At 40.2% G+C, this 144,179-nt stretch overlaps 5 protein-coding genes across 7 annotated transcripts; all 5 read left to right on the forward strand.

Moving 5' to 3' along the window:
* Window positions 1-719: 719 nt before the first annotated feature.
* On the forward strand, window positions 720-81,643 carry LOC147302527 (uncharacterized). The gene is made up of 40 exons (XM_086283584.1): window positions 720-890; window positions 7,333-7,617; window positions 7,860-7,936; window positions 8,714-8,888; window positions 9,251-9,538; window positions 9,781-9,857; window positions 15,950-16,124; window positions 16,486-16,773; window positions 17,012-17,088; window positions 20,239-20,413; window positions 20,775-21,062; window positions 21,305-21,381; window positions 27,455-27,629; window positions 27,991-28,278; window positions 28,521-28,597; window positions 34,671-34,845; window positions 35,207-35,494; window positions 35,733-35,809; window positions 38,960-39,134; window positions 39,496-39,783; window positions 40,026-40,102; window positions 46,176-46,350; window positions 46,712-46,999; window positions 47,242-47,318; window positions 51,571-51,745; window positions 52,107-52,394; window positions 52,637-52,713; window positions 53,491-53,665; window positions 54,027-54,314; window positions 54,557-54,633; window positions 59,241-59,415; window positions 59,777-60,064; window positions 60,307-60,383; window positions 62,342-62,516; window positions 75,804-76,091; window positions 76,303-76,382; window positions 76,839-77,004; window positions 79,154-79,207; window positions 79,299-79,367; window positions 81,186-81,643. The coding sequence occupies exons 1-40, from the start codon at window positions 809-811 to the stop codon at window positions 81,299-81,301; spliced, it is 6,792 nt and encodes a 2,263-aa protein (XP_086139710.1). The 5' UTR covers window positions 720-808; the 3' UTR covers window positions 81,302-81,643.
* Window positions 81,644-90,683: 9,040 nt separating this feature from the next.
* Window positions 90,684-95,169, forward strand: LOC147302528 (T-cell surface antigen CD2-like). Its single transcript, XM_086282182.1, has 6 exons — window positions 90,684-90,744; window positions 91,456-91,746; window positions 92,267-92,346; window positions 92,902-93,076; window positions 94,508-94,813; window positions 95,123-95,169. Exons 1-5 carry the CDS (start codon window positions 90,684-90,686, stop codon window positions 94,642-94,644), a joined length of 744 nt encoding a protein of 247 aa, XP_086138308.1. The 3' UTR covers window positions 94,645-94,813; window positions 95,123-95,169.
* Window positions 95,170-100,420: 5,251 nt separating this feature from the next.
* On the forward strand, window positions 100,421-111,309 carry LOC147302529 (T-lymphocyte surface antigen Ly-9-like). The gene is made up of 8 exons (XM_086282181.1): window positions 100,421-100,452; window positions 101,155-101,322; window positions 106,938-107,237; window positions 107,336-107,415; window positions 107,931-108,108; window positions 108,235-108,291; window positions 108,421-108,504; window positions 110,507-111,309. The coding sequence occupies exons 2-8, from the start codon at window positions 101,208-101,210 to the stop codon at window positions 110,581-110,583; spliced, it is 891 nt and encodes a 296-aa protein (XP_086138307.1). The 5' UTR covers window positions 100,421-100,452; window positions 101,155-101,207; the 3' UTR covers window positions 110,584-111,309.
* A 529-nt stretch (window positions 111,310-111,838) lies between these two features.
* On the forward strand, window positions 111,839-122,456 carry LOC147302530 (T-cell surface antigen CD2-like). Of its 2 annotated transcripts, XM_086282176.1 has the most exons (10): window positions 111,839-111,918; window positions 115,053-115,170; window positions 115,664-115,954; window positions 116,140-116,219; window positions 116,590-116,755; window positions 117,710-117,780; window positions 119,075-119,249; window positions 119,358-119,414; window positions 119,543-119,619; window positions 121,354-122,456. In XM_086282176.1, exons 2-9 carry the CDS (start codon window positions 115,101-115,103, stop codon window positions 119,611-119,613), a joined length of 981 nt encoding a protein of 326 aa, XP_086138302.1. In that variant the 5' UTR covers window positions 111,839-111,918; window positions 115,053-115,100; the 3' UTR covers window positions 119,614-119,619; window positions 121,354-122,456. The 2 variants fall into 2 exon arrangements, with proteins under 2 accessions (XP_086138302.1, XP_086138303.1); XM_086282177.1 differs by lacking the exon at window positions 111,839-111,918 and having other exon boundaries at window positions 115,029-115,170; window positions 121,322-122,456.
* A 7,738-nt stretch (window positions 122,457-130,194) lies between these two features.
* Window positions 130,195-139,720, forward strand: LOC147302531 (uncharacterized). Of its 2 annotated transcripts, none has more exons than XM_086282174.1 (8): window positions 130,195-130,314; window positions 133,446-133,730; window positions 133,960-134,039; window positions 134,352-134,526; window positions 134,655-134,717; window positions 134,844-134,921; window positions 137,405-137,661; window positions 137,822-139,720. In XM_086282174.1, the coding sequence occupies exons 1-8, from the start codon at window positions 130,236-130,238 to the stop codon at window positions 137,909-137,911; spliced, it is 1,107 nt and encodes a 368-aa protein (XP_086138300.1). In that variant the 5' UTR covers window positions 130,195-130,235; the 3' UTR covers window positions 137,912-139,720. The 2 variants fall into 2 exon arrangements, with proteins under 2 accessions (XP_086138300.1, XP_086138301.1); XM_086282175.1 differs by having other exon boundaries at window positions 134,661-134,717.
* Window positions 139,721-144,179: the final 4,459 nt, after the last annotated feature.

The following is a 144,179-nucleotide window of genomic DNA, read 5'->3' on the forward strand; positions in this document are numbered from 1 at the left end:
TTCCCAGGATCACACCGCCTCCTCCCTGATTCAGAAGACACCATCTGATTGGTATGTAGATTCACGTTTATCATCATCATCTTTTTACTTTATGATTCTTTTATGGATCACATGGACTTTATTAATCATCATCTGCTGTCTGATAGCCTCACTGCAACTTAAGCCTCGTCCACATCCACACTGCTTTGAGTGGGTCTAAACTTTGTGATCACAGAATCATTGTTTTTAATACGCGCGTGTAAGAAATCGATGCAAATCTATCAACGTTATGTGTGCTGTGAACCCCGAAGACGAACGCGGTCAGTATCCATGATTGCTGTGATAGAGGAGCTGAAGAGAGAGTGGGTGAGCTGGGCTGACTTATAACAGCGGAAAGAGAGAGAGAGCGAGAGATTCCTCTACTTTAAATAACAAATAAATAATATTAAATACAAGAGACATTTTCAGCTCTAACCACAGTCTGGTCTATTGTTCTTTGTTTTTTTACTTTCACTTTCTGTTTGCTGTGTTCGGTGACGTCATCCTCACTCTGCATAGCCAGAAATTGAAGCAATATTCCTGTTGGAATATATTTTATTGATAACCAAAAGGGAAACTTAAGAATATGCGAGACAGTCTGGATTGCATCAGGTGGCTGGACATTTGCCAGCTTTCTGCTTTGTTTGCAGCTGTTTTTGTTTCTGTTTCATGTTTTTTGTTCATTTTTTTGTTCTGTTGTATTTTTTCACGTCATTAGAAGGCCTATTATGTGGGATGGATATTCATGTATCCCTGATTTGGACTGAGTAACTGTTTGGACCTGAATGTGATGAGAAGAGTGAAGAAGATGCCTTCTTCTTCCATTATCACCGCTGTGTTTCTGCTCTGCTGCTTAGCCAACGGCTCCACAGGTACAAATACAATTTAATGAATCTCATTATTAATTCCTCAGGCTTTATTAAAGAAAAAGTTCATTTTAACTTTTCAAATCGTTCTTTAAGATGCCACTTGTGATTGGCCAGATGTTCTATGTGATTTAGTGATCGTGCAGTTTTATTTCTATATTTCTTTTTTTCTTTTTGAGGCTCTCGGTGGACATGCATTTTACCATCAGAAAAACCTAGAATTTAGCAATAATTACTGAACTAAAACATCCAAAAAGTTTTTACTGGTCCTTTACTGGGGGTAAAACTCCACGAAAATGTTGTATTTTACAGTCAATTTAAAGGCTGATTTTGATATTTTTTGGTAGTGGCGCTGAAATGGGAGCGGCAAATGAACTCAAGGAGTTGGAATGATACATGAAAATGAAGATTTCCTTATTCTCCATGAAAATATTAACATTGTGCCTCATAACAAGGTGACAGATGTATCTGCTAATGTCCTTTGATTTCCTTCACAGAAAATGAAATTGTTAAAGTTGTTCAGCAACTGAAAAATTCCAAAAGGTTGATTCTGTTCATCTGGACGTAGCGTTTTCAGTGGGAGAAACGTTTCATCACTCATCCAAGTTAGTTCTTCAGTCTCAGATTTGTTACAACCGAGAGGACCAGGCTGTGTGTGTGGACTCAAGTGCAGACACAAAGGAAGGCAAACTGATGTGAATACAGTGCTTTATTTACAGTGACTACTTTAATTACAATGCAGGGAAAATATGTAGGCTATGAACTGTGAACTAAGAAACCTATGAACTGTTAACTGTGAAGTCTAAGACTATGAAACATTAAACTCCAGCTGTGTGCTATGACTAGATACAAGAGTCCATGAACAGATCCTGGGAAGGGGGGGGGAAGGAGCAGTAGGTGCACAGAGTCACTATAATTCAATTCAATTTCTTTATTGTCCCACAAGCAGGATAAAAATAAACAGAACAATAATATAAAATAATAATGGCAATAATAGTGATAGAAAGTCCAAGGACAGTTATTTGCCATTGAGGAGACAAGACGCAGTAGGGATAAAAGAGACCTGGAGTCTTTTAGTCTTCCTCACAGGTACTTTAAAACGGCGGCCGGAAGGCAACAACTCAAACTCACTGTGAAGTGGATGGTTCACACAATTAATAATAGAATGAGCCTTTCTAAGCACATTTCTATTGTAAATGGCCAAAAGTCCATCTTGCCAGCGCCCTGAAATTTTGCTAGCAGTTTTTACCAGAAGTCCGAACCGATTCTTATTCTTCACCGTCAGGTTACCAAACCAGGCAGCGATACAAAATGACATCACAGATTTGATAAAACTTCTATAAAACAAAGACAACATCTGAGATGAGACATTAAAAGATCTCATTTTCCTTAAAAAGAACAGTCTTTGTTGAACTTTTTTAGTAGTGGCATCAGCATGAGATTCAAAACACAGTTTATGGTCAAGTACCACACCTAGATATTTATAACTCTCAACGATCCCAATATCGGCAGTTTTAATGATAGTGGGTGATGAGCTATAAGAGGACTTCCTAAAATCAATAATCATGTCTTTAGTTTTTGACGCATTAAGTGAAAGGAAGGACTCATCACACCAATTCGCAAAATCATCTACAACCTGTCCATGGCCTGACTCGTCCCCACAAGAAGACTGACGATCACTGTGTCGTCACCAAACTTCAGGATGTGTCTGTTTGTGAAATTGCTGCGACACTCATTTGTGTACAGAATGAACAGAAGGGGAGAGAGGCAGCAACCCTGGGGTGATCCAGTAGAGGAGGAGAGCACATCAGAAAACACATGATTCACCCTCACGCATTGTGACCTATTAGTCAGAAAGTCTGTCACCCAGCCGACCAGACTAGTGTCAAGCTTGAAATGATTGTAAAGCCTGTCAGCAAGTAAGAAGGGTTGAATTGTATTAAATGCAGATGAAAAGTCAGCAAATAATAATCTTGCATGGGTGTGAGGGGCCTCAAGATGCTCATACAAGAGAAGCAGGAGTGTGACAGCAGCATCCTCCACACCTCTCCCTGAACTGGAAGGGGTCAAGATGGTGTTCAACATGCATTAAAATCTCCTTCTTAATTATCTTCTCAAATGTCTTCATCACTAAAGAAGTCAGAGCCACGGGCCTAAAATCATTCAGTGCCTTAGGAGAACTGCCCTTAGCAACAGGAACAATGACAGCATGTTTCCAAATCTTAGGTACTGTCTGTAGCTCTAAAGAAAGTGAGAAGGTATAGTGAAAAATCCCACTCAGCTGATCAGCACAAGTTCTCAGTACCTGTCCACAGATGTTGTCAGGTCCAGGACTCTTGCTTTTAGTGTGTCTAAAGAGATTAGCCCCCTCTCATCAATACAAATTGATGGGGGAGTGATGGTCTTTTCCCTCAGTGTGCTGGTCTGTCTAGAACAGTCAAAGTTCTCAGAACGAAGGTAAAAACTGTTAAGACTGTCTGCCAGATGTTTGTCAGAGGTAAACCCCTCTAAGGTAATATTACTTTTACCTTTCGTCTGTAGCCCTGCCATTGTTTTCATACCAAGCCAAGCTCTTTGGAGGTTGTTACTGCTGAGTTCTGCCTCAGTCTTATTTCTATACCTCATCTTGGCGATCTTTATTACAGCCCTCACGTCCTTCCTCAATATTCTCATAGTGGGAACGTCTCCCTCGTTAAAAGCAATTTTCCTTTTAAGAATCAGATCCTTAATATCTTTAGAGAGCCACGGTTTGTTATTAGGGAAAGTCTTAAATTCTCTGACTGGAACCACAGAGTCTTTGCAAAAAGAGATGTAGCTACACACCACATCGGTGAGTGCATCCAAATCAGAAGTGCTCTCTTGAAACACGGACCAGTCAGTGCAATCAAAACACCCCTGAAGGGCAACACAACGGTCTTCTGTCCAGACATTAGTCCGCTTCACACAGGCCTTCTCCCTCCTAATCACAGATCTGTAAGCAGGGAGGAGGTGAATAACATTGTGATCCGAAGAACCTAGCGCAGGTCCGGCCACAGACTTATATGCCCCCTTAATTGGTCCATAATACAAATCCAGCGTTTTGTTATTCCTTGTAGGACAAGTGACATATTGAAAGAAATTGTTCAGTGATTTCTTAAGATTACAATTGTTAAAATCACCGAGAATAAAATTAGGAGCATCCGGTGAGAGAGTCTGCAGATTGTGTACCACTTTAAAAATGGCGTCGGCAGCAACTTTAACATCAGCTTTAGGATGAATGTAAACAACAGTGACAAAAATTTGAGGGAACTCCCTCGGTAAGTAAAAAGGCCTGACAGATACTGAAAGGAGCTCGATGTCAGGAAGACACAACCGCTCCCGCACAGTAAAGTTATTACACCAGCCCTGGTTGATATACAAACAAACCCCTCCTCCGTGAGATTTGAGTGTTACTCCACAGTTCCGATCCAATCTGACAGGGGTCCCAAAGCTCTGATTCGCAGTGAAGTGTCACTGTCCATATCGGTCAGCCACGTCTCGGTAAGCGCCATCAGACAAGCCTCCCTGTATTCCCGTAGATGAAGCACATTTCCTTGTAATTCATCCGTTTTGTTCCTAGGAGATTGGACATTGGCCAGAATCATAGAAGGCAGAGGAACACGATTCTTCCTCCAAGTTTTCTTACACGGTGACGCACGCCGCCTTTCTTTCCGCGTTTTCTCAAGCAGCGGGGCTTTCCAAAATTAGTCTTTGACTGGGCAAATAAATCCTCACCAAGAATCACATCTGTCCGAGCATTAGAAGAGTCGTACATAGACAAACAGGACCACTGTAATCCAAGTAGTTCCTCGCGTGTATAAGTGATTGTCAGTGAGAGCGAATGACTCCAGGTGAATATCGCCAACAACAATAAAACTAAGGTGTAGAAGATCTCCATCTCGGCAAAAAAAACTTCATAAAAAGTTAAAACCACGGTTAAGAACAGAGTTAAAACAAAGTTAAAAAGAAAAAGAAAACGCCAGTAAACACCTGCTGCAGGTCGCCACAAGAGCAGCGCCCCCTCACCACAGTGAGTCCTCTCCAGAGTGTGAGGCGTGTGAGGCTGAACCCTCTGCCACTTCTGATGGTGTGAACGTGGAAATAGAAGAGATAGACAGTCAGTGGAATTCCAGTGAATCACGGCTGGTTGATTAAACTATCATTGTAATGGCTTACGCGTTGCAGGCTAAGGGGGACTAGGGAGGAGAGTGTCCAAAGGGTCCGGGTGAGTAGTGGTCCAGAGAGAGTCCAACAGTCCTGGCAGGCAAGAGAGGTGCCACGATGAAGGGAGTGAAACTAGATAGCTGAAAACCTGCATCCAGGCAGAGATGCGTATTGTTCCAACTTGTGAAGCCAGATGACCAGGCGGATAACTATGACAGAAAGAAAAGACTGTGAGTAGAAATAAAAAAGTTACGGTATCTCACAAGAGCTTGTGGCCTAGCACTAACGCGAGTTAGCTGAAGGTCTGGCAGAGGTCTGTTGGGAGTGCTGGTTTTAAATGCCGGTGACTTGATTGCAGTCAGGTGTGAAGGCTGATTGGAGTTTCCGCCTGAAGGCGGAGCCCAGCAGAGTGGAAAAACTCCGCACTTACCCGGACCATGACATGGTTACTGCAGGTTTCACCAACCTTATAAGCAGTAAAGTTGCACAATAACTGAAACTAGCACCACTGAATGAACAATGGGCTGTGAGGTCAGTTCCTTGATCATTAATCAAAGTCAAAGTCAAGTCAAAGTCAGCTTTACTGTCAAAGACCATATATTTACAGTCATATTTTGAAATGACTGTAAATATATGCCCCCATGGCCCTCAGTGTACACTAAAACATATTTTATACACCACAATTCAAAACTACACAATTATATAAACAGCGGTGTCCAACACAATCCTAGTGATTGTGGGCAAGTTCATGTGCAAGTGGGGGTGGGGCAGTCAGGGAACAGGTGATGGGGGAGGTTCAGAGTTTTGTATGTCTGGGGAATGGGGGGGTTCAGAGGGGAGAGGTGAATGCAGGTCTGGAGTTCATGTGTGTGAGAGCAGGGAGATAATTCAGCATCCTGACAGCCTGACAGGCGAAGCTCTCTCTCTCAGTCTGCTCGTTCTAGCCTGGAGGCTCTTCAGTCTCTTTCCTGATGGCAGAAAACTGAAGAAGCTGTTGGACGGTTGAGTGGAGTCACCTGTAATGCAGAGGGCTTTCCGGATGAGGCAGGTGCAGTAGATGTTCTGGAGGGAGGGAAGAGAAGAGAAGTACCAATGATCCTCTCCGCTTGCTTCGGCAAGAGCCATACCACACAGTGATGCAGCTGGTGACGATACTCTCAACTGTGCCTCTGTAGAAGGTGCTCATAATGGGGGTTGAGGCTCTTGCTCTCCTCAGTTTGCAGAGGAAGTAGACTCGCTGTTGGGCTTTGCTGACCTGTGACGCAGTGTTTTTTGACCAGGAGAGATCTTCTGAGATGTGCACACCCAGGAACTTGGTGCTGCTTACACTCTCCACAGCAGCACCATTGATGGTTAGTGGGGTGTGCAGGGAGTGAGTTCTCCTGAAGTCTATGATGATCTCCTTAGTCTTCTCCACATTCAAGGAGAGGTTGTTGTTGCTGCACCACTTGGCCAGATGGATAACTTCACTCCTGTAGTAGGTGTCATCACTGTTGCTGATGTGACCTGCCACAGTTGTGTCATCTGCAAACTTGATGAAAAGTATATGAAACGTACCTACTCCAGATGCCTCCACGCTTACCTCTCTTCTGTTTCCTCTCGAACCGCCTGAGACTTTTCCACTATGGGCGAGATCTAGTAGCAGGGGTTGCTGATGGTAGATGCCTCTGAAGCAGTCTGCAGTTCCTCAGTGTAATTCGTAGCTCTTCCATGATTGAAAAGTTCGTGGATTTGCTTTTCTTGATTATGAAAAAAAAGCATGCAACTGTATGAACATTGTGTAAAACAAGAAAAAGAGCAAAAAAAACACGGGGATACTGTTTTGTCAGGAGAGAGAGCAGTCGCAGTGTGCGTCCACGCTGCCATCTTGATACGAATTAATATGCAAATTCTCATGACCACTGGTCAACAACCACTGATCAATGGCCATGAGTACCATTCACAGAGAGTTGGGAATGAAATACATTTCAACTCCTGTTGTTTTATTCTGAAGCTGATCCAAGTGGCGTCTGGATTCCTGTGGTGGTGTGTATACCACCGCAGCATTGCCTGTGGGCCGTAGTTCAGCAACTGAAAAATGTTTTTTGCATATTTGTCTTGTCTTGACACCAGGTTTTCATTCACCTTTTTAAAGATAAAACATGTAATAATTAAAAATAATAATTTCCTTCAGATTTGATGAACTGACACGTGGCTGTTGAGAGCTTTTCTAGCATGACTGTTCTTAATTTGTCATGAAATTCCTCTTTATTTCTTTGTCTTTCAGGCTCTCAGGATGATTGTGTGTACGCTGCAACAGGATCAAGCTTAACTGTGCCACTTAGATATGAGTTGAAGGAATCAGATAACCTGAAATGGTTCAAGGACACAAGTGTAATTTTTTATCGCAGATGGAAACAGGTGATCATGGGGAAAAATGATGTTGTTGATTCAAATGGATCACTAAAGCTGACACAACTCACCAAAGACAAGTCAGGACGATACAGACCAGAGGTTTACACAGAGGGAATAAATGTGGGAGATTTACAGAGTGTGCGTTTGTGTGTATTAGGTAAGTAACAACATATTATACATACATTTTTCTGGTTATGTAAATATGCAAATATATTTCATAACAAGTGTGTTGATGGATCAGAAGCTGTTTAATTTTTACATTTTTGTCAACAGAAAATGTTTGATATTAATATAAAGTCACTGTTCAGTTTTGCTTTGCAAGTTTTATTTATTTATTTTTATTAATACATCATTAGCAGAAGTTCATATAATGTTATTTATTACATTTTATTACCTCAGACCGTGTGCAGAAGCCCAGCGTGACGATGACGTGTACAGACTCTGACTCAGTCAGCTTTACTTGCAATGCTGGTCAGGTGAGGACAACTATGAGTCTGTTTCATTTACATTTCAGGTTTCAGGTCAGAATATTTTTCAAAGAGTTGAACCAATAATTGTGAGTTTGGAGACAAAGTCTCCGTTATTTCAGCCTCGCTGAGCTGCTGTGAGCAGCTGTTCTGTTTTATATGAGGAGGTTATAAAATAGTCCAAGTTTAGACATCTTGATCCTCCAGAAGATTCAACTCCACTTACTGATAAAGACACTGAAATGTGCTTAAAATGTCTATGAAACCACTAGCTCTATCGTCAGCAATACTTTTACTCATGATTCTTTATTTTTTGTTGTATTTTCTGAGTTCAGACACACAGAGTCAGTATCTAAATCATCAGATCCTAAGAACATTCACACAGAAACTGCTGAATCCACAAGGTTTGGATTGGCGTTTCTTCATACTACACATATGTTACTTAAACCTGATCTCTGTTTAATGTTTTAGCTGAGTTTGTGCTTCTGAGAGGAACCACTCTCTTTTACTCGCCTTGATAATTGGAGCATTTGAAATGGACTCAAAGTCCTCTAAACATCTGTTTATAGAGACTTCCTTATCCTGGTAGAGATTTAACTCTGGTGCTGATGAAAGCACTTAGATGTGGTTATGAATTTTGGTTGTCAAACTGCATTTCTTTCTTTTTGTAATGAGGGGAAGAAGTGACAATATTTACACAGATTATAAAAAGCATGAAAAAGAAAGGAAAAGCAGAGTGTGAGGGAAAGAGATGGAAAAGACTGTTGTCCATATTTTCTTCCACAGAAAGACAACACTGTGAGATTTGAATGGACTAGTGCGGAGACACAGCTGGAGGAAACAGGGGAGATCCTAATAAAAAGAGCTGTAGATGTGGTAAACACCCCTGTGGTTTGCCGTGTTTCTAACCCCATCAGCTTTGCCATCAGTGACCCTGTTATACAAAACTGCTTCACGCCCAGTAAGTATCATGTGCTATCACCTGTCCATTTTTTATTTCACTCATCTCCAAATGAAATACATTTCAACTCCTGTTGTTTTATTCTGAAGCTGATCCAAGTGGCGTCTGGATTCCTGTGGTGGTGTGTATACCACCGCAGCATTGCCTGTGGGCCGTAGTTCAGCAACTGAAAAATGTTTTTTGCATATTTGTCTTGTCTTGACACCAGGTTTTCATTCACTGTTTTAAAGATAAAACATGTAATAATTAAAAATAATAATTTCCTTCAGATTTGATGAACTGACACGTGGCTGTTGAGAGCTTTTCTAGCATGACTGTTCTTAATTTGTCATGAAATTCCTCTTTATTTCTTTGTCTTTCAGGCTCTCAGGATGATTGTGTGTACGCTGCAACAGGATCAAGCTTAACTGTGCCACTTAGATATGAGTTGAAGGAATCAGATAACCTGAAATGGTTCAAGGACACAAGTGTAATCTTTTATCGCAGACAGAAACTGGTGATCACAGGGAAAAATGATGCTGTTGATTCAACTGGATCACTAAAGCTGACACAACTCACCAAAGACAAGTCAGGACGATACAGACCAGTGGTTACCAGTGAAGATGGAATAAATGTGGGAGCTTTACCAAGTGTGCGTTTGTGTGTATTAGGTAAGTAACAACATATTATACATACATTTTTCTGGTTATGTAAATATGCAAATATATTTCATAACAAGTGTGTTGATGGATCAGAAGCTGTTTAATTTTTACATTTTTCTCAACAGAAAATGTTTGATATTAATATAAAGTCACTGTTCAGTTTGGTTTTGCAAGTTTTATGTATTTATTTTTATTAATACATCATTAGCAGAAGTTCATATAATGTTATTTATTACATTTTATTACCTCAGACCGTGTGCAGAAGCCCAGCGTGACGATGACGTGTACAGACTCTGACTCAGTCAGCTTTACTTGCAATGCTGGTCAGGTGAGGACAATATTTAATATTTTATTGATATCTCATGTTCCTCAAATAGCTACTTATAATTAAGCTGTTGAAGAATCTGTAGACAAAGGCCTCATTTCTCCTCTGCTGAAACCTGCTGAACAAGGGTGGATCTAGAGAAATTTTCTTAAGGTGGCATGGAAATCAAATGGGATGGCAAAATCAAAGTATTAAAAAACAAAACAAACAAAAAAAACGTGTTTGCAGGTGTTACATGTGGTTAAAATGATTCAAATGCAGTAAGTATACACATCTCGTATAAATATAGTCTATAACAGGGGTTCTTAACCTTTTTTACCTCGGCGCCCAACTTTTCCACTACAAAGTGGCCCGAGGCCCATTCAGATAATAACACTGTATTGAAAACAATTGATGTTGCTTTTAGTTTGATTTATATGTAATAACTAAATCAAATCAACTTCATTTTAACAGTTAAAATCTTGTCAAATAAACATGATGATGACATGATGCAATGTAATAATCACAAAGACATTCATTCATTATGTGTATGCGAACCTGCAATAAAAACAAAATGCCAAACAGGTTAACGATTCATGCACCAAATCAAACTGCAAATAGAAATTGAAAGGCTCAAGTCAGGGTTAATAACACACAAACATAATAATTAATAATTGAGTTTTACTACAGCTAAAGAGATAAGAAAAGAGGGGGAAATAGAAATTGGATAAATAACGTAGTGATAAAATAAATACATTCAAAATAATTTTCTAATGAAATAAATAAATAAACCGTTATAAAATTTAAGTAAAGTGCAAATGAAAATATAGTCTCGTGTACTGAGAGACTGTGCAGTGGAACTCACTGATGTCTTCACAGACATCTTCAACATATCACTCATCCAGGCTGTCGTCCCCACATGTTTTAAAGCCACCACAATCATTCCGGTTCCAAAAAAGTCATCTCCCTCCTGCTTTAATGACTATCGTCATGTTGCACTTACTCCCATCCTGATGAAGTGCTTCGAACGACTAGTCATGCAACATATCAAGTCTGTCCTGCCCCCCTCCCTGGATCCCTTCCAGTTTGCGTATCGGCCCAACCGCTCAACCGATGATGCCATCTCCACTCCACTCCACTCAGCACTCACACACCTGGACAAAAAAGACTCATATGTTCGAATGCTGTTCATAGATTTCAGTTCAGCATTCAACACTATAATCCCCCAACAGCTCATTCAAAAACTGGTCCAGCTGGGGCTCAACACCTCACTGTGCAACTGGCTGTTGGATTTCCTCACCGGAAGACCTCAAGCAGTACGGGTCGGCAGTAATACATCCAGCACCATCATTTTAAACACGGGGGCCCCGCAGGGATGTGTGCTGAGCCCCCTCCTCTTCACTCTGCTGACCCATGACTGCACTCCATCATATAGCTCCAACCTCTTCATCAAGTTTGCGGACAACACAACGGTGGTGGGTCTCATTAGCAACAGGGATGAGACCGGCTACAGAAGTGAGGTGAGACGCCTGACCACGTGGTGTGCTGACAACAATCTCTCTCTGAATGTGGAGAAGACAAAGGAGATTGTTGTGGACTTCAGGAGAATGCACACCCAACATGCTCCTCTGACCATTGACGGGAGCGTCTGTGGAGAGAGTGAGCAGCACCAAGTTCTTGGGTGTGCACATCACACAGGATCTCTCCTGGACGTACAACACCACAGCACTGGCCAAGAAATCACAGCAGCGTCTCTTCTTTCTCCGCAAACTAAGAAGAGCAGGAGCACCAGCCCCCATCATGTACACTTTCTACAGAGGCACCATCGAGAGCATCCTGTCGAGCTGCATCACTGTGTGGTTTGGAGCCTGCAATGCATCCTGTCATAGAACCCTCCAACGCATAGTGAGGGCTGCAGAGAGGATCATTGGTGTCTCTCTCCCCTCCCTCCAGGACATTTATAGCACCCGTCTCACTAAAAAAGCCCTTTGCATAGCGGCTGATCCCACGCACCCAATGCAAAGCTTCTTCAAGCTGCTGCCGTCAGGGAGGAGACTGCGGAGTCTCCAGGCCAGGACCAGCAGACTGAAGGACAGCTTCATCCATCAGGCTGTCAGGAAGCTAAACTCCCTCCCGATTCTGCCCCCTCTCCTCTCTTCTCCTCCATGGTCTCACTGAACTCTGTCACACACACACACACACACACACACACACACACACACACACACACACACACACACACACACACACACACACTCTCTCTGACTCACTCACTGGCCTGCACCAGTTACCAGTCACTTTGTGGAGCATTGGACTGCCATTACCTCATAAGACTTTGTTGTTACACTATCTCTTACCGTATATTACTAAATCTCCATTTGCACTATTTGCTTATTTGCACTACTCTGCCTGGTTTACACTCAATGTCATTTACCCTTACTTGAATATTGTATATTGTATATTGCATAGCTTTCTTGTTATACGTAAAATTGTATTGTATTTATTTAAATTTTTACTTTTTAATTATTTTATTTGCATTTTTTAATCACTCTCTTATATTTAAATGTTCATTTGCTATTTCATCTAGGGTTTGAGAGTAACGAAATTTCTATTCTCTGTATGTCCTGTACATGTGGCAGAATTGACAAATAAAGTTGACTTGACTTGACTTGATAATCTGTGAGTGAATTTGAAAGTTGCTTCAGCAGTAAACCTTTTTTCATTGGCAGAACCAGAAGTTACTCTTTATATTTGAGACAAATGAGCAACAACAAACAAGCTGCAACTCCCCTTTTATGCTCACCTCTTAATGAGACACTTGAGCCTGCCTCTGAGACACGGTCAGATGCAGTCTGGGTGGAATAGGGGAAAGGCTCCCTCTCAGAGTAGCTTCCAGTGTTGCTCTGAGTCTGTTTCAGGCTTTGGTCTTGGTTGTGGCCACAATAGAAAATCCCGATTCACACAGATATGTAGTTGTGAATGGGAGAAGGAGTTTCACAGCTCTCAGTGCCAGACACAGGTACTCCTTTGAGACAGCAATCCAGAAGGAGCCCCGGCCCAGTTTGCCCCACTGCAACTTTAAAGTGCTGTCGGTGGAAAGTTCCCGAATCTGGGATTCCAGATGTGAGGGCAAAGCAACATCATTTTAAATGGGATCCACTGGAAATGGGTCCAAAATCCACATGTCCTTCTCTGGGATCCTCAGGGAAACATTCATCAAATTTCTCTGTCAGTGGTGAAAGGTGCTGACAGACAGAGTCACTAATCTTCACCTGAGGGGATTTTTCCAAGATGTGAGACAAAAGTGGAAACATGTCCATTAGGGCTGAACGATTATGGAAAATAATCTAATTGCGATTTTTTTGCCCCAATATTGCGATTGCGATGCGATATGCGATTATTTTTTAAGGTCTTTGTCTTCTGTATTATTAAACAAAGACAAGCAATACATCATATAGTATGGCCAATACTATATTACATTAATTTTAAACTGTTCTTTCCTGGAAGACAGACCTCTGTTATGATGACATGAGGTGATGCATGAATTGATGACTGACATTTTTATTTAACTTCTTCAATCACAACAGTATATTTGAACATACACAATAGTTTATTTTTAGCTTACAAACATCTGAGCATAAAGTGCTGAGAAGGAACCCTGGTGTAAACATTAAAATGAAAGTCAGTACAATGTGCAGATTGCAGAAATATACATAAAAAAAATCAGTGGCTTTACCACACTCAGTTTTTCGACATCTGTGAACTACTAGACAGTCATTCAATTAAAAGATAATATTAAATAAATAAAACTAATAAATAAAAAATACACACATCTTACTGATCTCTGCAGTCAGTAACATTACACATAAAGTGCAAACATAATAGCAATTGTATAAACACACACACAAACACGCCTTTAAAATTTAAAGGCATGAAATTGGACGGTCTAGCCTTCTGAATCAGAAGGCTAGTTCTGATTAGCGTCACCGCTGTCTCGGTGGAGTTTAATAAACTCGGCCGTCTGCTTCTTGCTATCTAAAATATAACCAGACACTGGCGTAAATTCTCGACCGTCTCATACTTCTGTTTAATAAGTTTTCTGTTTGACGTTTAGTCAGCTGTGTGAAAACCAAGGAGGAACCCACCCGGGGGATTAATAAAGTTTTATTTTATCTAATCTAATAACTTTAATCTCAGCCAAACCGATTTACTCACGAACAAACAAAACACTGAAAAAAGCCCAACAATAACATTTTTAGGTTGTCTAAGTGACTTATATATTACGTTTAACCCGAGCAGCGAAACTCCGCGGTGATCTGAAAATGATGTGCCGGGAGTTGTGCCGTTCTCGGCCGCATCAGTAACCCTCGAGCTCCCGGCTAGCTGTCGAGCTGGTGGGTAGCAGACGCCTCTGAAAACGTCGAAGCACTTTTGCAAATATGGGATATCTTGATAAACCGAGCAGATATTTGATGTTTACACAACTACTTTCTCGCCTGAAAATATGTTAAAAGTTTATTTTGTGACCCAGAAAGATTAGTATGAGTAATTTTAAAACTTAGTAGCGGCCGCCATTGCTGGAAACTGGAGTTTGGCTGGGCCGCGCTATGAATTCTGGGATATGGTAGTAATTTGGACAGCCTTCGGCGCGTCGCTGTGACGTAATCGGTCTACAAATGCGGCCTCAGGAGGATGCAGCCCATGAATTGTATAATATAATCGCAGTATAATCGCAGCCTTTGCGGTTAGAAAATTGCACTTGATCATGTCGCGATATTATCGCAAATGCGATATATCGTTCAGCCCTAATGTCCATCCTCTTTTCCTGGGCCCTCTTAGTCCACAAAGCAAGTTTACTCTTGAAAGCTTCAACTTTGTCTGTAACAAACGACATGCTGCTGTTTCTCCCTTGAAGTGAGATGTTCAGCTGGTTCAGCAGTGAAAAAATGTCACAGAGGTAGGAAAGCTTTGAATTGGCATAATAATGTGCAAGAGGAGATTTTCTCTGCGTAGGAAAAGACCTCATTCCTTAGTTCAAACAAATGCTTGAGGACCAGTCCTCTTGAAAGCCATCTCACCTCACTGCGGTAGAGCAGCTGGACATGATCTGCTTCCATGTCCTCACAAAGCTTGGCAAAACATCTGGAGTTCACAGCATTATTTTTAGTGAAATTGAGAGTTTTCACACTTACATCCATCACCTCGTGGAACTCTGGTGACATCTCTGTTGCTGCTGCTGCAGGGCTTTCACAGTGGAGAAAACAGTGGGTCCGTTTAGCTTCTGGTGCACGGTCAAGAATCTGCCTAATGAAGCTGTGGTGCCTGCAAGTCCTTGAAGCTGCACCATTACTGTACACCCCAACACAGTTCTGCCAGTCCAGGTCGTTCTCAGTGAAACATTCCTGAGCCGTGGCTCGAGTTGGTAGCAACATGCAAACTGCTGTCCCAGTGATAACAAACACCAGCAGCAATGCACCATTCGTGACATCAGCGGGCTCCTCTAGTTGCAAAGAGAAAAATGGACTACTTTTTATTCTTTCCAGAAGCTGATGCTGTATGTCTAAGGCCATGTCCGCTAAATGGTGGCTCACATTGTTGTTTGAGTGGGATGGTCAGTAGCTTCTTTGCAGCAGCCTCTCCGATCATCTCATGGCACATATGTACAGCGGCAGGCAAAATCAACTCCTCCGCTTTAGTGAAAGACTTTTTACTCTGTGCCACAAGTCTGGACACGAGGTAGCTAGCTTTTAAAGCACATTTAGATTCACCAGTCAGTGACTGATCTCTGTTTAATGTTTTAGCTGAGTTTGTGCTTCTGAGAGGAACCACTCTCTTTTACTCGCCTTGATAATTGGAGCATTTGAAATGGACTCAAAGTCCTCTAAACATCTGTTTATAGAGACTTCCTTATCCTGGTAGAGATTTAACTCTGGTGCTGATGAAAGCACTTAGATGTGGTTATGAATTTTGGTTGTCAAACTGCATTTCTTTCTTTTTGTAATGAGGGGAAGAAGTGACAATATTTACACAGATTATAAAAAGCATGAAAAAGAAAGGAAAAGCAGAGTGTGAGGGAAAGAGATGGAAAAGACTGTTGTCCATATTTTCTTCCACAGAAAGACAACACTGTGAGATTTGAATGGACTAGTGCGGAGACACAGCTGGAGGAAACAGGGGAGATCCTAATAAAAAGAGCTGTAGATGTGGTAAACACCCCTGTGGTTTGCCGTGTTTCTAACCCCATCAGCTTTGCCATCAGTGACCCTGTTATACAAAACTGCTTCACGCCCAGTAAGTATCATGTGCTATCACCTGTCCATTTTTATTTCACTCATCTCCAAATGAAATACATTTCAACTCCTGTTGTTTTATTCTGAAGCTGATCCAAGTGGCGTCTGGATTCCTGTGGTGGTGTGTATACCACCGCAGCATTGCCTGTGGGCCGTAGTTCAGCAACTGAAAAATGTTTTTTGCATATTTGTCTTGTCTTGACACCAGGTTTTCATTCACTGTTTTAAAGATAAAACATGTAATAATTAAAAATAATAATTTCCTTCAGATTTGATGAACTGACACGTGGCTGTTGAGAGCTTTTCTAGCATGACTGTTCTTAATTTGTCATGAAATTCCTCTTTATTTCTTTGTCTTTCAGGCTCTCAGGATGATTGTGTGTACGCTGCAACAGGATCAAGCTTAACTGTGCCACTTAGATATGAGTTGAAGGAATCAGATAACCTGAAATGGCTCAAGGACACAAGTGTAATCTTTTATCGCAGACAGAAACTGGTGATCACAGGGAAAAATGATGCTGTTGATTCAACTGGATCACTAAAGCTGACACAACTCACCAAAGACAAGTCAGGACGATACAGACCAGTGGTTACCAGTGAAGATGGAATAAATGTGGGAGCTTTACCAAGTGTGCGTTTGTGTGTATTAGGTAAGTAACAACATATTATACATACATTTTTCTGGTTATGTAAATATGCAAATATATTTCATAACAAGTGTGTTGATGGATCAGAAGCTGTTTAATTTTTACATTTTTGTCAACAGAAAATGTTTGATATTAATATAAAGTCACTGTTCAGTTTGGTTTTGCAAGTTTTATTTATTTTTATTAATACATCATTAGCAGAAGTTCATATAATGTTATTTATTACATTTTATTACCTCAGACCGTGTGCAGAAGCCCAGCGTGACGATGACGTGTACAGACTCTGACTCAGTCAGCTTTACTTGCAATGCTGGTCAGGTGAGGACAACTATGAGTCTGTTTCATTTACATTTCAGGTTTCAGGTCAGAATATTTTTCAAAGAGTTGAACCAATAATTGTGAGTTTGGAGACAAAGTTTTCGTTATTTCAGCCTCGCTGAGCTGCTGTGAGCAGCTGTTCTGGTCTCCCACCAGGGGAGAGAAAACTTTAGACTTACTGTATGCTAACGTCAAGGATGCATACAGCTCCTCCTCCCTCCCCCCACTTGGTAGGTCAGATCATAACCTGATTCACCTCACCCCCCGCTATGTGCCAATTGTGAGGAGGGAACCTGTGACCACCAGGACTGTTAGGAGGTGGTCAGAGGAGGCAATAGCGGAACTACAGGGCTGTTTCGAGGTGACCGACTGGGAAACACTCTGTGAGCCTCACGCCGAGGACATCAATGGGCTTACTGAGTGTATCACAGACTACATAACTTTCTGCACCGACTCCATTGTTCCAGCTCAGACTGTTCATTGTTACCCAAATAACAAGCCGTGGGTGACTAAGGACATCAAAGCCCTCCTCAACAACAAGAAGAGGGCTTTCAGAGGGGGCAACAAAGAGGAGGTGAGGAAGGTCCAGGTGTTACTAAAGGACAAGATCAGAGAGGCTAAGGACAATTACAGGAGGAAGCTGGAGTGGAAACTCCAGCAGAACAGCATGAGAGAGGTGTGGAGGGGCATGAAGACCATCACTGGATTCAGGCCAACCAACAGCAGGGGAGCTGAGGGAGGTGAGAATAGAGCCGACGAGTTGAATCTGTTTTTCAATAGATTCGACACCACAGTGTCTGCTCCCACCCCCACAACCTCACCTGCAGTCAGCCTGGAATCCAGAGCCACACCACTGTGCCAGCCTCTCTCTTCACATGTTGCCTCCTGTGAGATTCCTGACACCCCTCCCCCACCCATCACCTTCACTCAATACCAGGTTGAGATGCAAATGAGGAGACTTCACTCAGGCAAGTCTGCTGGACCAGACGGAGTGAGTCCCCTTGTCCTCAAGGCCTGTGCCCCCCAGCTGTGTGGAGTCTTTCATAAACTGTTTATGCTGAGTCTGAGTCTGCAGAGGGTCCCGGTGATGTGGAAGACATCATGCCTCGTCCCTGTACCAAAGACACCTCGTCCCAGTGGCCCCCAGGATTACAGGCCCGTGGCACTGACCTCCCACATCATGAAGACCCTGGAAAGGCTCATCCTGGACCAGCTGCGACCCATAGTAAGACCACATCTGGATCCCCTTCAGTTCGCTTATCAGCCTCGTCTCGGAACAGAGGACGCCATCATCTACCTGCTCAATCGTGTCTACACCCATCTGGACCAGCCGGCGAGCACTGTGAGGGTCATGTTTTTTGACTTTTCCAGTGCTTTCAACACCATCAGGCCGACCCTCCTGGGTGATAAGTTAGCAGCGATGCAGGTGGATGCTTCTCTGGTGTCCTGGATTGTTGATTACCTGACAGGAAGACCACAATATGTACGTCTCCCACAGTGTGTGTCTGACAAGGTGATTAGCAACACAGGGGCACCACAGGGGACTGTCCTCTCCCCCTTCCTCTTCACCCTCTACACCACAGACTTCAGCCACTGCACAGAGACCTGCCATCTTCAGAAGTTTTCTGATGACTCTGCGGTGGTTGGATGCATCAGCAGGGATGATGAGACAGAGTACCGGGCTGTGGTCGACTCCTTTGTCACGTGGTGTGAGCAGAATCATCTGCAGCTCAACGTGGCAAAGACCAAGGAACTGATCGTGGACTTCAGGAAGACCAGGAAACACTTGACCCCTGTTTCAATCCAGGGGGTCAGTGTTGACATTGTGGAGGACTATAAATACCTTGGAGTACACATTGACAATAAACTGGACTGGGCTAAAAACACCACAGCACTTTACAGGAAGGGCCAGAGTCGTCTCTATTTTTTGAGGCGACTGAGGTCCTTCAACATCTGCCAGAAAATGCTCAGGATTTTCTATGAGTCTGTGGTGGCCAGTGCGATCCTCTATGCTGTTGCATGCTGGGGGAGCAGGCTGAGGGTCGCAGATGCCAACAGACTTAATAAACTGATCCGTAAGGCCAGCAATGTTGTGGGGATGGAGCTGGACTCCCTCAAGGTGGTGTCGGAGAGGCGGATGCTGTCCAAGATAAAGACAATGTTGGATAACACCTCCCACCCACTCCATGACATGTTGGTCAGCCACAGGAGCTCGTTCAGTGAGAGACTGAGATTACCGAAAAGCACCACTGAACGACACAGGAAATCATTCCTGCCTGTGGCCATCTCCCTGTACAACGCATCCACTTAACACACTGTTTGCTGCTACAGCTACACATGTTTCTTTTCCAAATATTTATTTATAAGTGACTTATGTATATATGTATATATATGTATATATTGTACTATTCTTAGTTAGCGTATTGTCTGTCTTGTCTTAATGTTGGTTTAAAATGGAGCACTGTAACAAAAAATAATTTCCCCCAGGGATCAATAAAGTATTCTGATTCTGATTCTGATTCTGATTATATGAGGAGGTTATAAAATTGTTTAGACATCTTGATCCTCCAGAAGATTCAACTCCACTTACTGATAAAGACACTGAAATGTGCTTAAAATGTCTATGAAACCACTAGCTCTATCGTCAGCAATACTTTTACTCATGTTTCTTTATTTTTTGTTGTATTTTCTGAGTTCAGACACACAGAGTCAGTATGTAAATCATCAGATCCTAAGAACATTCACACAGAAACTGCTGAATCCACAAGGTTTGGATTGGCGTTTCTTCATACTACACATATGTTACTTAAACCTGATCTCTGTTTAATGTTTTAGCTGAGTTTGTGCTTCTGAGAGGAACCACTCTCTTTTACTCGCCTTGATAATTGGAGCATTTGAAATGGACTCAAAGTCCTCTAAACATCTGTTTATAGAGACTTCCTTATCCTGGTAGAGATTTAACTCTGGTGCTGATGAAAGCACTTAGATGTGGTTATGAATTTTGGTTGTCAAACTGCATTTCTTTCTTTTTGTAATGAGGGGAAGAAGTGACAATATTTACACAGATTATAAAAAGCATGAAAAAGAAAGGAAAAGCAGAGTGTGAGGGAAAGAGATGGAAAAGACTGTTGTCCATATTTTCTTCCACAGAAAGACAACACTGTGAGATTTGAATGGACTAGTGCGGAGACACAGCTGGAGGAAACAGGGGAGATCCTAATAAAAAGAGCTGTAGATGTGGTAAACACCCCTGTGGTTTGCCGTGTTTCTAACCCCATCAGCTTTGCCATCAGTGACCCTGTTATACAAAACTGCTTCACGCCCAGTAAGTATCATGTGCTATCACCTGTCCATTTTTATTTCACTCATCTCCAAATGAAATACATTTCAACTCCTGTTGTTTTATTCTGAAGCTGATCCAAGTGGCGTCTGGATTCCTGTGGTGGTGTGTATACCACCGCAGCATTGCCTGTGGGCCGTAGTTCAGCAACTGAAAAATGTTTTTTGCATATTTGTCTTGTCTTGACACCAGGTTTTCATTCACTGTTTTAAAGATAAAACATGTAATAATTAAAAATAATAATTTCCTTCAGATTTGATGAACTGACACGTGGCTGTTGAGAGCTTTTCTAGCATGACTGTTCTTAATTTGTCATGAAATTCCTCTTTATTTCTTTGTCTTTCAGGCTCTCAGGATGATTGTGTGTACGCTGCAACAGGATCAAGCTTAACTGTGCCACTTAGATATGAGTTGAAGGAATCAGATAACCTGAAATGGCTCAAGGACACAAGTGTAATCTTTTATCGCAGACAGAAACTGGTGATCACAGGGAAAAATGATGCTGTTGATTCAACTGGATCACTAAAGCTGACACAACTCACCAAAGACAAGTCAGGACGATACAGACCAGTGGTTACCAGTGAAGATGGAATAAATGTGGGAGATTTACAGAGTGTGCGTTTGTGTGTATTAGGTAAGTAACAACATATTATACATACATTTTTCTGGTTATGTAAATATGCAAATATATTTCATAACAAGTGTGTTGATGGATCAGAAGCTGTTTAATTTTTACATTTTTCTCAACAGAAAATGTTTGATATTAATATAAAGTCACTGTTCAGTTTGGTTTTGCAAGTTTTATGTATTTATTTGTATTAATACATCATTAGCAGAAGTTCATATAATGTTATTTATTACATTTTATTACCTCAGACCGTGTGCAGAAGCCCAGCGTGACGATGACGTGTACAGACTCTGACTCAGTCAGCTTTACTTGCAATGCTGGTCAGGTGAGGACAATATTTAATATTTTATTGATATCTCATGTTCCTCAAATAGCTACTTATAATTAAGCTGTTGAAGAATCTGTAGACAAAGGCCTCATTTCTCCTCTGCTGAAACCTGCTGAACAAGGGTGGATCTAGAGAAATTTTCTTAAGGTGGCATGGAAATCAAATGGGATGGCAAAATCAAAGTATTAAAAAACAAAACAAACAAAAAAAACGTGTTTGCAGGTGTTACATGTGGTTAAAATGATTCAAATGCAGTAAGTATACACATCTCGTATAAATATAGTCTATAACAGGGGTTCTTAACCTTTTTTACCTCGGCGCCCAACTTTTCCACTACAAAGTGGCCCGAGGCCCATTCAGATAATAACACTGTATTGAAAACAATTGATGTTGCTTTTAGTTTGATTTATATGTAATAACTAAATCAAATCAACTTCATTTTAACAGTTAAAATCTTGTCAAATAAACATGATGATGACATGATGCAATGTAATAATCACAAAGACATTCATTCATTATGTGTATGCGAACCTGCAATAAAAACAAAATGCCAAACAGGTTAACGATTCATGCACCAAATCAAACTGCAAATAGAAATTGAAAGGCTCAAGTCAGGGTTAATAACACACAAACATAATAATTAATAATTGAGTTTTACTACAGCTAAAGAGATAAGAAAAGAGGGGGAAATAGAAATTGGATAAATAACGTAGTGATAAAATAAATACATTCAAAATAATTTTCTAATGAAATAAATAAATAAACCGTTATAAAATTTAAGTAAAGTGCAAATGAAAATATAGTCTCGTGTACTGAGAGACTGTGCAGTGGAACTCACTGATGTCTTCACAGACATCTTCAACATATCACTCATCCAGGCTGTCGTCCCCACATGTTTTAAAGCCACCACAATCATTCCGGTTCCAAAAAAGTCATCTCCCTCCTGCTTTAATGACTATCGTCATGTTGCACTTACTCCCATCCTGATGAAGTGCTTCGAACGACTAGTCATGCAACATATCAAGTCTGTCCTGCCCCCCTCCCTGGATCCCTTCCAGTTTGCGTATCGGCCCAACCGCTCAACCGATGATGCCATCTCCACTCCACTCCACTCAGCACTCACACACCTGGACAAAAAAGACTCATATGTTCGAATGCTGTTCATAGATTTCAGTTCAGCATTCAACACTATAATCCCCCAACAGCTCACTCAAAAACTGGTCCAGCTGGGGCTCAACACCTCACTGTGCAACTGGCTGTTGGATTTCCTCACCGGAAGACCTCAAGCAGTACGGGTCGGCAGTAATACATCCAGCACCATCATTTTAAACACGGGGGCCCCGCAGGGATGTGTGCTGAGCCCCCTCCTCTTCACTCTGCTGACCCATGACTGCACTCCATCATATAGCTCCAACCTCTTCATCAAGTTTGCGGACAACACAACGGTGGTGGGTCTCATTAGCAACAGGGATGAGACCGGCTACAGAAGTGAGGTGAGACGCCTGACCACGTGGTGTGCTGACAACAATCTCTCTCTGAATGTGGAGAAGACAAAGGAGATTGTTGTGGACTTCAGGAGAATGCACACCCAACATGCTCCTCTGACCATTGACGGGAGCGTCTGTGGAGAGAGTGAGCAGCACCAAGTTCTTGGGTGTGCACATCACACAGGATCTCTCCTGGACGTACAACACCACAGCACTGGCCAAGAAATCACAGCAGCGTCTCTTCTTTCTCCGCAAACTAAGAAGAGCAGGAGCACCAGCCCCCATCATGTACACTTTCTACAGAGGCACCATCGAGAGCATCCTGTCGAGCTGCATCACTGTGTGGTTTGGAGCCTGCAATGCATCCTGTCATAGAACCCTCCAACGCATAGTGAGGGCTGCAGAGAGGATCATTGGTGTCTCTCTCCCCTCCCTCCAGGACATTTATAGCACCCGTCTCACTAAAAAAGCCCTTTGCATAGCGGCTGATCCCACGCACCCAATGCAAAGCTTCTTCAAGCTGCTGCCGTCAGGGAGGAGACTGCGGAGTCTCCAGGCCAGGACCAGCAGACTGAAGGACAGCTTCATCCATCAGGCTGTCAGGAAGCTAAACTCCCTCCCGATTCTGCCCCCTCTCCTCTCTTCTCCTCCATGGTCTCACTGAACTCTGTCACACACACACACACACACACACACACACACACACACACACACACACACACTCTCTCTGACTCACTCACTGGCCTGCACCAGTTACCAGTCACTTTGTGGAGCATTGGACTGCCATTACCTCATAAGACTTTGTTGTTACACTATCTCTTACCGTATATTACTAAATCTCCATTTGCACTATTTGCTTATTTGCACTACTCTGCCTGGTTTACACTCAATGTCATTTACCCTTACTTGAATATTGTATATTGTATATTGCATAGCTTTCTTGTTATACGTAAAATTGTATTGTATTTATTTAAATTTTTACTTTTTAATTATTTTATTTGCATTTTTTAATCACTCTCTTATATTTAAATGTTCATTTGCTATTTCATCTAGGGTTTGAGAGTAACGAAATTTCTATTCTCTGTATGTCCTGTACATGTGGCAGAATTGACAAATAAAGTTGACTTGACTTGACTTGATAATCTGTGAGTGAATTTGAAAGTTGCTTCAGCAGTAAACCTTTTTTCATTGGCAGAACCAGAAGTTACTCTTTATATTTGAGACAAATGAGCAACAACAAACAAGCTGCAACTCCCCTTTTATGCTCACCTCTTAATGAGACACTTGAGCCTGCCTCTGAGACACGGTCAGATGCAGTCTGGGTGGAATAGGGGAAAGGCTCCCTCTCAGAGTAGCTTCCAGTGTTGCTCTGAGTCTGTTTCAGGCTTTGGTCTTGGTTGTGGCCACAATAGAAAATCCCGATTCACACAGATATGTAGTTGTGAATGGGAGAAGGAGTTTCACAGCTCTCAGTGCCAGACACAGGTACTCCTTTGAGACAGCAATCCAGAAGGAGCCCAGACCCAGTTTGCCCCACTGCAACTTTAAAGTGCTGTCGGTGGAAAGTTCCCGAATCTGGGATTCCAGATGTGAGGGCAAAGCAACATCATTTTAAATGGGATCCACTGGAAATGGGTCCAAAATCCACATGTCCTTCTCTGGGATCCTCAGGGAAACATTCATCAAATTTCTCTGTCAGTGGTGAAAGGTGCTGACAGACAGAGTCACTAATCTTCACCTGAGGGGATTTTTCCAAGATGTGAGACAAAAGTGGAAACATGTCCATTAGGGCTGAACGATTATGGAAAATAATCTAATTGCGATTTTTTTGCCCCAATATTGCGATTGCGATGCGATATGCGATTATTTTTTAAGGTCTTTGTCTTCTGTATTATTAAACAAAGACAAGCAATACATCATATAGTATGGCCAATACTATATTACATTAATTTTAAACTGTTCTTTCCTGGAAGACAGACCTCTGTTATGATGACATGAGGTGATGCATGAATTGATGACTGACATTTTTATTTAACTTCTTCAATCACAACAGTATATTTGAACATACACAATAGTTTATTTTTAGCTTACAAACATCTGAGCATAAAGTGCTGACAAGGAACCCTGGTGTAAACATTAAAATGAAAGTCAGTACAATGTGCAGATTGCAGAAATATACATAAAAAAAATCAGTGGCTTTACCACACTCAGTTTTTCGACATCTGTGAACTACTAGACAGTCATTCAATTAAAAGATAATATTAAATAAATAAAACTAATAAATAAAAAATACACACATCTTACTGATCTCTGCAGTCAGTAACATTACACATAAAGTGCAAACATAATAGCAATTGTATAAACACACACACAAACACGCCTTTAAAATTTAAAGGCATGAAATTGGACGGTCTAGCCTTCTGAATCAGAAGGCTAGTTCTGATTAGCGTCACCGCTGTCTCGGTGGAGTTTAATAAACTCGGCCGTCTGCTTCTTGCTATCTAAAATATAACCAGACACTGGCGTAAATTCTCGACCGTCTCATACTTCTGTTTAATAAGTTTTCTGTTTGACGTTTAGTCAGCTGTGTGAAAACCAAGGAGGAACCCACCCGGGGGATTAATAAAGTTTTATTTTATCTAATCTAATAACTTTAATCTCAGCCAAACCGATTTACTCACGAACAAACAAAACACTGAAAAAAGCCCAACAATAACATTTTTAGGTTGTCTAAGTGACTTATATATTACGTTTAACCCGAGCAGCGAAACTCCGCGGTGATCTGAAAATGATGTGCCGGGAGTTGTGCCGTTCTCGGCCGCATCAGTAACCCTCGAGCTCCCGGCTAGCTGTCGAGCTGGTGGGTAGCAGACGCCTCTGAAAACGTCGAAGCACTTTTGCAAATATGGGATATCTTGATAAACCGAGCAGATATTTGATGTTTACACAACTACTTTCTCGCCTGAAAATATGTTAAAAGTTTATTTTGTGACCCAGAAAGATTAGTATGAGTAATTTTAAAACTTAGTAGCGGCTGCCATTGCTGGAAACTGGAGTTTGGCTGGGCCGCGCTATGAATTCTGGGATATGGTAGTAATTTGGACAGCCTTCGGCGCGTCGCTGTGACGTAATCGGTCTACAAATGCGGCCTCAGGAGGATGCAGCCCATGAATTGTATAATATAATCGCAGTATAATCGCAGCCTTTGCGGTTAGAAAATTGCACTTGATCATGTCGCGATATTATCGCAAATGCGATATATCGTTCAGCCCTAATGTCCATCCTCTTTTCCTGGGCCCTCTTAGTCCACAAAGCAAGTTTACTCTTGAAAGCTTCAACTTTGTCTGTAACAAACGACATGCTGCTGTTTCTCCCTTGAAGTGAGATGTTCAGCTGGTTCAGCAGTGAAAAAATGTCACAGAGGTAGGAAAGCTTTGAATTGGCATAATAATGTGCAAGAGGAGATTTTCTCTGCGTAGGAAAAGACCTCATTCCTTAGTTCAAACAAATGCTTGAGGACCAGTCCTCTTGAAAGCCATCTCACCTCACTGCGGTAGAGCAGCTGGACATGATCTGCTTCCATGTCCTCACAAAGCTTGGCAAAACATCTGGAGTTCACAGCATTATTTTTAGTGAAATTGAGAGTTTTCACACTTACATCCATCACCTCGTGGAACTCTGGTGACATCTCTGTTGCTGCTGCTGCAGGGCTTTCACAGTGGAGAAAACAGTGGGTCCGTTTAGCTTCTGGTGCACGGTCAAGAATCTGCCTAATGAAGCTGTGGTGCCTGCAAGTCCTTGAAGCTGCACCATTACTGTACACCCCAACACAGTTCTGCCAGTCCAGGTCGTTCTCAGTGAAACATTCCTGAGCCGTGGCTCGAGTTGGTAGCAACATGCAAACTGCTGTCCCAGTGATAACAAACACCAGCAGCAATGCACCATTCGTGACATCAGCGGGCTCCTCTAGTTGCAAAGAGAAAAATGGACTACTTTTTATTCTTTCCAGAAGCTGATGCTGTATGTCTAAGGCCATGTCCGCTAAATGGTGGCTCACATTGTTGTTTGAGTGGGATGGTCAGTAGCTTCTTTGCAGCAGCCTCTCCGATCATCTCATGGCACATATGTACAGCGGCAGGCAAAATCAACTCCTCCGCTTTAGTGAAAGACTTTTTACTCTGTGCCACAAGTCTGGACACGAGGTAGCTAGCTTTTAAAGCACATTTAGATTCACCAGTCAGTGACTGATCTCTGTTTAATGTTTTAGCTGAGTTTGTGCTTCTGAGAGGAACCACTCTCTTTTACTCGCCTTGATAATTGGAGCATTTGAAATGGACTCAAAGTCCTCTAAACATCTGTTTATAGAGACTTCCTTATCCTGGTAGAGATTTAACTCTGGTGCTGATGAAAGCACTTAGATGTGGTTATGAATTTTGGTTGTCAAACTGCCATTTCTTTCTTTTTGTAATGAGGGGAAGAAGTGACAATATTTACACAGATTATAAAAAGCATGAAAAAGAAAGGAAAAGCAGAGTGTGAGGGAAAGAGATGGAAAAGACTGTTGTCCATATTTTCTTCCACAGAAAGACAACACTGTGAGATTTGAATGGACTAGTGCGGAGACACAGCTGGAGGAAACAGGGGAGATCCTAATAAAAAGAGCTGTAGATGTGGTAAACACCCCTGTGGTTTGCCGTGTTTCTAACCCCATCAGCTTTGCCATCAGTGACCCTGTTATACAAAACTGCTTCACGCCCAGTAAGTATCATGTGCTATCACCTGTCCATTTTTATTTCACTCATCTCCAAATGAAATACATTTCAACTCCTGTTGTTTTATTCTGAAGCTGATCCAAGTGGCGTCTGGATTCCTGTGGTGGTGTGTATACCACCGCAGCATTGCCTGTGGGCCGTAGTTCAGCAACTGAAAAATGTTTTTTGCATATTTGTCTTGTCTTGACACCAGGTTTTCATTCACTGTTTTAAAGATAAAACATGTAATAATTAAAAATAATAATTTCCTTCAGATTTGATGAACTGACACGTGGCTGTTGAGAGCTTTTCTAGCATGACTGTTCTTAATTTGTCATGAAATTCCTCTTTATTTCTTTGTCTTTCAGGCTCTCAGGATGATTGTGTGTACGCTGCAACAGGATCAAGCTTAACTGTGCCACTTAGATATGAGTTGAAGGAATCAGATAACCTGAAATGGCTCAAGGACACAAGTGTAATCTTTTATCGCAGACAGAAACTGGTGATCACAGGGAAAAATGATGCTGTTGATTCAACTGGATCACTAAAGCTGACACAACTCACCAAAGACAAGTCAGGACGATACAGACCAGTGGTTACCAGTGAAGATGGAATAAATGTGGGAGATTTACAGAGTGTGCGTTTGTGTGTATTAGGTAAGTAACAACATATTATACATACATTTTTCTGGTTATGTAAATATGCAAATATATTTCATAACAAGTGTGTTGATGGATCAGAAGCTGTTTAATTTTTACATTTTTCTCAACAGAAAATGTTTGATATTAATATAAAGTCACTGTTCAGTTTGGTTTTGCAAGTTTTATGTATTTATTTGTATTAATACATCATTAGCAGAAGTTCATATAATGTTATTTATTACATTTTATTACCTCAGACCGTGTGCAGAAGCCCAGCGTGACGATGACGTGTACAGACTCTGACTCAGTCAGCTTTACTTGCAATGCTGGTCAGGTGAGGACAATATTTAATATTTTATTGATATCTCATGTTCCTCAAATAGCTACTTATAATTAAGCTGTTGAAGAATCTGTAGACAAAGGCCTCATTTCTCCTCTGCTGAAACCTGCTGAACAAGGGTGGATCTAGAGAAATTTTCTTAAGGTGGCATGGAAATCAAATGGGATGGCAAAATCAAAGTATTAAAAAACAAAACAAACAAAAAAAACGTGTTTGCAGGTGTTACATGTGGTTAAAATGATTCAAATGCAGTAAGTATACACATCTCGTATAAATATAGTCTATAACAGGGGTTCTTAACCTTTTTTACCTCGGCGCCCAACTTTTCCACTACAAAGTGGCCCGAGGCCCATTCAGATAATAACACTGTATTGAAAACAATTGATGTTGCTTTTAGTTTGATTTATATGTAATAACTAAATCAAATCAACTTCATTTTAACAGTTAAAATCTTGTCAAATAAACATGATGATGACATGATGCAATGTAATAATCACAAAGACATTCATTCATTATGTGTATGCGAACCTGCAATAAAAACAAAATGCCAAACAGGTTAACGATTCATGCACCAAATCAAACTGCAAATAGAAATTGAAAGGCTCAAGTCAGGGTTAATAACACACAAACATAATAATTAATAATTGAGTTTTACTACAGCTAAAGAGATAAGAAAAGAGGGGGAAATAGAAATTGGATAAATAACGTAGTGATAAAATAAATACATTCAAAATAATTTTCTAATGAAATAAATAAATAAACCGTTATAAAATTTAAGTAAAGTGCAAATGAAAATATAGTCTCGTGTACTGAGAGACTGTGCAGTGGAACTCACTGATGTCTTCACAGACATCTTCAACATATCACTCATCCAGGCTGTCGTCCCCACATGTTTTAAAGCCACCACAATCATTCCGGTTCCAAAAAAGTCATCTCCCTCCTGCTTTAATGACTATCGTCATGTTGCACTTACTCCCATCCTGATGAAGTGCTTCGAACGACTAGTCATGCAACATATCAAGTCTGTCCTGCCCCCCTCCCTGGATCCCTTCCAGTTTGCGTATCGGCCCAACCGCTCAACCGATGATGCCATCTCCACTCCACTCCACTCAGCACTCACACACCTGGACAAAAAAGACTCATATGTTCGAATGCTGTTCATAGATTTCAGTTCAGCATTCAACACTATAATCCCCCAACAGCTCACTCAAAAACTGGTCCAGCTGGGGCTCAACACCTCACTGTGCAACTGGCTGTTGGATTTCCTCACCGGAAGACCTCAAGCAGTACGGGTCGGCAGTAATACATCCAGCACCATCATTTTAAACACGGGGGCCCCGCAGGGATGTGTGCTGAGCCCCCTCCTCTTCACTCTGCTGACCCATGACTGCACTCCATCATATAGCTCCAACCTCTTCATCAAGTTTGCGGACAACACAACGGTGGTGGGTCTCATTAGCAACAGGGATGAGACCGGCTACAGAAGTGAGGTGAGACGCCTGACCACGTGGTGTGCTGACAACAATCTCTCTCTGAATGTGGAGAAGACAAAGGAGATTGTTGTGGACTTCAGGAGAATGCACACCCAACATGCTCCTCTGACCATTGACGGGAGCGTCTGTGGAGAGAGTGAGCAGCACCAAGTTCTTGGGTGTGCACATCACACAGGATCTCTCCTGGACGTACAACACCACAGCACTGGCCAAGAAATCACAGCAGCGTCTCTTCTTTCTCCGCAAACTAAGAAGAGCAGGAGCACCAGCCCCCATCATGTACACTTTCTACAGAGGCACCATCGAGAGCATCCTGTCGAGCTGCATCACTGTGTGGTTTGGAGCCTGCAATGCATCCTGTCATAGAACCCTCCAACGCATAGTGAGGGCTGCAGAGAGGATCATTGGTGTCTCTCTCCCCTCCCTCCAGGACATTTATAGCACCCGTCTCACTAAAAAAGCCCTTTGCATAGCGGCTGATCCCACGCACCCAATGCAAAGCTTCTTCAAGCTGCTGCCGTCAGGGAGGAGACTGCGGAGTCTCCAGGCCAGGACCAGCAGACTGAAGGACAGCTTCATCCATCAGGCTGTCAGGAAGCTAAACTCCCTCCCGATTCTGCCCCCTCTCCTCTCTTCTCCTCCATGGTCTCACTGAACTCTGTCACACACACACACACACACACACACACACACACACACACACACACACACACTCTCTCTGACTCACTCACTGGCCTGCACCAGTTACCAGTCACTTTGTGGAGCATTGGACTGCCATTACCTCATAAGACTTTGTTGTTACACTATCTCTTACCGTATATTACTAAATCTCCATTTGCACTATTTGCTTATTTGCACTACTCTGCCTGGTTTACACTCAATGTCATTTACCCTTACTTGAATATTGTATATTGTATATTGCATAGCTTTCTTGTTATACGTAAAATTGTATTGTATTTATTTAAATTTTTACTTTTTAATTATTTTATTTGCATTTTTTAATCACTCTCTTATATTTAAATGTTCATTTGCTATTTCATCTAGGGTTTGAGAGTAACGAAATTTCTATTCTCTGTATGTCCTGTACATGTGGCAGAATTGACAAATAAAGTTGACTTGACTTGACTTGATAATCTGTGAGTGAATTTGAAAGTTGCTTCAGCAGTAAACCTTTTTTCATTGGCAGAACCAGAAGTTACTCTTTATATTTGAGACAAATGAGCAACAACAAACAAGCTGCAACTCCCCTTTTATGCTCACCTCTTAATGAGACACTTGAGCCTGCCTCTGAGACACGGTCAGATGCAGTCTGGGTGGAATAGGGGAAAGGCTCCCTCTCAGAGTAGCTTCCAGTGTTGCTCTGAGTCTGTTTCAGGCTTTGGTCTTGGTTGTGGCCACAATAGAAAATCCCGATTCACACAGATATGTAGTTGTGAATGGGAGAAGGAGTTTCACAGCTCTCAGTGCCAGACACAGGTACTCCTTTGAGACAGCAATCCAGAAGGAGCCCAGACCCAGTTTGCCCCACTGCAACTTTAAAGTGCTGTCGGTGGAAAGTTCCCGAATCTGGGATTCCAGATGTGAGGGCAAAGCAACATCATTTTAAATGGGATCCACTGGAAATGGGTCCAAAATCCACATGTCCTTCTCTGGGATCCTCAGGGAAACATTCATCAAATTTCTCTGTCAGTGGTGAAAGGTGCTGACAGACAGAGTCACTAATCTTCACCTGAGGGGATTTTTCCAAGATGTGAGACAAAAGTGGAAACATGTCCATTAGGGCTGAACGATTATGGAAAATAATCTAATTGCGATTTTTTTGCCCCAATATTGCGATTGCGATGCGATATGCGATTATTTTTTAAGGTCTTTGTCTTCTGTATTATTAAACAAAGACAAGCAATACATCATATAGTATGGCCAATACTATATTACATTAATTTTAAACTGTTCTTTCCTGGAAGACAGACCTCTGTTATGATGACATGAGGTGATGCATGAATTGATGACTGACATTTTTATTTAACTTCTTCAATCACAACAGTATATTTGAACATACACAATAGTTTATTTTTAGCTTACAAACATCTGAGCATAAAGTGCTGACAAGGAACCCTGGTGTAAACATTAAAATGAAAGTCAGTACAATGTGCAGATTGCAGAAATATACATAAAAAAAATCAGTGGCTTTACCACACTCAGTTTTTCGACATCTGTGAACTACTAGACAGTCATTCAATTAAAAGATAATATTAAATAAATAAAACTAATAAATAAAAAATACACACATCTTACTGATCTCTGCAGTCAGTAACATTACACATAAAGTGCAAACATAATAGCAATTGTATAAACACACACACAAACACGCCTTTAAAATTTAAAGGCATGAAATTGGACGGTCTAGCCTTCTGAATCAGAAGGCTAGTTCTGATTAGCGTCACCGCTGTCTCGGTGGAGTTTAATAAACTCGGCCGTCTGCTTCTTGCTATCTAAAATATAACCAGACACTGGCGTAAATTCTCGACCGTCTCATACTTCTGTTTAATAAGTTTTCTGTTTGACGTTTAGTCAGCTGTGTGAAAACCAAGGAGGAACCCACCCGGGGGATTAATAAAGTTTTATTTTATCTAATCTAATAACTTTAATCTCAGCCAAACCGATTTACTCACGAACAAACAAAACACTGAAAAAAGCCCAACAATAACATTTTTAGGTTGTCTAAGTGACTTATATATTACGTTTAACCCGAGCAGCGAAACTCCGCGGTGATCTGAAAATGATGTGCCGGGAGTTGTGCCGTTCTCGGCCGCATCAGTAACCCTCGAGCTCCCGGCTAGCTGTCGAGCTGGTGGGTAGCAGACGCCTCTGAAAACGTCGAAGCACTTTTGCAAATATGGGATATCTTGATAAACCGAGCAGATATTTGATGTTTACACAACTACTTTCTCGCCTGAAAATATGTTAAAAGTTTATTTTGTGACCCAGAAAGATTAGTATGAGTAATTTTAAAACTTAGTAGCGGCTGCCATTGCTGGAAACTGGAGTTTGGCTGGGCCGCGCTATGAATTCTGGGATATGGTAGTAATTTGGACAGCCTTCGGCGCGTCGCTGTGACGTAATCGGTCTACAAATGCGGCCTCAGGAGGATGCAGCCCATGAATTGTATAATATAATCGCAGTATAATCGCAGCCTTTGCGGTTAGAAAATTGCACTTGATCATGTCGCGATATTATCGCAAATGCGATATATCGTTCAGCCCTAATGTCCATCCTCTTTTCCTGGGCCCTCTTAGTCCACAAAGCAAGTTTACTCTTGAAAGCTTCAACTTTGTCTGTAACAAACGACATGCTGCTGTTTCTCCCTTGAAGTGAGATGTTCAGCTGGTTCAGCAGTGAAAAAATGTCACAGAGGTAGGAAAGCTTTGAATTGGCATAATAATGTGCAAGAGGAGATTTTCTCTGCGTAGGAAAAGACCTCATTCCTTAGTTCAAACAAATGCTTGAGGACCAGTCCTCTTGAAAGCCATCTCACCTCACTGCGGTAGAGCAGCTGGACATGATCTGCTTCCATGTCCTCACAAAGCTTGGCAAAACATCTGGAGTTCACAGCATTATTTTTAGTGAAATTGAGAGTTTTCACACTTACATCCATCACCTCGTGGAACTCTGGTGACATCTCTGTTGCTGCTGCTGCAGGGCTTTCACAGTGGAGAAAACAGTGGGTCCGTTTAGCTTCTGGTGCACGGTCAAGAATCTGCCTAATGAAGCTGTGGTGCCTGCAAGTCCTTGAAGCTGCACCATTACTGTACACCCCAACACAGTTCTGCCAGTCCAGGTCGTTCTCAGTGAAACATTCCTGAGCCGTGGCTCGAGTTGGTAGCAACATGCAAACTGCTGTCCCAGTGATAACAAACACCAGCAGCAATGCACCATTCGTGACATCAGCGGGCTCCTCTAGTTGCAAAGAGAAAAATGGACTACTTTTTATTCTTTCCAGAAGCTGATGCTGTATGTCTAAGGCCATGTCCGCTAAATGGTGGCTCACATTGTTGTTTGAGTGGGATGGTCAGTAGCTTCTTTGCAGCAGCCTCTCCGATCATCTCATGGCACATATGTACAGCGGCAGGCAAAATCAACTCCTCCGCTTTAGTGAAAGACTTTTTACTCTGTGCCACAAGTCTGGACACGAGGTAGCTAGCTTTTAAAGCACATTTAGATTCACCAGTCAGTGACTGATCTCTGTTTAATGTTTTAGCTGAGTTTGTGCTTCTGAGAGGAACCACTCTCTTTTACTCGCCTTGATAATTGGAGCATTTGAAATGGACTCAAAGTCCTCTAAACATCTGTTTATAGAGACTTCCTTATCCTGGTAGAGATTTAACTCTGGTGCTGATGAAAGCACTTAGATGTGGTTATGAATTTTGGTTGTCAAACTGCCATTTCTTTCTTTTTGTAATGAGGGGAAGAAGTGACAATATTTACACAGATTATAAAAAGCATGAAAAAGAAAGGAAAAGCAGAGTGTGAGGGAAAGAGATGGAAAAGACTGTTGTCCATATTTTCTTCCACAGAAAGACAACACTGTGAGATTTGAATGGACTAGTGCGGAGACACAGCTGGAGGAAACAGGGGAGATCCTAATAAAAAGAGCTGTAGATGTGGTAAACACCCCTGTGGTTTGCCGTGTTTCTAACCCCATCAGCTTTGCCATCAGTGACCCTGTTATACAAAACTGCTTCACGCCCAGTAAGTATCATGTGCTATCACCTGTCCATTTTTATTTCACTCATCTCCAAATGAAATACATTTCAACTCCTGTTGTTTTATTCTGAAGCTGATCCAAGTGGCGTCTGGATTCCTGTGGTGGTGTGTATACCACCGCAGCATTGCCTGTGGGCCGTAGTTCAGCAACTGAAAAATGTTTTTTGCATATTTGTCTTGTCTTGACACCAGGTTTTCATTCACTGTTTTAAAGATAAAACATGTAATAATTAAAAATAATAATTTCCTTCAGATTTGATGAACTGACACGTGGCTGTTGAGAGCTTTTCTAGCATGACTGTTCTTAATTTGTCATGAAATTCCTCTTTATTTCTTTGTCTTTCAGGCTCTCAGGATGATTGTGTGTACGCTGCAACAGGATCAAGCTTAACTGTGCCACTTAGATATGAGTTGAAGGAATCAGATAACCTGAAATGGCTCAAGGACACAAGTGTAATCTTTTATCGCAGACAGAAACTGGTGATCACAGGGAAAAATGATGCTGTTGATTCAACTGGATCACTAAAGCTGACACAACTCACCAAAGACAAGTCAGGACGATACAGACCAGTGGTTACCAGTGAAGATGGAATAAATGTGGGAGCTTTACCAAGTGTGCGTTTGTGTGTATTAGGTAAGTAACAACATATTATACATACATTTTTCTGGTTATGTAAATATGCAAATATATTTCATAACAAGTGTGTTGATGGATCAGAAGCTGTTTAATTTTTACATTTTTGTCAACAGAAAATGTTTGATATTAATATAAAGTCACTGTTCAGTTTGGTTTTGCAAGTTTTATTTATTTTTATTAATACATCATTAGCAGAAGTTCATATAATGTTATTTATTACATTTTATTACCTCAGACCGTGTGCAGAAGCCCAGCGTGACGATGACGTGTACAGACTCTGACTCAGTCAGCTTTACTTGCAATGCTGGTCAGGTGAGGACAACTATGAGTCTGTTTCATTTACATTTCAGGTTTCAGGTCAGAATATTTTTCAAAGAGTTGAACCAATAATTGTGAGTTTGGAGACAAAGTTTTCGTTATTTCAGCCTCGCTGAGCTGCTGTGAGCAGCTGTTCTGGTCTCCCACCAGGGGAGAGAAAACTTTAGACTTACTGTATGCTAACGTCAAGGATGCATACAGCTCCTCCTCCCTCCCCCCACTTGGTAGGTCAGATCATAACCTGATTCACCTCACCCCCCGCTATGTGCCAATTGTGAGGAGGGAACCTGTGACCACCAGGACTGTTAGGAGGTGGTCAGAGGAGGCAATAGCGGAACTACAGGGCTGTTTCGAGGTGACCGACTGGGAAACACTCTGTGAGCCTCACGCCGAGGACATCAATGGGCTTACTGAGTGTATCACAGACTACATAACTTTCTGCACCGACTCCATTGTTCCAGCTCAGACTGTTCATTGTTACCCAAATAACAAGCCGTGGGTGACTAAGGACATCAAAGCCCTCCTCAACAACAAGAAGAGGGCTTTCAGAGGGGGCAACAAAGAGGAGGTGAGGAAGGTCCAGGTGTTACTAAAGGACAAGATCAGAGAGGCTAAGGACAATTACAGGAGGAAGCTGGAGTGGAAACTCCAGCAGAACAGCATGAGAGAGGTGTGGAGGGGCATGAAGACCATCACTGGATTCAGGCCAACCAACAGCAGGGGAGCTGAGGGAGGTGAGAATAGAGCCGACGAGTTGAATCTGTTTTTCAATAGATTCGACACCACAGTGTCTGCTCCCACCCCCACAACCTCACCTGCAGTCAGCCTGGAATCCAGAGCCACACCACTGTGCCAGCCTCTCTCTTCACATGTTGCCTCCTGTGAGATTCCTGACACCCCTCCCCCACCCATCACCTTCACTCAATACCAGGTTGAGATGCAAATGAGGAGACTTCACTCAGGCAAGTCTGCTGGACCAGACGGAGTGAGTCCCCTTGTCCTCAAGGCCTGTGCCCCCCAGCTGTGTGGAGTCTTTCATAAACTGTTTATGCTGAGTCTGAGTCTGCAGAGGGTCCCGGTGATGTGGAAGACATCATGCCTCGTCCCTGTACCAAAGACACCTCGTCCCAGTGGCCCCCAGGATTACAGGCCCGTGGCACTGACCTCCCACATCATGAAGACCCTGGAAAGGCTCATCCTGGACCAGCTGCGACCCATAGTAAGACCACATCTGGATCCCCTTCAGTTCGCTTATCAGCCTCGTCTCGGAACAGAGGACGCCATCATCTACCTGCTCAATCGTGTCTACACCCATCTGGACCAGCCGGCGAGCACTGTGAGGGTCATGTTTTTTGACTTTTCCAGTGCTTTCAACACCATCAGGCCGACCCTCCTGGGTGATAAGTTAGCAGCGATGCAGGTGGATGCTTCTCTGGTGTCCTGGATTGTTGATTACCTGACAGGAAGACCACAATATGTACGTCTCCCACAGTGTGTGTCTGACAAGGTGATTAGCAACACAGGGGCACCACAGGGGACTGTCCTCTCCCCCTTCCTCTTCACCCTCTACACCACAGACTTCAGCCACTGCACAGAGACCTGCCATCTTCAGAAGTTTTCTGATGACTCTGCGGTGGTTGGATGCATCAGCAGGGATGATGAGACAGAGTACCGGGCTGTGGTCGACTCCTTTGTCACGTGGTGTGAGCAGAATCATCTGCAGCTCAACGTGGCAAAGACCAAGGAACTGATCGTGGACTTCAGGAAGACCAGGAAACACTTGACCCCTGTTTCAATCCAGGGGGTCAGTGTTGACATTGTGGAGGACTATAAATACCTTGGAGTACACATTGACAATAAACTGGACTGGGCTAAAAACACCACAGCACTTTACAGGAAGGGCCAGAGTCGTCTCTATTTTTTGAGGCGACTGAGGTCCTTCAACATCTGCCAGAAAATGCTCAGGATTTTCTATGAGTCTGTGGTGGCCAGTGCGATCCTCTATGCTGTTGCATGCTGGGGGAGCAGGCTGAGGGTCGCAGATGCCAACAGACTTAATAAACTGATCCGTAAGGCCAGCAATGTTGTGGGGATGGAGCTGGACTCCCTCAAGGTGGTGTCGGAGAGGCGGATGCTGTCCAAGATAAAGACAATGTTGGATAACACCTCCCACCCACTCCATGACATGTTGGTCAGCCACAGGAGCTCGTTCAGTGAGAGACTGAGATTACCGAAAAGCACCACTGAACGACACAGGAAATCATTCCTGCCTGTGGCCATCTCCCTGTACAACGCATCCACTTAACACACTGTTTGCTGCTACAGCTACACATGTTTCTTTTCCAAATATTTATTTATAAGTGACTTATGTATATATGTATATATATGTATATATTGTACTATTCTTAGTTAGCGTATTGTCTGTCTTGTCTTAATGTTGGTTTAAAATGGAGCACTGTAACAAAAAATAATTTCCCCCAGGGATCAATAAAGTATTCTGATTCTGATTCTGATTCTGATTATATGAGGAGGTTATAAAATTGTTTAGACATCTTGATCCTCCAGAAGATTCAACTCCACTTACTGATAAAGACACTGAAATGTGCTTAAAATGTCTATGAAACCACTAGCTCTATCGTCAGCAATACTTTTACTCATGTTTCTTTATTTTTTGTTGTATTTTCTGAGTTCAGACACACAGAGTCAGTATGTAAATCATCAGATCCTAAGAACATTCACACAGAAACTGCTGAATCCACAAGGTTTGGATTGGCGTTTCTTCATACTACACATATGTTACTTAAACCTGATCTCTGTTTAATGTTTTAGCTGAGTTTGTGCTTCTGTGAGGAACCACTCTCTTTTACTCGCCTTGATAATTGGAGCATTTGAAATGGACTCAAAGTCCTCTAAACATCTGTTTATAGAGACTTCCTTATCCTGGTAGAGATTTAACTCTGGTGCTGATGAAAGCACTTAGATGTGGTTATGAATTTTGGTTGTCAAACTGCATTTCTTTCTTTTTGTAATGAGGGGAAGAAGTGACAATATTTACACAGATTATAAAAAGCATGAAAAAGAAAGGAAAAGCAGAGTGTGAGGGAAAGAGATGGAAAAGACTGTTGTCCATATTTTCTTCCACAGAAAGACAACACTGTGAGATTTGAATGGACTAGTGCGGAGACACAGCTGGAGGAAACAGGGGAGATCCTAATAAAAAGAGCTGTAGATGTGGTAAACACCCCTGTGGTTTGCCGTGTTTCTAACCCCATCAGCTTTGCCATCAGTGACCCTGTTATACAAAACTGCTTCACGCCCAGTAAGTATCATGTGCTATCACCTGTCCATTTTTATTTCACTCATCTCCAAATGAAATACATTTCAACTCCTGTTGTTTTATTCTGAAGCTGATCCAAGTGGCGTCTGGATTCCTGTGGTGGTGTGTATACCACCGCAGCATTGCCTGTGGGCCGTAGTTCAGCAACTGAAAAATGTTTTTTGCATATTTGTCTTGTCTTGACACCAGGTTTTCATTCACTGTTTTAAAGATAAAACATGTAATAATTAAAAATAATAATTTCCTTCAGATTTGATGAACTGACACGTGGCTGTTGAGAGCTTTTCTAGCATGACTGTTCTTAATTTGTCATGAAATTCCTCTTTATTTCTTTGTCTTTCAGGCTCTCAGGATGATTGTGTGTACGCTGCAACAGGATCAAGCTTAACTGTGCCACTTAGATATGAGTTGAAGGAATCAGATAACCTGAAATGGCTCAAGGACACAAGTGTAATCTTTTATCGCAGACAGAAACTGGTGATCACAGGGAAAAATGATGCTGTTGATTCAACTGGATCACTAAAGCTGACACAACTCACCAAAGACAAGTCAGGACGATACAGACCAGTGGTTACCAGTGAAGATGGAATAAATGTGGGAGATTTACAGAGTGTGCGTTTGTGTGTATTAGGTAAGTAACAACATATTATACATACATTTTTCTGGTTATGTAAATATGCAAATATATTTCATAACAAGTGTGTTGATGGATCAGAAGCTGTTTAATTTTTACATTTTTCTCAACAGAAAATGTTTGATATTAATATAAAGTCACTGTTCAGTTTGGTTTTGCAAGTTTTATGTATTTATTTGTATTAATACATCATTAGCAGAAGTTCATATAATGTTATTTATTACATTTTATTACCTCAGACCGTGTGCAGAAGCCCAGCGTGACGATGACGTGTACAGACTCTGACTCAGTCAGCTTTACTTGCAATGCTGGTCAGGTGAGGACAATATTTAATATTTTATTGATATCTCATGTTCCTCAAATAGCTACTTATAATTAAGCTGTTGAAGAATCTGTAGACAAAGGCCTCATTTCTCCTCTGCTGAAACCTGCTGAACAAGGGTGGATCTAGAGAAATTTTCTTAAGGTGGCATGGAAATCAAATGGGATGGCAAAATCAAAGTATTAAAAAACAAAACAAACAAAAAAAACGTGTTTGCAGGTGTTACATGTGGTTAAAATGATTCAAATGCAGTAAGTATACACATCTCGTATAAATATAGTCTATAACAGGGGTTCTTAACCTTTTTTACCTCGGCGCCCAACTTTTCCACTACAAAGTGGCCCGAGGCCCATTCAGATAATAACACTGTATTGAAAACAATTGATGTTGCTTTTAGTTTGATTTATATGTAATAACTAAATCAAATCAACTTCATTTTAACAGTTAAAATCTTGTCAAATAAACATGATGATGACATGATGCAATGTAATAATCACAAAGACATTCATTCATTATGTGTATGCGAACCTGCAATAAAAACAAAATGCCAAACAGGTTAACGATTCATGCACCAAATCAAACTGCAAATAGAAATTGAAAGGCTCAAGTCAGGGTTAATAACACACAAACATAATAATTAATAATTGAGTTTTACTACAGCTAAAGAGATAAGAAAAGAGGGGGAAATAGAAATTGGATAAATAACGTAGTGATAAAATAAATACATTCAAAATAATTTTCTAATGAAATAAATAAATAAACCGTTATAAAATTTAAGTAAAGTGCAAATGAAAATATAGTCTCGTGTACTGAGAGACTGTGCAGTGGAACTCACTGATGTCTTCACAGACATCTTCAACATATCACTCATCCAGGCTGTCGTCCCCACATGTTTTAAAGCCACCACAATCATTCCGGTTCCAAAAAAGTCATCTCCCTCCTGCTTTAATGACTATCGTCATGTTGCACTTACTCCCATCCTGATGAAGTGCTTCGAACGACTAGTCATGCAACATATCAAGTCTGTCCTGCCCCCCTCCCTGGATCCCTTCCAGTTTGCGTATCGGCCCAACCGCTCAACCGATGATGCCATCTCCACTCCACTCCACTCAGCACTCACACACCTGGACAAAAAAGACTCATATGTTCGAATGCTGTTCATAGATTTCAGTTCAGCATTCAACACTATAATCCCCCAACAGCTCACTCAAAAACTGGTCCAGCTGGGGCTCAACACCTCACTGTGCAACTGGCTGTTGGATTTCCTCACCGGAAGACCTCAAGCAGTACGGGTCGGCAGTAATACATCCAGCACCATCATTTTAAACACGGGGGCCCCGCAGGGATGTGTGCTGAGCCCCCTCCTCTTCACTCTGCTGACCCATGACTGCACTCCATCATATAGCTCCAACCTCTTCATCAAGTTTGCGGACAACACAACGGTGGTGGGTCTCATTAGCAACAGGGATGAGACCGGCTACAGAAGTGAGGTGAGACGCCTGACCACGTGGTGTGCTGACAACAATCTCTCTCTGAATGTGGAGAAGACAAAGGAGATTGTTGTGGACTTCAGGAGAATGCACACCCAACATGCTCCTCTGACCATTGACGGGAGCGTCTGTGGAGAGAGTGAGCAGCACCAAGTTCTTGGGTGTGCACATCACACAGGATCTCTCCTGGACGTACAACACCACAGCACTGGCCAAGAAATCACAGCAGCGTCTCTTCTTTCTCCGCAAACTAAGAAGAGCAGGAGCACCAGCCCCCATCATGTACACTTTCTACAGAGGCACCATCGAGAGCATCCTGTCGAGCTGCATCACTGTGTGGTTTGGAGCCTGCAATGCATCCTGTCATAGAACCCTCCAACGCATAGTGAGGGCTGCAGAGAGGATCATTGGTGTCTCTCTCCCCTCCCTCCAGGACATTTATAGCACCCGTCTCACTAAAAAAGCCCTTTGCATAGCGGCTGATCCCACGCACCCAATGCAAAGCTTCTTCAAGCTGCTGCCGTCAGGGAGGAGACTGCGGAGTCTCCAGGCCAGGACCAGCAGACTGAAGGACAGCTTCATCCATCAGGCTGTCAGGAAGCTAAACTCCCTCCCGATTCTGCCCCCTCTCCTCTCTTCTCCTCCATGGTCTCACTGAACTCTGTCACACACACACACACACACACACACACACACACACACACACACACACACACTCTCTCTGACTCACTCACTGGCCTGCACCAGTTACCAGTCACTTTGTGGAGCATTGGACTGCCATTACCTCATAAGACTTTGTTGTTACACTATCTCTTACCGTATATTACTAAATCTCCATTTGCACTATTTGCTTATTTGCACTACTCTGCCTGGTTTACACTCAATGTCATTTACCCTTACTTGAATATTGTATATTGTATATTGCATAGCTTTCTTGTTATACGTAAAATTGTATTGTATTTATTTAAATTTTTACTTTTTAATTATTTTATTTGCATTTTTTAATCACTCTCTTATATTTAAATGTTCATTTGCTATTTCATCTAGGGTTTGAGAGTAACGAAATTTCTATTCTCTGTATGTCCTGTACATGTGGCAGAATTGACAAATAAAGTTGACTTGACTTGACTTGATAATCTGTGAGTGAATTTGAAAGTTGCTTCAGCAGTAAACCTTTTTTCATTGGCAGAACCAGAAGTTACTCTTTATATTTGAGACAAATGAGCAACAACAAACAAGCTGCAACTCCCCTTTTATGCTCACCTCTTAATGAGACACTTGAGCCTGCCTCTGAGACACGGTCAGATGCAGTCTGGGTGGAATAGGGGAAAGGCTCCCTCTCAGAGTAGCTTCCAGTGTTGCTCTGAGTCTGTTTCAGGCTTTGGTCTTGGTTGTGGCCACAATAGAAAATCCCGATTCACACAGATATGTAGTTGTGAATGGGAGAAGGAGTTTCACAGCTCTCAGTGCCAGACACAGGTACTCCTTTGAGACAGCAATCCAGAAGGAGCCCAGACCCAGTTTGCCCCACTGCAACTTTAAAGTGCTGTCGGTGGAAAGTTCCCGAATCTGGGATTCCAGATGTGAGGGCAAAGCAACATCATTTTAAATGGGATCCACTGGAAATGGGTCCAAAATCCACATGTCCTTCTCTGGGATCCTCAGGGAAACATTCATCAAATTTCTCTGTCAGTGGTGAAAGGTGCTGACAGACAGAGTCACTAATCTTCACCTGAGGGGATTTTTCCAAGATGTGAGACAAAAGTGGAAACATGTCCATTAGGGCTGAACGATTATGGAAAATAATCTAATTGCGATTTTTTTGCCCCAATATTGCGATTGCGATGCGATATGCGATTATTTTTTAAGGTCTTTGTCTTCTGTATTATTAAACAAAGACAAGCAATACATCATATAGTATGGCCAATACTATATTACATTAATTTTAAACTGTTCTTTCCTGGAAGACAGACCTCTGTTATGATGACATGAGGTGATGCATGAATTGATGACTGACATTTTTATTTAACTTCTTCAATCACAACAGTATATTTGAACATACACAATAGTTTATTTTTAGCTTACAAACATCTGAGCATAAAGTGCTGACAAGGAACCCTGGTGTAAACATTAAAATGAAAGTCAGTACAATGTGCAGATTGCAGAAATATACATAAAAAAAATCAGTGGCTTTACCACACTCAGTTTTTCGACATCTGTGAACTACTAGACAGTCATTCAATTAAAAGATAATATTAAATAAATAAAACTAATAAATAAAAAATACACACATCTTACTGATCTCTGCAGTCAGTAACATTACACATAAAGTGCAAACATAATAGCAATTGTATAAACACACACACAAACACGCCTTTAAAATTTAAAGGCATGAAATTGGACGGTCTAGCCTTCTGAATCAGAAGGCTAGTTCTGATTAGCGTCACCGCTGTCTCGGTGGAGTTTAATAAACTCGGCCGTCTGCTTCTTGCTATCTAAAATATAACCAGACACTGGCGTAAATTCTCGACCGTCTCATACTTCTGTTTAATAAGTTTTCTGTTTGACGTTTAGTCAGCTGTGTGAAAACCAAGGAGGAACCCACCCGGGGGATTAATAAAGTTTTATTTTATCTAATCTAATAACTTTAATCTCAGCCAAACCGATTTACTCACGAACAAACAAAACACTGAAAAAAGCCCAACAATAACATTTTTAGGTTGTCTAAGTGACTTATATATTACGTTTAACCCGAGCAGCGAAACTCCGCGGTGATCTGAAAATGATGTGCCGGGAGTTGTGCCGTTCTCGGCCGCATCAGTAACCCTCGAGCTCCCGGCTAGCTGTCGAGCTGGTGGGTAGCAGACGCCTCTGAAAACGTCGAAGCACTTTTGCAAATATGGGATATCTTGATAAACCGAGCAGATATTTGATGTTTACACAACTACTTTCTCGCCTGAAAATATGTTAAAAGTTTATTTTGTGACCCAGAAAGATTAGTATGAGTAATTTTAAAACTTAGTAGCGGCCGCCATTGCTGGAAACTGGAGTTTGGCTGGGCCGCGCTATGAATTCTGGGATATGGTAGTAATTTGGACAGCCTTCGGCGCGTCGCTGTGACGTAATCGGTCTACAAATGCGGCCTCAGGAGGATGCAGCCCATGAATTGTATAATATAATCGCAGTATAATCGCAGCCTTTGCGGTTAGAAAATTGCACTTGATCATGTCGCGATATTATCGCAAATGCGATATATCGTTCAGCCCTAATGTCCATCCTCTTTTCCTGGGCCCTCTTAGTCCACAAAGCAAGTTTACTCTTGAAAGCTTCAACTTTGTCTGTAACAAACGACATGCTGCTGTTTCTCCCTTGAAGTGAGATGTTCAGCTGGTTCAGCAGTGAAAAAATGTCACAGAGGTAGGAAAGCTTTGAATTGGCATAATAATGTGCAAGAGGAGATTTTCTCTGCGTAGGAAAAGACCTCATTCCTTAGTTCAAACAAATGCTTGAGGACCAGTCCTCTTGAAAGCCATCTCACCTCACTGCGGTAGAGCAGCTGGACATGATCTGCTTCCATGTCCTCACAAAGCTTGGCAAAACATCTGGAGTTCACAGCATTATTTTTAGTGAAATTGAGAGTTTTCACACTTACATCCATCACCTCGTGGAACTCTGGTGACATCTCTGTTGCTGCTGCTGCAGGGCTTTCACAGTGGAGAAAACAGTGGGTCCGTTTAGCTTCTGGTGCACGGTCAAGAATCTGCCTAATGAAGCTGTGGTGCCTGCAAGTCCTTGAAGCTGCACCATTACTGTACACCCCAACACAGTTCTGCCAGTCCAGGTCGTTCTCAGTGAAACATTCCTGAGCCGTGGCTCGAGTTGGTAGCAACATGCAAACTGCTGTCCCAGTGATAACAAACACCAGCAGCAATGCACCATTCGTGACATCAGCGGGCTCCTCTAGTTGCAAAGAGAAAAATGGACTACTTTTTATTCTTTCCAGAAGCTGATGCTGTATGTCTAAGGCCATGTCCGCTAAATGGTGGCTCACATTGTTGTTTGAGTGGGATGGTCAGTAGCTTCTTTGCAGCAGCCTCTCCGATCATCTCATGGCACATATGTACAGCGGCAGGCAAAATCAACTCCTCCGCTTTAGTGAAAGACTTTTTACTCTGTGCCACAAGTCTGGACACGAGGTAGCTAGCTTTTAAAGCACATTTAGATTCACCAGTCAGTGACTGATCTCTGTTTAATGTTTTAGCTGAGTTTGTGCTTCTGAGAGGAACCACTCTCTTTTACTCGCCTTGATAATTGGAGCATTTGAAATGGACTCAAAGTCCTCTAAACATCTGTTTATAGAGACTTCCTTATCCTGGTAGAGATTTAACTCTGGTGCTGATGAAAGCACTTAGATGTGGTTATGAATTTTGGTTGTCAAACTGCCATTTCTTTCTTTTTGTAATGAGGGGAAGAAGTGACAATATTTACACAGATTATAAAAAGCATGAAAAAGAAAGGAAAAGCAGAGTGTGAGGGAAAGAGATGGAAAAGACTGTTGTCCATATTTTCTTCCACAGAAAGACAACACTGTGAGATTTGAATGGACTAGTGCGGAGACACAGCTGGAGGAAACAGGGGAGATCCTAATAAAAAGAGCTGTAGATGTGGTAAACACCCCTGTGGTTTGCCGTGTTTCTAACCCCATCAGCTTTGCCATCAGTGACCCTGTTATACAAAACTGCTTCACGCCCAGTAAGTATCATGTGCTATCACCTGTCCATTTTTATTTCACTCATCTCCAAATGAAATACATTTCAACTCCTGTTGTTTTATTCTGAAGCTGATCCAAGTGGCGTCTGGATTCCTGTGGTGGTGTGTATACCACCGCAGCATTGCCTGTGGGCCGTAGTTCAGCAACTGAAAAATGTTTTTTGCATATTTGTCTTGTCTTGACACCAGGTTTTCATTCACTGTTTTAAAGATAAAACATGTAATAATTAAAAATAATAATTTCCTTCAGATTTGATGAACTGACACGTGGCTGTTGAGAGCTTTTCTAGCATGACTGTTCTTAATTTGTCATGAAATTCCTCTTTATTTCTTTGTCTTTCAGGCTCTCAGGATGATTGTGTGTACGCTGCAACAGGATCAAGCTTAACTGTGCCACTTAGATATGAGTTGAAGGAATCAGATAACCTGAAATGGCTCAAGGACACAAGTGTAATCTTTTATCGCAGACAGAAACTGGTGATCACAGGGAAAAATGATGCTGTTGATTCAACTGGATCACTAAAGCTGACACAACTCACCAAAGACAAGTCAGGACGATACAGACCAGTGGTTACCAGTGAAGATGGAATAAATGTGGGAGCTTTACCAAGTGTGCGTTTGTGTGTATTAGGTAAGTAACAACATATTATACATACATTTTTCTGGTTATGTAAATATGCAAATATATTTCATAACAAGTGTGTTGATGGATCAGAAGCTGTTTAATTTTTACATTTTTGTCAACAGAAAATGTTTGATATTAATATAAAGTCACTGTTCAGTTTGGTTTTGCAAGTTTTATTTATTTATTTTTATTAATACATCATTAGCAGAAGTTCATATAATGTTATTTATTACATTTTATTACCTCAGACCGTGTGCAGAAGCCCAGCGTGACGATGACGTGTACAGACTCTGACTCAGTCAGCTTTACTTGCAATGCTGGTCAGGTGAGGACAATATTTAATATTTTATTGATATCTCATGTTCCTCAAATAGCTACTTATAATTAAGCTGTTGAAGAATCTGTAGACAAAGGCCTCATTTCTCCTCTGCTGAAACCTGCTGAACAAGGGTGGATCTAGAGAAATTTTCTTAAGGTGGCATGGAAATCAAATGGGATGGCAAAATCAAAGTATTAAAAAACAAAACAAACAAAAAAAACGTGTTTGCAGGTGTTACATGTGGTTAAAATGATTCAAATGCAGTAAGTATACACATCTCGTATAAATATAGTCTATAACAGGGGTTCTTAACCTTTTTTACCTCGGCGCCCAACTTTTCCACTACAAAGTGGCCCGAGGCCCATTCAGATAATAACACTGTATTGAAAACAATTGATTTTGCTTTTAGTTTGATTTATATGTAATAACTAAATCAAACCTTCATTTTAACAGTTAAAATCTTGTCAAATAAACATGATGATGACATGATGCAATGTAATAATCACAAAGACATTCATTCATTATGTGTATGCGAACCTGCAATAAAAACAAAATGCCAAACAGGTTAACGATTCATGCACCAAATCAAACTGCAAATAGAAATTGAAAGGCTCAAGTCAGGGTTAATAACACACAAACATAATAATTAATAATTGAGTTTTACTACAGCTAAAGAGATAAGAAAAGAGGGGGAAATAGAAATTGGATAAATAACGTAGTGATAAAATAAATACATTCAAAATAATTTTCTAATGAAATAAATAAATAAACCGTTATAAAATTTAAGTAAAGTGCAAATGAAAATATAGTCTCATAATCTGTGAGTGAATTTGAAAGTTGCTTCAGCAGTAAACCTTTTTTCATTGGCAGAACCAGAAGTTACTCTTTATATTTGAGACAAATGAGCAACAACAAACAAGCTGCAACTCCCCTTTTATGCTCACCTCTTAATGAGACACTTGAGCCTGCCTCTGAGACACGGTCAGATGCAGTCTGGGTGGAATAGGAGAAAGGCTCCCTCTCAGAGTAGCTTCCAGTGTTGCTCTGAGTCTGTTTCAGGCTTTGGTCTTGGTTGTGGCCACAATAGAAAATCCCGATTCACACAGATATGTAGTTGTGAATGGGAGAAGGAGTTTCACAGCTCTCAGTGCCAGACACAGGTACTCCTTTGAGACAGCAATCCAGAAGGAGCCCAGACCCAGTTTGCCCCACTGCAACTTTAAAGTGCTGTCGGTGGAAAGTTCCCGAATCTGGGATTCCAGATGTGAGGGCAAAGCAACATCATTTTAAATGGGATCCACTGGAAATGGGTCCAAAATCCACATGTCCTTCTCTGGGATCCTCAGGGAAACATTCATCAAATTTCTCTGTCAGTGGTGAAAGGTGCTGACAGACAGAGTCACTAATCTTCACCTGAGGGGATTTTTCCAAGATGTGAGACAAAAGTGGAAACATGTCCATTAGGGCTGAACGATTATGGAAAATAATCTAATTGCGATTTTTTTGCCCCAATATTGCGATTGCGATGCGATATGCGATTATTTTTTAAGGTCTTTGTCTTCTGTATTATTAAACAAAGACAAGCAATACATCATATAGTATGGCCAATACTATATTACATTAATTTTAAACTGTTCTTTCCTGGAAGACAGACCTCTGTTATGATGACATGAGGTGATGCATGAATTGATGACTGACATTTTTATTTAACTTCTTCAATCACAACAGTATATTTGAACATACACAATAGTTTATTTTTAGCTTACAAACATCTGAGCATAAAGTGCTGACAAGGAACCCTGGTGTAAACATTAAAATGAAAGTCAGTACAATGTGCAGATTGCAGAAATATACATAAAAAAAATCAGTGGCTTTACCACACTCAGTTTTTCGACATCTGTGAACTACTAGACAGTCATTCAATTAAAAGATAATATTAAATAAATAAAACTAATAAATAAAAAATACACACATCTTACTGATCTCTGCAGTCAGTAACATTACACATAAAGTGCAAACATAATAGCAATTGTATAAACACACACACAAACACGCCTTTAAAATTTAAAGGCATGAAATTGGACGGTCTAGCCTTCTGAATCAGAAGGCTAGTTCTGATTAGCGTCACCGCTGTCTCGGTGGAGTTTAATAAACTCGGCCGTCTGCTTCTTGCTATCTAAAATATAACCAGACACTGGCGTAAATTCTCGACCGTCTCATACTTCTGTTTAATAAGTTTTCTGTTTGACGTTTAGTCAGCTGTGTGAAAACCAAGGAGGAACCCACCCGGGGGATTAATAAAGTTTTATTTTATCTAATCTAATAACTTTAATCTCAGCCAAACCGATTTACTCACGAACAAACAAAACACTGAAAAAAGCCCAACAATAACATTTTTAGGTTGTCTAAGTGACTTATATATTACGTTTAACCCGAGCAGCGAAACTCCGCGGTGATCTGAAAATGATGTGCCGGGAGTTGTGCCGTTCTCGGCCGCATCAGTAACCCTCGAGCTCCCGGCTAGCTGTCGAGCTGGTGGGTAGCAGACGCCTCTGAAAACGTCGAAGCACTTTTGCAAATATGGGATATCTTGATAAACCGAGCAGATATTTGATGTTTACACAACTACTTTCTCGCCTGAAAATATGTTAAAAGTTTATTTTGTGACCCAGAAAGATTAGTATGAGTAATTTTAAAACTTAGTAGCGGCCGCCATTGCTGGAAACTGGAGTTTGGCTGGGCCGCGCTATGAATTCTGGGATATGGTAGTAATTTGGACAGCCTTCGGCGCGTCGCTGTGACGTAATCGGTCTACAAATGCGGCCTCAGGAGGATGCAGCCCATGAATTGTATAATATAATCGCAGTATAATCGCAGCCTTTGCGGTTAGAAAATTGCACTTGATCATGTCGCGATATTATCGCAAATGCGATATATCGTTCAGCCCTAATGTCCATCCTCTTTTCCTGGGCCCTCTTAGTCCACAGAGCAAGTTTACTCTTGAAAGCTTCAACTTTGTCTGTAACAAACGACATGCTGCTGTTTCTCCCTTGAAGTGAGATGTTCAGCTGGTTCAGCAGTGAAAAAATGTCACAGAGGTAGGAAAGCTTTGAATTGGCATAATAATGTGCAAGAGGAGATTTTCTCTGCGTAGGAAAAGACCTCATTCCTTAGTTCAAACAAATGCTTGAGGACCAGTCCTCTTGAAAGCCATCTCACCTCACTGCGGTAGAGCAGCTGGACATGATCTGCTTCCATGTCCTCACAAAGCTTGGCAAAACATCTGGAGTTCACAGCATTATTTTTAGTGAAATTGAGAGTTTTCACACTTACATCCATCACCTCGTGGAACTCTGGTGACATCTCTGTTGCTGCTGCTGCAGGGCTTTCACAGTGGAGAAAACAGTGGGTCCGTTTAGCTTCTGGTGCACGGTCAAGAATCTGCCTAATGAAGCTGTGGTGCCTGCAAGTCCTTGAAGCTGCACCATTACTGTACACCCCAACACAGTTCTGCCAGTCCAGGTCGTTCTCAGTGAAACATTCCTGAGCCGTGGCTCGAGTTGGTAGCAACATGCAAACTGCTGTCCCAGTGATAACAAACACCAGCAGCAATGCACCATTCGTGACATCAGCGGGCTCCTCTAGTTGCAAAGAGAAAAATGGACTACTTTTTATTCTTTCCAGAAGCTGATGCTGTATGTCTAAGGCCATGTCCGCTAAATGGTGGCTCACATTGTTGTTTGAGTGGGATGGTCAGTAGCTTCTTTGCAGCAGCCTCTCCGATCATCTCATGGCACATATGTACAGCGGCAGGCAAAATCAACTCCTCCGCTTTAGTGAAAGACTTTTTACTCTGTGCCACAAGTCTGGACACGAGGTAGCTAGCTTTTAAAGCACATTTAGATTCACCAGTCAGTGACTGATCTCTGTTTAATGTTTTAGCTGAGTTTGTGCTTCTGAGAGGAACCACTCTCTTTTACTCGCCTTGATAATTGGAGCATTTGAAATGGACTCAAAGTCCTCTAAACATCTGTTTATAGAGACTTCCTTATCCTGGTAGAGATTTAACTCTGGTGCTGATGAAAGTACTTAGATGTGGTTATGAATTTTGGTTGTCAAACTGCCATTTCTTTCTTTTTGTAATGAGGGGAAGAAGTGACAATATTTACACAGATTATAAAAAGCATGAAAAAGAAAGGAAAAGCAGAGTGTGAGGGAAAGAGATGGAAAAGACTGTTGTCCATATTTTCTTCCACAGAAAGACAACACTGTGAGATTTGAATGGACTAGTGCGGAGACACAGCTGGAGGAAACAGGGGAGATCCTAATAAAAAGAGCTGTAGATGTGGTAAACACCCCTGTGGTTTGCCGTGTTTCTAACCCCATCAGCTTTGCCATCAGTGACCCTGTTATACAAAACTGCTTCACGCCCAGTAAGTATCATGTGCTATCACCTGTCCATTTTTATTTCACTCATCTCCAAATGAAATACATTTCAACTCCTGTTGTTTTATTCTGAAGCTGATCCAAGTGGCGTCTGGATTCCTGTGGTGGTGTGTATACCACCGCAGCATTGCCTGTGGGCCGTAGTTCAGCAACTGAAAAATGTTTTTTGCATATTTGTCTTGTCTTGACACCAGGTTTTCATTCACTGTTTTAAAGATAAAACATGTAATAATTAAAAATAATAATTTCCTTCAGATTTGATGAACTGACACGTGGCTGTTGAGAGCTTTTCTAGCATGACTGTTCTTAATTTGTCATGAAATTCCTCTTTATTTCTTTGTCTTTCAGGCTCTCAGGATGATTGTGTGTACGCTGCAACAGGATCAAGCTTAACTGTGCCACTTAGATATGAGTTGAAGGAATCAGATAACCTGAAATGGCTCAAGGACACAAGTGTAATCTTTTATCGCAGACAGAAACTGGTGATCACAGGGAAAAATGATGCTGTTGATTCAACTGGATCACTAAAGCTGACACAACTCACCAAAGACAAGTCAGGACGATACAGACCAGTGGTTACCAGTGAAGATGGAATAAATGTGGGAGATTTACAGAGTGTGCGTTTGTGTGTATTAGGTAAGTAACAACATATTATACATACATTTTTCTGGTTATGTAAATATGCAAATATATTTCATAACAAGTGTGTTGATGGATCAGAAGCTGTTTAATTTTTACATTTTTCTCAACAGAAAATGTTTGATATTAATATAAAGTCACTGTTCAGTTTGGTTTTGCAAGTTTTATGTATTTATTTGTATTAATACATCATTAGCAGAAGTTCATATAATGTTATTTATTACATTTTATTACCTCAGACCGTGTGCAGAAGCCCAGCGTGACGATGACGTGTACAGACTCTGACTCAGTCAGCTTTACTTGCAATGCTGGTCAGGTGAGGACAACTATGAGTCTGTTTCATTTACATTTCAGGTTTCAGGTCAGAATATTTTTCAAAGAGTTGAACCAATAATTGTGAGTTTGGAGACAAAGTCTCCGTTATTTCAGCCTCGCTGAGCTGCTGTGAGCAGCTGTTCTGTTTTATATGAGGAGGTTATAAAATGGTCCAAGTTTAGACATCTTGATCCTCCAGAAGATTCAACTCCACTTACTGATAAAGACACTGAAATGTGCTTAAAATGTCTATGAAACCACTAGCTCTATTGTCAGCAATACTTTTACTCATGATTCTTTATTTTTTGTTGTATTTTCTGAGTTCAGACACACAGAGTCAGTATGTAAATCATCAGATCCTAAGAACATTCACACAGAAACTGCTGAATCCACAAGGTTTGGATTGGCGTTTCTTCATACTACACATATGTTACTTAAACCTGATCTCTGTTTAATGTTTTAGCTGAGTTTGTGCTTCTGAGAGGAACCACTCTCTTTTACTCGCCTTGATAATTGGAGCATTTGAAATGGACTCAAAGTCCTCTAAACATCTGTTTATAGAGACTTCCTTATCCTGGTAGAGATTTAACTCTGGTGCTGATGAAAGCACTTAGATGTGGTTATGAATTTTGGTTGTCAAACTGCATTTCTTTCTTTTTGTAATGAGGGGAAGAAGTGACAATATTTACACAGATTATAAAAAGCATGAAAAAGAAAGGAAAAGCAGAGTGTGAGGGAAAGAGATGGAAAAGACTGTTGTCCATATTTTCTTCCACAGAAAGACAACACTGTGAGATTTGAATGGACTAGTGCGGAGACACAGCTGGAGGAAACAGGGGAGATCCTAATAAAAAGAGCTGTAGATGTGGTAGAAACCCCTGTGGTTTGCCGTGTTTCTAACCCCATCAGCTTTGCCATCAGTGACCCTGTTATACAAAACTGCTTCACGCCCAGTAAGTATCATGTGCTATCACCTGTCCATTTTTATTTCACTCATCTCCAAATGAAATACATTTCAACTCCTGTTGTTTTATTCTGAAGCTGATCCAAGTGGCGTCTGGATTCCTGTGGTGGTGTGTATACCACCGCAGCATTGCCTGTGGGCCGTAGTTCAGCAACTGAAAAATGTTTTTTGCATATTTGTCTTGTCTTGACACCAGGTTTTCATTCACTGTTTTAAAGATAAAACATGTAATAATTAAAAATAATAATTTCCTTCAGATTTGATGAACTGACACGTGGCTGTTGAGAGCTTTTCTAGCATGACTGTTCTTAATTTGTCATGAAATTCCTCTTTATTTCTTTGTCTTTCAGGCTCTCAGGATGATTGTGTGTACGCTGCAACAGGATCAAGCTTAACTGTGCCACTTAGATATGAGTTGAAGGAATCAGATAACCTGAAATGGCTCAAGGACACAAGTGTAATCTTTTATCGCAGACAGAAACTGGTGATCACAGGGAAAAATGATGCTGTTGATTCAACTGGATCACTAAAGCTGACACAACTCACCAAAGACAAGTCAGGACGATACAGACCAGTGGTTACCAGTGAAGATGGAATAAATGTGGGAGATTTACAGAGTGTGCGTTTGTGTGTATTAGGTAAGTAACAACATATTATACATACATTTTTCTGGTTATGTAAATATGCAAATATATTTCATAACAAGTGTGTTGATGGATCAGAAGCTGTTTAATTTTTACATTTTTCTCAACAGAAAATGTTTGATATTAATATAAAGTCACTGTTCAGTTTGGTTTTGCAAGTTTTATGTATTTATTTGTATTAATACATCATTAGCAGAAGTTCATATAATGTTATTTATTACATTTTATTACCTCAGACCGTGTGCAGAAGCCCAGCGTGACGATGACGTGTACAGACTCTGACTCAGTCAGCTTTACTTGCAATGCTGGTCAGGTGAGGACAATATTTAATATTTTATTGATATCTCATGTTCCTCAAATAGCTACTTATAATTAAGCTGTTGAAGAATCTGTAGACAAAGGCCTCATTTCTCCTCTGCTGAAACCTGCTGAACAAGGGTGGATCTAGAGAAATTTTCTTAAGGTGGCATGGAAATCAAATGGGATGGCAAAATCAAAGTATTAAAAAACAAAACAAACAAAAAAAACGTGTTTGCAGGTGTTACATGTGGTTAAAATGATTCAAATGCAGTAAGTATACACATCTCGTATAAATATAGTCTATAACAGGGGTTCTTAACCTTTTTTACCTCGGCGCCCAACTTTTCCACTACAAAGTGGCCCGAGGCCCATTCAGATAATAACACTGTATTGAAAACAATTGATGTTGCTTTTAGTTTGATTTATATGTAATAACTAAATCAAATCAACTTCATTTTAACAGTTAAAATCTTGTCAAATAAACATGATGATGACATGATGCAATGTAATAATCACAAAGACATTCATTCATTATGTGTATGCGAACCTGCAATAAAAACAAAATGCCAAACAGGTTAACGATTCATGCACCAAATCAAACTGCAAATAGAAATTGAAAGGCTCAAGTCAGGGTTAATAACACACAAACATAATAATTAATAATTGAGTTTTACTACAGCTAAAGAGATAAGAAAAGAGGGGGAAATAGAAATTGGATAAATAACGTAGTGATAAAATAAATACATTCAAAATAATTTTCTAATGAAATAAATAAATAAACCGTTATAAAATTTAAGTAAAGTGCAAATGAAAATATAGTCTCGTGTACTGAGAGACTGTGCAGTGGAACTCACTGATGTCTTCACAGACATCTTCAACATATCACTCATCCAGGCTGTCGTCCCCACATGTTTTAAAGCCACCACAATCATTCCGGTTCCAAAAAAGTCATCTCCCTCCTGCTTTAATGACTATCGTCATGTTGCACTTACTCCCATCCTGATGAAGTGCTTCGAACGACTAGTCATGCAACATATCAAGTCTGTCCTGCCCCCCTCCCTGGATCCCTTCCAGTTTGCGTATCGGCCCAACCGCTCAACCGATGATGCCATCTCCACTCCACTCCACTCAGCACTCACACACCTGGACAAAAAAGACTCATATGTTCGAATGCTGTTCATAGATTTCAGTTCAGCATTCAACACTATAATCCCCCAACAGCTCATTCAAAAACTGGTCCAGCTGGGGCTCAACACCTCACTGTGCAACTGGCTGTTGGATTTCCTCACCGGAAGACCTCAAGCAGTACGGGTCGGCAGTAATACATCCAGCACCATCATTTTAAACACGGGGGCCCCGCAGGGATGTGTGCTGAGCCCCCTCCTCTTCACTCTGCTGACCCATGACTGCACTCCATCATATAGCTCCAACCTCTTCATCAAGTTTGCGGACAACACAACGGTGGTGGGTCTCATTAGCAACAGGGATGAGACCGGCTACAGAAGTGAGGTGAGACGCCTGACCACGTGGTGTGCTGACAACAATCTCTCTCTGAATGTGGAGAAGACAAAGGAGATTGTTGTGGACTTCAGGAGAATGCACACCCAACATGCTCCTCTGACCATTGACGGGAGCGTCTGTGGAGAGAGTGAGCAGCACCAAGTTCTTGGGTGTGCACATCACACAGGATCTCTCCTGGACGTACAACACCACAGCACTGGCCAAGAAATCACAGCAGCGTCTCTTCTTTCTCCGCAAACTAAGAAGAGCAGGAGCACCAGCCCCCATCATGTACACTTTCTACAGAGGCACCATCGAGAGCATCCTGTCGAGCTGCATCACTGTGTGGTTTGGAGCCTGCAATGCATCCTGTCATAGAACCCTCCAACGCATAGTGAGGGCTGCAGAGAGGATCATTGGTGTCTCTCTCCCCTCCCTCCAGGACATTTATAGCACCCGTCTCACTAAAAAAGCCCTTTGCATAGCGGCTGATCCCACGCACCCAATGCAAAGCTTCTTCAAGCTGCTGCCGTCAGGGAGGAGACTGCGGAGTCTCCAGGCCAGGACCAGCAGACTGAAGGACAGCTTCATCCATCAGGCTGTCAGGAAGCTAAACTCCCTCCCGATTCTGCCCCCTCTCCTCTCTTCTCCTCCATGGTCTCACTGAACTCTGTCACACACACACACACACACACACACACACACACACACACACACACACACACACACACACACACACACACACACACACACTCTCTCTCTGACTCACTCACTGGCCTGCACCAGTTACCAGTCACTTTGTGGAGCATTGGACTGCCATTACCTCATAAGACTTTGTTGTTACACTATCTCTTACCGTATATTACTAAATCTCCATTTGCACTATTTGCTTATTTGCACTACTCTGCCTGGTTTACACTCAATGTCATTTACCCTTACTTGAATATTGTATATTGTATATTGCATAGCTTTCTTGTTATACGTAAAATTGTATTGTATTTATTTAAATTTTTACTTTTTAATTATTTTATTTGCATTTTTTAATCACTCTCTTATATTTAAATGTTCATTTGCTATTTCATCTAGGGTTTGAGAGTAACGAAATTTCTATTCTCTGTATGTCCTGTACATGTGGCAGAATTGACAAATAAAGTTGACTTGACTTGACTTGATAATCTGTGAGTGAATTTGAAAGTTGCTTCAGCAGTAAACCTTTTTTCATTGGCAGAACCAGAAGTTACTCTTTATATTTGAGACAAATGAGCAACAACAAACAAGCTGCAACTCCCCTTTTATGCTCACCTCTTAATGAGACACTTGAGCCTGCCTCTGAGACACGGTCAGATGCAGTCTGGGTGGAATAGGGGAAAGGCTCCCTCTCAGAGTAGCTTCCAGTGTTGCTCTGAGTCTGTTTCAGGCTTTGGTCTTGGTTGTGGCCACAATAGAAAATCCCGATTCACACAGATATGTAGTTGTGAATGGGAGAAGGAGTTTCACAGCTCTCAGTGCCAGACACAGGTACTCCTTTGAGACAGCAATCCAGAAGGAGCCCCGGCCCAGTTTGCCCCACTGCAACTTTAAAGTGGTGTCGGTGGAAAGTTCCCGAATCTGGGATTCCAGATGTGAGGGCAAAGCAACATCATTTTAAATGGGATCCACTGGAAATGGGTCCAAAATCCACATGTCCTTCTCTGGGATCCTCAGGGAAACATTCATCAAATTTCTCTGTCAGTGGTGAAAGGTGCTGACAGACAGAGTCACTGATCTTCACCTGAGGGGATTTTTCCAAGATGTGAGACAAAAGTGGAAACATGTCCATCCTCTTTTCCTGGGCCCTCTTAGTCCACAAAGCAAGTTTACTCTTGAAAGCTTCAACTTTGTCTGTAACAAACGACATGCTGCTGTTTCTCCCTTGAAGTGAGATGTTCAGCTGGTTCAGCAGTGAAAAAATGTCACAGAGGTAGGAAAGCTTTGAATTGGCATAATAATGTGCAAGAGGAGATGTTCTCTGCGTAGGAAAAGACCTCATTCCTTAGTTCAAACAAATGCTTGAGGACCAGTCCTCTTGAAAGCCATCTCACCTCACTGCGGTAGAGCAGCTGGACATGATCTGCTTCCATGTCCTCACAAAGCTTGGCAAAACATCTGGAGTTCACAGCATTATTTTTAGTGAAATTGAGAGTTTTCACACTTACATCCATCACCTCGTGGAACTCTGGTGACATCTCTGTTGCTGCTGCTGCAGGGCTTTCACAGTGGAGAAAACAGTGGGTCCGTTTAGCTTCTGGTGCACGGTCAAGAATCTGCCTAATGAAGCTGTGGTGCCTGCAAGTCCTTGAAGCTGCACCATTACTGTACACCCCAACACAGTTCTGCCAGTCCAGGTCGTTCTCAGTGAAACATTCCTGAGCCGTGGCTCGAGTTGGTAGCAGCATGCAAACTGCTGTCCCAGTGATAACAAACACCAGCAGCAATGCACCATTCGTGACATCAGCGGGCTCCTCTAGTTGCAAAGAGAAAAATGGACTACTTTTTATTCTTTCCAGAAGCTGATGCTGTATGTCTAAGGCCATGTCCGCTAAATGGTGGCTCACATTGTTGTTAGAGTGGGATGGTCAGTAGCTTCTTTGCAGTAGCCTCTCCGATCATCTCATGGCACATATGTACAGCGGCAGGCAAAATCAACTCCTCCGCTTTAGTGAAAGACTTTTTACTCTGTGCCACAAGTCTGGACACGAGGTAGCTAGCTTATAAAGCACATTTAGATTCACCAGTCAGTGACTGATCTCTGTTTAATGTTTTAGCTGAGTTTGTGCTTCTGAGAGGAACCACTCTCTTTTACTCGCCTTGATAATTGGAGCATTTGAAATGGACTCAAAGTCCTCTAAACATCTGTTTATAGAGACTTCCTTATCCTGGTAGAGATTTAACTCTGGTGCTGATGAAAGCACTTAGATGTGGTTATGAATTTTGGTTGTCAAACTGCCATTTCTTTCTTTTTGTAATGAGGGGAAGAAGTGACAATATTTACACAGATTATAAAAAGCATGAAAAAGAAAGGAAAAGCAGAGTGTGAGGGAAAGAGATGGAAAAGACTGTTGTTCATATTTTCTTCCACAGAAAGACAACACTGTGAGATTTGAATGGACTAGTGCGGAGACACAGCTGGAGGAAACAGGGGAGATCCTAATAAAAAGAGCTGTAGATGTGGTAAACACCCCTGTGGTTTGCCGTGTTTCTAACCCCATCAGCTTTGCCATCAGTGACCCTGTTATACAAAACTGCTTCACGCCCAGTAAGTATCATGTGCTATCACCTGTCCATTTTTATTTCACTCATCTCCAAATGAAATACATTTCAACTCCTGTTGTTTTATTCTGAAGCTGATCCAAGTGGCGTCTGGATTCCTGTGGTGGTGTGTATACCACCGCAGCATTGCCTGTGGGCCGTAGTTCAGCAACTGAAAAATGTTTTTTGCATATTTGTCTTGTCTTGACACCAGGTTTTCATTCACCTTTTTAAAGATAAAACATGTAATAATTAAAAATAATAATTTCCTTCAGATTTGATGAACTGACACGTGGCTGTTGAGAGCTTTTCTAGCATGACTGTTCTTAATTTGTCATGAAATTCCTCTTTATTTCTTTGTCTTTCAGGCTCTCAGGATGATTGTGTGTACGCTGCAACAGGATCAAGCTTAACTGTGCCACTTAGATATGAGTTGAAGGAATCAGATAACCTGAAATGGTTCAAGGACACAAGTGTAATTTTTTATCGCAGACGGAAACAGGTGATCATGGGGAAAAATGATGCTGTTGATTCAAATGGATCACTAAAGCTGACACAACTCACCAAAGACAAGTCAGGACGATACAGACCAGAGGTTACCAGTGAAGATGGAATGAATGTGGGAGCTTTACCAAGTGTGCGTTTGTGTGTATTAGGTAAGTAACAACATATTATACATACATTTTTCTGGTTATGTAAATATGCAAATATATTTCATAACAAGTGTGTTGATGGATCAGAAGCTGTTTAATTTTTACATTTTTGTCAACAGAAAATGTTTGATATTAATATAAAGTCACTGTTCAGTTTGGTTTTGCAAGTTTTATTTATTTATTTTTATTAATACATCATTAGCAGAAGTTCATATAATGTTATTTATTACATTTTATTACCTCAGACCGTGTGCAGAAGCCCAGCGTGACGATGACGTGTACAGACTCTGACTCAGTCAGCTTTACTTGCAATGCTGGTCAGGTGAGGACAACTATGAGTCTGTTTCATTTACATTTCAGGTTTCAGGTCAGAATATTTTTCAAAGAGTTGAACCAATAATTGTGAGTTTGGAGACAAAGTTTTCGTTATTTCAGCCTCGCTGAGCTGCTGTGAGCAGCTGTTCTGTTTTATATGAGGAGGTTATAAAATAGTCCAAGTTTAGACATCTTGATCCTCCAGAAGATTCAACTCCACTTACTGATAAAGACACTGAAATGTGCTTAAAATGTCTGTGAAACCACTAGTATATAGTGCCAAAATGTGGTCATAAATATTTTGTACTTGTAAAAAAGATTTGTATGTGTAAAAAAGATTTGTGTGTGCTTAAAAAAGATTTGTGTGGACTTAGAAAAAAAACCCCTGCAAGTTACAAGTACGGATTTTTGATCCTATTTTTCTTCCCTTCATCTGATTGGTCAATGTCATGTCAATCACAAATGTAACAATCCAATCAGAGAACAGATGGGTTTGGCTGTCGAGGGGCGCTTTTTTTGAACTGCAGGTCTTTGAAGGGAATAAATGCCCTTTTACATGCCAACCCAGCGTTGTCCTTCATCACCACGAAGGAAAACAGTCTGTGGTCGTCCGAGTTTGGTGATTTTTGTGTCACAGGTCTACGTGTTTAATACAGGGACTTCCACAGCCTTTTCAACAGCGCTGCGGACCGCGGGGTGGGGGCGGGCAGTGTTTTGGAAATGACAGTCTTCATTACAAAGCTTTCTTCGTTATGAATTAGCATACATGTTTTTATTGAACATTTGAAGAACCAGCAAAAAAAAAAAACTCTTGTAGAGGACATAAAGTCAGAGATAGAAAAGACAAGGAGCAGGTGCATCTAGTACAGGTAGAGCTGCTGCAAAAACCCACAGCAGCCAGCATAACAAATTCTAGATCCTTTGCTTTTAGTTAGCAGTTAGCATTAGCAGCGTATCCTGCATCCGATGTGAAAGGACTTTTATGCTGCGCACTGTGACTCACAGCAATGGTCCTGGGTCAGCCCTGACTTTGTGTTAAACTAATCCTAAAGTAATAATGTTATTTCTAACCACTGATATACCACAACTTTTTCCTTTCAACAGCTACTGAAAGTTAGGGGACCTAGCTGCTATCGGATATTTATATAGCGATCCTCCAGCTTCAAAAGGTATCACCCTTCAAGGACCTGCAGTTCAAAAAAGCGCCCCTCGACAGCCAAACCCATCTGTTCTCTGATTGGATTGTTACATTTGTGATTGACATGACATTGACCAATCAGATGAAGGGAAGAAAAATAGGGTCAAAAATCCGTACATGTAACTTGCAGGGGTTTTTTTTCTAAGTCCACACACAAATCTTTTTTACGCACACACAAATTCTTTTTACGCATACAAATCTTTTTTACAAGTACAAAATATTTATGACCACATTTTGAGCCCATACCACTAGCTCTATTGTCAGCAATACTTTTACTCATGTTTCTTTATTTTTTGTTGTATTTTCTGAGTTCAGACACACAGAGTCAGTATGTAAATCATCAGATCCTAAGAACATTCACACAGAAACTGCTGAATCCACAAGGTTTGGATTGGCGTTTCTTCATACTACACATATGTTACTTAAACCTGATCTCTGTTTAATGTTTTAGCTGAGTTTGTGCTTCTGAGAGGAACCACTCTCTTTTACTCGCCTTGATAATTGGAGCATTTGAAATGCACTCAAAGTCCTCTAAACATCTGTTTATAGAGACTTCCTTATCCTGGTAGAGATTTAACTCTGGTGCTGATGAAAGCACTTAGATGTGGTTATGAATTTTGGTTGTCAAACTGCCATTTCTTTCTTTTTGTAATGAGGGGAAGAAGTGACAATATTTACACAGATTATAAAAAGCATGAAAAAGAAAGGAAAAGCAGAGTGTGAGGGAAAGAGATGGAAAAGACTGTTGTCCATATTTTCTTCCACAGAAAGACAACACTGTGAGATTTGAATGGACTAGTGCGGAGACACAGTTGGAGGAAACAGGGGAGATCCTAATAAAAAGAGCTGTAGATGTGGTAAACACCCCTGTGGTTTGCCGTGTTTCTAACCCCATCAGCTTTGCCATCAGTGACCCTGTTATACAAAACTGCTTCACGCCCAGTAAGTATCATGTGCTATCACCTGTCCATTTTTATTTCACTCATCTCCAAATGAAATACATTTCAACTCCTGTTGTTTTATTCTGAAGCTGATCCAAGTGGCGTCTGGATTCCTGTGGGTATATTTCATATCTTATATGAAATGAGGAGCAATTAAACTTCACACAATGAACTAATTTTTTTTCTATTTCTAGTCCCACTTAAAATGCCAAATACAATTTGCTGTCATTCTTCACCATCAGATATTTGTATTTTTTTTGTGGTAATCCTTGTTGTTGTCATTTGTTGTTTCCAGACCATACAGAAAAAGCTGATTCTTTTTACCTAGAAATGCAGCCAAGGCGCAAGGTTTTAATAAAAATGTCAAACTATTTACAGAACAATCAGGTGTTCTGCATCAAATAAGATGCCACACAAATTATTTGTGCCTCTCCAAAAAATAATTTCTTTCCACTATAAGCTAAAGGAGAATATCACAATCCTGATGCCTGCAGGCCTCACAGCAGGGGTGTATCACTCCTGCTGTTATCCACCTGGAGACAGCGTTTACACTGTAATCTGCCTTTGGTGGCTTTTTGGCTGTGACATTCAGCCTTATTGTTCTGACACACAAAACAAAATTTTTTGTGACTGGGTGGTCTGGGTTTGATTTCTTTTTTTTTTTTTTAAATCTGAGTGACACCTACCCTATGTGTTCAGGTTTTAGAGTTTGTTGATTGGAAAGCAGATGAAGTTCGATTCTGGCTCATCCCTGTTTAGCTGACAGCACCACGCCAAAGCCAGCGTCTTAGTAATGGCAGATTTTGCCAGAAATGTTGAAAGTTGATTGTGATGTGAAGACACAGGATGTGTTTTGTCCTGTTTTCCTCCTTTCACACCAGGGTCGGGGCAGATGACCACTTCTCGCTGAGCTGGAGGTTTTTTCCTGTTAAGAGCTTTTCCTTCTCACTGTCACTAAAGCTCTTACTCATAGGGGGTCATATGATTGTTGGGGTTTTCTCTGTTTCTTTGGATTAGTGTAGGGTCTTTAAAATATAAAGTGTCTCGCAGCAACTATTGTTGTGATTTGGCGCAGTACTGACACAACTGAACTGAGCTCATTCTCCCTGTTGTCTATGCTTATTTTAACAGAGGAGGAGGAGCTTCGTTTGCAGATCCCTCAGTAACAGCAGCAACGTCAGCATCAGCTGTAGTGAGCTGGCCTGCAACACTCAAATAACTGATCTCCACCATCATGACCAGCAGCATCCCAGAACCTCTGAGTGAGACAACAGAAAAAATACAATCATTATCCAGCCTCAGTGATGAGATGAAACAGTGTGTTTAGTGTGTTTACACTGACTGTATAAACTGGGTTAAATGTGCACACAATAATGGAGCAGGTTAAAGGAGATGAATCCATACAGGCAATCTAATCTAAATCTAAACAAGTGCTAATCAGTATTTGATCAACATTAATGGACTAATGACTCATGTGTTACAGTGTTTTTAAAAGATACATTATTAAAACTACATTATTCTTGGAATACTGTCGTCTACCTTATTTTCCGCACTATAAGGCACACTTAAAATCCTTTCGTTTTCTCAAAAATCGACAGCATACCTTATAATCCGGTGCACCTTATGAATGAATTCTGGTTGTGCTTACTGACCTTGAACTGATTTTATGTGGTACATGGCGCTCAAAAATCTGTCAAAAAAAGTTTTAGTACGAAGCTATGAAGCTGCACTGCTTGATGGATTGTCGGAGCATTTCGGCTACCATAGCCGGGAGCCTCGCAGAGTAGTCTGGGTCCAAAACTCCGCTTCAGGTCCCAAAGTCAAACGAACACTGTGGCATCACTGAGAGTTAAAAACTGTCTAAATTCTTTCATCTTTAATAAAATGATCAGCGTTGCTGCTCTACCAGTTGTAACAATTAAGTTTGACATCCAGGCATCCATGAAAACAGAATTTATTAAATTTAACAGAGTTAGAAGTTAGCAGGAAGTTAACTCGCTGGTTTCCACCTAAACATGATATACCATGTTCTGAAAAAATGAAAACGTACAGCTCTGCTATCACTTCCAACATAAATGAATTCAGAAAACTACATGTCAAACAGTTTAATATCTATTATTGTGCTAAACGTCACATGTTACAACGAAAACATGCAAACCTTCGTTATTAACTGCAGCTTCAACATTGAGCTGCAAAAATGCTTTTCCCGCGGTAACATTTCGACAATAACCTGTTAGTTTATTACTAGGGGTGCAACGATATTCGTATCGATATTGAACCGTTCGATACAGTGCTTTCGGTTCGGTACGCATATGTATCGAACAATACAAAATTTATTTTATCAACTTTCCTTCTGAAGATGCTGTCTGTGTTGAGCGCTCAGTGAATCTGCGTTCGACTACTCCGCCTAGGCTGCACTGTCGAGCGCAGATCCACTGAGCGCTCAACACAGACAGCATCATCAGAAGGAAGAGCGCAGGGCAAGCTAGCAAGACAGAAGTTAAGCTCTCCTTGCAACATGGACCTCCCCCACCCTCATTCAGATCTGGTGTTTGGAATTATTTTGGTTTTCATGTGACGTATGACCCTGAAGGTAAGCGAGTCATGGACTAAAGTAAAACAGTATGTTGGATGTGCCATGCAATGCTTAATTACATGGGTGGGAACTAGTGTGTTAGCGCAGTTAGCTCGTTAACGTGTTGGCCGTCTAGCCCCATGCACGGGGCGATCGGCGGTAGCTCGTTAACGGAGATTTGCCGTGTTGTGGCGTTAAGGTCATTTCAACGAGATTAACCTGAAAGCACTAGTGGGAACACAACGAATATGACTGCACATTTACGCCGACATCATCCTAGTGCAAAGACAAGTGGAAGCAGACAAAAACGACAGGCATGCTACTAACTTTACCCGAGTCATTTAGACAGCCGTTAGCACATGATTCTCCTTATGGGGACCTGATATGTTTAATATGCTGCTGAGAATATAGCCCAGAAGAAGCGGATAGTATAGCTTTTATTTTGGAAAGAGACATTTCTCTGTAATAAACTCTCTTTTCCAAAGATGAGTGATTCCTCAATCAGATACAGGGCTCGCAATATCGCTAGCCCGACGTCCTGGAGCTAGCGATTTTTCCAGTCGGGCTACCAAAATCTATCTCTTCCCTGCCCGTCGGGCTATTGTAGGAAGGAAAAATATATGTCAATGCTTTTGCATTCTTTCGGAAATGTAGCTGGGTAATTATGTCATTGGCATCGGTGAGCCACTGTCAATATGTGACATATTGAAGTCGCGTTTGAATTTGCGCTTGTTTTTTGCTTTCACTTTGCAATCGTGCGAACTGTGTATAGAGAGCGACAGCACTGATCTGTGAGTGATGATAATTTGTGCACCAATTCCTCTGACATCGTCTTATCAATCGTTAGCTTACTACGCAAACATGACAAGTGAAATCTCCCGCAGCAAGCTTAAACATGTGAGAGGTTGATTGCGCAGAGAATCGCTGAGCTTATGTGAGTGCGCGTGTAAAACCAGCAGGATTTATATTTTAGTTCTGCTGAGCCAAATAAGACAGGTCAGGGTGAAGAAGTGACAGCCAAAGAAAAGCTTACCACAAAACGGAAAAGTTATGACAAATCAGACTATAAGGCAAAAAGAAAGTGCAGCTTCATGGTTTCATGGACAAAATAATTTCTGTGGCTGCAATATGACGAGCTAAATAACCAGGGCTGCACATAAGTGGTCCGCAGGTGCGCATTCGCTGTCAAAATAAAAAACACGCACAAGGGTTAGGGTTAAATTTAAAAACTGTACTTTTGAGTTAAAATATATATTTATAATTTTAATAAATGACAAATTAAAAAGGCATGAACATCTTTTTTGTATCGAAAATATATCGAACCCTGACACCAAAGTATTGAACCGAACCGTGAATTTTGTGTATCGTTGCACCCCTATTTATTACGGCACAGTGTTAAATGGTAAATGGTAAATGGCCTGCATTTGTATAGCGCTTTACTTAGTCCCTAAGGACCCCAAAGCGCTTTACACTACAATGTAGCCACAGCTGCCCTGGGGCGCACTGACAGAGGCGAGTGAAGTTAAAGTGATAGAGAGCACACAGTGTCTTTTGTGGTTCTGGCAACATCTCCTTGCAATATCAAATGGCAACATCTTCTATAATCAACTGTCCTGCTTGATCATGATCAGATCTACAGCTGCTAGTTTTGTAGGTTTTCATTGTGTTAGGTGATGCTCCTTTAAGTGACCTTCCAAATTCAACCAGTACCTCCAAAACTGAAAACATCACCTTTATTTGTTATGGAATCAATCAGTAGTCACTGTACCTTACTCAAATGAAGCAAACTAGCCAGCCTGGTAACCCGTCTGCATCTTCCAGTTTAATTTCAACTCACCCTTAAGCCTTTAGCTGTCAGCAATTATCTCCTGCCTAAAAATTCCCAGCATGCTTCACCGCCAGAGCCTCTGTTCAGACCCCGACCAAGTCACTACCTGATTCAGGTTCCCTCACTCTTTCATCAAGTTTTCTCATCATCTGCACTTTCTTCTGATCTCTTTTCCTGGCGTTCCTTTTTCATGTTTGTTGGCACATTCAATAATGCTGGCACTTCATTCAGTGCAATCCCTGACAACCTGATTGAGGTCACGAGCCGCTCGTCATCTTAAGCCTGCCTACCAGTTAGAGTCTTCGACCTTTGTAACAGACAGTCATCAATGCTTCTTGGGGATGGGCCATCAGTCTCCTCTGAGGGCTTCTCCAAACTGCAGCCTCAGTTCCTGCTCAGGCATCTGCCATTACCAACTAGAAACGCTGTCAAACCTGAATGAGGATGAGGTGTCAGCTGGTGAATTCTAGTGTTAGCCACATTGAGCTGCTGTGGGCAACAAGTTTCTTTTTTCCATATTTTTAGTTCATAGAGTTATTTGATCATGAGAAGGCTATAATAAAGTCAAATGATGCTTTTTCCAGAGATGGTTGTCATAGTGCTGCAGCTGCACAAACAAGGTTGTGAAATTGTCACTTACTGCCTCACTTTAAGGGTTACATGATTATATATATATATATTTATTGATTTATTGATTTTTTTTTTTTTTTCAGGTTCAAATCATGCATTTTAACATGTCTATACAAACAGGATTTTTGATGTTTATGTTCCCACACCAGCTGCATACAAACAGGTATAGAAGAAAAATATACCCTTACCCCCCCAGGCGTTCAGTATCTGCAGTGAGTGTTAAACCACACATGAGAAGTGGCATATTATAGACCACATACACACATAGTCCTAGAGAGCCTTTTTCTCTTAAACACTCATAAAACATTTTGTTGCACTCACTACCATCTTTGCTCACAGCAGGACAAAAACAGTTCTTTGTGGCTGTTTTAATTTTGTGTAGTTGTCGTTTTAATCAGTTTTAAGGTTACACGTCAGAGTGAAACCGAGATGTCGCCTATTAGGTCTAACAAAGGAGACTGTTGTGTTCCATTATTGTTATAGTGTCGGGTAACACATAAACCAAAAGGGTTTTTTCCTACCTTTCATCGTGCCAAACCTTCAGAGATAAGCTATAAATCTTCTCATCATTATAGTTTTGGCCTTTTTAACTGCAGGTGTTCTATTGTACAGAAATGCTGATGTAATAAAAATTACATAACTTTTTCATGTAATGCTCATTGAAGTTTTCATCCTCGCTCATTCTTAATATCTACAAAATCCACTAGTACTGCTCTGGTATCTGCTCCTTTGTGTAAGGAGGAACAGGATGAACAGTGCCAGAGCTACGATATGACCTCCAGGAGAACACTGGTGTGAATGTCCAAATAATCTGAAACACACTTCATGAGAGTGGCTTAAGGGCCTGCTGTCCTCTGGTGGGTCCTGTGCTCAATGCTCAACACCATTGCGTTCAACTGGAATTTGCCATCGAATACCAGATTTGGCAGGTCTACCATGGGTTCCCAGATAGCAGCTTCACCCGGAGCACATGTGACAGATGTGAAAAGGTCTGGAGAAGCCGGTAACAACGTTATAGCTGTGTCCCAATTCAGGGTCTGCATCCTTCGGAGGACCCGGCCTTCTCGGTCTTCGGAGGACGCGGCCGACGTAGCGAAGTGCGAGGTTTGTGACATGGGACGGTCTAGCCTCCGTCGAGCTGCTCAGGTTGCCTAGTACCATGATACTAATCGCTGGAAACGTTTCATACAGCATTGTTTGACAGAGACATTTTTTATGTTCATTTGTTTGTTTTTATTTGAGCTTTGTTTGATTTGTTGAGTATCTGAGGCTGACACCACGGGACTATAAGAACATGATTGTTGGGCTTCATTTCTGTGCTGAATAGTCATTTTAAGATTAGCTAGTAAATAAAAATTAGCTTATGTTGTTCATGAGACTAAAGTCATCTCACTTTGGTAATGTAAACATAATATGGCCAATATTAAAGTTATTATTATATTAAACTTTAGTTATTGCAGCAGTGAACTTGAACTCCATGTCAAATACTGAGCCTCAGTAAAGATTGAAGTTGCAGTTATTTATATTTCCTATCACCTTAAATCTTCACTCAAAGACAAGTATCTCTGACAGTGTATATATAGATGTATTATATATAAGAGACAAATATTGCTCCTTTATTATGTTGGCATTAGTAAATGTGGCTCAGTGCTTACAAACATGTGTAAAAAGACAATTTACGAGCTGTGATAACTGTTTCTGATAAAATGAAGAGTAGACTGATATATGAAATACAGTGGGGCAAAAAAGTATTTAGTCAGCCACCGATTGTGCAAGTTCCCCCACTTAAAATGATGACAGAGGTCAGTAATTTGCACCAGAGGTACACTTCAACTGTGAGAGACAGAATGTGAAAAAAAAATCCATGAATCCACATGGTAGGATTTGTAAAGAATTTATTCGTAAATTAGGGTGGAAAATAAGTATTTGGTCACCTCAAACAAGGAAAATCTCTGGCTCTCACAGACCTGTAACGTCTTCTGTAAGAAGCTTTTCTGTCCCCCACTCGTTACCTGTATGAATGGCACCTGTTTGAACTCATCATCTGTATAAAAGACACCTGTCCACAGCCTCAAACAGTCAGACTCCAAACTCCGCCATGGCCAAGACCAAAGAGCTTTCGAAGGACACCAGGAAAAGTATTGTAGACCTGCACCAGACTGGGAAGAGTGAATCTACAATAGGCAAGCAGCTTGGTGTGAAAAATCAACTGTGGGAGCAATCATCAGAAAATGGAAGACATACAAGACCACTGATAATCTCCCTCGATCTGGGGCTCCACGCAAGATCTCATCCCGTGGGGTCAAAATGATCATGAGAACGGTGAGCAAAGATCCCAGAACCACACGGGGGGACCTGGTGAATGACCTGCAGAGAGCTGGGACCACAGTAACAAAGGTCACCATCAGTAACACACTACAACGGCAGGGAATCAAATCCCGCAGTGCCAGACGTGTTCCGCTGCTGAAGCCAGTGCATGTCCAGGCCCGTCTGAAGTTTGCCAGAGAGCACATGGATGATACAGCAGAGGATTGGGAGAATGTCATGTGGTCAGATGAAACCAAAGTAGAACTTTTTGGTATAAACTCAACTCGTCGTGTTTGGAGGAAGAAGAATACTGAGTTGCATCCCAAGAACACCATACCTACTGTGAAGCATGGGGGTGGAAACATCATGCTATGGGGCTGTTTTTCTGCCAAGGGGACAGGACGACTGATCCATGTTAAGGACAGAATGAATGGGGCCATGTATCGTGAGATTTTGAGCCAAAACCTCCTTCCATCAGTGGGAACTTTGAAGATGAAACGAGGCTGGGTCTTCCAACATGACAATGATCCAAAACACACCGCCCGGGCAACAAAGGAGTGGCTCCGTAAGAAGCATTTGAAAGTCCTGGAGTGGCCTAGCCAGTCTCCAGACCTCAACCCCATAGAAAATCTGTGGCGGGAGTTGAAAGTCCGTGTTGCTCGGCGACAGCCCCAAAACATCACTGCTCTCGAGAAGATCTGCATGGAGGAATGGGCCAAAATACCAGCTACTGTGTGTGCAAACCTGGTAAAGACCTATAGTAAACGTTTGACCTCTGTTATTGCCAACAAAGGTTATGTTACAAAGTATTGAGTTGTATTTTTGTTATTGACCAAATACTTATTTTCCACCCTGATTCACGAATAAATTCTTTACAAATCCTACCATGTGGATTCATGGATTTTTTTTTCACATTCTGTCTCTCACAGTTGAAGTGTACCTCTGGTGCAAATTACTGACCTCTGTCATCATTTTAAGTGGGGGAACTTGCACAATTGGTGGCTGACTAAATACTTTTTTGCCCCACTGTATTCCTTTATTGGGTGAGAAAATCAGACCATGTCATAACTGCTTTAAGTCATACAGAATAGATATCAGAGCCTTAAACAGGCTGACTTCTGCTAAATGGGTCAAACTGGGCAGAAAGTATACAAACACATAACATCCTTATAGAATATGATGTAACACTATAGATCAACTTACCTCAGAATATATAAAGCATATGAGCAATATGATGCAACAAACACAGCAGTGCTACTAATGCAAAAAAAACGCTGTCTCAGTGTGGACGGGAGGCCAAAACGAAGACAAAATGATGCGTTTTCAAACGAAAATGAATTAGTGTGGACGTAGCCTGAGGGAACAATGGGCTGGGAGGTCAGTTCATTTCCCATAATTATGCAAATTCTCATGACACTTAACAGCGTACAGTATGTTACTCTGTTTGTGTTGGGGGACCCGATCCTTGGGGTGGACCAATTGGGATTTGAAACCCACAGAGATGTAGTGTTTAGAAAAATGCGTCTCAAGTGCTCCGATACTCCTGACTCATACAGGAACACTACAGGTTTTCGCTTAGGCAGCAGTTGTCCTTCTCTCCTGGATTGGCTGGAGCCTTCTTTTGGCGCCTTCCCAGCTTTGACAAAAGTTCAGCTGGGATAACCATCTTTACTCAGGGCCTTCTTGTCAAGAGGGCCATTTACATGGAAAGGGAAAGACCATCTCTGAATCGAGGAAGGGGCCTAAGGGTACATCTTTCACCATCTTACAATGCTGTGATTGCAGCCGTTCCCCAACTCTCTGTGAATGGTCCTCATGGCCATCTCGCCCTATGACAGCTGGGATAGGCTCCAGCGCCCCCCGCGACCCTGAAAAGGATAAGCGGAAGCGAATGGATGGATGGATGGATGGATGGATGGATGGCTTTAAAACCAAGTTGACTCTGCAAGTACTAACATCACTAATGTCACATAACTTTGCCGACATGTGGCCAATAGTAATGTTTTAAAGTTCTTCGTTGTCAAACATATGCACATAAATAAGTGGCATAATATTCAGTACTTTCTTTTAAAAGTTTATTCTTCGGCTGCCCCGTTTCAGCCATCCGCCTTTTTTTTTTTTAAATTATCCACACTCAACGCCGCGCTATGAATTCTGGGATATGTTGGGCCACAAAGGATACACCGACCCATCCTTCAAATTTGGGGAAATGAAGGACGCATTTGGAGCAGTGATGTACAGTGGGGCAAAAAAGTATTTAGTCAGCCACCGATTGTGAAAGTTCCCCCACTTAAAATGATGACAGAGGTCAGTAATTTGCACCAGAGGTACACTTCAACAGTGAGAGACAGAATGTGAAAAAAAAATCCATGAATCCACATGGTAGGATTTGTAAAGAATTTATTCGTAAATTAGGGTGGAAAATAAGTATTTGGTCACCTCAAACATGGAAAATCTCTGGCTCTCACAGACCTGTAACGTCTTCTGTAAGAAGCTTTTCTGTCCCCCACTCGTTACCTGTATGAATGGCACCTGTTTGAACTCATCATCTGTATAAAAGACACCTGTCCACAGCCTCAAACAGTCAGACTCCAAACCCCGCCATGGCCAAGACCAAAGAGCTTTCGAAGGACACCAGGAAAAGTATTGTAGACCTGCACCAGACTGGGAAGAGTGAATCTACAATAGGCAAGCAGCTTGGTGTGAAAAATCAACTGTGGGAGCAATCATCAGAAAATGGAAGACATACAAGACCACTGATAATCTCCCTCGATCTGGGGCTCCACACAAGATCTCATCCCGTGGGGTCAAAATGATCATGAGAACGGTGAGCAAAGATCCCAGAACCACACGGGGGGACCTGGTGAATGACCTGCAGAGAGCTGGGACCACAGTAACAAAGGTCACCATCAGTAACACACTACAACGGCAGGGAATCAAATCCCGCAGTGCCAGACGTGTTCCGCTGCTGAAGCCAGTGCATGTCCAGGCCCGTCTGAAGTTTGCCAGAGAGCACATGGATGATACAGCAGAGGATTGGGAGAATGTCATGTGGTCAGATGAAACCAAAGTAGAACTTTTTGGTATAAACTCAACTCGTCGTGTTTGGAGGAAGAAGAATACTGAGTTGCATCCCAAGAACACCATACCTACTGTGAAGCATGGGGGTGGAAACATCATGCTATGGGGCTGTTTTTCTGCCAAGGGGACAGGACGACTGATCCGTGTTAAGGACAGAATGAATGGGGCCATGTATCGTGAGAGTTTGAGCCAAAACCTCCTTCCATCAGTGAGAACTTTGAAGATGAAACGAGGCTGGGTTTTCCAACATGACAATGATCCAAAACACACCGCCCGGGCAACAAAGGAATGGCTCCGTAAGAAGCATTTGAAAGTCCTGGAGTGGCCTAGCCAGTCTCCAGACCTCAACCCCATAGAAAATCTGTGGCGGGAGTTGAAAGTCCGTGTTGCTCGGCGACAGCCCCAAAACATCACTGCTCTCGAGAAGATCTGCATGGAGGAATGGGCCAAAATACCAGCTACTGTGTGTGCAAACCTGGTAAAGACCTATAGTAAACGTTTGACCTCTGTTATTGCCAACAAAGGTTATGTTACAAAGTATTGAGTTGTATTTTTGTTATTGACCAAATACTTATTTTCCACCCTGATTCACGAATAAATTCTTTACAAATCCTACCATGTGAATTCATGGATTTTTTCTTCACATTCTGTCTCTCACAGTTGAAGTGTACCTCTGGTGCAAATTACTGACCTCTGTCATCATTTTAAGTGGGGGAACTTGCACAATCGGTGGCTGACTAAATACTTTTTTGCCCCACTGTAATTGGCCAGCTTATGCTGCCTGTAACATCGTTCAGCATGACTGGTACTACCAAACCGGTCATGGCTACAACTGTAGCTTGCCTCCACCAGTGTATGAATGTGAGAGTGAATGAATAGTGGTATTGCAAAGCGGTATTGTAAAGTGGTATTGTTCTGTGCCCCTGTACCAGTTTCCTTTGTTAGAATTCCCACTGCCTTTGTAAATCTAGTATTTCACGTAGTTCAGTATCACTCCTGTTTGCTAAGGTTATTAAAGTCTCATGTTATTTCTCTTAGTTCAGTGTTTTCATAGTTCACAGTTGCATTATGGTCTCCCCCTTGAAAATAAAGTTCTGTTAATTACGCTCACCCGTGCCTCACTGTGTGATCTGCACTTGAGTCTGGTTGTCTGGGTTGGCCTCGGCCATGACTCTACAGCCTAGGCAATGGTACCCTTACTGCTATTAGATATCCAGATGAAATCCTTGGATCTACTGTCAGACTAGTGGGTCCTGAGTTCCTCCTGGTGCACAATAGTGCACATCTTCAAGAGTATGCAGACAGTTGATCTGCATACAGTGGGTAAAATAAGTCTTGAACAAGTCACCAATTTTCTAGGTAGATATATTTCTAACAGTGCTATTGGCATGAAATGAATTCAGTTGTGAATAAAAATCAAATAACCACTGAAGAAGATTTTATTTTACATTCTGAGTTCATCAGAATTAAATTCATCATACCAGTACCTGTTCTCCAAGTACATCTTTAGTAAATGGACCTCTTAATGTATGTATCCAAAATGAGTTTGGGCATCCCTTTCTTTTAATATTAACAGTTTAATGTTATCTGTGCTAATCGGAAATGTCTCAGATGTACCATTAATTGGCAACTGCACAAGCCATTTTCCATCAGTGCAGTCGGTAACACAGTCTCCACTGTTCCTACAATTGTTGATGAACACATTGGACTGACAAGCTACACTCATATCTGACACTTCATGTACCAATACCTTTTCTCAGGGTTAAGTTGAACTCCAGCTGCAGCCTCTGGGGCTCTTCACTATCGGCTATATTGCAATCACATATCTATACATCTTTATTGGCACCAAAATCACAATAGTCTCCTAGCTTCTACATTCTCGCCAAGGCGTTGGGAACGTTGATGGACATTTGTGAATTTTGTAATGCCTGGGCTCAAACATTTTATACGAATTATCCTTAACATATTGTTTGTCTCTTGGTCCAGTTTAGTAGCAACTCAAAAGCAGGAAAAACGTTGCCTCCAGATCGGCCATTCTGCTGGTTGAGTAAGGCCAAACAAATCAGGTTCAAATGATAGGATTCTATGGCAGCCACAAGATAAATCAGTTTATACATTCAGGTTTATGAAAACAATTTATTTCAAAACATTAATGTATATTTTATAGTAGTTTAGCATTTGATTTGTTGGTTACCTGTTGAGAATCTTTTGGCTATATTTATGTTTGCTTTCTGAAGCAAAAAGCTAAACCAAAATGCACAGTCTGTGTTCTGAGTGTTTGGTTTGTGAAAGTAGATGAGGCCTCTTTGGTCATTTCCTTTTAAAACCATACATGCACATACATACACTTGTATGATGGCACACATGCATATGTAATGTTACTGCGCTTTGGCAGGAAATAACACTGATACTGCAAAGTGGCGGCTCTTTTTAGCCCAGTGTGATTAGATTAGTGAAGAAGATGGTTTCTGCTGCCACCATTGCTGTGTTTTTGCTCTGCTGCTACTTCAGTGCTTCCTCAGGTACGGTACAAATAATCTTATTATTCTGTCTGGTTTATTTTTTAGCTCTAAAATCCAATCTTACTGATTATGATTTTATCTATCTATCTATCTATCTATCTATCTATCTATCTATCTATCTATCTATCTATCTATCTATCTATCTATCTATCTATCTATCTGTCTGTCTGTCTGTCTGTCTGTCTGTCTGTCTGTCTGTCTGTCACTGTACTATATTTTTTTCTTGTTTTTTAAATAAAAACGTTAAGGTTTTGTAGTTCTTAAGCAATTACAAACACATAATTTGCTTTTCTAATATTATCTGATTATATCATCTGATTCCTCACCTTCTTTTCTGTTTCAAAGGCTCTCAGGATGATTGTGTTTATGCTGCAACAGGCTCAAGCTTTACTGTGCCCCTTAAACATGAGTTGAAGGAGTCAGCTAACCTGAGATGGTTCAAGGACAGAACCATAATCTTTTATCGCAGAGGTAAATATGTGATCACGGGGAAAAATGATTATGTGGATTCAACTGGATCACTGAAGCTGACACGACTGACCAAAGACATGTCAGGACGATACATCCCAGAGGTTACCAATGCAGATGGACTAAATGTGGGACATTTACCAAGTGTGCGTTTATGTGTATTAGGTAAGTAACAACACATTATACATATATTTATTGTGTTTGTACTTCTTCTATAACAACCAAGTGTGCTAATGTATCAGAAGCTGTTCCAGTCACACTCTGTGATTAAGTGTTTGCTTTTATTTTAAAGTTACTGTTCAGTTTTATCAATCAACAGTACTTGTTATTATCAGCATTAGTTTATATAATGTTGATATAAATTTTCTTTGCTCAGACCCCGTGAAGAAGCCCAAAGTGACGATGACGTGTATTGAGGCACAAAAAAATGTCAGTTTTAGTTGCAATATTGGTCAGGTCAGTACAATATTTACATTTTATGCTTCATATATATATATATATATATATATATATATATATATATATATATATATATATATATATATATATATATATATATATATTACACATTTAATGTTTTATTTAAATTTACATTATTTAAATTTCATTTTGAGCATTAAGTAGCTTACTCATAATTAAACTGCTGAAGATTATGTAGACAAAGGCCTCATTTCTCATCTACTGAAACTAATTCAAGTTTTTACCTGTGCTGTCAATAAGCATCCACTCACAAATGTTGTTTCAGCACAGTTTGAGTCTCTATGCGTCTATTACTTAATTATATAGGCTGGGGAATTAACCAGAGTGTAGGAAAAGATAAATATATTACTAAGTTTAGCCAAGTTTGGCTTTTTATGTTAGACTTACACTCAAAGCCTTCAATTAATCCACACATTGAGTTTTCTCCCACAGGATGACACGATCGAATGGTTAATGAATGCTAAATGGTTGGCAGAAAAAGGGAAGACGGTGATGAGAGTAGCCAAAGACGTGGCAAACGGCCATTTCTCTTGCAATGTTTCTAACATCATCAGCTCTGAGATCAGTCTGCCTGTTCAACAAAACTGCTATAAGCCTGGTAAGTATTATGTGCTATCAAGTGCACAAATCTTCAAATGTACCTTTTTCCAAATGTTCATCAATTGAAGTCGTCATTTTATTTAACTCATATGCTAACAAGATACTTTTCTTCTCCTTTTATTTTAAAGCTTTTGCCCTGAAACACTATTTGGAATTATAAAAATATCTGCTGATTGTCAATGATTTTTTCAGTTTAAAAGTTATATCTTATTGTACATTATTCTCACAAAATTCTCTCTCAAAGTAACTGGGACGAAAAAGTAAAAAAACAAACAAACAAAGCAAACAGAAAAACTGTGACAAGCTAACAGTAAACAGCCAATAGCAAAGATCTATCGACAGTAATGTATAATATAAATATAGAATCACAGCACAGGCGAATTCTCCACGTCTTTCGAGCATGTCTCAGTGCAGTCCTTCATGTTTTAGTTTCTGTTACTTCTGTAGCTGTTCTGTCATCTTATTGTCTCTCTAGAAAGACTTCCAGTGTTGTGTTTGCTCAGATTTGTGGGTTTTTTTCTATTATATTTTATCTGTTTCCATTGTGTTATATTGAACTTTTATCGATTTATATTTTTGCAGCATTTTCCATTTAATCAGGGTCAAAATACTTTATTAATCCTGAGGTAATTATGTTGTAACAGTTGCTGCAAGACAATGAGAACAGTGACAGACTGAACTAAAATAATTATTACAATATATTACAAAATATAAGAAATAGCTCTAATATATACAAATATCCAGAATATTACAGAGATGAAATTTATATGGCATTTTACTCTAAACTGTAAAACTTGTTTTTTTGTGCTGTGTGCCAAAGGATGGAACTATTGCACTGTGTACTGTGCGCTCGATGGAGGAGATGTACAGGGAGATATCCACGGGCAGGAATGATTTCCTGTGTTGTTAAGCGGTGCATTCGGGTAATCTCCTGTGACTGGCCAGCAGGTCAAAGAGTGCATCCAGCATTGTTCTTATCTTGGACAACAGCCGCCTCTCTGACACCACCTGAAGGGAGTCCAACTCCATCCCCACAAAATTACTGGGCTTGTGGATCAGTTTATTGAGTCATTTTGCATCTGCAACCCTCAACCTGCTGCCCCAGAACGTAACAGCACAGAGGATTGCGTGATGGGGCAGCAGGTTGAGGTTTGCAGATGCAAAAATCACTCAATAAACTGATCCGCAAGCTCAGTAATGGTGTAGTCTGTTTGATCAGGGCCACCGTAGCAATAACTTCCTAAGGTCTAAGCAAGTCATTTTTATCCTCGATAGACAAGAATAAATTGTGTCATTTTAGTATTCTTTTTTTTTTTAAATCAGAAACCAACACAAAAACAATATCATTATGTGAATATCCAGGGTGCACCACCAAGAAAAAAATAGATACGATTTTTAAAAAACATAACAATTTTAAAACTGTTTCGCCATTTTAAATTCAACTTGGAAGAAAGAATCTAAATATCAAAACATTTTTTTATCCAAATTTCTGGAGGATAAGCATTTGTGATGGCTGCAGTTACAGCCGCACTGTGGTAATATCTGTCAAACATGAGTGTTACAGAGGCTTACACATAACACTACACTCACATTTTTCTTTTATTAAATATAGGATTTAATTTACAGGGTAATAAAGAATTGGTTTTGGTTTAAATGTATTTACTTATACAATCACATAATACTGTATTCTAAAATAAGTGCGCACATTTTAGTTTACATTGTTATGTATGTATGATTTAATCTCTGTTTTCTGAGTGGCTGCTGCTCCCATTACCTTGGTTGATGAGCTAACATCAAACACGGGAAAGGGGGTGGAGCAAGCCTATATGGAGACCTGCAAATTTGGTCACACCACAATTCTGGATCATGGGGTTAATAAAAAACCCTTTTTTGACTTTAACCTCTGCCGGAGTTCCATCTCAGCATTAACCTGAACTCCTAAGCAGGTTCATACTGCATATGGAAAGATATCAAAAAGCTGAGGTAAACATGCTCTTTGCTTGCAGTGTTTCTGTAATCAGCCAGTTTATCACAAATGCTTAAAGCCTTGTGAATATTATGTGCTATCAACTGTCTGTTGATGGCTGAAATGACCATTTTATCAAAAACATCTACAAATACATTTTTCTTCTTGTATTATTTTGAAGTTTTCCCTGATGTATGTGACACTGACGTCTGTATTCCAGTGCGCAGTGGAGCAGGTATGTTATGTTACAGTTATGCTGAAATAAAACACAAATTCACTGTTTTTTACATGCATAGTTCACTGTTGTTTTTGTCTTTCCCCATCAGGTATTCTTCTGTTGGTGATCCTCACTGCCATTGTTTGCTGTACTCATAAAAAAGCAAAAGTCATAAAGGGTAAGATTATTATTATTATTAATATTATTATTATTATTATTATTATTATTATTATTATTATTATTATTATTATTATTGTTACAAGCAAACTCCAGCCTGTGGCACTTTGCATGAAAACACAGGCATGTTTGTCAATTTATTGTGTTATTGTAATCTCCATTATTACAGTGCATATAGTGAGATGGCAAAAAAGGCTTTAAAACATATTTATTGTTCTTCTTCTGCCACCGAGGGGGAATCGCTACCTTATCTAGGAGGAGGTGTTTGTGTTTCTCAGGGATCCCAAGGGCTACATTGTCTTTTGCTTTTGCCCGCTGGTATGGTCTTCCATGGCAAATTGGTCCTGTGTGAGGAACCAGACAAAGAGTAATTCAAAAGCCCCTGTCAGTCGAAGATCCAGGGAGCAGTTCACCCTCCCCAGAATAGGGTTACCGGGGCCCTGCCCTGGAGCCAGGCGCAGAGAGAGTGCCTGAAGGCAAGCGCCTGGTGGCCTTAGTCCATTGGGACCCTCCTGTAGGCTACACCACCTGCAGGAGGCACCGTAGAGAAGTGTGTACTGGGTGGCAGTGTGTGCAAACCACAGTTTGTCCATAACAAACACCATGTTTGAACATGAGGGTCTCCATAAGTGGACGTGGCACCAGGACACCTAGGCCACAGATTGATGATCTATAAATCCATGATTTATTTGCATCATCAGACTGCAGCCATATGTTTTGGACACTCAGGTAAAGAGGGGTGGTGAGCTGTCACCTGATCACCATGTATTGGTAAGTCAGATCAGATGGTGGAGGAGTTGCTGGACAGACCTAGGATGCTTAAACGTATAGTGAGGGTGCGCTGGTTGATGGCCTCCAGCTCACACTGAAGCAGTTTGCAGCTCAGTGTGAAGCGGCAGAAATGAGAATAAGCACCTCCAAGTCTGAGGCCATGGTCCTCAGCCGGAAAAGGGTGGAGTGCCAACTCCGGGACAGGGACGACTTACTGCCCCAGCTGGAGGAGTTTAAGTATCTCAGGGTCTTGCAAAAACACTCTTTCCTATTGGTGGAAAAATGTACCACTTCGACCAATCAAAATATGATATGGCAACATGGCATTTGGTTGTTTAGGAAGAGGGGGAAGTTTTAGGAGCTACAGCTTTACAATGTACAATTCATATATGCATTTCAAGCTACAAAAATGATTTGTTACTTTTTGTGTTTGTTACAGTAAAAAATATAACCTTTTTCAACTCTGATTTTATGTTTTTGTCTGATTTTAGATTGTGCATTAATTATGTTAATACAGCATGTCAAAATGAAAACATAATTGTAAATCCAGACATGTAAGATTGTGCTGAAAAGATTGATACCAAACAAGGCAAGATAAATACTTTTTAAAGGTGAAATGTGGAGGTAAAATCAAAAGTAGTCAAAAACAGCCATTATAGCCTGGACCCCAGAGGGTTAAACATTTTTTAAAGTACCACAATAGTTACTTTTCCTAGTAATTAGTTACTTTTATAATATTGTAACTCAGTTACTAACTTATTTACTTTTTTGAAGAAGTAACTATTAAATATAACTGATTACTTTTTAAAAGTAACTTGCCCAACACTGCACAAAGCAATCCAAATTCACAAACCCTGCAAACACTACCACAGTGTCCATTCTCTGCACTATGCTCATTCAAATTAAAAAATTTTGTATTTTTTTGTAGCTGACCAAATACTATCAAACCTATGGTGCTATTCATAGCAGAATTTGCTTTTTACCTAAAATACTGAGCTATGGCTTTAATTCTGCAAGTCTGACATGTAATCTGTGCTTGTGTTAACAGATAAGGATGAGCTTCCACTGAAACAGCAACATCATCATCAGAAGCAGCCGGTTGGTAGCGTCCCGGAGCCTGACATCTGTGCAGACTGTGGTCTGGAGGGAGACAACAGGATATAATGTAATCATTATTCAGACAACAAGCTGTTAATACCTCTACTTTTTTCCTCTAGACCAGTTCATCTTGGCTGTTAGACCCTTCAAGACTTCAATGACTTATGTAATCTTTCTGGCATTTTTTTTCTTTCTGTCTGATTCAAAGATTCCCAGGATGTTTTTGACCTGTATGGTGCAACAGGTAGTATCTTTATTGTTTGTCTGAAACCAAGCTGGGCAAAAAATTGACCTTAAAATGGAAACACAATGATGAGAAAGTCTTTTCACAAAGAAAAGTGAAGGACATGGCATATCCAAACCAACAAGCCTGAAGACAAACAACTTGAGAAACGTTGTTTCAATGAATATGGAAAATTAGAAAAACAAAATGATCTTTATTTGTTGTGGGTAGCTAACAACAGAGTAGATTTATTGTGGTTATATGTTTTGATTTTTAATCTACTCATTAAAAAAGTGTTACATCTGTGATGCATCAAAAGCTGTCATAAGCACCTTTGTCATCAGTCTTTATTTAATGCATCATCAGCAATTCTTCATATAATATAATATTAATGTATAAACATTATATAGTCATAATACAATCTCAGGTTATGTGCAGACAGTGTTGGGGAGGTTACTTTTAAAATGTATTCCACTACAGATTACAGAATACATGCCCCAAAATGTATTTTGTAATGTATTCTGTTACGTTACTCAATGAGAGTAACGTATTCTGAATACTTTGGATTACTTAATATATTATCATGCTTTTTACAACTACATGAATGTACTATTGCTGTGTGATTTATTACCATTACTGCAGGTTACTCGCCATACCAATACCAACTAGATTTTTAATTCTTAATATAAATGAGTAACAGTAGGTGCACATTAGGTAAAGCTGCACTTTTTGCAGTGATCTCATATAGAAAACTATTCTGCGCGAATATAAAACAGGTTCGTGGCTCCGAACCGTAGTAAAGGGACCTCTGGCTAATACGTTGGGTTCCATGTCGGGCTCGTAGCCGCCAACTAGCTTTACTTTGTTGTCTGGATCAACTTTGCTAGCGGGAGCCAGAGAAAAGCTGCTCTAACTGAACTTATTGTTTTGGAGAAAAACATGAACACAGTGTACAGTTGCGTGTTAGCAGCTTACTTACAACTGGGCTACATTCAGCTTACCCATGAGGCTACATTCGTTAGGGCGATGCCTGTAACACTTTGCCTATTGCCTTCATATTAAATAATTTTTTTAATAATCAATTTTATAAATATTTCTTCAAGTCATTATGTGGGCTGTAGGTGACATGGGCCACGAGATTGAGACACAGGCATTAGAGCCTCTTAATGCGAGTTTTGTTTGGGTTTCCACCGACGTGGAATTACCAAAAATAGAGAGGGGACAGCCGAACATATGAAACAGGAAAACACAGCCGTGCACTCCCTTTATTTCAACAAAGTAACTGTATTCTGAATAACACCTTTTTAAATGGTAACTGTAACGGAATACAGTTACTCATATTTTGTATTTTAAATACAATACATGTATTACGTTACTCCCCAACACTGTGTGCAGAACTCTGTAGTGATGAAGAATTGCACAGGAAATTCAGAAGCCACGTTTAGCCCTTTGCACACATACTGGTCACTACAGTGGACAGCTATTCAAAGGCTGTGTGCTTGTATTTGTGTCAGTGTTGATGGTATACTTGCACATAAACCACTACACTGGGCACTGATGTGTCTATACCCTGCCACCCACTGGTCGTTTGATGTTACAATAGATGTATAGTAGCCTATGATACACCTTGGTAGATTCTATGTGCAATAATTCTCATATGCAATATTACTTCTTGTCAATCCCTATATATAGATATATTTTCAATACACGTGTCCATATTTATGTTTCCAGATTGTTTGTATAGTGCACTTTCTATACTGTGCTCTTTGTGCAGTTTTCATTTTTGCTGCTTTTGTCTTGCACTGTCCACTTTTCTGCAATAACAATGCAGATTTTCCACTTGTGGGACAAATAAATACAGATTTGCTGCGTGTGTGTGTGTGTGTGTGTGTGTGTGTGTGTGTGTGTGTGTGTGTGTGTGTGTGTGTGCGCGTGCAACATTGGCATTTGTTTACTCAGATCCAAGGCATGCCAAACCTCTGTGTTACAACCTACAGAAATTCCTGCCGTATACAAAAGACACACATTCGCAAAATATGGGTGCACAAGTCTGTTTTATTTCAAAGTGTTTCAAACTTTACAGCGTTTGCAGACCCAGTGTCCATCATCCCTGCATTTGGCACAGGTGAATTTGTGACATGTTGCACAGGTAAACCTGCTGCGATTTCTCTTGCAGCTCTCTTGCACCTGGCACTGCGTTGTCTTTACAGCCGCAGCAGCTGCAGCAGCTTCAGCAGCCTGCCTCTGTGCTAATATTTCCTTGTGCTGCCTGAATCGGCACAAATTGTACAAAATGTAGGCATTCACCACCGCCAGGTCCAGCATATTGTAGAAAACTGCTACTGGCCACCTGCGTGTTGCTGCTCTTATGAAATACATCCGCACCATTTGGTCCAACACGTCTACACCACACTGTAAAAGCAGAGAGAGAGAGTCATGAGTATGTGTGCTTTTTTTCTATAGGCCTATATAGCACACATCAGAAGACATTGTAGCACTGGTGTAAAATTATACACACATTCACATACCTTCATGTGGTTATAGTCTGTTATTGTGTTGGGTTTCCTCTTTCTGCCGTCACCGATCGTCACGTCTTGGTGCATGGAAATTAGAACACACACAGTCTTGTGTTTTTTTGGGGGGGGGGGTTAGGTGCATAAATTGTCAAGGAGACACTGCCGCTTTTAAACACGGAAGTGGAGAGTACCTCTCACTGTGCAGTGTCTTTTTCAAATTGAGGAAGTTCACGCCGGACTTTATACACTGTGCCCAGTATTGTTTTTTTGCACTGCAACAGTCTGTGCAACAGTGAAGTAAAGAAATTGACCGTTGTGACATTCCTCCCATCATCCAAAAACGGCTCCATCAGTTTCATGACCACGTTCTCTGCCAGCCTCTCTCCCTTCTGACAACTGGGGTCCTTTCCCAAGTAAGGAGATGCACTGCAGACATATTTGGTCTCCAAGTCAGTGGCCATCCAGAACTTGATCCAAAAGTTGTCTGGATTGGTTGCCGTGTACTGTGTGAATGGGGAATGCAATGCCACTCCTACACATACACAGTGTTGGGGAGTAACGGAATACATGTACCGCCGTTACGTATTTAAAATACAAAATATGAGTAACTGTATTCCGTTACAATTACTGTTTAAAAAGGTGGTATTTAGAATACAGTTACTTTGTTGAAATAAATGGATTACACTGCGGTATTTTCCTGTTTCATATTGTCGCGGGTCAGGACTGTTTGGGTTTTGTTTGACAGCTACGTTCTGTTGTTCCAGGCGGCAGTGTTACGGTTGCCATGGTTACAGGGTGACGCGCTCTCTCTGCGTGTTTCCTGGGTGAGAGAGGCCTTTTTGTTGTTGTTGTTGTGCTAAGCTAATAGGCAGAATGCTACAGGTATAGCCCTAAAGGATGTAGTCTCATGGGCAGTGTAGTCCGTGCTGCAGGGAGAATGGACTGCCATACACGTTATGTGTCTGTGAGCGCGAGGAGGGAGAAAAAGGAAAAGTACGAGTTGTCATCGAGCAAAAACGGGAGCTGGAAGCATGTAAATAAAATAATAACCACTGCAGCCAAAAAGAGTGCCTGACGAGCCCAGTTCTAAGTAAGCTATTAAGACTCGACTGTACACTGTGTTCGTGTTTTCCTCCGAAACAATAAGTTTCGTTGGAGCAGCCTTTCAACGCCTCTCTCTGTCTCTCATTAGCAAACTTGACCCAGACAACAAAGTAAAGTTATTTTTCGGCTATGAGCCCGACACAGAACCCGACGTTTGAGCCGCGGACCTTCAGTAATAGTAATAAATCACATTCATGTAGCTGTAAACAGCATGATAATATGTTAAGTAATCCAAAGTATTCAGAATACGTTACTCTCATTGAGTAACGTAACAGAATACATTACAAAATACATTTTGGGGCATGTAATCTGTAATCTGTAGTGGAATACATTTTAAAAGTAACCTTCCCAACACTGCACATACACAGTCACAATGGAACAATAGAAGATCTGTGCTGAGAGTCAAGGAACTCCACTGCTGAATGCAGGAACGATGTATATTGTGAATGTGTGTCTTTCATATTTGCAGGTTAGTCAGTGTGTGGGATATTTTGTAGAGATACGGCAGGCATTTCTGAAGATTGTAACACAGAGGTTTGGCCTGCCTTGGATCTGAGCTACTCTGGGTAAACAAATGCAAATGTGCCAGGCCTCACCGATAATGGGTGGTTTGCACAACAAAAGCAGGTGGAGAAATGAGCTGAGGACCTGTGAAAATCTCAGCAGGGGGTGAATAACACCTCGGGACTTGCACCAGAAAATAAAAAGTCAGTAATTCTAGTAGGTGTTGGGTTCAGAGAAGTTACGCAAATTTGCGCAGGTTTAGTAAATCTAGTGTTATTGTGTTTAAATACTGAAAGTACGATTAATAACTTTTAATTGTACTTCCCTAACAAGATAATGAAATTAATGTTAAAACAGTAACTGATCATTTGTTGCAGTTTTAGAGTGACAAAAAGTGCGAAGGATGATTACTAGGGATGGGTATTGATAAGATTTTCACGATTCCGATTCCATTTTCGATTCTGTTTAACGATTCGATTCTTTATCTATTCTCTTATCGATCCTTATTTTTAAAAAAGGAGAACACTAAGGTCGATTAGCTTAGAACTTTGTTTTATATCGTCTCTTTGAACAAGATAGAAATTTAGAAGTAACATGGCCTTACAAACCCAACAGTGAGATCTGTTATATAATAACCACTGCAGCCAAAAAGAGAGCCTGACGAGCCCAGTTGTAAGTAAGCTATTAAGACTCGACTGTACACTGTGTTTGTGTTTTCCCTCCGGAACAATAAGTTCAGTTGGAGCAGCCTTTCAACGCCTCTCTCTGTGTCTCGCTAGCAAAGTTGACCCAGACAACACAATAAAGCTAGTTTTCAGCTACGAGCCCGACACGAACCTATTAACATATTAGTCAGAGGTCCCTTTACTACGGTTTGGAGCCGCGGACCTTCAGTAATAGTAATAAATCACACAGCAATAGTACATTCATGTAGTTGTAAACAGCATGATAATATATTAAGTAATCCAAAGTATTCAGAATACGTTACTGTCATTGAGTAACATAACGGAATACATTACAAAATACATTTTGGGGCATGTATTCTGTAATTTGTAGAGGAATACATTTTAAAAGTAACCTTCCCAACACTGTCCGTAGCCAGTGTTGTTGATGATCTCACTGAAGGGGTTCATCCACATCCACAAATACGTCAGGAGGATGGCTCCATCCAACCACGTTGTGAAGTGATACACACAATGTTTCTGCTCACAAGAGATGTATTTATTTGACAGTTCTGCACAGGAGACAGTCCGTTCCGGTTCAGCTCTCCCTCCGGCTCACTTCTGCCGTCACTATATAGACAAACAGAAAAGAAGACACTGTCATCACACAATCGCCACCACCTGTGACTCACTTGCCTCCCGGTACCGCCCCCTTGAGCTCACTGCACCACTCCTCCCCTGTAGCTGCGCCATGGACCACACTTCCACCACACACGTGCTCACTGACTACCTCAGGCAGCAGAAACCCAAGAAAGAGGAGGGACCATTATGGAAGGACAGGCTCCTGCACAGTATGTACCACCGGCAGATAAAGGATGTGGCTGACATCCAGAAGTCCTACCAGTTGCTGTACAAAGCTGGACTGAAAGGACGCACAGAGGCACTAATCATGGCAGCACAGGAACAAGCTCTGAGCACAAGATCCATAGAGGCTGGGGTCTATCACACCAGGCAAGACCCCAGGTGCAGGCTGTGTAAAGTTGCCTCTGAGCCAATCCAGCACATAACAGCAGGGTGCAAGATGCTAGCAGACAGGGCATACATGGAATGTCATAACCAGGTGACCGGCATAGTATACAGGAACATCTGTGCTGAGTATGGCCTGGAAGTCCCGAGGTCAAAATGGGAGACGCCCCATAGGGACGTTAGCATAGGGCTTAAATCTCTCCAGCCTCATTGCCTCAAATCAGCTCCAGGTGAGTGGAGCTGTTGAAGGTATGACGGCCCTGCCCAGGGGCAGATATCAAGGAGACTCAGGAACATGGTGGAGGTTTCCATCCACTCACAATGACACAATGTAACATTTTCAGACCCACTAGTTGGTCTGGGTAAGCTAGAAAATATCTGACCAGTCTTTAGGTTTTGGAGATAGGCACTAAAATGTGTGAGATTATAAGGAAATAGTTGGAGGCTTTGACAGAGTTTGTAGCATTCCCCAAATTTGACATTAGATGAGAAAAATGAACAACTTAAAGGGTTGCATTTACTGTATTTTGAAATAAAATACTAATATTATTAGGGAACTTTGCATTCCCTACCCTGGGCTAGAAATAAGTGGTAGTTCCAAACAAATGGAATCCTTCAATAGGACTAAGGCCGTGTAAAGCGAGAAAGTGAAAACTTTTCAACATAAACATACATAAATGAGCCAAATATAAAGTCTTTAGTCTTTAATAAACATTAAATAAGCATAACCATATAAAATAAGGTGCACTGTTTCTGCTCACTACAAACACTATGTATGGTATACACTAACAAGCCTCAGCAATGAGGTCAGGTGTTCTGTGCAAAACACTCATGTTTCAGTCAACTAATGTTTGTTAGCTTCTTACTGAAGGTGTAAACTACATGTAATGGAGAAAATTAAGGAACATTAACCCCAAATAGACAATCAATCTAGACAGGTAACAAGAATCTGATCTATATTAAGTTAGACCAGAAATGCAATCCTCCCAGTTGCAAGTAGAATATTAAAACAGAAAGGGGGCGTGCAATGTTTTTAGTTTTTCAAGGTGGGCATAATAGGAAAAGTTTGGGAACCAAAAATATTGCCTCCTACCTTCTCAAAAGCCCAAAGTCTTGGGTTCCATAATTACGGAGCCCCGCAGGGGACATGGGAGAAAAAAAAATTAAGACGGACTTTTGCGAGATCCCGCAAAACTTTTGCGGGATCTCGCAAAACAAACTCGGGATCTCACAAAACTTTTGCGAGATCTCGCAAAAGTCTTAGCCGCATTCTTCCCGTTAGCTTCAAGCTAACGGGAGGTCGAGACCTACTACAGCCGGGAGGAACACCGCTTTCCCGGCACATCGTGCCTCGACCTCCCGGTCGGCTTCGAGCCGGCGTCCGAAGAATGTGGCTAAAACTTTTGCGAGATCTCGCAAAAGTCCGTCTTAATTTTTTTTCTCACGTGTCCCCTGCGGGGCTCCGTACATAATTGAGTGAACCAGATACACAACATTAAGTTCTCCTTCATTTTGAAAGATTTGGATGGATGCCTACAGGCAGGCGTCAAAGTGCTACACTTGCACAAAGTTAATAACAAGTTGGCCACATCCGTACTGATATGAAGATTGAAGGCTTAATGCTTTATAAACCTTTTGCTTCAAAAGAGGACAAGAGTTTGCCCAAATCCTATTTTTTAAATGAGTCTGTATGTCTCAGACTTTTATTTTTGCTCCTAGTCACATACAAATACGGACATAAGAAGCAACAAGTTTAAGGTACAAAAACCAAAGCCAAAAGAAGACTGCAGGTGTGATGTGAAACCCGATAGAAGATATTTGTTTCAAGAACACACTATTCAGTGTGTTTCCTCCTTCTTACCATGTGATCAGTATCAGCAGTGAGATGTTAAACCACAAGAGAGAAGTGGCATCTCATTGCCCAGTGAGCTTTATTATTTTGTTTCAAACATTTAAAGGTAAGTTCACATACGCACATACTCTTAGTTTTTTTTCCCATCTTTTTATGTTCATTTCATGTACAAGTCTTAGCCATCTGTTTAAATTATTATTGATTATTCCTGCAGTTTATCATTGTACCTCAGGATCTACCTGAAGGATCTAGGACCAAGCAAAAAATAGAGACTATTGAAGGAGACTGGAGACTTCCGGAGCTTGAATCCTTTAATTGTAAAAGACCTGAGGAATATAAAGGGACGAGACTCCTTTTATATTGATTATAAAATTGAATAGACCTTTTGAATTAATGTAAGCTCATCTTAAAATGTACCATTAAACTAACAAAGCTCTGTGTGAGATACAGGGAAAATATTACATGTTATGATCATTACATTGTGATGCATAACTGTATTGCAACTTCAACTCCAACTTTACTTTGAGAAAACTGAACAAGAAGACAAGTTAAATGTTTTTACACATTTTGAAAAACAAGAGGTTAAAACACCTCTGTTGCTATTTATTCTACATTTTTGTGTTTTCATTTTTGCCAAAATGCATATCATCAAGAAGCCTTACCTCTACAAGAAACAACTAAAACCACCCTTGTGGAAACAAAGCTACAATTAGCTGAGGTTTGAGAAGGGGCTGAACTACTTCAAGCTAAAAATAGGTGTGCACTTTCTGCTGTGACAGTGTAGCAGCACAAAAACAACATCCACTCAGGGAAAAACAAAAGCACAACTGTCATTTATGTGCATGAGTATCAGATCTTTCATCATGTCAAACCTTCTGAGGTAAGAAGTTTAAACTTCTACACGAGAAGAGCTTGTATGTTTTAACTGCAGCTGTTTAGAAATAAATGTTTATGAAATGTGTTCTTCCCAATTTAAGATTACATTATCATATTACACTCAATAAAGTTTTGAATCTCACTCACTCTTAATATGTAAAGTCAAAGTACAAAATCAAAATAAGTCACCTTTTATTTATTTTTCTCCCATGTACCAAAAACACAGGAGTGTATTTTAAGATTTAAATCGTGTCCCGTTTTAATAGGAAAGCAATGAGGAAACAAATGATAGGATGCTGTAGCAGAAACAAAAAAAGTCAGATTATACATACAGAGTTATACAATATCAGCAACTATAATACTATAATAATAGTATTATAATACTATATACTATATATATACTATTATAATACTATAATAAGAGTATTATAGTTGCGTCACTACAGTAAATCATTATGGTGAAGCAACAAAACTAAAATAGTAGATGCACAGTCTGTGTTCTGAGTATGACTTGTTTTGCTTGATTTGTTTTTCATCTTTGGTGTACAGAAGGCTTCTTATCACTTGCTTTTAGAAACATACATGCACATATTGTACATGCATAAAATCTGTGATAGTGCTTGGAAAGAAAATAACCTCAGTGCTGAAAAGCAGCTTCTCTGTTCAGCTGAATTTGATTGAGAAGATGGCCTCTGTTACCACCACCGCTGTGTTTCTGCTCTGCCACTTCTTTATTGCCTCCACAGGTACGGTACAGCTAATCTATTATTCCATCAGGTTTTTATCTTAAGCTTTAAATTCCAAACTTTTTCATTTAGATTTACAAGGCAAAAGTATTTTTAACATGTCATCTGCCAACTTAATCATTCTTGAAGACTCCAACATATACCATAGAGGTCTGCTGTCTTGTAACACCTGTAAAATACCTAAAACATGCCATGATGTTTTATAGTTCCCTGTTTCTATATCTGATGATGTGTTGTCATCATAATGTTTCATGGCTTACCTATTTTTGTCATCTAGCTCTTCTGTCATTTTCCACCTTTCTTTCTGTTCAAAGACTCTCAGGATGGTTGTGATGAGTATGCAGAAACAGGCACAAATTTTACCGTGCCACTTAAACACACTTTGAAGGAATCTGAGAACCTGAGATGGTTCCACAACACAACAATAATCTTTAATAGCAAATTAGACAAGGGGGGCAAAGGAAAAGATTTCTTTGTTGAGTCAACTGGATCACTGAAGCTGACAAAACTCACAAAGGACAAGTCAGGACTTTACACCCCTATGGTTTACGATGAAGATGGAACATATGTAGAGGATTTACCGAGCTTGAGCTTATGCATATTAGGTAGGTAACAATAAATGAACGTGCTTGTTAGAGTTTATAGAACACGGCTAATCAAATTTTTCATCTGATTCTTCTGTTTTTCGTCACCTTTCTTTCTCTTTCAAAGACTTTCAGGATGGTTGTGATGAGTATGCTGCTGCAGGCACAAGCTTTACTGTGCCACTAAAGCACAAGTTGCAGGAATCTAGTAGTCTAAGATGGCTCCACGTTACAAAAATAATCTTCAAACGCAGAAAGAAACAGGTGATCACAGGGAAAAATGAAGATGTTGATTCAACTGGCTCTCTAAAGCTGACACAACTGACCAAAGACAAGTCGGGACAGTACACCCCACAGGTTTATGATGAAGATGGAGTAAGCGTAGGGCATTTACAAAGTTTGCGTTTATGTGTATCAGGTAAGTAAAAATAGTTATAGTTATGTATATGTATATATATATATATATATATATATAATGCTAATTATATGAAAGTGGTTTCTGTTACAGATCGGTAATAAAGGGGATAAAGTAAGCTAACAAGGGGCAAACAAGCGGGTAATAATGTGGTAATTTCAAAGTTATTACCACTCTACCACAGGTAATTGAGTGGTAATAACTTAGAAATTGCCACATTATTATGTTCTTGTTTCTTCCTTATTACCGTACTATTACCACTTTATTACCAAGCTGTATGTCCACATTGTTACCCCAGTTTTGGGGCCCTATTACATAAATTTCAGAGTAATATTACTCAACTGTAACCATTGTTTTTATCATGATATTACTTGGATATTACTTGGTTATTACTTTGGTAATTGCATAGTAATAACTAAGAAATTACCACATTATTACCTTCTTGTTTGCCCTTGTTACTCCACTATGACCCCTTTATTACTGAGCTGTAATAGAAAGTGCTACCACATTTTTTTTTACTCAGATCGTGTGCAGAAGCCCAACGTGTCGGTGAGGTGTACAGACTCTAAGACAAATGTCAATTTTACTTGCAATGTTGGTCAGGTGAGAAAATATTTCTTGTGGTTTACTGATATTTTATTTAGAGTATTTTTTTTCAGACAGTTAACTCATATATAAATGTTAAAATAATTTGTAGACAAAGACTATCCTCACCTACTCTCTCTGAAACTCAGCATGAATTAAATGAAGATAATTAATTATAAGCATTCAAACACAGATAACAACGTTTTATTTCTATTCATTTTTTCATGATGTAGGTGTTTCAGTTAAGGCCAGTCATGACGTTTGCTGTGTTGTGCTGCTGTAGGCAGTTATTCTCTTTTTCTCAGGTTTTTAAGTCATAGCATGAGTCAAAGGACTCAAATTCCACCAATCACCTTTTCACAATTCTTTTTAAAGATTTTTTCAAGTTTTTGAAATGACACTTACTGATAAAGACCCTGAGATATGGAAAAGAATTAAGAATAAGTGTTCACTAATTGCACATTTGTCAAAAAATGTGTTGGTCTGTTCTTGAACTTTTCTTTGGTTTATGTTTTATGAGACATATTCTTAATGACCCTACAGCTCATCAATAAATTATATTTTCTTTTACAGAATGAGAAGAATCTTATGATCGAATGGTTTATGGATGATGAAAAACTGGAAGAAAAAGAGAAGACCCTGACGAGAGTAGCCAAAGATGTGGCAAATGCCCGTTTCTCTTGTAATGTTTCTAACCCAGTCAGCTCTGACATCAGTCTGCCTGTTCAACAAAACTGCTATGAACTCTGTAAGTATCCGGTCTTTAAGTCTGACGTCATTAGCCATGTCTGGGCCCAAACTCCGCTGCAGGTCCATAAGTCAAACGATCCCTGCAGCATTACTGAGAGTTGAAAAACTCTCAAAAACTAAATTCTTTCATGTGATAAAATGATCAGCGTTGCTGCTCTACCAGGTGTAACAATAAAGTTTAACATCCAGGCATCCATGAAAACAGAATTTATGAAATTTAACAGAGTTAGAAGTTAGCAGGGAGTTAGCTCGCTAGCTTCCATCTAAATATGATACACCATGTTCTAAGAGTTTTCTGAAACAAATTCAAACGTACAGCTCTGCTATCACTTCCGACATAAATGAAGACAGGGAAGTAAACAGCAGTGATGTTTGTAGGGTTACTGAAGTTGGGCTCGCTGGTATTTAATGATGTGCTGCGTGATTGCTAGCGACACAGCTATGTTAGCATAATATAAACAGTGAGGCCCGTGGGCGAACGCTAACAAACGGAGGACTTTTTCCACTCAATAAAAGCTAATGTGAGGTTCCCAATGGTCGGGGACAAATGCACTCGAATGGCAGGATGCTGTAAACGGACCAAACTTCAGTCAGCAGAACAACTGAGATAATCCATCCACAATACGAGGTTAGTCATTAATATACTGCTGCATGGGCTGGGCTGTAGTTACATCGTAAGGGTTTAAAAACGGAACTTTGAAATTATTAGCAGAAATAAAACCTGAGAGAAGCCGACAGTGATCATTGACTGTTTTTAGGGGCTTGCTGAGATTAAATGGAACAAGATACAAAGCATTAAAACATGTTAAAAACACAACAGCCTTATTAAATGCAGACTACTTTGGGTCCGGAAGCAGGATGCATCACGCCATCACTTAAAGACCGGATTAGGTTATTCAGTTTCAGTTCCAAGTGTCTAAACATTTACAAATCAAACACATTATGCTTACAAGTGCTGACAAATTGAAGTTATTTTCAGTGCACGTTTAGATTTGCAATGCTTGCAGATTGTGGTCTAAAGGTCGACAGCAAAATATGGTAGAGCATTGCTTATCTTATTGCCTTTCTTCACCTTTCTTTCTATTTCAAAGATTCTCGGGATGGTAGTACAGTAAGTAAGAGACGCAGGTTTTACTTTAAGTGACTCAGATGACCTGAGATGGCACCACAACATAATAATGATAATAATGATAATAATAAAATGATGATATTGATTCAAGTGGCTCTCTAAAGTTGACAAAACAAAGTTGACAGTACAGTGCTATGTTGTTTCAGGAAGAGAGAGGAAGTGTGGGATTTTTTACAAAGTTTGCGTCTGTGTTTATTATGTAGATCAAGTTGTCTTCTTGTCCCAAATTTTTGTTTTATGATTCATCTAATTTGTCATGTGATTGTGTGGGTTTTTTTTCTTATTCTTTCTGATTCAAAGATTCCCAGGATGTTTGCAACCTGTACGGTGGAATAGGTGACAACATTGTTGTGCCTCTGAACCACAAGCTGGACAAAGCGTCAGTTTTAAAATGGAAGCACAATGATACAATAATCTTTGAGCAAAGAAAAAACTAATCTCCTAATCCCATATATGTCAAGGGAAAAAAGGACGACATTAATCCAGATGGATCCCTAAAACTGACAAATCTAGATGCAAATGACTCAGGAAACTACATCCCAAAGGTTTACAGTCAAGATGGAGCATTAGAAAGCAATATGAAAATCACACGTTTATGTGTTTTGGGTAGGTGACACCAGATTAGAGTTATTCTGGTTCTATGAATATATAATCTTTCCTTTTGCATTACTATTTATACCTTATCTGGAGCAGAGATAAAAGGTTGCAGTCACCTGAAAACATGCCACTGTGTTACCTTATCAGCTGAGTGTTTTTACAAAAGCTGATATAGTTTAATAATGTATTTTGCTACTCATTAAATGTGTATTGATGAATCGGCATCTGTTATTAGTTCCTGTGTATTCATTGTTTATTTAATATTTTATCAGCAGTACTTTCTGATGGTATTGCTATAATCAAATCTTCTCTTCTCAGCCCGTGCACAGAAGCCCAAAGTGAAGATAATGTGTCCAAACAAGGCAAGGCAAGGGCAAGGCAAGTTTATTTGTATAGCACAATTCAACAACAAGGTGATTCAAAGTGCTTTACAGAGACATTAAAAACAAGAACAAATAAAAAGCATGATTTAAAATTGAATAAAACAAGCAAATAAACTAACTAACTAATTAACAAACAAACAAACAAACAACAGTATATAAAATCAAAACAGATAAAATCAGAACAGTAGATAAAATCAGTAGTTAAATGTAAGTTTTGAAATTTAAGCTTAAAGTGTGGATTTGGTGCTTTATTCAAATGCAGCTGAGAACAGGTGAGTCTTCAACCTGGATTTAAATAAACTGAGTGTTTCAGCTGATCTGAGGCTTTCTGGGAGTTTGTTCCAGATATAAGGAGCATAAAAGCTGAATGCAGCTTCTCCGTGTCTGGTTCTGACTCTGGGAACTGATAAAAGACCGGATCCAGATGACCTGAGGGATCTGGATGGTTCATACTGGGTCAGGAGGTCACTGATGTATTTTGGTCCTAAACCATTCAGAGCTTTATAGGCCAGCATCAGAACTTTAAAGTCTATCCTCTGACGGACAGGCAGCCAGTGTAAGGACCTCAGAGCTGGACTGATGTGGTCCACTTTTTTGGTCTTAGTGAGGACTCGAGCAGCAGAGTTCTGAATGAGCTGTAGTTGTCTGACTGATTTTTTAGGTAGACCTGTAAAGATGCTGTTACAGTAATCAAGCCTACTAAAGATGAATGCATGGACTAGTTTTTCCAGGTCCTGTTGAGACATCAGATCTTTTATCCTTGAAATATTCTTGAGGTGATAGTAAGCTGACTTTGTTATTGTCTTAATGTGTTTTTCTAAGTTTAGGTCTGCATCCATCACTACACCCAAATTTCTCGCCTGGTTTGTGGTTTTTAGATGTATAGATTGAAGTTCTCTGGTGACCTGTAATTGTTTTTCTTTGGCGCCAAAGACTATTACCTCAGTTTTGTTTTTGTTTAGCTGGAGAAAATTGTGGCACAACCAGTCATTGATTTCCTCAATGCATTTACCAAGAGCCTGTACAGGGCCTCGGTCTCCTGGTGACATTGTGATATATATTTGTGTGTCATCTGCATAGCTGTGATAGTTTATTTTGTTGTTTATAATCTGTGCCAGTGGGAGCATGTAAATGTTAAACAGAAGGGGTCCCAAGATGGAACCTTGGGGAACTCCACATGTGATACTTGTCTGCTCAGATGTGAAGTTACCTATTGATACAAAGTATTTCCTGTTTTCTACGTATGTTTTGAACCAGTTTAGTACAGTTCCTGAAAGACCTGTCCAGTTCTCCAGTCGTTTGAGTAATATGTTGTGGTCAACTGTATCAAATGCTGCACTGAGATCCAGTAAAACTAGGACTGACATTTTTCCACTGTCTGTATTCAGACATATGTCATTAAACACTTTGGTCAGAGCGGTTTCAGTGCTGTGGTTCTGTCTAAAACCTGACTGGAAGGCATCGTAGCAATTATTCTGTTTTAAGAAGTAACTGAGCTGTTGAGAAACTGCTTTTTCAATGATCTTACTTAAAAACGGGAGATTTGAGATCGGCCTGTAGTTGTTCATTTGTGTCTTGTCAAGATTGTCCTTTTTCAGTATAGGTTTGATTACAGCAGTTTTTAGTGGTTCTGGAAACACACCTGATAATAAAGAAAAGTTGACGATCTGTAACAGGTCTGACTCTAAAGTCTTTGAGACCTTTTTGAAAAAACTTGTTGGCAGGACATCTAAACAGCAAGAGGAGGAGTTCAGTTTACCTAAGATGTCCTCCAGGTCTTTGCTGTTAATAGGTTGAAACTGTTTCATGGTGTTTAAACAGTTTTTTGGTGGACACAGTACATATCCTGGATCTGCTGTTGATGTACCAATTGCTTGTCTAATTTTTTGGATTTTTTCAGTGAAGAATTTGGCAAAGTCATTGCAGGCCATGGTCGAATGAAGTTCAGCTGCCACTGACACAGGAGGGTTTGTTAGCCTGTCAACTGTAGAAAATAAGACCCGAGCATTATGGCTGTTTTTAGTGATGATGTCAGAGAAGTAGGACCTCCTTGCACTCCTCAGTTGTAAATTATAATTGTGAAGTTTCTCTTTATAAATGTCATAATGAACTTGGAGGTTTGTTTTTCTCCATCTGCGCTCAGCTTTCCTACACTCTCTTTTTTCATTTTTCACCAGTGTGGAGTTTCTCCATGGAGACTTTTTCCTTCCAGAGATAACCTTCACCTTAATGGGAGCAATAGTGTCCATTACATTTAACATGTTAGCATTGAAGCTATTGACGAGCTCATTGACTGACCCTCTGGGCAGGTCAGGTGTTAATGGGAAGACCTGGTTAAAAATTGCACTACTGTGTTCAGTTATACACCGTTTTGTGATCACTGTTGTTGATATATTTGTGTGGGCTGAGATTTTACTTTCAAAGAAAACACAGTAATGATCAGACAGGCCCACATCAGACACAGTAACCTTTGAAATGCTCAGGCCTTTGGAGATCAGTAGGTCAAGAGTGTGTCCTCTATTATGTGTGGCCTCTGTTACATGCTGAGTCAGCCCAAAGTTGCCCAGAGTGTTACTCAGGTCTTTAGTCCCTTTGTCCTGAGGGTTGTCCACATGAATGTTAAAATCCCCAGCAATAATTACACAGTCAAAATCAACACAGATCACAGACAGCAGTTCACTGAGGTCATTAAAAAAGTCTGTGCAGTATTTGGGAGGCCTGTAAACATTAAGAAACACAACTTTGGATGGGGCCTTCAGCTGTAAAGCCACAAATTCAAAAGACTGAAAACTTCCAGGAGATAGCTGCTTACATTGAAATGATTCATTAAATAAGACAGCGACCCCTCCTCCTCTCCTGCTCGCCCTGACCTCACTGATAAAACTGTAGTTAGGAGGGGTCGTCTCGATGAGAACAGCTCCACTGTTACTTTGGTCCAACCAAGTTTCAGTTAAAAACATAAAATCAAGGCTGTGCTCAGTGATTAAATCATTAATTAAAAATGTTTTCCCAGCTAGAGATCTAATGTTTAATAAAGCCAACTTAAGTGTTTTAGAGGTATTACTTGTCCCCTCGTGTTTGGGAGCAGTCTGTGGCACACAAGGTATGTTTACTATGTTTAAAGATCTTTTAGAGTGCATTTCTCTGTGTTTTGACCAGGCCACATGTCTCCTGTCACCTAAAAGTACAGAAATTTTAAAACCTTCTAGTAAACAGGGTCCCAGCTTCTCCTGGGAAAAGTCACCACTGCCATAATCCTCACAGCCCGGACCCTTCACACATCACACATCAGACTGCGGAGACAGGGCATGAAGAGGAACTAAGGGGGGCGAGGCTGGGCAATGTGACTTCGATTGCTCTGTTGAGGGTGGGGCTCGATGGCGAACCTTTGGCCGCTCTGGTGGGGGGTTTATGGGGGACAAAAAGGGATTGGGACGGGGGGTAGATCTGAGCCCAGCATTGACCCGCTCCATCATCTCCTCAGTGAATTTCAGGTGTGGGGAGGAGGGAGAAAGGGAGGGGGAGGAGGGTGATGGCCTGTCAGGGGTTTGGGGGACTGGGGAAGGTCGTGGTCCCTTGTCCTGGTCGTTGGTGTTGTTGAGAGAGTTGGAGGCAAATAGGGACCCCTCTTCTTGCCTTAGATGTCTCTCCTTTCTGAGGCTCTTCCTCAGATGCCATGGATGTCTCTCCTTTCTGAGGCTCTTCCCGGGTGGGGGCAAATGGAGCTCCTCCTCAAGGTTTCTGCTGGGCTTTGTCTGTTCTTGGAGTACTGTTTGTTCCTCTTTATGAGATAACTCCTCGTTTATCTCAGCCTTGGCACCAAGCACGGATGGATGACGTATGGAATAAAACAAGTTGGAGGTGAACAGTTTCACCCCTGACTTGTTAAAATTAAATCCATTTGCTTTAAACAGATGCCTGCGTTCCCAAAAAATATTAAAGTTGTCGATAAAATGCACTGAGTGGTCAGCACATGCTGATATAAGCCATTTATTCAGTGTAAACAACCTGCTGAATCTCTCGTCTCCTCCTCTGACCGGCGGTACAGGTCCACTGATGAATACAGCTGCATTCAGAGAGTTTACAGTATTTAATAATCCAGTAAAGTCCCGTTTCAGAACCTCCGACTGTTGTTTGGACACATCGTTTGACCCTGTATGCAGAACAATGTTTGTCACAGTTGGATATTCATCTGCAATTTGAAGAATTCTCTCCTTCAGGTTGTTGACCATATCGTTAGGAAAGCAGAGGACTTTAGTGTTCTTACCGCACATCCTTTGTACATCCTTTACGGCAGAGTCACCCACAATCAGAGTTTCAGGCCTAGCCTTTAGCTTTCCCTGTGGCCTTTCACTTTTCAACAGATTTTCAGACCTTATTTCGCTGCTTTTAGATGGATGGTTGTCCGATATCGATCCAGGGTCCTTTGATAGTGGAGCAAATCTGTTCTGCAGTTTCACATTCAGTTGTTTTGGAGGTTTGTTGTTAACCTTCCTATTCATGGTTGTCCAGTCCTGCTTCCTCCTGTATACAGGGGTAGAAGAGCTTCTCTGTCTCGTAGGAAGTGAAGGCCAGTCGGTTTCAGAGATTTCAGCTCGCTGTGCCCTGCCTGTGATACGTCCTCCCCCTTCCAGGAGACATGATTTATGTCTTGGTTTTGCACCAAGACAGTCTAAGGGGGGATTATCACTTGAGGATTTATAATAATGCACAGAGTCTACTTTCTTGTTCATGTTATCTGTGCTCCTTAGCTGTGTACTAGCTTGCTCATCGCCATTGTTTTGAATCAAAGGCAAGGTTGTTTCATTTCCACACAGTCCATTTACCTCCACGTTTACTTCTAAGCGATGAATTTTTGTCTCCAGTACTGCAATCTTCTGCAGGAGGCTGTGGTAATCATCTGTGGAGAGGGAAGGCATCTTGTTGCTAGTTAGCCTAGCGGTTAGCACCTTTCCAGGCTATTGAGGCTGCTCGGTGCCCAGACGCTGTGTCTAGGCTTCAGCTGTGTCTAGGCCACAGACACACGGAGCGCTGAGGATAAGGTAACTATAAAATGTTGCTGTTTCTGTTAAGAACACTCTAGTCCTAATGATCTACAAGTGTCCAGAAGTTATCGCAGGTAAGCTCACACGGAAAAAAGGGAAAAAATCAGCATAAAAATCAATATATGAAGCAAAGCATTCAAGAGCAAAGAGATGAAGCGTCCACACTCACAAAGGGGAGGAGCACAAGTCAGAAGTCAAATTTACTTGTGTTGTTAGTCAGGTAAGAATAATATTTCATGTCTTTAATTTAGATTTAAATGACAATGTTTTCCTCTGCCTAAATGCTGATGTTAACCATTTTAATTGGATGTAAATTTTCCATGTAATTTTGTTATATAAGTACAAGATAAAATGTTACATTTAACAAAATCTGGTCAAATGAAGTGTACTTGATTGGTGTACATTCAGATTATACCAGGCATATTTTCCTTAAAGTTTAAATTAGCTTAAAGTTTACTGTTTACTTCACCAACTCTTTCAGAGACGTCCTCATCCTCTGGAAGATTTACCTACACTTGCTGATAAAGATACTAAGATATGGTTAAGAATTTATTTAGGAGTGATATTTTCCCATCTTTGTAATTTTGTAATTGTTTGTGTTTACTAATTTCACACACTAATAAAAACAAACAAGAGCACTTAAAGAGTGCAACTCCCCCTTAAGGGCAAGGGCTATACTAAAACTTGGTGTTCTATGATGATGTTATTACAACACCCTGGCGTCAGTCTTCTTGTATTACTACATGCTGATGTCTGACCTTTGACCTTGACATATTACACATTCAATTTTGCATTTTATTATCTTTACCCACATGACTGAAGCAGACTTGGCTGAACTTTGACTTCTATAAGCTGTAAAAACTTGAGGTTTAAGATTAAACCCTGAATGATGCCAATCCATGATTGATATTTTCTTCTGCAGAATGATTTTAAAATCGAATGGCTGATGGAGGGTAAAAGGTTGAAGAAAAAGAGATGACACTGACAAGAGTAGCCAAAGATGTAGTAAATGCCAGTTTCTCTTGTAATGTTTCGAACCCCGTCAGCTCTGAGCTGAGTCTGCCTGTTCAACAAAACTGCTATGCGCCCCGTAAGTATTTGTTTACTCAATTTCCCTTCCAACTGTCTAAATATTGACAAATCAAATTCATTATGGTTACAATTGCTGACAAACATCTTCCAACAACTGCTCACACTGTCAAGGCAATACACCAGACAATTACATCCACGCTCTTTGGTTCTGTCCACCAGTGCAAAAGTTTTGGCGCGAGATATGTGAAGACTTATCAAAGTGTCTGAAATGTAACATTCCAACCTCCCCCTTAGTGTGTTTGTTGGGCAGCTTAGATAATATCACTTCAGAAAAGAATATAGCCCATATGATCTTCACCGCCCTATGCATAGCCAAGAAAACAGTCCTCATGAACTGGAAAAATAAAAATAATCTTAATTCTAACCAATATAGAAATTATCTATTAGATTACATTAGTCTTGACACAGCCTCTGCCACCACATTAGATCAATTGCTCTGGGCCCCTTTTATCAGCTCCATCACCTAGTGGGGGTGGGGGGTCATAGTTTGGTCCCGCCTTCACTGTTGTGATTGGTGAGGGGGTAGGGACAGGCTTAGGGCGTCGGGGGGTTCCCCGGAGGCATCTTCCTTGGGGGGCTCAACCCGGGGTAGCGGTCACGTCCGGTTGAGGGCTCTGTTGGCTCTCAGGTGACTGTTTCCTCGCGGCTGCGTGCAGCGGGGCTAGGGGAGGGTCTGTGCTGACGGACGTGGGTTACTGACCTGGCAACCTGGCTGCCCCTGGGTGGGTCCGGGATGGGCGTGAGGTTCTGGGGGTGCTCCGTCTCTGGGCTGGGGCCCGGGCCGGGCCTCGGGGGCTTGGGTCCTGGTTGGTGTGTTGCCGGGGTTGTGGGCGGGTGGGTGCATGGGGGCCCGGCCCTGGAGCAGGGTGCCGCCGGTGCGTCGAGCCGCCTGGGGGGCTCTTCAACTGGTGGGGGGGATGGTCACATCTTGCAGGAGCTTTCTTCTCTTCAGGAACTCTCTGCAGGAGGGGGAGATACAGGAGAGGTGGAGGAAGATCTCAGCCTGGGCGTTTACCGTCTTATGTAGTCTGGAAGATGTGTGGTTGGTGGGGTGGGTGCAGTTTTCTCTGTGGTGGGGTTGGGTGGACTGTCCAGGGCTCTGTGGAGCCGGGGGGCGCTACTGCACTGGGCCCCGGTCTGATGGGCCTGGGCCCCCCTTCCCTGGCGGGTCGCGGAGGGTGGGAGTGCCTACTGGGGTCAGCGGGGGAGCTGGCCCCAGGGAGGGGTTACCTGCCCCTCCCTTCCTTCCCTTCCCATCTCCAGCTGCCTCCCTCTTCCCGCTCCTCCACAACCACCCACACATGCAGGGCCTTGGAGTGGGGGTATGTCACCAGGGTGCAGAGGAGGCTACCCCCCCCCCCCCCCCTGTCCCCTTCTGGCTGCCTCTGCCTCAATTTTATCCCACAACTTAGACATTCACATTATTCACACTCTCATTACACATACATATAGGATCTTGGGGGTGGGCACAATCACGGAGTCCAAATCACCATCAGGGTGTATACCTCACCCCTGACGTCGTTGCCCACCTCTCAATTTTAAATACACTTAGTCATTGAGGGTTAGCAGGAGGGACTATGCGCTTACCTGCTGCTCCTTGGCAGGTAGCTCCATGCCCTCCTGGGTTTTAATTGCACCTTAGAACACATATGCATCAACACTACAATGAGCGGGTGGAGGGAGGTTTGGAGTCTTCTCCCACCCCCATTCTCTGCGGCCTGCTGGAGCGGGAGGGCTAGTAGGAGGAGTTGGCCGTCCGACTGCGGTCTGGGGTGTGGGGCCTCCCTGCTGCTGCGGAGTCGGGGTGGTCTGCCTCTCCCCACCGCAGGGAAAAGGGTAACGCCACCTGGGACTGGGTGCAATTCCCCCCTCCAGGGGCAAGGGTACCTAGACCCGGTTTGTAGAGTACGCTTGGGGAGTGTGATTGTGTGTACAGCGTCTCTTTATGTCTGTCTCCACGTTGGTTGAGTGTGGAGTGAGTGCATATGAGAGCATGAGGGTGGGAATGGATGTTTGTGTCTGTGTGTGCCTGTATGTCTGTGTCTATATGTCAGGTTGGGTATCAGACGCCACCTCTCTGGGGACACCTCAGGCCCTCCAAGGTTTGGAGGCCTATCTCCACCCACCACCACTTCCCCTGCCGGTGGCGGACTCCCTCAGGTGTCGGTGTGTTGGTGGTTCTTTGTGTCTGGGGGTGGGCGTCCGGGTACACACCGGCTCACTCCTTGGCGGCCGCTTGTCGGGGCCTGGGGCCTGGGGCTCGCTCGGGCCCCTTTGGAGGTGGGGTGCCCCCGGCCTCTCGGCCTAGGGCTCGGTCACTCAGGCGCAGCTGGGGGCCGGCGGAGCTCACGGGCGCGTCACTGCAACTCCCCCTGACTTCTGCTCCGCGGCTACTGGGCGAGCCCTCATCTGGGACTCTCCTCAGCTCTTACTGGGACAGTGGCGCGGCTGCCCCTCTGTTGGTCTTCCATGGTCTCTTGTGTTCTGGGGGCCTCTGGATGTCTGGAGTTTTGATCTCCTCCATACCCGCTTCACACCCTGGAGGACCCTTTGGAATGCAAGCATGCTGATCCACACAGGTATGCACACAGGTATGCACACATGGGTATTCACAGACACGGACTAAAGCTTTCTTGGCTGCTGCCTCAAAGCACACTGTGCGCTGTCTATCTTGCGTGCTGCACAATATCGTTTATTATTTAGTAAATATTGATATCTATGACTAGCTAGTTTATTGTGATGGTGCTTTGTTTTCTCTATTATTATGTTGCTCTTTGTTGTTTGCTGTCTCCTCTGTTTGTTCTTTTTGTTTGTTTGTTTTTTTTTTTTTTTCTCCATACAGGTGACCCAGGAGTTCTTTTTTTTTTTTCTCTCTCTTCCCCCCCCTTCTCACCGTCTCTTCTCCTCTTTGGTTTTCTTTCTTTCTCTCCCCCTCTCTCTCTCATTCATTCCCCCTGTCCTATTTATTAAAAAAAAAAAAAAAAAAAAAAAAAAAAAAATGACAAAGGATGAACTGAAGCTCTGCCATCACGTAATGTCGCATACTGCTGTTTCTGATGTCATTTAAGAAAAAAAAAAAACAAAAAAAAAAAAAAAAACAATTGCTGACAAACTGGAGTCATTTTTTTGTTTTAGTTTTAATTTTCGTTCAACTTTTGAGACTTTTTAATAATAAAAAATACAAAGTTGCACTGTACTGCAAAGCTGAGTCACTTTTACTACACGTTTATGTGTGCATGGCTTTTATGCAGACTGTGGTGTGAAGATAGAACATATAATTATCCAACCTCAAGTGACAAGTGGCAAGGCAGGACGCCCACAGAGTTTCATTTCATAGTCCGCTGTACAATCAGTCTGAAGGACGAACGCTGTTGCGTGTGCACAAAAATTTAGAATAGAAAGGAAACCAACCAAACACAAATCAGTCTATATAGGTAATAACTAGTATTCGAACAGCTCTAAGTGACTAGACCTTTAGTGTCAGACGATATTCTAAAACATCAGCTGACTGTCAATGATCCGTCAACTTAGACATTGTATTATATTTTGCATTGTGCATTGTACTGGACCCCCCTCCACCCCCTCCACCTTTTGACAGACAGTGTAGTCTGTCAAAATAATGTTTAATATTTAGTATTTGCTGTTATATTCCCATATATCATTGTGATGTTGTTTATTGTATTGCTCTCGTTTTCTTCTGCTTGTTTTCTTTTTTCTTTCTCAACAGGTGATCCAGGTGATTGATATATGTATTTTTTATTTTATTTATTTATTTATTTTTTTGTCTGCATATTTAGTTGGTTTTTGTTTTTTTGCCCTTTATCCCCGTCCCTCTTCTCCGCTGTTTTTTCCTCTTCTTCCTTTTTCCCTTTTCTTTTCCTCATTCAAGTCTGTCCCGTATCTAGCAAGTGAAAATAAAAAAATAAATAAAATAAACAATAAAAGGTGAATCAAATAGATCATTACGGCAAGGCTGGGGTGGTCAGTTTGGTAAAGTAAATCCGTTGGGCATCTTTCTTCGCCTTTAGACAATAATTCTGACGGCAAAAGAACCAAACGGGACAGGCAAAAAAAAAAAAAAGCATTTATTCAAGTTACAATTCAGATTCAATCTGAGCAATTCAAATTCAAATTTAACTTATTCAAATTCAGTTTCTGATGGCACAGATTTCTGCCCATATAAATCCTTTATTGACATTCAATATTTACTTTGATTGGGCAAACAGAATTAAATGTTTCATTGACGTTGGTGCTAGAGTTTTTGTGGGTTTGTGCATTGGTAAACAGGTTTCTTACGTTGTTGTAGCACGACTTGGCATCAGAGAAAGTGGAATTTCTGTGTTTCATGTGTGTACATGATTTCCTGATCCTTACAGTTGCCTGAGTACTAAACGAATGTTTTGTCCCAGATTTTCTTTCTCTCTTTTTAACAAAATGTATTTATTAATTTTCTAGATGGATATTTACGTCATTTTATAAAGCAATCCTAGGAGATTAAGATGAACCTAAGCTTTTGGATGTACATGTGCATCTATATAGATATACTACTACATTACAGTTACAGCTATGGAGGGCTTATTTTTATTAGCCTGGCAATTAAAGGTGCTTTATATCCAGAGCTGTTTGATCATCAGTAGATCGCTTTGTTATTTAAATTATCCTGATTAAATTAAGAATTTTCAAATTACTTTTAAGTAAAGAACAATTGAATTTGAATCACAAACTACACCAACCTTTTGTCGTGAAAGGAACGAATATGTTAAATTACTGTCAAGGCTGCATTCATTAAAACTTTAATCACAACAAAAAAGACAGACAGTGTAGTTTTGTAAACAATCAGAGAAATTGTAGGTAGACAATTTATTAAAATGTTCTGTAACGCTAAAGGTTTGGAAGGTAGCAGTGCTTGTGCTATATGTTTGTATTTAGAGCCAATGCTACCTGCTAAGAAACCTCCTACAGGTAGACTAATGTAAAAAAAAAAAGCACAGTTTCAAGAAAAATAAGAAAATAAGCATGAAATGTTTCTACTAGGCAGGTTTATACTGTATATAGGGCTGATATAACCAGGGGTGCACATAGGTGGTCCACAGGTGCGCATGCGCTTTCAAAATAAAAGACGCGCACCAGCTAAGAAGTTGAAATGCACGTTTGCGTACATAAGATTTTCTGGAGGAGGACAAACATTTGTTTAGAACTCTTAAAGATGTCGGAGAAGCAAACTCCTTTAAGCAATTACTGTGGTGCTCCTCCACCTCCAAAGAAATGTCAGGAGTTTGAACCGCAAAAGAAGCACGTATTCTCAGAAAAGTGGTTGCAGGAGGTGAGCTGGCTTCAAACAAATGATGAACGCACAGAGAGGTGGTGCAGAATATGCCGTGGAAAATCCCACTCTAGTGGACAAAAACTGTCCGCTAGAGTGGTCTGAGATGTGGTGCAGATGTATAGTAGCGTTGAAACTATGAAATGCCTAAAATTAGAGCTCTAAAGTTGACATAAAAAGATCATAATTTCATTGAATATTTGATAAATATACTTATAACTGTACAGAGCTTTTCTAACATGGCTAACCTAAAGTTTCTGATGATACTTACTTCGTTTTCTCTTTCAAAGACTCTCAGGATGGTTGTGATGAGTACGCTGCAACAGGCTCAAGTTTTACTGTGCCCCTTAAGCATAAGTTGCAGGAATCTGAGAACCTGAGATGGTTCCACAACACAACAATAATCTTTAATAGCAAATTAGACAAGCGGACCAAGAGGAACACAAGGAAAGACTTCTTTGTTGATTCAACTGGATCACTAAAGCTGACAAAACTGATGAAAGACAATTCGGGACAATACGCGCCTATAGTTTATGACGAAGAAGGAAGAAATGTAGCACATTTGCTGAGCTTGAGTTTGTGTGTATTAGGTAGGTAACAACCCATTGTAAATATGCTTCTTCTAGCTAAACAAATATACTTAGAAAAAGGTTGATATAATCTTTTTTTCTTTTCTTTTTTTACTCAGACCCTGTGCAGAAGCCAAACGTAACGATGAAATGCACAGGCTCTACGATAAATGTGAGTTTCACTTGCAGTGTTGATCAGGTGAGGACAATATTTAATTTGAGTTCTTTTCAAACAGTTAACACATATCATGCATTTTAGGAATCTGTAGACAATGGACTTTATTTCTTTTGCCCCCAAACCGAGCATGATTTAAACTGTGCTGACTACAATCATTCACTCACAGATGCTGCTGTATCAATGATGTTATGATTTGATGAAAGTTGGGCTGCTTCTCATGCTCTTTGATCACATCATTAGTTAATGACAAGGTGTTTACAAGTGGCTCAGACACCACTATACTGCCTTTTCAGAGACTTCCTGATCCTCCTTGATATCTAACTCCACCTACATATGACATGTCTTTCATCAGATATGGAGAGAGATCAATTTCTCAGTTTTTCTGAGCTTTCTTGTTTTTCATATATGCTTTGCATATTTGTTCATTTAAACCTTAAGAAAATAATAAATATCTTAAAGTATTTTTACTTTCCAGAACTTCTACACTTTTATTTTTAACTATTTAATTAATATCTTAATCATAATTTCTTCTAAAGAAGGAAAACTATTTGGAATATAAATGGCTTACAACGGATAAAGAGTTAACAGGAAATCTGAAGGACACGCTAAGAAAAAAAGCTGAAGATGTGATGAACCTCCCCATCGCTTGTAATGTTTCTAACCCCGTCAGCTTTGCCATCAGTGAGCCTGTTTACCAAGAATGCTTAAAGCTTTGTGAGTAGTATCTACAATTAACTGTACTTTAAAAGATTGAAATGACAATGTTATGATACTCATTTTACAACCTTAGATTTTTTTTACAATAACCTTAGATTTTTCTCTTTGTGTTTTACTTTGTAGATGTCGCTGGTGAAAAATCTGGACCAAACATCTGGGTTTTTGTGCGCTTTGGAGCCGGTAGGTTTCAACTTCTGTATAAAGCCCATACATTTTTTATATAAATGCTGAAATAAAATGAGCACATTCTTAATTTTTTCCAGTTTTTTACAAGTAATACAATTTTCTCTTATTTTTTGCACTCATCAGGTTTTTTTCTGTTGTTGCTCCTCACTGTCATTGTTTGTGCAACTCAGAAAAACCTCACACAGAAAAATAAATATGCAATAAGAGGTAAGATTTATTATTTATGTATGTTTGCATTTATTTATATTACGATTGATATTATTTTAATTTATTTTTAAAATAAAAACCTCTGATCTCAGGTAGAAGCTCGAGGCCAGTTTATGTTACACTTGATGTCTCTCATAACCTCCCAGTCACTATTGTGCAGTACGTAAAGGTTACTTGTGGAGCAATCAAGGCTCATTGTTAGGACCATTTAATTAAATTATTTATAATTAAATTATTTAAATGTTGGGGGGAACAAACACAGTTTCTACCTTTTTCTTTGGATATTTTTTCCCATTTAATACCTAACACTTATTTATGTGTGAGACTCTTAATGTTTAATTTCAAATTATTAATTTGGCTGTGTTGTGATTATTTTTTTAATTATAGGGTTACAGGGTCATTGTTCTCTTAGTTATTGTTACAGGAAAAATGATTCTATGTTTCTTTACCTTCTTTTAAATGTACAAAGATGCCTTTTGTCTGCCCTTTGCCTATGGTTAGATTAGTTTAGAATAATCTTTTTAGACTTTCTCAGCAAAGACATACTGTTTTGGGACATATTGTTTTAGATTGTTTTATCTCTCACAGCCTTCTCCCAGCTCTCTGCTGACGAGACTAGCGCCACATATGGAGTTGTTTATTTTATTTGTTTTGTATTTATACACTGGCAATACAGCTGCTATCCACCTTCGCTGATATGAGGAATGAGAGTGGTTGCTCACACGCCCTTCTACTTTCGGACTATTTCCAAAAGCGGTGTGAACTTTACGAGGCGGAACTCGACCGTTCTCCCAAACCACCAGCACGTCAGTGAACAGCAGTGAAAGAAAAACACAGTAGGAGCGGCTCAGTCTCTTATTGGACCGTGAAAAGTCAGCTTGCTCCGTTAGTTACAACAATACACACATACATTCACATTCACACTTATTCGCGCGATCGGAACCCTTATAATAAGGGGAGCTGCCAGTCTTTCTGTAGACGAGCTACTTATTCCCTTGACCCAGCTGGGGGAGCTACTCAGAGCTCCAAACCTAACCCACAAGAGTGGGGAGCTTCCAGTCGACGAGCTCCAAGCTACCAGCCGACGAGCTACTTTAAACCCACAGAAGTGGGGAGCTTCCAGTCTCGACGAGCTACTTTCGCTATTTTAAATTCCCTGAATTTAAAATACGATTTTACGCAAGATTGTGTCAGTGTGTCTGTATCTACCTGGTCAGTGTCGCCGGGTCTGGTCCACCTCGATCGGGTCCCACCACCGTGGGTCGCTTTCTAAGAACGTTGGCCAAGACTCGAATTTAACGCCCTTGGTCTTTGACCACACACCTAGTGTGTGGGCTGTCGACAGACGAGCAACGTGGACTGGTCACGGAGATGGGACACGATGGAGGCGCTCCGGCTCCGAAGGACCAAGAAATGTTGGGGGAAAACTCTGTAAAAGACCCAGGAGAAATAAAGACACAATGAGACAAAGTTACTTTTTTTATCAAACGTGTACACGGGTGAGCTGCTAAGAACAACTCACACCATGCACAGTGGCTTGGTAATTTTTATAGGAAAGACAGTGAGAACAGGATAAGAAAATACAAAACAAATAAAATAAACAACTCCATATGTGGCGCTAGTCTCGTCAGCAGAGAGCTGGGAGAAGGCTGTGAGAGATAAAACAATCTAAAACAATATGTCCCAAAACAGTATGTCTTTGCTGAGAAAGTCTAAAAAGATTATTCTAAACTAATCTAACCATAGGCAAAGGGCAGACAAAAGGCATCTTTGTACATTTAAAAGAAGGTAAAGAAACATAGAATCATTTTTCCTGTAACAGTTATAAAATCTGTATTTCTGTATCCATGCAGTCTATGGGGCACAGAAATGTAATACAAATGGTTACATTTCTATTTCTTAACACACAAACTAAATATCATGCACAGATTGGGTGCAGTAATTTCATGTAAGGTATGGTTGTAATTATCCAGGTGCAACCTGTCTGTGCTTATTTTAATAGACAAGGAGGAGTTTCCTTTGAGCCAGTCAGGAACAGAGACAACAGCAGCAGCAGCAGTTGGTCAGCTACACAAATAAAGCTTAGAGCCTGACTTCTGTGGAAACTGGTCTGGAGAGAGAGACAATCATTATCCCGTCATCCAGGCCTCAGACAGGCTTTGACTTTTAAATCTTTCATTTTGAAGGAACATATCTGCAGTTTCTGCTGGGCAGGTTCATCTTGGCTGTAAGAGGACTTTTGTAGCATAACAGATGTAATTTCTCATGTGATTCATGTGATTCTTATTTCTAATTTAAAAACTCTCAGGATGACAGACAATATCTTTGTTGTTGTTTACGTCACGCACTCAGACTATGCGTCAGATCAAAAGTCCTGCCATCTGCAGAATAGAAACAAGAGCGAGGACCATTTGGTTTGAGACAGACCAGATGAAATGTATGACTGCAGCTATTTAAAGGATTTTGATACGATGATGAGCTCACCTGAAATACTCTGATTGGCTGATACACAGATAAGGGCAGCCTTGGCAGAGACACCCACCGAGAGAAATCATTTAACAGTACAATGTGATGTTTGTTTGTTCTGCTGCTGCCACAAACTCGCTCCATCACAAGATCACATCAGGACTCAAAGAAGAAGCCAGTGTTTTTTGTGACAATCAATCAATCAACCACATACTCAGATTGAATTAATAATGCCCAGGAGCTGCTTTCATCCCTGTTCTTCTTTTACATACATAAATTCTACTTTTTAGTCTTGTAACTTAAAATCAACAACTTCACAATCATGACTGATGTGAGTATAATCACAAAATAATTTCATTTAATAAACAAAATTAATCAAAAATATGTCTTAAATATGAAATATGATGTGATTGTACTTGTGTCTTATTACAGGAGGTTAAGTCATTTTACTGTTGGTCATCCAGCTGCTCACATACAGTATATTTCTATAAATTCATATTTCATGGAGTATTACAGTTATAATACAATAAGGGTTCTTCCAGTTTCACACATATGTAATGCAATGGCGCCACCCTGTGAACAAGTGTGAGTAGTGTAAGGTACCTTTTTTATATCATTTTGTAGTTTTACTGAATGTAATTTTGAGCTTTTGAAGAAGCAAATTAAGTTATTATTTTGCAAAACATCCGCATTAACCAACTATTTGCTCCAACTACTGGGTTCTGGGAACCCGTTTCTTTTTCATTCTGGAAGCTTCATACGTGTCCATTAATAGTGTTACACTAGACCACATTTGGAAACTCTACCACACAAAAGAGAGAGAGTCTTGCTGTCAAGGCAAACAAAAAAGGGGAAGAGGGGGGTTTGAAAAAGACTGAAACTGTGGGTCAGAATCACTCAGCAGAGAGGACACAAGGATTTTCAGTTGGCACCGTTTCAAATAGACAAGTAAGTAAAAAAAATCCTGATTACTTTAAAAACTAAGGGGCGTGAACTTTTTGCTTTTCTGACATCAGATAACGTGCTGCTGGCTTCTGCAGCTTCTGCCGTCATCAGCGTAGGTGCTTGTGGACAGTGACTCAACATGTTGGAGAATAATTGAATAGATAAAAAGAAATAGAAATACATCAGAAACACAATTTGTTACCCCAAAACAGTTCAGTAGCAGAGTGTCCATGTCATGGTAATCACTAAACCTGTTATTAACTGTGACTCATTTACAATAATAGCTACACTAAATGTTGTCAGGTGACCTCTTTGAAGATGAATTTGAATAAACAGTATGGCAATAGTGTACTGATGTACATAATACAGTTTACCATATAGAAAAGATGGAAAACAATATTTTAAAGAACTGCAAAGTTATGTTATTTAGAAGCCAGGCTTACAGGACGTTGCTCCACACTGGGTACAGCAGATCGTTTGATGAACTACAGAGTTTTTATAACTTTGTGAAGGATGTCAGCTTGAACAACTTGACTTGAAGCTATTGAGAGAAAAGGCCTTTCCTCCTGAGGCTGCGACACAAATTAAGTCTTTGGTTGTATATCTGCACAAACTCAGATATGAATGGTGTCTCCATTTTGCCATCCCTCAGTGGATGGAGACCTGTTTTCATGGACAATCATAGTGCTGCAACTTGGAAAGACCAGAGTTGTGTGGTGCAAGTCACTGGAAATGTTTCAGAGCACCATAGTGAGGCTGTCACATCCTGTGTAATGGGCATGCAAACACAGACAGATGGAGGAACAAGTTTAAGGTACTAAAACCAAGGCCATAAGAAGACCGGAGCTGCTATATGATATGAAACCCCCCTTTTTTAAAGGACACACTACTTCAGTGTGCTTCCTGCTTCTTCCTGTGTGATCAGTATCTGCAGAGAGGTGTTAAACCACACGACACAAGTGGTACTTCATTGCCCATTTGTGTATTTGTATCTTATTGTTAAACATCTACAGGTAGATAAACTCCTATAGCCTTGGAGAGTAAACATATTTCAACTCACAGATCTGCAGTTTGTTTACGACATAATTAGCATACAAATATTTACCGTCTGTTTAAATCACAGTTGTGTCTTCTTGCATTTGTGCACAGAAACCTTCATTTTGAATTCAAAGTCAGACTGAAACTGAAGTTTTGCTTTGCAGTGTAGCAGGGTGAGGGATTTAGCAGTGGGACCCGACAAAAAAACAGAGACTGCTGATGGGGACTGGAGACGTACGGAGCTTCAAGGCTTTTATTGTAAAACATCTGAGAAACAGGAAGTGAAAAGACTCCTTCTTTATACTGATTTTAAAAATTTAGAGTAACCTTTGAATTGATTGATTGATTGATTGATTGATTGATTGATTGATTGATTGATTGATTGATTGATTGATTGATTGAGTGATTGAGTGATTGTTTGAATAATGAGTTTGCAATACTGTATACACTGTACTGTATAGCATTCAGCAGAGTTATAAAGTGTACTTCATCTGTGGCGACGGAAACTTGCACCTTTTTTCTGAGAGGAGAAGAAAAGAAAGACTACTAATATTCTGTTATTAATCTGTTATTAAGCATTATTAATCTTTTCTCTTGTGTCATGTGATGTGTGAACAATGACCCTGTGGACAGAGTTCATGAACAAAAAAACAAAACTCTATTCAGGCTTTGCAGAGAAGTCCAAGACTGATAAAGTCATAAATTTAAACCAGGAGACACCAGAGAAGACAAACGTGGAAAACAATCAACAGTAAAAAGCAATCAGAGGCTTTAAATACACACAAACACACTGTGGGCCAGTGGGGGCTGAGACACAGCTGGAACTAAACACATCTAAACTAAATCAGGGTAACGAGACAAGAGGAGCAAAGTTAAACACACTACATGAGAGAGAAAGAACTACCATGATCAAACTGGAAGTAACTAATGAGAAAAATCACATGACAAAGAAGAAAACTTGACAACTGAAGGGAATTTGGAAAATATAACTCTAACCACTGACAGAAATAGGAATATACAAATGACCATAAGACTAAACACATAGAAGCATAAGATCAAAAACAAAGAGAAAACATGGAAACCTAAAACCTGAGAACTGTTACTATCAAAAAACAAACTACAGTCAGAATAGTGACTGTTGAACAACAAAAGCAATTCCTGTCTGAAAACAGAATATTCAGGGTCTAAAATCCAGGACAGCGATTGCCCTAATTTTAATTAATTAACATTTAGACATTTAAAAAAAAAAACTTTGATGATGCTCACTCACTTCCAGAGAACCTGACAAATCATTTTTGATAAAATGCAGATCACCAAAAAGTCTTAGCTCTACAGAGTTACAGCTAGCTCAGGTTGGTGTCAGGGAACCATGAGCCATGAACTACAAACGAGGGTCACTTGCCCCTGAGGCAGCACGGCAGCACAAAAACAACATGCACTCAAGCAAAAGCAGAGCTCTCATTCATGTGTATGTTCATGTGTATGTTAGACTGAGAGCTAAAACGCGTGCGGTGACCTTTCATCATGTCAAACCTTCAGCGTTACGATGCTTAAACCTCAACATGATTAGAGTTTTGACCTTTTTAGCTGCAGGTGTTCAACTGGAAATCTCAAATTCAAATCATATGGTGTTATTTCTCCTATTAGATTCACAGTAGTTCATTCTTAATGTCTAAAGTCTAAAGAATACAAAAACATATGTTTAAACTTATGAGCTCATGATGGAGTCTTAATTTTCATTTTCAGTCTCATTTGTGTACTTTTGCTTGAAAGTAATTACAAAAAAAACATTTTATGCTCTAACATATTTGTCACCACATCATTTTTAATATTTCAGCGTTTGAATTGTTGGTTATTTGTTGAATATCTCTAACTGCAGATCACACAGTATGTTTGTGTATATTTGCAGGAGCAACCAAACTTAAACTTGACGCACTCTCTGTTTTCTAAGTGTGACATTTGCTTTGCTTGCTTTGCTCTTTATCTGTGAGACTGTGAGACCTCTTGGATCACTTCCTTTCAAAGCTGTACATGCGCACACACAAACATGTACGGTGGCACACACACATAAACTATGTGATGTTACTGTGCACTGACAGGAAATAACCTCAATACTGGAAAGCGGCTGTTCTTTGTAGCTGAATGTAATGAAGAAGATGCCTTCTGCTGCCACCATCGTTGTGTTTTTGCTCTCCTGCTTCTCCATCGTCTCCGCAGGTACGGTACAAATTATTGTGTTCGTGTTTATATTTTTAGCTTTTCTTTCTAAACTTACTGGTTATGTTTTTTTTTAAGTTCAAAGTATCTTTAACATGTCAGTTTCCAACAATAATTCTTCAAGACTCCACAAATACTTGATCTGTTGTCCGTGACACCTGTAAAATACCCAAAGCATCACATACTATTTTAGATTTCCATGTTTCTGTTTTGTTTATTTGTCAATATATATATATCTTAAATATATCTATGTGAACATAGCCTGTTTCAATTTTTGCCAATATCATTGTTATGATGTGCTGCTCTTTCCTCTTATTATCATATTTTGTCTTTTTACTCACTAAAAAGGTTTTCTAGCTCATAAGCCAAAAGAAGATAATAATTTCCTTCAAATATGATAACTTGAGATATGATTGTTGATGAAAACTAGACTTTTCTAGCATGACTATTCTTATTTTTTCACAAGATTCCTCTCTGTTTCTTTATCTTTCAGGCTCTCAGGATGATTGTGTGTACGCTGCAACAGGATCAACCTTTACTGTGCCCCCAAAGCATGAGTTGAAGGAATCAGATAACCTGAAATGGATCAAGGACACAAGAGTAATCTTTTATCGCAGACAGAAACTGGTGATCACAGGGGAAAATTATGATGTTGATTCAACTGGATCACTAAAGCTGACACAACTGACCAAAGACATGTCAGGACGATACAGACCAGAGGTTATAAATGAAGATGGAATAAATGTGGTGGGAAACTTACAGAGTGTGCATTTGTGTGTATTAGGTAGGTAAAAATACATTGTTTAACCAAAACAAATGTATGTACAAACACATTAAGATATTAATGTTAATATTCTGAAGCCACTCCTCAGATTTTTCATGCAGCAATATTTCTTGTTCTTTTTTTGATTAATGTGTTATCAGCCTTGCCTAATATACTGTTGATATAATCTAATTTGCTTTACTCAGACCGTGTGCAGAAGCCCACTGTGACGACAGAGACGTGTACAGATAATGGACATGTTAATTTTACTTGCAGTGTTGGTCAGGTAAGTAAAATGTTCTTTTTTTTCTTTACTTATCCTTATTCTTATTCTTCAAACAAGTCAAACATGTCAACAAGGGAGAATCAGAATAAGAACCAGCCCATTTACCGATTGCCAGAGTGTAGGTAGGTTAAGTTAAATCATGATGGCAGGCTGCTGTGGATGACCGTTCTCTTTTTCTCAGGTCACAACTTTAGTTAAGAGGCTCAAAATCCACTAAATAGCTTTTCTAGAGATTTCCTGATCCTCTTTAAATTCAAGTTCACTTGCTGAGACTCTGATAAACTATCAGCCCCGTGATCAGTAATATTTTCTTTTTTTTTCCTGAGTTCAATAAACACACACTCCTTGAAAATAACATTGTCTTCCACAGAATGAGAATATCACATGGTTAATGGATGGTGAAATGTTGGAAGAAAAAGGGAAGACGCTGACCAGAGTAGCCAAAGATGTGCTAAATGCTAATTTCTCTTGCAAAGTTTCCAACCTGGTGAGCTCTGAGATCAGTCTGCCTGTTCAACAAAACTGCTATAAGCCCAGTAAGTATAAGTGATACAAATTTATATTCACAACAAAAGATGTTTTGCTCATAATTGATGAAAAACTTTGCATCACTTGTGCATGTGCAGATGTGCATGACTTCTCTGCAGACTGTGGTCTGAAGAAAGAAAACAGGATATAATATAATCATGCAGCATCAGTGAGGAGGTGAAGCGCTGTGTGCAGGACACCTACAGTTTCATTTTATAGACGTTTATCAGCTTCAGACTGAACGTCCAAACTGGGTTCAGTGCTCACAAAAATGTAAACAAGTAAAGAAAATCTATTTAAAAATCAACCTGAACAATTAAAAATCACTGTCTGATCTGATGTGACTACAGACCAGGAAGGGCAAAATTTATTATGAAATATCAGCTGATAGTCACTGAGTTGTATCTAATTCACTGTATCTGTATATGAAGAGAAGCACATTTCCTCACAGATTTTGTAGTTTTGCAAGTATATTGTCACAAAAGGTCACTGAAAGTACCTGGGACATGCAGGAAGTCAGACAGTTTACGCGCTCGGTAGTCATTCAAACAATGCAACGTAGACACTTTTGCACGGAAGTGTTGTTTATGCTGTGGTGTCCAGTGTGGTCTGTCTGCTGTAGAGAGTGTGAAATAGAAAAGACAAGAAAAAAGAAACGTTTCAGGTTAAAATTAATTTTACTGATTTATTTATTGATTAATCGATTTATTTCTGAATTGTTTGCTGTCTTGTGTTGACAGAAATATACTTTTCTGCTGCCTTAGTTTAGATGTTTGATTGACTGTGAAAGTGACAGTTCAGGACTTTTGAAGCACAGTTTTTCATGTTACTCTCTTGCCATTTCTTCTTTTCTATTCAAAGATTCAAACGATGTTTGTGGCCTGTTTGGTCCAATAGATGATAACTTTGTTGTGTAATCAATGTGTATTTAATATTGATGCAACCAAATCTTCTATGCTCAGTGCAGAAACCCCACGTGACAGTGAACTGTACGGGCGAGTCCGAAGTTACATTTACGTGCTCTGTTAGTCAGGTGAGAACAATGTTGAATACATTTCATTTGATTTCAGTATATGTATGTATATATATACATCTATATATATATACATATATATATAGATGTATATATATGTATATATATACATCTATATATATATAGATGTATATATATATACATCTATATATGTATATACACAAATATGTATATATATACATCTATATATATATATATATATATAGATGTATATATATACATCTATATATATATACATCTATATATACATATATATGTAGATGTATATATATACACAAATATGTATATATATACATCTATATATATATATATATATATATAGATGTATATATATACATCTATATATATATACATCTATATATACATATATATATAGATGTATATATATACATATTTGTGTATATACATATATAGATGTATATATATACATATTTGTGTATATATATACATCTATATATAGATGTATATATAGATGTATATATATATAGATGTATATATATACATCTATATATATATAGATGTATATATATACATCTATATATATATGTGTATATTATGCTCAGACGTATATACATATATATACGTCTGAGCATAATTATGTGTTTATCTGTCGACAAACTCATTTTATGAATTGAACTAAGTGCTAACTTCAGGAACCAGCTTTTTTAATGCATGTATGAATTAGGCTCATATTTGCATGTTTTTATTATGTCAATATATGATAATAAAGGCAGAGTGCAGGGAAAGCAAAACTGATCTCTATTTTCTAACCTGTGGGCAACAATTGTCTTTCAGTCATGTTTTGACTTGACTATGAGGTTATTGTAGAGCTAATCATGGCACACTCAAAGTCCCTGAAGTCTCTTTTCCCACAGATTTTCTTTCGTCATGAAGACTCTGCTTACAGCAAAATATACTTAGATGTGGTTAAGAATTTCTCTGCCAAACAACCAGCTCTATAGTAGTGACTGTTCTCAGTCATCTTTTTGTTTTATTTTTCTCAATTAATTACAGACACAGGCAAGAAAATGACATTATAAACTACAGTTTTAAAGTAAAGCTGTAATTTTGCAAGTTCAAAAGAAAGATTGTTACAAGCCTTTTTCTGATCCTGACACTGAAACACACACACACACACACACACACACACACACACACACACACACACACACACTGGATAACTAAATAAAATTTAAAAAAATATATTTGCTGTCAAAATATATTTAGTATGCTTGCTCTTATACTTGGAGGTTTAAAACTTTAGCAAATCCATTAATCGTCTTTTCTTCAACAGAAATACAATAATCTGGAATTTAAATGGTTTAACGAGGAAAACAAGCTGCAGGGATCAGGAGAGACACTTACAAGGAAAACCGACGATGTGGTAAACACTCGCTTCTTTTGCAATGTTTCAAACTCCATCAGCTCTGAGATCAGTGACCCTGCTGCACAAAAGTGCTCAAAACCCTGTAAGTATTATTTCTATCAACTGTCCATTCAAATAGTTATGACACTGACCATTTTACACTCATGTCATGATAAAATCTATTTCTTATTCTCTTGTTTTATTCCTGAAGCTTTTCCTAATGAATTATTTGGAATTAGCATCTGGGTTTTCATAGGAGGCGGAGCAGGTACGTGTCATGTTCTGTGCAGTCGTCAGATTATACTCTGAAAATCATTGAAATCAAGCTTCACATACAAAACCAATGAATTCTCTATTTTTTCCATGTGTAATACAATTGATGTTATTCTCCATCAGGTCTTCTTATTTTGGTGATCGTCACTGCCACAGTTTGTTGTGTCCGGGCCAGACGAAAGAGACGCATATGATAAACGGTATTTACTTATATACTGTTATCATTATTATTTTAGTTCATGTTAAAAAAATAAGCCACTGCGCTAAGGCAGAACATCTTAAAAACTATTTTACTTACGTAAATGACTTAGTTCACCCATGTACAGCCCATCCATTCACCATTCATTGTGCATGTAGGTTACTTGAGGAGCTCCCCAAGGCTCAGTCTTAGGTCCATTAGATTTATATTATTTGTACTTTGATTTTTTTAGGGGTTATGGTTAAGATTACTTGCATTCAGTTCAAAATATTTACATACAGCAGATAATGATTCACTTCAAGGGACTTCAAACTTCAAGTTGCACAGTGCAGGATTTCAATAAGGAGAGATCACTTGAAAGAATTGAACATGATTTACTGAAATGAAGAAATGAATGAATTTGGCGATTAGACTCTGATGACAGAACGGAGCCCCAGCAGTGACTGGATTTAGGACAGGACCCCCCAGTGTCTAGATGCTGGGGGTGGTGAAGATAAAGACTGAACCTTTGATGGAGCTCTGACTGAAGTGTCTGTGAGATGGAGATAGAGAGGAGGTCGGTTGCACAAATTACAGTCTGAAAGGTAGAATAACAGTGAGCAGAGATTTAAACCACACAGACTGGAGGCTGATTGGCCCAAAGAAGGCGAGCAGGAAGTAGATTAGACTAGAGTAAAGAGGACAGTATTGAAATTGACAGAAGAGACTGAACACCCAGAGAAACTGATTACAGATGTTACTTACTGAACTTATGCATAAGCTTCATGTTCACTATTCATGTTGCGGGACATTGTTTAAATGAACATGGAAGTACCAGGACCTGTGCAGTCCATTGGCACAGAAATGTAAACAGTAGCTGAGAGGTGTGTTTCTTAACACATAAAGTAAATGCTGTGTAGCTACTCTAAACAATTGCAGCTGATCATAAGATGTAAGGTAATCATAGCTTCATTTTTTAATTGAGAAGTTGCTGGATTGTTCTGGCAGAATGAGTTGGTATACTTTCTTATTAGTAAGCCAGCTTGATTCATTTTTGGGTGTATTATTCACTTTGACATTAAACTATAATAATAATAATAATAATAATAATGTTACATCATTAAATAAACAAACAACAAAGTTGGGTTTCTAATTTTATGCCATTTGCTTACATTTGTTACTTTGTTTAAATATGGGGAAGCTGTGACACTCATTTGAACAACATCACTGCGAGTGCGACTGCTTCTTCTGTAAAACTATGCTGTTATCCCTACATTTAAATGACATCTCGTCTCTTAGCTGCTGTCTCATTCCTGCTGTAGCTGGACTGCATGGTTCTTAAACCAGATCTGACAAACAATGCTTACTGGCAACATGCTGAAATAATGATGGTCTTAAAACAAGATTAACAAATAATAGTGCACCAGAGTCATTTTTAATTACATTAGCATTACATTAGTTAACATTAAATACACTTGGAGCTTTGCGATTCTTCAGTTCTGGGATCCAGGGGCCATTGCCAGCTCTGATTGATGAGCTAAATTCTCCAGCACGGCACAACATTGTTCATTCTTTGTAGTATGGCTGCAAAGGAAATCAGATTCTTTATATTTATTCTTTTTTCTAAGCTGACACAGGCCCATCAAATCCATATTCTTACATATTCTTAGCAGTGGCAGGTTTTGCTCTTTTCTTGTTAAAAACACTGAAAGATGATTCTGCAGGTCTGACCTGCCGCCTATGTTTATTTCAACAGATGGCAGGTCAGAGACCTTTGTTTGCAGTGGACGAATCAAGAACAGCAACAGCATCACCTTCAGCAGAACCACTTGACAAAACCACAATAAACAATATGTTCAGCAGAGTCCCAGAGCCATACTTCTATGCAGCCTGTGGTCTGAAGACAGACAACAGGAAACAGGATACGATATAAACACCATTCAATCTGAGTGCTGAGGTGACGTGGTGTTTGCAGGACGCCTACAGAGTTTCATTTTGATGTTTGTCAGGTTCATTGTGAATGTACAAAGAAAATTATAGATTACAGGAATTTAACCCTAAATAAGTGGGTCATTTAACGATCATTCAGTGATTAGATCAGAAATGCAAACCTTATTATGATTGTCAGTGATATGTAAAACTAATGTATTTTATTACAACATCTCCTGATGTGTAGTTTTGTAAGCAGACCTTCACAAAGAAATATTGTTTATGCTATATGTGTTAATGCTTTTGTTTAGGTCTTTCATTTTGGAGGAAATAAGCTTCAGTCTTTTTTGCTAGGCAGGTTCGTGCTGTATATTGTTAATGAGAGCGACAATTCAGGATTTTATTAGTATCTGTTGTGCATTTTTCTTTGTTCTGATTTGGAGATTTTCATGTTTGAACCACATGCTGGACAAGAAATTAACCTTGAAATTAAAGCAAAATGATAAAAATATTTTTTTCTCAAAGAAAAAACACGATTCCCTCCCTGGGATGATGGCATGGTGCGTCTAAAAGGATCTTTAAAGATAACAAGTCTGAGGAAAAATTACTTGACTAAACTACATCATTGTGGTTTTCAGTGAATACAATGCTGTAGAAAAGAATTAAGGATTAAAAATTAAGAACAGAAGTGTGTGTTTTGGTTAAACTAAGAGCAGAATAGATTTATTGTGGTCATGTGAATATGAATATTTCTCTTAGTATTCGTCTTTATGCCTCACCAAAAATAAAAGTAATAAGTCTATTCACTTGGAAACTTTTCACCATATTAACTTATCAGCTGAATGTTTTAAATATGTTATACTGATATGTATATGACCATGTTTTTCATCAATTTTTATAATGTTCTTAATATATTTACAAAAATAAAGTGTGCTGATGCATCACAAGTCCCCGTGTAATCAGTCAGACCAAATGTATATGCTCATATATTCGAGTCCCAAGTGTCAAAGAAGTGTTTAGGCAGATCAAAAGTCATGACTCCATGCACTGTTAAACCTCACACTCGAGGTGTTATGTGAATTGTAAAATGTTATGATTGAAACCACTAAAAGGGCCTAACTAAAGGCCTACATCATGCAGTTTAAATGTTCTTTAGTTTTAAGACAGACTGTCTATCACAGACCCCATACAATTCAAGAGGGTGGACCAGCAGATTACATATATAAAATGTTCTAAAGTGTTGGCATACATCTATCTATCTATCTATCTATCTATCTATCTAGATAGATAGATAGATAGACGTATGTATGTATGTATGTATATATATATAAATATATATTTAAATATATATATATTTAAATAAATATATATTTAAATATATATATTTAAATAAATATATATTTAAATAAATATATATATAAATATATATATTTAAATAAATATATATTTAAATATAGATATAGATATATATATATATATATATATATATATATATATATATATATATATATATATATATATATATTAGGGGTGCAACGATACACAAAATTCACGGTTCGGTTCGGTTCGATACTTTGGTGTCACGGTTCGATATTTTTTCGATACAAAAAAAATGTTCATGCATTTTTAATTTGTCATTTATTAAAATTATAAATATATATTTTAACTCAAAAGTACAGTTTTTAAATTTAACCCTAACCCTTGTGCGCGTTTTTTTATTTTGACAGCGAATGCGCACCTGCGGACCACTTATGTGCAGCCCTGGTTATATAGCTCGTCATATTGCAGCCACAGAAATTATTTTGTCCATGAAACCATAAAGCTGCACTTTCTTTTTGCCTTATAGTCTGATTTGTCATAACTTCTCCGTTTTGTGGTAAGCTTTTATTTGGCTGTCACTTCTTCACCCTGACCTGTCTTATTTGGCTCAGCAGAACTGAAATGCTTTTACACACGCACTCACATAAGCTCAGCGATTCTCTGCGCGATCAACCTCTCACATGTTTAAGCTGCGGGAGATTTCACTTGTCATGTTTGCATAGTAAGCTAACGATTAATAAGACGATGTCAGAGGAATTGGTGCACAAATTATCATCACTCACAGATCAGTGCTGTCGCTCTCTATACACAGTTCGCACGATTGCAAAGTGAAAGCAAAAAAACAAGCGCAAATTCAAACGCGACTTCAATATGTCACATATTGACAGTGGCTCACCGATGCCAATGACATAATTACCCAGCTACATTTCTGAAAGAATGCAAAAGCATTGACATATATTTTTCCTACAATAGCCCGACGGGCAGGGCAGAGATAGATTTTGGTAGCCCGACTGAAAAAATCGCTAGCTCCGGGACGTCGGGCTAGCGATATTGCAAGCCCTGTATCTGATTGAGGAATCACTCATCTTTGGAAAAGAGAGTTTATTACAGAGAAATGTCTCTTTCCAAAATAAAAGCTATACTATCCGCTTCTTCTGGGCTATATTCTCAGCAGCATAAGGAGAATCATGTGCTAACAGCTGTCTAAATGACTCGGCTAAAGTTAGTAGCATGCTTGTTGTTTTTGTCTTTGCACTAGGATGATGTCGGCGTAAATGTGCAGTCATATTCGTTGTGTTCCCACTAGTGCTTTCAGGTTAATCTCGTTGAAATGACCTTAACGCCACAACACGGCAAATCTCCGTTAACGAGCTACCGCCGATCGCTCCGTGCATGGGGCTAGACGGCCAACACGTTAACGAGCTAACTGCGCTAACACACTAGTTCACACCAATGTAATTGAGCATTGCATGGCACATCCAACATACTGTTTTACTTTAGTCCATGACTCGCTTACCTTCAGGGTCATACGCCATATGAAAACCAAAATAATTCCAAACGCCAGATCTGAATGAGGGTCAATTTGCCTGTTGCAAGGAGAGCTTAACTTCTGTCTCGCTAGCTTGCCCTGTGCTCTTCCTTCTGACTATGCTGTCTGTGTTGAACACTCAGTGGATCTGCGCTCGACAGTGCAGCCTAGGCGGAGTAGTCGAACACAGATTCACTGAGCGCTCCACACAGACAGCATCGTCAGAAGGAAAATTGATAAAATAAATTACAAATGTTGTATTGTTCGATACATATGCGTACCGAACCGAAAGCACTGTATCGAACGGTTCAATATCGATACGAATATCGTTGCACCCCTAATATATATATATATATATATATAGATATATATATACAGGGAGTGCAGAATTATTAGGCAAGTTGTATTTTTGAGGAATAATTTTATTATTGAACAACAACCATGTTCTCAATGAACCCAAAAAACTCATTAATATCAAAGCTGAATGTTTGTGGAAGTAGTTTTTAGTTTGTTTTTAGTTTTAGCTATTTTAGGGGGACATCTGTGTGTGCAGGTGACTATTACTGTGCATAATTATTAGGCAACTTAACAAAAAGCAAATATATACCCATTTCAATTATTTATTTTTACCAGTGAAACCAATATAACATCTCCACATTCACAAATATACATTTCTGACATTTAAAAACAAAACAAAAACAAATCAGCGACCAATATAGCCACCTTTCTTTGCAAGGACACTCAAAAGCCTGCCATCCATGGATTCTGTCAGTGTTTTGATCTGTTCACCATCAACATTGCGTGCAGCAGCAACCACAGCCTCCCAGACACTGTTCAGAGAGGTGTACTGTTTTCCCTCCTTGTAAATCTCACATTTGATGATGGACCACAGGTTCTCAATGGGGTTCAGATCAGGTGAACAAGGAGGCCATGTCATTAGTTTTTCTTCTTTTATACTCTTTCCTGCCAGCCACGCTGTGGAGTACTTGGACGCGTGTGATGGAGCATTGTCCTGCATGAAAATCATGTTTTTCTTGAAGGATGCAGACTTCTTCCTGTACCACTGCTTGAAGAAGGTGTCTTCCAGAAACTGGCAGTGGGACTGGGAGTTGAGCTTGACTCCATCCTCAACCCGAAAAGGCCCCACAAGCTCATCTTTGATGATACCAGCCCAAACCAGTACTCCACCTCCACCTTGCTGCGTCTGAGTCGGACTGGAGCTCTCTGCCCTTTACCAATCCAGCCACGGGCCCATCCATCTGGCCCATCAAGACTCACTCTCATTTCATCAGTCCATAAAACCTTAGAAAAACCAGTCTTGAGATATTTCTTGGCCCAGTCTTGACGTTTCAGCTTGTGTGTCTTGTTCAGTGGTGGTCGTCTTTCAGCCTTTCTTACCTTGGCCATGTCTCTGAGTATTGCACACCTTGTGCTTTTGGGCACTCCAGTGATGTTGCAGCTCAATATGGCCAAACTGGTGGCAAGTGGCATCTTGGGAGCTGCACGCTTGACTTTTCTCAGTTCATGGGCAGTTATTTTGCACCTTGGTTTTTCCACACGCTTCTTGCGACCCTGTTGACTATTTTGAATGAAACGCTTGATTGTTCGATGATCACGCTTCAGAAGCTTTGCAATTTTGAGACTGCTGCATCCCTCTGCAAGATATCTCACTATTTTTGACTTTTCTGAGCCTGTCAAGTCCTTCTTTTGACCCATTTTGCCAAAGGAAAGGATGTTGCCTAATAATTCTGCACACCTGATATAGGGTGTTGATGTCATTAGACCACACCCCTTCTCATTACAGAGATGCACATCACCTAATATGCTTAATTGGTAGTAGGCTTTCGAGCCTATACAGCTTGGAGTAAGACAACATGCATGAAGAGGATGATGTGGACAAAATACTCATTTGCCTAATAATTCTGCACTCCCTGTATATATTGAAGATATGCATAGCTTATTTGAGAGTTTAAAATTGTGTTAGGTAGAATGTAGAATTATTGTAGAGACACTGACACTGCCCTGGATGCAATAAAGCATCTATCTATCTATGCAATAAAGGCCTGAGTGTGTCATGAATTTAGGAGTAGATTTCTAAGAGACCATCCCCCACTTTGAACTGTGAAAGTAAGACAAAGAGAAGTTAATGTTGAGTGGAGGTTTTGTGAAATGACTACTGAGTCCGGTGCCGTCTGTGGATGCCCGAGGAATAAAAAGAACCGGGGTGAAACTGATTTCGTAACAATATATATACACACACACACACATATATAGACATATATGTGTGTGTGTGTGGATAAAGAGAGAGAGAGACAGATCATAGTGGGTATCCTGGACCAGCCCTGCTGGGTGATGTTCGGTGTATAAAACCTTTCTAGTCAACTGGGGTTCAAACCAGGGTCTCTCATTGTTGACCAGTCCACATCACACTTCCTGTGGGTGAATTTGTAACCATATACCTACATTAATTTAATAAAACGTGTTGTGGAAGTTTTCCATTAAATAAAGCCTGCAGACGAGCGGTGAGCAGTAGCTAACATCCTTTAATCAAAACAAAGAACAGAAAAACCCAGCTTGGTGGAGCCTGCATGATCTCACTGAGCCTAGCATGGCCCTCAGTTAAATAAGGCAGTACACAGCTGTTTCACACCTTGAGGTTCACACTCCCTTGCTACCTCCCTTGATTTAAAGCTTAAGATAAAGATGAATAAATAAAGTTAATTATTTAAAAGTTTCTGATAATAAACACATGGACAAATAATAAGGCACAGATTACCCAAGTAGTTGTAACTGTAACTATTAGCTCATGGTGGTTGTAACTGGAGGTGAGCCTGTGGCAGAGAGCTGTTCAAAAGTTTTTGACCATTCAAAAGAATAATCTTTATATAAAGGAAAAAGGAAATGTCATTTGCTCCAAAGATTTGACTAAAACAACCACAAACTGGCACAAAGTGACAACATGAGAAAAGCTTATGAGTCTGATTAATATAATGTGGACCTGCTCACTTCTCATCGTGATTTCTAATCTAATTTGTAAAATCAGATGTTATCCACTATTACTAATATAATATCATAAAGGTTCTTCCTGTTTGTAGCAGCTTTTGTACTACATGCATCTGTAATATAATGGTGCCACCCTGTGGACAACAAGCAAATATGTTTGTTTTTATATCTATTAAATGAAGTGTTGAGTCTGCAGCTACTGTATGAGCAGGAAACAAATGCTGTTCTGTGAGTGTTTTCCTTTCATCGTCAAAGCTGAACTCATATTTTTTACATACATTAACAGTAACACAGTGGAGCAGGTGTGGGCAAGTGTGCTGTTGTTTTTTAAAAAAGAAATTTAATTAAACAAGATTGAAACAGTCGCAGTGACCTCAGCACGGTCAGTTGGCACCTTTTCTATTAGATCAGCGAGTAAGAAATTCTGAGGGCTTTTCTGATGTGTGATACTGAAAACAGGGAAAGTAATGCTTTCCACGCCAGAAAAAGTTTGAGATCTGACATAAATTAAGTAAATGCCCATTTTTTCCATGACGTGCTGTTACCTCCTCATTTGTGGGTTTTGGTTTTTTTTTGGTTTTTAACGACATTTCCATTCGTGTAGGTGTTTATGGTCGGTGGCCCACCATGCTGGAATCACATTATGTGAATGTGTGTTAGTTTGGTAAATAATCAAGCGGATAGATCAAATAAAATAAGTCCCTGCTGGGTGTCAGGCACTAATGTTGGTGTCATTTCCTTGGTGTCAGTGACTCACTTGCAATAATAGCTACACCAGAAGTCATCAGTTGACCGCTGTAGTTTGATCGTCACGGAAAAAATAAAAATATCCTTGAAGAGTTTTGGTCTCCGCTTTTTTGTATGAAAGCTCTCTTTTTCCTCATCACACCAAAGTCTGTGAAATCTAAGCAATCTAAGCTGTTTCGACACATTGTTGGCTTCAACGAGCTTGAGTGGAACGAACCACTGGAAACGATGGCTTTGACAGGTCGTGTGATGTGTGTGAAGTTAAAAGATTATAAACCTTTTCCTTCATAATGTGTACAAACCAGAATGTTTTATTTTTGTGTATCTGTATGCAAACAGAGACAGAAAAAGGAACAAGATTGAGGTACTAAAACCAAAACCAAAAGAAGTTTAGCATTGCTGAATGATATGACACCCAACAGAAGAGTTTAGTCTGGACCAGAGTGTTTTACAGAAAATGATACAAAGAGTTTCCTCCTGTTTCATTTACGACCAGGACCTGCACTGAGGTGTCAAACCACATGTGAGAAGTGAGCTTTAGTTGCACTCTTAGACTTACTTTTTTAATCAGACATCTACAGGTAGGACTCACACGTTACACACAGTTAGTGGTCTGAAAGAGCTTTTTTGTGTCTTAAATCCATAAAAGATTTAATAATGTAATTGTCCAAAAAAAGAGGCTGGAAATGACAAAATGACCATCTTTAAACTGGCACATAAAGCCTCATGTATTTTCTCTCCTGTCAAATTCATGCACACATCTTCGCCCATAGATACCTGCATGTGCGATATGTTCTTTACTCAGCAGCTTCAAATGTAAAAGTCCGAGTGAGACGGAGATGTTGCTTCGCACCCAGTAGAGTTCTAGTGTGATGGGAGACTGGAACTTGGGCATGGTGTTTAAGAAGAACAGTATATTTAAGAACATAAGTCTACTAAAATCTATACTTTCTTTAACACATTAGCATTTTGTGTTTTTATGACAGAATAGCTAAACGGACGTGCAGGGGGTTTGTGATTTACTTTTTACGTGGCACTTTTGTGATCTTTTGCATGTAACCTGCAAAGGGACTGCACATGCAAATAAGATTAATAATAAATAATAATAAGATTTTAGCTGCTACCTTCATCTCTTATAGGAATAGCAGAGATGGTAAAACAAAAGCGGTCATTGAGTTCCATGGCATCATGGGAAACGTAGGAAGAAGTATTTTTGAAGCCTTACCCACAGTCTGGAGTAAAAATAAACATATATTGGTATGATGGTGGATGGTTGTTTTTTCCTTTCATTAAAAAAACCCTCAAATTTGATGTTAGCTTCCAAAAAGTGGACAACAAAAAGATTTACATTTTAAAGTCTTATTAAAATCCAACAGGGACTTAACATTATGAGGGGGAAAGTGTCTCACCTCTACAAAGATTAATCAATTCAGCATCTTGAACTTTTCCCGGGGACAGAGCAGTGGTGCAAAGGCAACATGGACTTGTGCAAACACAAATGCACAGCTCTCCTTTACGTGTACGTGCAGGAGTATCTGCAGGTAAAACGTGTGCAGTGACGGCGGCTGTCTGACCTTTGACCATGGCAAACCCTCAGAGGTAAGAGCTTTAAACCTCCACATGATTACAGTTTCAACCTTTTAACTGCAGGTGTTTAACTGGAAACAAATGCAGATATAATGTGTTCTTACATAACTTTAACTGTCATATTACATACTCGCTCATGGTTTTATGAGCTTTTATATTTCTCACTTGCTTTTGTTTTAAGTTTTACAATTTCACCTGCTACCCAGATTTTAGCAGTTTGGTGTTTGAACTTCTGGTCACCTTTTGAACATCTCTAATAGGAGATCACAGATATATTTATACTGCTGAACTCAAACTAAAAAAAGATGCACTCTGTCTTCTAAGTGTGACATTTGCTTGGCTTGCTTTGTTCTTTATCTGTGACAGCAGATGAGGCCTCTTGGATCACTTCCTTTCAAAACCATATATGCGCACACACGTGCGTGTACGGTGGCACACACACACATAAAATATGTGAAGTTACTGCGCTCTGACAGGAAATAACCTCGATAATGGAAAGAGGCTGTTCTTTTTAGCTGAATGTGATGAGAACAGTGAAGAAGATGGCTTCTGCTGTCAGCATCGCTGCGTTTCTGCTCTGCTGCTGCTTCGTTTCCTCCACAGGTATGTTTCAATTAATCTGTTTATTCTGTCAGGTTAAGGTTTTTATTGTTAAAATCCAAACTTATTGGTTTACATTTATACCATTTTTTTTTTTTTTTGTCAAGGAAATACTCAATTGAACCTCTCAGCCATGGGCGCTACAAAGATACTTATCCTTTAAAAATACCCACAGAATGCAGTAAAAGTCTATATTTCTGTGTTTCTGTTTGAGTCTCTCAGTGGAAATCTATTTTGTGACTGTAAATAATATAGAAAAACCATTAAAACTACTTTTTTTATTTGTAGTAAACTAAACAATCCAAAATATTTTACCAGTCCTTTAAATATGATTATTTTATTGAGGAAAAACTCAATAAAACTAAAGAGGAACTAACAAATGACCTGTAGTAATACTGTTGGGTAGGGCTGCTGACATGAGCGAGGGTGAAGGTTTAGTTCCTGCTGAGGTTTTGGGTGTGCAGGGTTTGTTTTATTGTCATTATTATTATTTTTTAAAAACTTGACTCTGCTTTTCTTTTTCTATATTTGCTTCAAGCTTACTTTCCTTTTTGGTTGTGCTTTCATGCACATTCAAAAAAAGAGGCATGTCTTTGATTTTTGGGGGTGAACTGAAAACCTCGGCCATAAATACATCAATGTTAGACAAAAGAAACAGTCCAGAACGTTCTGCAGACGAAACCCATCGCTGCTGATGTGGTAACTTTGGTCTGAGATGGGGATGAACAGGAAGCGATGCAAAGGTGCAAAAGTAGAGGTGACCCATAGAAGCAGCGAGCGCTCAGTGCAGAAAAGGAGCTGTGGAATGGAAAGGATGAAGAATTAAAGTCATAAAAAGAGCAAAAAAAAATTACACTCAAAAATGTTTTAATAAACTGAATTATATGAAATTGCATTTATGAATTTTTATATCAATATATATGAACTAATGGGTTATAAGAACGTTAAAAACATAGAATTTTAAAATTTAGTTTACGTCCATCAAATATTGTAATTCTTAATTTATGGTCACAAAACAAACTAATGAAAGTTGTTTCTGATGTAATTAAATCATAAAGATTCCCTTCTGTTCCCCCTCTTTCCTTTGAGCCGTTTACGTTTAAATCATTTCATGTTTATGTGAATAGATCTGATAAATGCTCAACAGGAGGCGAATTACAAAAAAAGTCATTTCTGTTGAACACACTGTGCATCTTATCGTTGCTGGTTTTTAAATGTCACCTTCTGCTGAGGCGTAATGATGGCGTTGGTGTCTGGTATATGCAGCCTTCACACATTCCTCTATTGTTTGTCAGCATGACAGTTTGAAACGGGGTTATGAACTGCAAAAGCGACTTCACCCGTCAATACGGAACAATTCTGTGAATTTTTGTAGAGGAAACAGCTTCTTTAGAGACCAAGTGACTCATTCTACTCATGTTACTGCCATAAAAATGCTTGTGATTGCAGTTCATTGTCAAATTTGAATCCAATGCTTTATATCACAGTTTATTTCAGTTAACATGTATTCTCGTAGGTGGAAGCTGTTGCTCCTCTGCTCTTCTGCAGGATTCATATGTCATGAGTTACATCATTTCACTTCTTCTTGGTTCACTGTGAGAGGTTTTGATGATTTCAGCATGTTAACAGCTATGTCTGATCTTAATACAGTGTAGTGCTGTCTGTTGTTAGTCCTTATGTCCTTTTTTAAATGTTTTTTTAAGTACACATAAAAGAAAAAACTACATTTCTGGTGATGAGCTCTTGTAGTTGACAGGAAGTGGAAGGTATTCAAAGGTTCACATTACTGAGTCTAACTTGTGGTTTTCTGATTTAGAGCAGAAAAACACTTTCGTTTGAAGTTAAAGAAAACGGTGGTTCTGCTGAAATATTATTATTTTTTTCCATTTGCAATAACAAAGGTTTAGGGTAATTACTAATGAGCCACTTTGTGTCCTCCTCTGAGAAAAGACTCACGCAGCCACGACTAGTGACTCAAAACGAGGTTTGGCTAGAAGCTAATTTTTTATAATCATCCTGGAAAATATTAATGTTGTGCTTCATGAGAACATGACTTATATAACCACTCATTTCCTGTGGTTCCCTTCACAGAAATTGAAACTGTGTCAAAGTTGTTCACTGATTGCAAAACCTATTTTACTGAGAACTGTTTTTACATATTCGTGTATTTTGTCTGCTCAGCACCTCGTGATCTCTGATAGATTCCTGTCACCTCTTTAAACATTTACAAATAAAATATATTGATGGCAAACCTTTCACCTTTAGCGCATGTTTAGATGAGGATGCCATCGCTGCACACTGTGGTCTGAAGAGAGACAACAGGATGAAATGTAACCATCATCCAGCCTCAGTGATGGAGTAAAGTGATGTGTGCAGGACGCCCACAGAATATAATGTTACAGACGTTTGTCAGCTCAATCAGTCGAAACCAACAATACGCAACTTCTTACTGACATTATGTGACTAAACTACAACTGCTAACTTTATACTGAAATACCAGCTGTATTCTGGTGACTTGTCAACTTATACATTGTATCTGAATGACATTTGACTGATTTTGTACGTTCATGAGTAGAGTCTCACAAAAAGAAGTCACTCAGAAAAACTGGGACATACAGGAAGTCAGAAAATGTGTTAACAAGCTCTGTACCAACTCAAGCAAGGCATTGTAGACATGTTTGCAGAGAAGCAACTACATTCAAGTTCCAGGGGAATTGAGCATTAACAGTACAGAAGTCTTTGCTGTAAACTGGTTGAGAGAGTGGTGGAAAAAAACTATTGAAACTTGATCAAAACCCATCATTAATTTAAGAGCGGTCCATCGTAGTTCCTGACAAATGCACAGGAAATGGTGTTAGTTCGAAATGAACTACTAACCACACCGTTAATGCTTAATACTTCAATTAGTCACAGTCATGATGTCATGACAACTAGTTTTGATAGATCTGTAGATGCAATGAATTTTTGACTTTTGCTAGTTTAAAACTAGTAAAATCATAAACTTGCCCTTATGTTAACAGAATCATAATTTACCTCAGCTCTGATATATAATTCTTCAGAGCTTTTGTAACATGACTAGTTAATTTTTTTCATCTATTTTTTTGTCTTTCTTCACTTTCCTTTCTGTTTCAAAGGCTCTCAGGGTGATTGTGTGTACGCTGCAACAGGATCAAGCTTTACTGTGCCACTTGGATATAAGGAATCAGATCAGCTGAAATGGATCAAGGACACAAGCGTAATCTTTAATCGCAGACAGAAACAGGTGATCATGGGGAAAAATGATGATGTTGATTCAACTGGATCACTAAAGCTGACACAACTCACCAAAGACAAGTCAGGACGATACAGACCAGAGGTTTACAGCGCAGAGGGAATAAATGTGGGGGGAGATTTACCAAGTGTGCATTTGTGTGTATTAGGTAAGTAACAACACATTATACATATATTCATTGTGTTTGTACTACTTATATCACAACAAGCAAGTGTGCTGATCCATCAGAAGCTGTTTTAGTCAGATACTATAATTAAGAGTAAAGTCTTTGGTTTTATTATAAAGTCACTGTTCAGTTTTATCAATCAACAGCACTTGTTATTGTAGAAAAGTAGTAGTTTATATAATGTTGATATAATCACATTTTCTGTACTCAGATCCTGTGCAGAAGCCCACAGTGACGAGGACATGTACACCTGATAAGACAAAAGTCACTTTTACTTGCAATGTTGGTAAGGTGAGGACATTGTTTATTGTTGTACTCTACAAATAACTGACTGATAATTAAGTTGTTGAAGAATATGTGGGCATAAGCTTCATTTCTCCTCCACTGAAACCAAGCATGATTTGAAGTGTGCTGTCTACAAGCATTTACTCAGATGTTGTTTCAGGAAGTAGGGTTTCTATGTATGTATTATTTAATTATATAGGCTTGGAAATTACTGTATGAAAAGATTATTATATTTCTCATTTTGGTCAGGTTGGACTTGTTAGACTTAAAATCTGAACTTTCCACTAATCCACTAACTAATCGTCTGTTTGTCTACAGAGTGAAAAAATTTCTCAGATCAAATGGTTTATGGATAATAAACCCGTAGAAAAAGAGGCTGGCAAGGAGCTGACAAGACCAGTCAAAGACGTGCTGAATGCTCATTTCTTTTGCAATGTTTCTAACCCCGTCAGCTCTGAGATCAGTCAGCCTGTTCAACAAGACTGCAAGTCCTGTACGTATTATGTGTTATCAAGGGTACAAATGTTCAAATGTGCCTTTTTCCATGTTCGTGAACTGAAGTGGTCATTTTATTGAGCTCATATGTTAACAAGATACTTTTCTTCTCCTTTTATTTTAAAGCTTTTCCTTTTCCTGACACACTATTTGGAATTAGCATCTGGGTTTTTGTGGGTGGTGGAGCAGGTAAGGTTTGTCTTCTGCTTAAAATCTTGACATCATATTTGGGGCTATGGTGTGAAAATGCATAAGAAAGCTTCTGTTTTTTCACTCTTACATCTAATGCAATTTGCTGTTATTACTCACCATCAGGTATTGTTCTGGTGCTGATCCTAATTGTCATCATTTGTTGCATCAAGACCAAACGGAAGAGGCGTTTGAGACTAAAGGGTAAGAATGTGCTTATTTAGTTTGTGCATTCATATTTAAAATATAAGCTGCTGTGCTCACAAAATATCATAATACATAATATATATTATTGATATATTATTTACATTTAAATGACTTATATTTTTACTGGGCCAAACAAATCTCCAATTTTTTTCATTTACTTATTCATTTACATAACTTCCATGTCTGTGCCAAACAGCTTGTTCTGCTACTGACTTGTTTTGACCTTTTGTCTTTTTGCTGCTACAAGTGCTGATGCCGGTACTCAGGCACTTGACTGTCAGCACCTGTGGACACTGCTACAAAGGCCATGGTGTCTGAGCATATGTGCAGTAGAGCCTAAACATGTGCAGGGACATTATGTATGTGAGTTGAAAGTTTTCCGACAGCACTTGAATCGCAGGGTTAAGGTGTGGAGAAGACACAGAGAATGGTACGCTGATTGCTGCACCAATAGGGTAACAGTTTCCGTGATGTTGTGTGACTGCCTCAGTGACTGTTGTGTGACGGCCTCAGCTTCAGTGCAGAGAGATATTGAGATACGATTCTTCAGTAGTGGCAATCTTTTGTTTCTGCTGTCTGGGACCAGACTCTTTCCTCCAAGATGACAGTGCTCACCCGCACAGAGCGCAGTTTATCAGAGAATAACTCCAGTGTTTGGGAGTGGAGAGGATGAAATGGCTTGCCTCTAGTCCTGTGCTCAAGTGACTAACACATCCACATTTGGTTGAGGAATAGGATAGAATGCCACAGCAGTGTATGAGCGAGCTGGTGACCAGTATGAGGAGCAGGTGCCAGGCTGTTGTGGCTCTGTATGCTTCTTCTACATGCTACTGAGGCTAATGAGGCCAGTGTTTGTTAAATGAACAACTGAATAAATTGCAAATATGTCTTGTTTCTTCAGACTTCAATCATCCAATCCAATAAATTCTGACTCCAAACAAGAGTCACCTGCAGCTTAAGCTGGTTAAGTCTGTGCATCGTCAGAAAGCATATTCTTTTTTATAACACTAGGTGGAGTTTGAGTCAGGTTTTTATGTGACATGTGTCTCACAGAGCTCACTATCTGTTGAACTATTCAGAAGTGAGTAAATATATAGTTAAAACTCTCAGTTCTCTTTTTTTGTTGCTGTTCCAAAACACTTTGTGCCACTTATCATGTCACAAACTGAATACAGCGATGCATTCAGTTTGTGACATGTCGTTCTAGAGAAACACTCATATAATACATCCTGTTATTGCCATGGTTTTCTGTGGTGGCTGACTTTCCACTCTTTCATTTACAATGTGCTCCATGTGTCAGACTCTAAACCAGCTCTTATGGGCTGGGTCTTTAAACAAGATGATCCAATAATGGGACATTAATGCTAATGCCTTCCAAGACATTAGCATTAAATCAACTGACACTAAATACACCTGGAAGTTCTGGGATTCAGAGGCTATTGGTGGCTCTTCCTGACTGATGTTGCTTCAGACCTGTTGCAAGACCATGGAGAGGATCATACTTCACCTTCGCCCACTAGTCGGCAGAGATATAGATCCGCTGAAATTTGGTTACCAGCCGAACATTAGGGTGGATGATGCTGTCACCTACCTGTTGCATCGGGCCTTCTCTCATCTGGAGAGCGCCAGGTGCACTGTGAGAGTCATGTGTTTTGATTTCTCCAGTGCCTTCAATACAATCAAACCCTCAGTGCTAAGGGAGAAGATGCAGGGAGTGGGAGTGGACCAACAGCTGTCCTCATAGATTAGGGTTTGGACATACAAACAAGGAGTACAAATACCTGGGTGTTCACCTCAATAACAAACTGGACTAGTCCACAAACACAAATGCACTCTAAAAAAAAGGTCTATGTTGTCTCCACCTGCTACGGCGGCTGAGATATTTTGGGGTGAACAGGACTCTCCTTGGGACATTTTATGACACTGTGGTGGCATCTGCTATTTTCTATGCAGTGGTGTGCAGGAGTGGTGGCAGAGAGGAACAGAGAAAAACTTAACAAACTGGTCAGGAGTGCCAGCTCTGTCCTGGACTGTCCGCTGAAGTCCATCGAGCAGGTTGGGGAGGAGAGGATGTTGTCTAACCCAGCGGTCCCCAACCCCCGGGCCTCGGACCGGTACCGGTCCGTGAGTCGTTTGGTACCGGGCCGCGAGAGTTGAGGCTCAGGTGTGAAATGTATGGTTTTCAGGGTTTTTATCGGTTTTCAGCGTTATTTTGTTATCGTTTTTATCGTTAACTCTGTTTTCCTGGGTCTTTTCACGTGTGTTATGAATAACTCTTCTTTTTTTTCCAGTACGGGTAATAGTTTTATTTTGTTGTATTTTTCCGCGACACCTTAAAGGCCGTGAAAATATTGTCAGGCATCAACCGGTCCGTGGCGCAAAAAAGGTTGGGGACCGCTGGTCTAACCTAACGTCCATCATGGACATCACCTCCTTATGATTCTGCAGGTCTGACCTGTCACCTATATTTGCTTTAACAGATGAGAGGGAGCTTCGCTTGCAGTGGGGCAATCAGGAACAACAACATCATCATCATCAGCATCATCATCAGCATCATCAACATCCAAATCAAAATAATTCTGATCAGCATCATCACCCCCACCACCATCAGCAGCAGCCGGCAGGCAACACCGGCCCCCGACAACATCGCTCTAAACAGCCACGCACCCAGCAGCGTCCCAGAGCCCCTGAGCCCGCCAACGGCCAACCTCAGCCCAGCCCCAGACGGGCTACGCAGGTAGGACACAGAAGCAGATGACACAGAAGTTTTATAGACCAAAAATGATTTATTTTTGCTATTATTCTGACTGCTTAGAATGAAAATTGAAAACAGTAACAGTGAGTCATGTGGAAATACATAATTTAGGTCTGATACACCTTTTTTCACTCTCCTTCAGGTTTCCGCTCCAGGTGGTAACGGCGGCGAAGAGCAGCCTCCTCCTCTTCCTCAGCCCAGGAAGAAAACTCCAAAAGCACCAAAAGAATGAAAAAACTTGAGCTTAGTATATGGAAATAATTTTTAATCTTTTTCTTCATCTTTTTAAAAGCTCGTCTCAAACTATAAATCTATCTGATAATGTGACGCTGAAACTTGACCTGCCAAAGAATTATATATATAGATATTGTAATATTTGTATGTATATAACAAATATTGCGTAGATTTCAGATCCTCTTAGATCAGAAAGTGAGTCTACATGAGGAAACAGACTTCTGAAAGATGTGAGATGTTTTAAATGAACAATCAGACTATAATTTTTTTATTTTCTTAATTTTTCATTATACTTGAGTAAATTATATGTTAAATACAAAGTAATTGTCAAAGTGTACACATTGACATTTCTGTTTAATGCAACATTATATAGAATATTGCTAGTAGTTGTTACTCTTTGCTACTTATTCCATATTTACATCCTAGAAACAGTTTTACATTTTGGGAAATACTCTTATTTTCACGTTTACCGTTTTTTAGCTTCACTGCTGTTGGCATTTGTATGTTGAATACAGAGCTGAGACCAGCAGCTGGTTAGCTCAGTTTAGCTTGGCTTAGAATAGCTTAGATTCAAATAAAGTGGCTCATATGAGAATGGTAGATTTTTTTTTTGCCTCTTAACATTTGAGGCTTTCTACAAATGTTTTGCCAGGTTAAGCAGGTTAAGCAAAATCTGTCAGACTGCATATAAAAGATGATGTAACCAACTGGTTTCTAAAGTTTCTACAGACTATATACTCAAAACAAATATTCTTGGCCCTCACAGCCCAGTAAAGCCTGAACGATGAAATAATTGCCAGAAAATTCTCATTTTTTTCAAACTACAGTGGTAACTGCAAAACAATATATATCAGTTTGCATATTACATTTGGCATTTTTGTATAAAAAAGAAACTGATGATGGCGGTCTCAAAAACTCACAAAAATTAAAGTATCTTAATCGTTTTGGGCTTGAATGGGATTTTTTGAGTGTAGCTTTTTGAAACCAGGCATCATGTGCAAGGTGTGGATCATACTGAGAAACCGAGAGCCACGCCCTAAAGCATACCCTGCTTTATCACCCTGTTTGAATCAAATGGGGTCCATGTTTTACAAACTAAGCATCATGTTATGGTCATGTGTCTTGTGATACGTTTTATCAGAAAAAAAGTTTCTTCTGAGGACAAGGGAGAGAAAGGGTCGTTTTCTTTTACATCGCTGTAGAACCAAACTTCTTTTTTAAATCAAAAGAGTCGCCCCCTGTTGGCAATTAGGTCAAACTGCAGGCTCAAAGCACCTCTGCATTGGCTCCGCAGTGCAGAAGTGCCTTTAAAATATCAAACTATAAAATATCAAACTATATAATATCAAACTTTAACATTTTTTAAACCTCAAAAATGTTTTGCATACTACAAGAAAACTTGCACATTGTGAATTTTACCATCACGTATACATTATGTAAGAGTGGCTTCACTGCCACTGCAGAAACCTTTTCACACAACATAGTATTCAATTTTCAATCTAGAAGGCTCCTTCTTTCTGGACAAACTACAAAAAGAATGTCACTGCAGATTATTTCATTGTGCGAACAGCCTTTGGTGTACATGTTGCAAAAAGCTAAGGATTTGTCATTTACGTTTTTTATTTTGTAATTTTGCTCACCTTCTTATGACTGCTGTCTGCTGTAGTTAACTAAATTTTACTAGAAAGTTAACTATCCGCATTGTTTGGATTGACATGTGCGTTTGTATTTGTATGTATTTGTGTATGTGTCAGTGTAAACTGTGCACAGTGGTCTTTTTAAATAAATGGTGTCGTTATGATTTGCAGTATAAGTTTGGGAGTGAATGTTTCAAACTGCGTCATTTTCACCTCTGCACTTTTCTGAGTGCACAGAGCGATGCAAGCAGACGGTTGTTGTGTGTGATTCATATATCCTGTCTTTTTGCTGAAAATGTGTTTGTGGCTTTCTACATGCAGGCTTAGTGTGTGTGTGTGTGTGTGTGTGTGTGTGTGTGTGTGTGTGTGTGTGTGTGTGTGTGTGTGTGTGTGTGGATGATTTCCTGTACTTGTCGGTTTATAGCAACAGAAAATTGCCACATTTAGTGTCAGATTCTGTTCTTTCTTCACTAAAGTGATATTATGTTACTGTAAATGTTTTAGTTTATTGTCTGCCTTATCAGGCTTCATTGTGTGTGAACAACAATGACTGAATGATGGGCACGCCCACACAGTGCTGCTGTTCGCTTATTTTCACACCTTCCAGTGCATCTTTACATATTTTCCTCGTGTCATATCTAGAGACATCTAGAGCTGCTGTGAAAAATGCAGGGCCTGCTGCACTGTGGTGTGATCTATGTGGTGCAAAACTGAAAAGAGGAACCATTTTGATAGCTTTGCATTTTGATAATAATTATACAGTCTATGTTCAAAAGATCCAAGTTTTAGTTCAGTATTATTTGTTAACGCAAACAGGCCAAATTCCTAGACACATCCCTTCAGCTGCTCATTAACACCGATATCCAGTCTGTTAATCATATGGCACCAGCTCAATGAGACAAACCTGCTGAGGTTCAAACTGAGCATCAGAAAGGGCAAAAAAGGACATTTAAGTGACTTTGAACATGCCATGGTTGTTGGCGGCAGATGAGCTGGTCTGACTATTTCAGAATCTGCTGATCTGCTGAGATTTTTCCACACAGCCATCTCTAAGGTTTACACAGAAAAGACTGAAAAGGAGAAAATATACAGTGAGCTGCAATTCATAAGGATGAAAATTCCTTGTTGATGCCAGAGTGGCTCCGTGCAGCTCTGGCCCGGTGTTGTCAAAACCACATTAGTTTGCAGCAAACTGATATCACAGTGGCTATATTAGTAAGATATGCATCGCTGTTATTAATCTATGGTGTGGTGATATTGTTTGTGTTTCTCTGACTGAAAAGCATCAGCAGCATGGACTGACTGGGTTATGATGGTGATGAAAATGAATAGATCAGTAACACAATAAAAACTGAACCCAACAGTGAAGGAGATCGTCTATTTTTTGTGAGCTTTGTTTTACTCGCATGGTTTAAATACAGTGATAACTGATCATCTTTGATTCATTTCCGTTTTATTTATATATTCTCAAATAAAAACAACAGTTGCCTGCAGGTGCTTTATATTGCAAGGTAAAGAGAACCAGACGATCCCCACTAGAGTGGGAAGGAAAAACTCCCTTTTAACAGGATGAAACCTGAGGGAGGGGCAGCCATCTGCTACAAGTTTGGTAAGGTTCTGGGACTGGTCTCACTCAAGATGACAGACTATAGGACATTACTGCAGGATTTACTGATGTGTTGTGTTGTCTGGCTTTCATGGATCTCAGATCTTACCCAGCACTGTACGTCATCGTCTCCAAAACACCAAATGATTGAATATTTTATAGAAGAGTGGTTGTTCATCCCTTCGTGCCACTTTTGGAGTCACTGTCGAGGTTTGGCAGTGTGTCAGGGAAGTGTGTGTTGTGGCTCAGCTGCAGAGGGAGAGGTGACGTGGATGGTTGAAGGGGCAGCACCAGGAGAAGCTGGAGAGGTGTCGGGACCAAAGAGGAGCAATATTGTGAGCAGCTGGCACGCTGCTGGAGCAATGCCTGGGAAATTTACATTGTACATTGAAAAGTAATAAACATGAAACCCAGAGCACGGTGTGTGAGAGTGTGTGTCATGTGTGTGTCTTGCATTTACACAGCAGAAAGATTGTGAAGTTAACATAACAAGCAGCACTTTGACAGATTACACAATTGCAATTCACTATTTTGGTTTCCTTTCTTAACCCACCCCTCTTCCTTTTTCTCACTTCCTTTCATCGCCTTCTTCATCTTTGGCATCTTGCGTTCTGTCTTCGCCGCCCATCGTTTAACCGAAATGTTCAGAGGATTGTTCCTCACTTTTAAATGAGCTAGCAGTTCTGGATGGAAATATCAGTTTGCTCTTTCCTTCTTAGCCTACGCCTGTTTCACTGAGCTCTTTAAGCTTTCTAGTCGTGTGAGAGGAATAAGATGTTTAAGATTAAGCACTTGCTTTTGCTTTCTTTCTGGGTGTTGTCATGTTCATGTATGCAGTTTAAAAAAAAAAAAAGCTGTGTAGAAGAAATCATATAGAGCAGGGGTGGGCAACTCCAGGCCTCGAGAGCTGGTGTCCTGCAGGTTTTAGATGTCCTTGATCCAACAGCTGATTTAAATGGCTAAATTAGCTCCTCAACATGTCTTGAAGTTCTCCAGATTCCTGGTAATGAACTAACCATTTGATTCAGGTGTGGTGACCCAGGGTGAGATCTAAAACCTGCAGGACACCGGCTCTCCAGGACTAACGTTCCCTACCTCTTATGTAGAGGGTTGCAGTTTCATTCACAAGCAATGTGTAGGACCCGATGGCCTGATATCTCAATGTTGTGTAAAATAATACCTATGGAGTTCCCCTAGTTACACTTTTTGTAAACAAAGGTAAACAAGTGACTTCTTGCATGTGACTCATTCCCACAAATAGTTTGTCATTCTTCAAGTGAAAACCACCAGGTGCAACATGCAAGCTCAACAATTCACACCTTGGATAAAAATAAGTGAAGGTCACAGGATGGAGACTTTAACATGTATGAACGTGGACATGGAGACGGACCCACATTTGTGTGGGTCGGTCAGCTTGTGTAAATGAGTGTAAACAACACTGGATCAAAAACATTCTGCTCTCTGATGTTTTTGAGGAAATACATGGAACTAATTTCGCAGACGTTGTTCATGATCTGCTGAACTTGAACTGGATCTCCTGAGCGGTTAGCCCTCTCCCCTCACAGCAAGAGGGCTGTGGGTTTGAACCTGTGGGTTGGCTAGGCCCTTTCCTCAGTTTGTGAAGTTACCATGTGACCTGTGCCTGTGTGTGTACACCGATCTTCTCCAGACGCATGCATTAAGTTAACTTACAATTCTAAATTGGCCATAGTTGTGAATGTGAGTGTGGATGGTTGTCTGGCTCTGTATGTTAACCCTGCAGCTGGAGATCAGATGTCCCTCTTTAAGTAGGACTACACAGGATTTTTTCTGTCCCACATCTTGAGACAATGTCCCACATTTTGACTGGCTATGGCTGTGTCCAATGCTATGTACAGTGAAAGTCACAAGATACCAAAAAGGCACAGAGTCAAAGTTACACTGTAAATTTTGGTGAATGTGATGGAAACGGGAGAAAATGTGGTGTGAAGTGACACAGTATGTGTGTCATAATTTGCTAAAAAATGGCTAAAAGGTCTGCTATAGGTCAAAAAAGGATGCTGAAACTCAAAGACTGGTACCAGACAGAACACCAGCAGAAATAACAGAGTATATAAAGACTGTTGCATGAGACCACAGGCGATTTATTCTGTTTACTTAGTGAGAGTTGGAAAGGTTTCATTGAAATATAACATATTTGACTGCATTGTTGATCTGGTTATAGTCTAACGTTCAGTCTAATGTTAATGTTTTTGTCTCTCACTCCAGAAACTACAGCAAGCCTGCATCTAGCATCCTAAACACAATGTGTGACAAACCGCACTGCTGAGCTGAGAAGTTGTATCTAAATTTATCTGCCACTTATAAAAACTAACTCCATTTACACTGACTCCTCTTTTTTAGTGTTGCATGCTCCAATAGTGCAATTGCAACTTTCACACCTGCACCATGAACAGATTACAGGAAAGCGATGTCACACAATGTCAACCCGCTGCACACAAAAATATAACTTGCTCATTATGAAGTTTTAGTCTCATATGCAATATGATTTAATCACGTATTTATTGAAAGTCCCACCTCTCACCCTGTAACAGCAGAAATTACTACTAGAAAAGCTGAGTCTAGTTTTTTGAAACTAGATTGAGCTTTTCTGAGATTATTACAAATTTGAGCTGCACTACTTTTTTCAGATTAAGAGGACTGCCACGGGTGCAGCGACTGCTTCAGCATCTAAGTTGTTGGTTCCTGTTTGGTGTTAGTTATATGCCAACCTCCAGTTTGGTGTTTTTTGGTTATTTTTAGTCTCCTCTGTGTTTCCCTTCTGTTATTCTACCCTGTGTTTTGGGCATTTATATCATCGTTCCTCTTATTGGCCACAAGATGGCAATCTAGCTCCATATTTATGGGTATGTGAGCTCTAAAATGCATAATGTCTGAGACAGCCGTGACAATTGCTGACCGCCGGGGCCACTATTTCCTGTTTGTGTGCGTGTGTTAACACTAATAAAGCTGCATTTCTGAGGCTGAGCGGTCTTTGATCAGAA

The sequence above is a fragment of the Aulonocara sp. 'chitande type north' Nkhata Bay genome, linkage group LG23 (genome assembly GCF_057382095.1).
Source record: "Aulonocara sp. 'chitande type north' Nkhata Bay isolate Kocher_YH1m ecotype deep benthic linkage group LG23, A_spYH_male_GT1.1, whole genome shotgun sequence".
NCBI classification, from domain to species: domain Eukaryota; kingdom Metazoa; phylum Chordata; class Actinopteri; order Cichliformes; family Cichlidae; genus Aulonocara; species Aulonocara sp. 'chitande type north' Nkhata Bay.

Bases quoted from the DNA above. Each gene is read 5' to 3' on its own strand.
- LOC147302528 (XM_086282182.1), top strand. From the start codon at position 90,684: ATGGCCTCTGTTACCACCACCGCTGTGTTTCTGCTCTGCCACTTCTTT. The intron at 90,745-91,455 runs GTACGGTACAGC...TCTCTTTCAAAG, and splicing joins CTTCTTTATTGCCTCCACAG to ACTTTCAGGATGGTTGTGAT. The intron at 91,747-92,266 runs GTAAGTAAAAAT...TTTTTTACTCAG, and splicing joins TTTGCGTTTATGTGTATCAG to ATCGTGTGCAGAAGCCCAAC.
- LOC147302529 (XM_086282181.1), top strand. From the start codon at position 101,208: ATGACACTGACAAGAGTAGCCAAAGATGTAGTAAATGCCAGTTTCTCT. The intron at 107,416-107,930 runs GTGAGGACAATA...TTTCTTCTAAAG, and splicing joins TCACTTGCAGTGTTGATCAG to AAGGAAAACTATTTGGAATA. The intron at 108,505-110,506 runs GTAAGATTTATT...TTATTTTAATAG, and splicing joins AAATAAATATGCAATAAGAG to ACAAGGAGGAGTTTCCTTTG.
- LOC147302530 (XM_086282176.1), top strand. From the start codon at position 115,101: ATGAAGAAGATGCCTTCTGCTGCCACCATCGTTGTGTTTTTGCTCTCC. The intron at 115,955-116,139 runs GTAGGTAAAAAT...TGCTTTACTCAG, and splicing joins TGTGCATTTGTGTGTATTAG to ACCGTGTGCAGAAGCCCACT. The intron at 117,781-119,074 runs GTGAGAACAATG...TTTCTTCAACAG, and splicing joins TTACGTGCTCTGTTAGTCAG to AAATACAATAATCTGGAATT.
- LOC147302527 (XM_086283584.1), top strand. From the start codon at position 809: ATGAGAAGAGTGAAGAAGATGCCTTCTTCTTCCATTATCACCGCTGTG. The intron at 28,279-28,520 runs GTAAGTAACAAC...TTATTACCTCAG, and splicing joins TGTGCGTTTGTGTGTATTAG to ACCGTGTGCAGAAGCCCAGC. The intron at 28,598-34,670 runs GTGAGGACAATA...TTTCTTCCACAG, and splicing joins TTACTTGCAATGCTGGTCAG to AAAGACAACACTGTGAGATT.
- LOC147302531 (XM_086282174.1), top strand. From the start codon at position 130,236: ATGAGAACAGTGAAGAAGATGGCTTCTGCTGTCAGCATCGCTGCGTTT. The intron at 130,315-133,445 runs GTATGTTTCAAT...TCTGTTTCAAAG, and splicing joins CTGCTTCGTTTCCTCCACAG to GCTCTCAGGGTGATTGTGTG. The intron at 134,040-134,351 runs GTGAGGACATTG...GTTTGTCTACAG, and splicing joins TTACTTGCAATGTTGGTAAG to AGTGAAAAAATTTCTCAGAT.